General features: G+C 43.9%; 1 protein-coding gene and 1 long non-coding RNA gene across 3 annotated transcripts; one reads left to right on the forward strand and one right to left on the reverse strand.

Annotated features, from left to right (window-relative positions):
- Positions 1-33901: 33901 nt before the first annotated feature.
- Positions 33902-77573, reverse strand: AP2S1 (adaptor related protein complex 2 subunit sigma 1). 2 transcript variants are annotated; one of them, XR_014968679.1, is made up of 6 exons: positions 77351-77532; positions 70646-70795; positions 69846-69959; positions 69422-69481; positions 34590-36507; positions 33902-34444 (listed from the first exon to the last, which is right to left on the reverse strand). XR_014968679.1 is itself a non-coding variant. In XM_085625657.1 (5 exons), the coding sequence occupies exons 1-5, from the start codon at positions 77351-77353 to the stop codon at positions 36406-36408; spliced, it is 429 nt and encodes a 142-aa protein (XP_085481783.1). In that variant the 5' UTR covers positions 77354-77573; the 3' UTR covers positions 33902-36405. The 2 variants fall into 2 exon arrangements, 1 of the variants encoding a protein (XP_085481783.1); XM_085625657.1 differs by having other exon boundaries at positions 33902-36507; positions 77351-77573.
- A 3308-nt stretch (positions 77574-80881) lies between these two features.
- Positions 80882-93582, forward strand: LOC146798393 (uncharacterized). The gene is made up of 3 exons (XR_014969155.1): positions 80882-80929; positions 87723-87774; positions 93020-93582. It is a non-coding gene; the product is annotated as an uncharacterized LOC146798393 (long non-coding RNA).
- Positions 93583-144179: the final 50597 nt, after the last annotated feature.

Consider the following 144179-nt stretch of genomic DNA (forward strand, 5'->3'; position numbering starts at 1 on the left):
GCTCAGGAAACATCCATTACAACACAGTCATTACAAGACCTACCTTTACAACGCAACTGTTACAACGCAACTGCCTTTACATCGCAAGCCATTACAATGCATGTCATTACAATGCATGTCATTACAACGCATGTCACTACAACGCATGCCATTACAATGCATACCATTACAACGCATGCAATTACAACGCATGCCATTACAACGCATTATAAGGTAAGTAATGGAGATTTTTCTGGTATTAGGGTGGGTATGGGTTCTGAGGTACATGGGAATAGTAATGCTTACCCCTACACTATCCAACACTTTCCCCACTGTTGCACTCCCTGGAGTGGGAATAGTAATTTTTACCCCTACACTATCCAAAACCTAGTAATTTTTACCCCTACACTATCCAACACTTTCCCTAGTGTTGCACTCACTGAAGGGGGATAGTAATTTTTACCACTACACTATCCCACACTTACTCTACTGTTGCACTCACTGGAGTGGGAATAGTAATTCTTACCCCTACACTATCCAATACTTACCCTACTGTTGCCCTAAACGTATTATGCATTGTAATGGTTTGCGTTGTAATGGTAGTTTTTTAAAATGCATTGTAATGGCATGTGTTGTAAAATCATGCAATGTAATGGTAGTTACGATGTAAAGACTGTTGTAAAAGCATGTGTTGTAATTGCATGCGTTGTAACATCATGTATTCCTTGGGCTCCAATGTTTCCATTCGAATGTATGTCGATACTTCGCATGCTTTTAGTGCGATGTTTTTACTTGGCATAAACCATTACTTCGCAAGTTTTAACAGCGCATGCATTTATAATGCAAATGGTTATAAATGTACTATGGTTTATGCTAATTAAAAACATCGCACTAAAATCATGCTTACACTACACTACCTTACACTACTTAAACACCACTACACTACCCTAAACCCTAAAACACTACCCCCTACACGACCGTCCCCCTTCCTGGACCCAACACTCTAAAACTACACTTCACGACCCCCCTGACACTATCCTAAACCCTAAAATACTACCCTACACTACACAAACACCACACCACTAACCTAAACCCTAAAACACTCCCCCCAGAACGACCCTGCCCCTATCCCCAAGCCGGTCCCTACACTAAAACACTACCCTACACTACACAAACACCACAACACTACCCTAAACCCTAAAACACTACCCCGAGCACAACCCTGCCCTTACCCCCAGTCCTGTCCCTACTCCCAAACACTACCCTGCACAACCCCCCAACACTACCCTAAACCAAAATACACTACTCTACACTACAAAAACACAACTACACTACCCTGAACCCAAAAAGACTACCCCCTGCACGACCCTCCCCTTCCCTTAACCCTTAAATTAAACACAGCCCCTCTTATCTCTCCCTCCTCGGTTCCTCTCCTCTCCTTCAGCTGTGGTTCCTCTTCTCCGGGCTTCCAGCGTCACTGGTACACGTTGTCGTATGGAAACGGAAGAGCGTCCGTTTCCACACAACGATGTTGATAGCCTGCGATGTTACAACTTGCGTAGTAAAGGCTACGCGTTGTAACATCGCATGCGTTGTAACACTTGCGAAGTAATGGTACACGGACTAACATCCGCGTACTAATGGCTGTTTACCATCCATTCTGTTTAAATGCCTGCATGAATCTCTCATAATATTCATGAATCGTCTCTTTGAGTTCCTGGGTCGTTCAGTCATTCTTGACCCAGTCAATATCTTGGGGTGACACTGCAACCATGTCATCACCTGTTTATACTTCCTTTTTACTATAGGTGAAGGACCATTCGTCAATGGGTCCCTTACCGTCTCGCTCTATAAAGTATTCAAATCAGTTTCTTTGACATTTTCACAAACCGCTCAACTTGTTTGTACCATTCTACAGGCTTCTCTCTCAACCAGGGGAATCATTGGTGAATGACGCCAGATCACTCCTACTCCAAGGTACATGCCCGATAGGGGAAACTTGTAGCACCTTCCCCAGGAGGAGGCAGTTCCCCCATAGATCTCTTGGGACCCTTCTTCTTCGCCCATTTACCTTCCCACTTATCTAGAACACTCCAAGTCCAAATGCTTTGAATCAATTCCTGAATTTGTAACTTCATTCTTGGTATTCTCATGCACTCTCTGTCCTTATCTTTAAAACAGAGTTGATGGCTTTTCTGTAAAGCTTTAGTCCCATCCAGATCTACTTTATATTTCTGAGCTACTACGGACAATTTGTTGTAGGCTTGCCTTGCTCGCCTGATAACATCCTTACTGATAAACACAAGTTCACTTTACTGATAAGTATCCAATTGGGCCTGTCCAAGACTTCCACTTTTCATCCAATTCAAGTTTTAATTTAACTACATCCACTAGATTTAACCACAATGATGACTTAATCATTCCTTGACTCAATTCTGAGTTTCTACTCTCATTGGAAGGGGCATTAACAACCTTCAGAGATTCAAATGATTCCTGAGTGCTCAAATTCCGCGGCACTCCAGGAGCTTTAGATACCGCTCCCTCTCTAGGGGTGCTACTGTATGCATTTAAAGGGGCCCCCAGGTAAGCCTACCAAGATTTGGCTATTTTGGGACTGACCTGAAAGGTACAAACCCTGTCTGGTTCATCGTCAAATCTGCACTCGCATAATAAGGAGAAATCGCATTCATTAGGACTAAGGGGACAAATCTTCCCCCATTCGAGCTTGGGGGAGCCCTCTCTGGAGCTTTAAGCATGGATGGGACAGCCAAATTATGTCTTAAGCTCCCTGTACAACTAGGATTATATATTGGAACCACAGGACCAATGGTAACCGGGACAGTGAGAGTATGTGGAATGTTAGGAGCTGTGGAGGTAGGGGGAACACAAAGCCCTAAGTTTCCTCTGATCATGTTTTGATTCACATCTTATGGGTGGCTCCCGTTGTACTAGGATTCACACTTATCTGTGTGGTATCCTCGCCCGAAATTTTATTTGCATTAGCCCTTCCACCTCCCATTGATTGAGTCTCATTATAAGGAGGTGGGCATTTTAACAGCAACACATTTAGAAGACTATTGCTAGAGTCACTATCATTGTTATCCTCTCTCTCATCTTGATCCTTTAATTCATCCCCTCTCTCTCTCTCTGTTTTTCTTCTCTTTCCTTCCCTTCTCAAATTCATCACCCCTTAATGCAGGATATAACTTAGCTTCCTCTTTCGTATATGTTCTGCACTTCATCTGTTCTGCATTCCACCTCGCATCAGCTTTGGTACCCACAGCCTTTCTAGTTCTTCCCTGATACTTCTCTCAGGCATGAGCTGCACGCTCCCAAGCACTGAGCGCTTCAAACTGTGTAGGTCTGGACTGTGGTTTCATCTCATATAATATCCTCCTTAAATTTTCAGTAATTCTCACATTAAATGTTCCAGAACGTGGAAATGCCAGTGCACCTTCTTTCTCAAGGATCTTATGCCATTGTTTAACACAAATACAAGTGTGGAGCCCTACGTTTATCGCCATATAATGACATGCTGTATTCTCAAGTGGTGCCTCTTCTCCTTCTCTAACGGTTATCGTCACATCTCCACTAATCAAATCTTGTACGACTTTAAAACATTTCATTTTCTTCTAAGAATGTCAATAACCAAAATTAAAATTTCGTTTCAGGGCAGAAAATAAAAGTTTACTTACACTTCTCTTTCTAGAATCAACAACTAATACCAATGCCGCAATCCGTGATGTAGACAACCAATAACGGCGCAGCTTTACAGCAGCTGAACGGTTTAAGCGTTGCACACCATAATGTCAATCTCATTCACTGCAGCAGTTCACCCTCCTTTACATTTTTCACGAACGCACTCTCCTTAGGAATAAAAATGCAAACAAATTCAAAGCAATTGCAACAAATAACTGTGTCCACCTCACTAAAGAAATCAACAGTATTCAATCACACAAGAAATAATTTGGAATAACACTTTCCGACCTACTCAAACACACTCAAATAATATCTCGCCCTGTGGGCTCACCCCAATTAGTACAGCTTCCCCGTGCGCAAAGGGTCCACCACTCCCATCACACCTTACTTGCACACACAAAGACAAATGTCCCTATTCCAATTGTGCTATCGATGACGTCTCACAACAGGCACCACAAAATGTTCACAGACATTTATAATAGTGTCCGCCACACTTTTAATTTCATTGTGTAATATTAGGCACGGTGGACCCAATAACATCTTTAACTTCTCCACGTTAAGAGCCACATTCACACAACATTCAAAACATCTCTGCCAAACATCACACAATCTTCATGAACACTGCAAGCTAAGCACAAACCATTAGAATGCACAACCCTATTCATACTCACACCTCCACTGTTACAACTCTTTCTCGAACTCTGCTGATCCTCCAAGCCAAAACATGGGCTCTAAGACGGGATTGGGTCTGAACTACTCTAACAAATTATTCTAACTCCCAGAACCTAACCACCCTCCTTTTGCTACCATCTGCTAGAGCACAGAGCCCTTTGTCCAATTTTCCCTACAATGGACCTTTTTAGGAGCCTAGGGAATGAAAGGGAGTTAACATAATTCACAAGTTCAATTTACAGTGTAACCAAATTGGTCCCCTCAGTTGATATTCAGACATCAATGTAGCTTACCTCAACAGCTCTGAATTGTACTAGTGACCCAATGCACCAGATACTCAACCTGTGCCTCCTATGCCATCATCTATCTAAACTCTGTATCTTCCTTGTGAGCGGTGTACCTGTACATGAGCTGTGTATTTGTGCAGGATAGCTGCAATGTTTACTGAGTGCATTGTGAGGGGCGTGCCTGTGAGAATGCAGGAGGAACATTGACTTTTGTGAGTGAAAGGTAAGTGGTCTACAGGTTGAACGTTGTGCCTGTTGGAGTGTAGAGTGAGGCATATGCATGTGTGAGTGCAGTCTGAGGTATGTGCCTATGTGAGGATAGCAGTCTGAATGTGGGAAACCTGCATGGTATGTCTTTGTGTGAATGCACTTTGCAAGGGCCACACCTATAGGTTTTGGGAATGCTTTTTAGGGATTTGGCTTTGACATGGAGAAGGCTAATGGTGAGAGTGCAAATGCAAAAGTGTCTGCATGAGAATGGTAGTGAGTTTTGATATGGCAGATGCAGAATCTGTTAAAGGAGGTTGAGGAGTGTAAGGGGTAGCTGACAGACTAACAGATCACCATAGGGGGGGTTACTTTTCCTGCACCAAGGCCCATGACAACTTAGCTATGCCACTGCTCAAAGGAGAGAGCTAGAAGCATTGGCAATGCTTGTTTTGACACACAACAGTCTGGATAGCTTCTCTAAGACGTTGTAACGCTCAGAAATGCCTGATTTCAGTCACCTTGGTAACTGCTGAAAATAGTATACAGATACTCTTATAGCGCTGGTAGTCAGGTGATGCAGGGGGGGAATCGCAAAGAGTGCAGGGAAATGCAGTCCCTCAGTGGCCGATGCTGGGCGGCGCTTCCTCCCTTTCAGCTGATCTCTAGGGAGTCTAAGCACACACAGGTAATTCAGCGAGTCCTGTCCCACGCACTGACAGCAGGTTCGTTATAAGCCCCCATTCATTCCTTTCGCTGTTTGCTCCTGGCATTTGTGTTTTTAGCTACCTCCTTACACAGTCCTACCCACCAAATCTAACATCTTTTTTTCTTCTGATTTCTAATTTCTTACATTTCTTTCCCTCTCTCGCTGTTATTGTGGCCCCTCTGTCCATTTTTTCCTTTTTTCTATTCTAATACTTCTGTGTCTCCTTCACTGAACTTCATTTACTTAGCATTCCCTGACCTCCATTCCTCGGCGCTCTCCTAGTGTTCCCTTAGAGCATTTCAACAAGCTTTTTGCCTACAACAACAAAGTGCCAGTATAAACCTAACAAATGCTTTAGTGGGGCACGGGCCATCAGTTCCAAGTAAGCACAGTTTCACAGCGCCCCTGATTACCATTCATTCGAGCTGGATACAGTTGCAACCCTTGGATTCCAGGCGTCTGCTCCCATCGCGGAGTTCCTAACATCATCAAATGAACAAACACTCTCGGCTGCGGTTTCACAGGGCCACGCATGTGAATAAATGACGCCATTGCAGCGCAGCAAACAGGCCTCACGCTCCTGAGGCCCAGGTGCACGTTGTAACCTCCTCAGCTCCTCTTACTCATGCCCGACACCGATAACCGCCGAGGGTGACTCCACGAACTCACCTACTTTGCATCGTCACCGAAACCAACGCCTCTTCCCCTGTCCTAGTCCTGGACACACACGTCGCCTCCTCACGAACACGATGCCTTGCCTCCCCGTGGCAGCCAGGGAGCCGGCCTCGACATCGTCACTGACGCCTCACTTCCGCGACGCCATGCATCATCACAGACTTTGTTTCCAAGGTAATGTTTGTTTGGGGGTCTGTGTGACTCCATGCCAGACACTGCACTCCTCGCGGTCGGCGCCGTACTTTGGATTTATTGCAGTCACCACGTCGCAGTGGCCCCAGTTGGTGCTATTTGTTTCTACAAGCTTGATTTTTGCAATATTCTTTTGAAAGTAATTTTTCTTCATACCTGTATGTTGGGTTTTTGTCGTTTTGAGTGGTTTTCTCTCCATCATGTTCACCAGGCACCATGATTTCTAGATTATGTTTATAAATAATGGAATTAGTTGCTTCCCCATAAGTATTGTGTGGGAAGTGAAGGATTGGGTCGCCAAATTGGTTACAATATCCACATTGTTCACCATTCAAAAATTTTACACTTTTCCCTATTAAAATCACCAGCCCAGATAAGTAAATAATCTCCCCCCACCCCCTTTAAAAAAATCCTCTAATTCTTCTTCTAAAGTCACAATTACCCTATATCTTGTGCTATCAAATACATTGTTATAAACATTTACGACTATGATAGACTGTTTCCCCTCAGAACGAAAATATAAAACCTGATAGAACTGAGACATGGTATGGGGCTTTCCTTAGTATTAGTGGTGAGGTTACTGAAATTAAGGCAGCTAAGCCTCCGTTAGCTCTCCCCAAACTTGAAGGAGTGGCTTGTGTTGAAATCGTTTTGAACCCATTAATAAAGAAGGGTTCAGTATGCCAGGTGTCTTGTATCCGAACTAAAGAGCAGTCCTGTATCATTTTTAGCCATTCCCCATCATTTAGCGTATTTTTATCCCTGCGATGTTCCAGGGCATGATAGTTAAAAGCCCCTGTGTTGGTATACTTGTAGCAATTTTTTTTGTAGTACAGGTGGGGATATAGTTCTTATTACAGACTAATGATCAGCCTTCGTTCTCCCTCTGTCAATCATTGTCACTACACCCTGTTGGGGGGGGGGGGGGAGAACCTGTTTTGTGAGGGATAAATTGAAAACAGATCAAAACCGTGAGATGTGTTCACTTAACTATATATGGACTCATTACTAGGCCTATAAAAGTACCCAAGCGGGACGGCAGTTACAAACTCATCCTGTTGGAAAAAAGGCTCAACAAATTTATTTAAAAGTTCATCCATCAGGGACCCCACCAACTCCCTGCTTCGGAAATTCACAGCCATACAGTCTCCCTGGCATGACTTTCTAGTGCTGCCCACCCAACTCACTCTTCTTATCATTATAATGTTCTGATGTAGTAAATTAATGCCAAAATTTGACTTTGAAGCTAACCAGTGCACAACCTGATTTTTCAAAGACTCTCTTGACTCTGTGTTATTGTCTACAATTTTCGGGACGTTTTTCAGGACGATAACATAGGAATTCGCCTGGGGTGGAAGATGGAGTATAGCGTTGGTAAAGTTCAAAGGTCGTAAGTTCCTGGTCACTTTATTCCCTAGATTAGTACCACCAGACCTTAAGAAATTAATGTTGCTAGCCTTGTTGTCTCTGGATTCTGCCACGGGTTGTGTATTAGGGCGTTCCTTTGGTGATAATATCAGCTTTGAAGGTTTATTGCCAATGGTGTCTGGGGTGCTTAATCCTTCTTTTGGCCTCTCGACAATTTTTCTTACAGGGGTTCCCTTGTGCATAGATTTTAGCAGTAATAGTTCTGTTTCCAGGTCTGTTAAATAGGTGACATCCTTTTGCACTATTTTAATTTCCAACATCAGGCGGCGCTCAATGTTGTCGATTTTATCGTGCAGTCTTTTAAAAAGCGTTTCAAGGTTTTACACACTTTACATACGTTTCGCAGACCCCTGTACTTTTAGCCACCCCTGGCGGTTTTTTCCCTTTCTTTGGCTTAGCTTTTACATTTGCTATCAGTTTTACTGAGGGTACAGTAGATATCTGTGATTGTGGTTTCAACTTTTTGCTGGTGGAGAGACCAAGTCTGAATTATTAGATAGTACAGATATATCCAGAGGGACGTTAATATACAGGGGTTTGCCACTCTCGGGACCTTAACCTCTTTGTTTAGACTGGTTCCATGAGCCTCTAAAACAGGTTCCTTTTCAGTCTCAGTTGCCTGTAGTACTAGTGGGTTTAACCCATTCTCTGAACCAGACTCTTTTAAGGCAGCATCCAATGCTGTCTTAGTGGCAGTCAATCACTCCTCAACTTGGATAAACTCATTATTGATCAACCCCATGGCATTTTTACTTAGTAATTGGAGCGTTTTTCACGGTCTGCTTCCAATTAATGGGCGGTAATTTCCTTTTGCCCATTATCCCACGTTAAGCGTATTCATAAAATGCAGTGGAAAAAATATTCTCTTACCGGTTCTCAGCCGGTCCAGTCGAACCAAGGGGGGTGGCCCAGCCTTGTCCTGAAGCGGATAGGCCGGTCCTTGACCCCGGCGCAGCCCAGGCATGCCCTGGCACAACCCAGGCATGCCCCGGCGCAGCCCAGGCAGGCCCCGGCGCAGCCCGCACTGTGGGAGCCCTGGCTTGTATATAAGCGCCTCCTGGCGCAAGGATTGATCGTTGGTGGTGTACGCACCAAATGGCAGCCTGGGGGTTGTAGTCCTGGTCTCACGGGCAAAACAGGAAGGGCAGGCTGCAGAGAATACAGGCTTCCAGCAGTAGAGAATATTGTGGAACTGTTTGGCAACCAATATACAGAGATGACATACCATTGGATGGCAGAGTGGTCATAGCAGTAGAATTTAGACGGTAATTTCGGAAGGATATGGAAGTCTGAATAATGGGTTCACAATAACTTAGATTCCTGCTATACATAGTCAATTTGTGATGCGGATGGCATGGATTAAATCACGTTACTTGCTTGCAGATCTCATGAACAGCATTGATGTGACATTTGGGGGCTCTCATACTGAAAGCCCTGCTTGTTCATTTGGAGAACACACAGTAATATACGGCATTCCTGCGTATACTGTTACACTAACTGGGTACATAGCGAACTATGGATGGACATTGTGTGGTTCCTTCTGGAGACTGTTTTAGGTAGATATTTTAAACATAGGGACACCATGTTCTTGGTATCACACAAATAAATTAAAGCACTAAATAACTATAACTAGTTCATGTTCTGATCTCCTTCTCACGACATAGCATGCAAACACATTCACTGGGATTGCTGCAATATCAAATTTGATGAGCATGTCTAAAATGGTGCAAGGAATGACAATTTGTTTACGGGTCATCCCCGCTAGTGCAATACCCTTGTCTTGGTCTGACTCTCTAGGAGATCCCCTGAATCTCTCCAAGACCATCCAAAATCTTGAGTTTATGAACAATAAAAAGTCATTCACCACAAATACAATCAGATCACCAAAAGCTGCAGTTCCACCTTCACTTATTTATTATATTTATTTACATATTTATTTAAGAATATTGTATACTGCTGCATGTGGCCTTTTTGGAAACTTTAGAGCACTGGGAAGTAGGCAGAACAGCTTGATTGTTGGATGAAGAAGCTAGCATCCATTTGGCTGGGAAACTGCCCACAACTATGTATCTCTTCTTTGGATCCCATCAATTCAAAATGAATGCTTAGTGACTGGGTAAAGCGACCTAGCTTGCAAACGACACGCGAGTACAGCATGCCCAACCCAAGATTCTTGGAGTCGTTATTTCTGCATCTAGCAAACGCAAGTCTTCCGGAAATGTAACTGAATGTTTGGGACACTGGAAAAACAGCTCTAGATTTCAGCCTTAATTCTGCATATAGCAAATAATTTAGATTAATTTAGTTAACCTCCATCTGAGGAATTCTAGAATACTCTTCACCTTGCATCTTGCATAGAGACTTTAGTTGTCTCACCAACCTCATGTTTTCCCCAAAAAAAATCTGTAATAAAACACTGCAGTGTCTACTGTTTCTGGTGGTGCAGGGTCAAAAGACTCATAAATAGCACTACTGTCCCTGCTGGGACTGGAATTGGTTGGTGGGCCATGATGCATGTGTTGCTACCACTAGAGGAATGCCACTGTTGTGCTCTAGCAGCCACATTTCTTCCCACTGCCACAGCTGTTATACTGTAAAGCAAGAAGTTTGCCAGGCACTCTCCTGTTCTCTCCCAGAGACCAGTAGGCACAGGCTCTCTGGCAGCAGGAGAACTCCCAGAAGTGTGCTTTCTTCAGGCATCATCTTTGCCATTGGAAGAACTGACCATTGTGTCTTCCTACCAACAACATCTTTCTGCCAGCACCAGCCGGCAGATCATCCAGCCCAGCAGAGGCCAGTGCTCTCTGGCAACTGGAGCAACCCCAAGGAGCATATCTCATTGGACACAGCTGGGCTCTCATGGAGCCCTGCTGTGTCCAATGAGCCATCTAGCCACTTCTGAGGATTTATGATGTGGGGTAGGCGACATCACCTGAAACAGAGAATGAACACAAGAAGAGTGTAGCAAGCAAATGAAGGATTCAGAAGATACACGAGGTATCATAGTCTGAAGAAGGAAGGTAATTAAACAAAGGTTGTGTGATGAGCTGTACAGTAGCGAATGAGCATAAGTGGGAAACGTTGCCTGGCACTGTCTCCAAGAAGCCCAGCCTACAACCCAAAAGTGTCCTCAAGCTAATCTCTAGGACCCCTTTATCCATAAACTCCAATCCTAACCTCTTATCTGAGAAGTGACCCTTTATTAGCAAAATCTTTCTAACTAATTCTGACACGACGGGTACAGCACACCTTCCCTTCCATGAGTTCAGAGATGTTTGAAAGAGAGTTTGGAGAAGAAGTTAAGGAAGATAAGGAGAAGAGAGTATTGCAGACAGCTTGGTCAGAAGCAGACACAAGAGATTGTGAGGCACAGTAAGAGGGAGGACGGTGAGGCACGGAGAAGGAGGTACAGAGAGACACTGGTGAGGCATGAAGAGTGATGAGGGTGAGAGAAGAGGGAATACTCGGAGAGGAGGATGCCAGTTGATGGTGAGGCAGAAAAAGAGGATGGTGAGGTGGAGAGCAAAGACCACAAGGTGGGATGAGAAAGGCGAGTGAGAGAAAAGGGTGAGGGGAGAGATGAAAGGAAGAGGGAGATTGAACAGAAAGGAAGAGAAGGCGGAGGTCAAGGTGTAGAGAGGGCGTGGGCCAAGCGTAATACAGCTGAAGGAGAGTGGGAGACAGCAGATGGCAAGGGAGGATAGTGAACAGGGAAAGGATGGAAATCAGAAATCACTTTGGGATGGCAAGACAGATGAATGTTCATCACTAATCTCTTGGAATGAAAAACAGTGTGGTGTTCATACACAGAAAACCAAACATATTTCATCGCTTATTCTACAGGGGAATTGATTGACACTAGACACTACACCTTCCAAGACAAATGCTGCAATATGGCTTTATCTATTGTCTCAAATGGAGAAGCCATCAATTGCAAATCAACTCGATGGAAACACCCTAGAGTGAAAGGTTTCTGAACGGCATGGACATTTTTTCAAACTCTCCACAAAATATATTAATAGCTGGTTATAGTAACAACAAATATTCAATCCTCCCAGGAAATACTTCTCCTTCATTTGTATCCACAGTGACTCCTAAATTAAATAAAAGCTGCATTGGCTTCCATGTCTATTTGATCATGTTGATATGTAGACCTAAGCCATTCAGAGGATTGGTCGTTTTGTGAAAGGCCTTCAACAAATCTTCTGGACTACAGACCTTGATTGGCTACCTGTGTAGATAGCGGTAAATAAATATTTTCTATTTCCTTAAAGGTGCTGCTACTACTACTACTACTGTCAAACACATGGAGAAGGTTCTTGGTGCTTACTTCAAGCAGTAAGGCAGAACTTTGTGCTGATAGTGTGACCGCTCCACCCGAAATCTCTGGAACATTTTGTAATGAAAATATGCATCCTGGAGACCTACTGCACAGTCCAATCTCCCCGTTTCAGTTCAGGGAATATTTGATTACTGTCTAGCATACGGATCTTCCCTTCTGATATAGTTGTTGGACAGCATTGAATCCAAGGTTAAGTATGAACCTTTTAAGCCATTTGTGGAGCAGGACATACCTGGAATAAATAAGTTTTCTCTTCTGAGTAGCAGGTGATGGCTCTATTGCTTTCTTATTCAAGAGTATAAATAGCTGGGCCTACTTGTGGTTGCTTTAGGCAGAATATGGGTGCAGCTTTTGGTGGAATGGACGGTGGAGGTTCCCTGAAACGAAGAGCATAACCATTCTTTACAAAGTCTAGCAACTTGCTTCGATATGTGATACTTCTCTCCCACCGAAGTGGCATAGGATGGGAAATGAGAGACCCACTGTTTTAAGACAGACAGTGGTTTCCTAACTGAATTGGCCTGCTGATAATCCCTAACTCTCGATGGTCTTTTTGGGGCAGGAGTACAACGCTGATGTTGCTGAAGCGGATATGGTCACCCTTTATAAAACCACTGACACATTTGAACCCTCTGTATGCACTGACATTTTATATCTTTTGTGTATTTGAACTTGAAGTAGTTTTTGGCCTCTTCCAGCCCAACTACTTTTTAGCATCCAATTGCATCTGCTACATACCATCGACATGTGGTCCAAAGGGTACTGCAAAAGAGAAAGTGAGATTCATGATTCCGTTTTCCCTTCTTTTTAAGTGATGTTAGCCTCAGCCTGGAAGATTTTCTTAAGCTTTGGCAGTACTCTGTTAGAGTCACATTGGCTACATTAACAGAGGTACTGATAATCGGGTTAAATTCGAGAAGACCCCCCCCCTTTACCACTTCAGCAAAATGTGGCCTCCTAACTTTTGGTCAGCCATTCTCTTCTCAAAGTGCGGTTTTACCACAAGGCATGGTATTACCTGCCGAGGAGAGCAAAGCAGCTGGCTACTTTAAGTGCTGTTCACGCTGTGCGGCAAACCTTGCTCCCTACCACTTCTAGCCACTAGCTCTTTGTATCTAGTGGAGCGACCTCGGACAGAGAAATTATTTTTCCAAAGACCCGGGGCATATGTCGGAATCAGGTTTTGGAACCCATGATTATAAAAGGTGGATCTTGCTCTGTAGACCTATTCTTTTTTCAGCAACCTGCGAGTGGCAACTTTGGGGGTGCAGGGGAAATACACATTCTCTGCACCACTTCCTCACATCCAGACACCAATGGTAAGAAAGGGCTCGCAGGAAGTCCTGACCGCAAGGTCTCCAAGATCAAGGAAATCAATATTTGTGGATTCTGAAATGAAACCCTGAGATGTGAAGTTGCTTTATCCAGGACCACTGAAAATGTAGCTATCTACTGGCGAAATCCTAGAAGGAGAAAGAGGCAGTGAAGTTGGAGTAAAATATGCAGATGATGAATCCATAGCTGAAAAAATGTATCACTGCTGGAAGGACACGGGAAAGAATTTCTTCTTCTTCTCTTTGCTGGACGGGGTGTAAGAGAACGCATGGGATGGTGTCCTAGTTTACCAGGAAACACAGGAAAGTTATGACGTTTTTAACACACTTAATTAAATACCCCCATCCTACAACTTAAAGTGTCACCAGCAACTCAAATGCTGGCATTCCCAAGCAAATCAAAACATTGCTAAACTGTATGGTACATCGACTTATAAACACATTTAAAGGAAACTTATCAGTATCTCACACTTGACCCTCTAGTTAGACTAAAATATGGATTGATCATATAACATCTATAATAAACAAATGTAATATGTATAAATTAAAATTTCTACTTGTTACTCTTCAGCAGTGGCCGCATGGCTCGGGGGTGGAGGGGTGCGGGGGTAGGGCGCATTGGATCACGAGGGGTGGGATTACGGGGAGTGGTGTCACACAGGGGGCGAAATAAAACAAAAAGTTAAAAAAACTTACCTTGAGGCCGGTCCTGTGTCGCTGCTCCTGCTCTCCTATCTCTGACTACAGGAACAGGAAGCAGGGCAGCCAGGCTCCCTCCCCTAAGCCAATCACAACGCTGCAATGTAGCGTTGTGATTGGTCCTGCTAGAGATATTCCTCTGAGGCGGCTGGGATTGCCTGGACTTCTGCTCTGCCCTTTCGTCTTCTTCCACGACTTCTTCCACGACTCGCGGCCCCCGCTTCGCGGGAGCCGCTCGAGGGACTGGGAATCTGTTGCTTGCTCCTGGGGTGACGGCGGCGACTGGATCCCGCGCTGTCTGCCGTGACTCAATCCGCTGAGGGGCTGCTGTTGGTCAATTGATTTGCTGGGTGTGCCCGGGACTGCGAGGACCAGGGTGCTGAGCGAGACGCTGAACAGCCGCACCTGGTCTCTTCCCGACTCCTCCCCCAATACCTTTACCTGGTGGTGCAGCTTTCGCCCTGCGGGTTCTGCTAGAGATATTCCTCCGAGGCGGCTGGGATTGCCTGGACTTCTGCTCTGCCCTTTCGTCTTCTTCCATGACTCGCGGCCCCCGCTTCGCGGGCGCCGCTCGAGGGACTGGGAATCTGTTGCTTGCTCCTGGGGTGACGGCGGCGACTGGATCCCGTGCTGTCTGCCGTGACTCAATCCGCTGAGGGGCTGCTGTTGGTTAATTGATTTGCTGGGTGTGCCCGGGACTGCGAGGACCAGGGTGCTGAGCGAGACGCTGAACAGCCGCACCTGGTCCTCTTCCCGACTCCTCCCCCAATTCCACGTTTCCCCACCTTAAAACCGGCCTGACGCCTACACGCGCAAGCGGGACGCACACGGGTCTTAGCACGGGGCTAAGACTGGGCAAAGAGCGGGCCGTTTGAGGCCGTTCGAGGTCGACAGAGGTCGGGTCTGGGTAGCCCTCTAACTCCATCTTCGTAACATCCAGATGACCATGGCTGCAAGGGAAACCAGGAGCACCGTTGCCAGGTCTGGAGCACAAACTTTTTCCACCCTGGGGACTATGGATAATTTTATCATAAGGGCTAACTCCGTACTTGATAAGGAAATAATCACGCTAGAGAGGAGATTGTCACAGGGACTGGCTCTATCAAAGCGTTCCTCCCTTGGGGCTATCGCTAGGGTTTTATCACCCATACAGCAGGTCCTACCGGAGAATATCAGGAATTTGAGTTTAACACCACCTCTAGTAAGGTCACCTGACGAAGCCCAACCTTCACCTTCATCTAATCTCAATAGCACTGATATCCAAGTAGATTCCCAAAGCCTGCTCCTTGTTTCTCCTAACCAACCCCCTCAGGGCTCCGACACTAGGACTAAGTCCCCGGAGGCTAACCAAGGCAAAGGCGCAACCACGAAAAGGAAACAGTTCACTCAGGGTCCGGGGGGGAAAAAAATCGAAAATATCAAAATATGACAACCCTCTACCCCCACGAAATAAGAGTAAGAAACGAGGGAGGTATCCAATACTAACACAAGGGTAGAAGTTACTTCCCCATTGCCAAGCAGTCTCCTTGCAACTACTAACACTGATGGGGAAGCGCAATCAGGAGATAGAGCACTAAGCTCCACAATTGAACGCCTGATAAATTCCCTGGAAGATAGGTTAACACGGTTAGAGGCTAGGCTGAGTGGCATTCAGGAGGGCATAAATGCCACTCAGCAATCCCTCATGGAATCTACTAGGGGGCTTGGGAAACTAGAGGGCAGGCTATCTAGAATGGAGGGTCTAACGAAAGACTTGGTAAAGGGTGTAGGGACACTGAAGGCACTACCAAATAGTAGTGGTATATGCTCTAAATGTGCCGTAAGGGGAGGTGCTACCCCTGCAATATCACCATCCCCCCATCAAACAAACCCATCCTACCCAGTGACCAACCAACCCAGTGCATCTCTTATTAATAACCGAGCGCACACGTAACAATATAGCACGGGACACCTCAAATCCCTCCCTTCCGCCCCTCCCACTTCCACCCTATGGAGAGGACACTGCTAACAAAACCTCGGTAATGGCTGTCCCTGTTACCCAGACACAGGTACCTGACTTACCACTACAGTTACCAAATGAACCCAATCAATACCCTAGGGAGCAGTCTACGCAGCCTCAAATGAAGATTTTTGATCCAAAGCCTGTCAGGAGACCAGCCCACTTACCACCAGGTGCCGCTCCCTATGTGGTAGTCCTCAGTGGTGTCCCGGAGCTTGCTGAAGGCACCAATGAGACTCCCACTTCGATCAAAAACAAGACCATAGACTGGCTCAATAAATTCAGGCCCCTACCCCCAGGCATGTATAATGAGGTCATTCTGGCAAGGCGGGTTCCGTGGGTAGGAGAGACAATCAAAAGGGGAACAGGGGACTGTGTCCTGGTCAACTTTAGAGACCCAAGAACAGTTGCTTACATCTGCAATTGTGTTGGGGGTTCACCTCACACTACCATTCAGACACTTCCCCTATCGGCCTTTTACCCCGACAAATTAGAGCGGTTTGTTGAGGAAGGCGATGAGGGCTGGTCATGGGTGGGCCGGAGAAAGCTCTACCAGGGTAGAAGAGTCCATCCTCAAGGGGACCCTCAGGGCATTAATAGATGGAATCAGCCAGCCTTAGATCTGAATGGGGCCCCATTCATTCATTCCAACAGATTTGGCTGCCTTGATGCTGTGGATTGACGGTGCACTCCCAAAGGGGACTGCACTGTCCGTCCCGCATCAGGGGGGGGGGAGAGGAAAAATGAGGTGAGCAGGTCCCCACTAAGACAGATCACTTCACCACAGGTTACCATAGATAGCGAACACCCCGATACCGGGGACTGGGCCCCCACTGTCACTGTACAAAGTACTCCTGAGGCGATTGTTACAAGTACAGCTAAGGAACAGAGGTTATTAGAAATTTTATCCTGGAACATTGCTGGGCTACCAAATAAGTTAGATTGCGGTGAATGGGCAACCTTTATAAAGAAATATGATATATGCATGTTCCAGGAGACGTGGGCCAGAGAGAATTATTGCTATCCTGGCTTTGCAACTTTTAATGTCCTAGCCAAATGGGGAGGGAAGTGACGTCCGTCCGGTGGTTTGTCAATATGGATTGGCTCCCATCTCGGCTGCAAGGCCGAGATTGTAGAAACTAATTCTGTCGACATTTTGTGTGTGGCCTTATGTTGACCCACTGGGATGAGTTTAACACTGGTAAACGTTTATTCCAGGCCGGTTGGAGTAGCGGGTACTTCAGGGACAATGGAGGACCTGGTGACATTCCTTGACTCTCTTTCTAGTTCGGCAACACTTCTGGTCGGAGGTGACTTTAACATCCAGTATGAACCATTCCCGACCCATCTAGACGGGGTTAGCAGTGAGGAGGATGATCTTTGGGACATTCCAAATATTGCGGGCCCCCCGGTTAGGTCATGTTCACCACTCCTATCCCAAATAATAACAATGACCCTTGCAAATTCACTCAAAGCTTGCAATGGCAGGTTTAAAGGGGACATACCGCCGCAACCAACCTTCAATAGACCAGGCCAGGAGTCCCGGATAGACTATATATTAATTAAACTCCAGGACTGGGAACTAGTCAAAGAATTTAAAATAGCCCCCAGACTGGACAGCGATCATAATGGCCTGTCTCTCTCCCTGGCTGCGGACGGATTTTTTAACGTTGCTTTTCCAGAAAATAGAGTATTCGCCCCAGGTTTAACTATATCCAGTAACAGGCGAAGAATAAGGTGGGAAAAACTCCTAGAAAAACCTAACTACATCAGGACAATTTATGAGTTAGTGGCATCAGCCCTTTAAGATGTGGGAAGACTTCTCCCACGATTGCCCTCGCCTGATGGATGCCTCTCTCTCGGGGACATCCATCTAACCCTGTGCAATAACCTCGCATACGTATTGAACCCGGAGGTCCGGGAGAGGAAAGCGAGGAGAGAAAGAGCCTCCTGGTTTAACGCTAGTTGTAGGAGAGCCAAGGCAGACCTTCTCCAGGCATTTAAAAGTAAGGTGGCCCCTTCGGTTATCAGGGAAAAACGGGCTGCTTATAAGCTCCTTCTTGAAAATGCCAAAATAGAATGGGACTGGGAGAACTGGTCAGATATGAAATCTGCACTCAAAATTAGAGACTCCAGGAAATTCTGGCAAATAGTCAAGCATGGCTCTTCGGAGCCTGCTACGGCTATAGAGGGAAATATTGCCCCTGAAGTGTGGGAGCAATATTTATCATCGCTCTACAGTGTAGTTGGGTTGGATCCCCTAGGAATTGAGGCTGGGGAAATAGCCTCCCTAACCATTAGCAACTCTACCGCGTTGGAAGATTTTAACTTGGAGGAATTGGAAATGGCAATTACCCGCCTTCCCTCGGGAAAAGCACCAGGCCTTGACAAGCTTCCGGGCGATCTTCTAAAACACGAGGTCAGAATTTGGGCCCCTTACCTCCTGGTTCTGTTTAATGCTATCGCCAATGGTATGGCGGTCCCCCCAACATGGCTTGGGGCCGAAATCGTCCCCATATTCAAAAGGGGCTCACCATTACTCCCGGCCAACTACAGACCGATCAGTCTGATAGACGTCCCACAGAAGCTTTTCGCGAGGCTTCTGCTGGATCGTCTCCTGGACTGGATCGAAGAAAGGGATATTCTGAGCCCCCTTCAGGCTGGGTTCCGGCAAAAGATTTCCACCATAGACCAGGTCTTTAGGCTGTCCCTTTTATACTGGAAAACAGTACAGCTGGAGGGTGGCAGCCTCTATACTGTATTTGTGGACCTAAGGGCGGCCTTTGACCTGGTCCCACGTGGTAAGCTGTGGGAAGTGCTGGCTAGAGCCGGGGTGCCAGGTGATCTTTTGACGATGATTATCCGCCTTCATACCAATACCTACGCTCAAGTGAGGTGTGGTAGGCAGGGCGCCCTATCTAACAAGTTTCCCGTTGACAGAGGGGTAAGACACGGGTGCGTACTTGCACCGACCCTGTTCTGCCTCTTCGTCAACGGGGTCATTGATCACCTTAACGAGGTCCCCAATTCTGACGTCCCAAAGCTGGCGGGAAGGAGGGTGCCGGCAATTATGTTTGCGGATGATACCCTCCTTCTCTCCAAGTCGCCGATGGGAATACAGCGTGTGTTAGATGGCTTTGGGGACTTCTGTAGAGAGCATGGATTGGAGATTAACACCTTAAAGACCAAATTTATGGTCTTCAATCCGCCACCCAGGTTTCATCGCATCCCACGCATAGGGAACAATATGCTAGAACGAGTCAACACCTTCGAATATCTTGGTGTAACTCTTAATGAGAAAATGGGTTGGGGTCCGCATCAGGAAAAAGCAAGGCTAAAATTAGTGCAACACGTGGGTGGGATACTAAAGCTGGTGGGGAAGAACAGGTCAACCCTTAAACCCATAGGTCCTCCGCTTCACATTTACAGGGTGCAAGCCAGAGGAGCTGTAATCTACGGCAGTGAACTATGGGGCCATAAAGACTCGACAAGCTTGACAAAAGAGGAGAATAGGTTTCTTAGGTGCCTAGTAGCCCTCCCTTCAAGCACACCCCTAGTGCCACTAAGACTTGACTTAGGCATCAGACCCCTGGAAGAAGAACTGGCGCTCCGCCCTCTGATCTACTGGCGCAGACTGTGGGCGGTGCCAGAGTTAATTCACTATAGACAGGGCTTGCAGGAAGTCCTTAATCTTCCAAATTCGGGTAGTATTGCCTGGTTCAAGTTTGTAAGGAGCAGTTTGGTGGGTTTAGGTCTTGACACTCTCTGGAATGACCCCCTGGATGCTTGCCCCAGGCTTCCAAAAAAGTTCTTAACTAAATTGTATTATAACTCCAAAGTTCCCACACTACACTCCTCCACAACCTTAGGGACTCTAACGGAGCAATTTCTCTGTATCAAAAATGCCTACAGTTTTGAATTAACCCTGGACAATATTTACCCTGTATTAATCAGGAAGCTCTATCTTCAATGGAGGCACGGGTCTTTGCCAACCCATGCACTTACTAGTCATTGGTCCGAGTCTGCACCCAGCACTTGCCCGGCATGCGGAGTAAGTGACGAAACCGACCTGCACTTCATATTTTTTTGCCCGGGCTGTAGTGAGGCGCGCAGAAAATGGATCATTGCCATTTGCAGGAATCTGGGTTTCATTAGGTGTCATGAAGCCTTCAGAATTCTCAAGACTGAAATGGCTACTCATATTGTGTTTGCTGTGACCAAATTTCTGGGGGCTTTCTGGCACTCGAGAAAACGGTATTTGAAAATGCTTACCTGAATCAATTTGCACCGGGTTAAATTGTGCACGACTGATGTACCTCGTGGATATATAGATGTCTTGTTATTCTCTATTTTAATGTTCAACCATTTTTAATCACTTTTTATATGTATGTTTTTAAATGTTTTTTAAATGACCATTTTATGTACCTTTTATGGAGATTTTCTCCGAAATAAAGTTCTTTTGACTTTGATTGGTCCTAGCCGGGCCTGGAGGGGTGGGCATGTTCTCCATGCAAGCTGGAACGCAGCCTGCATGGAGAACAGGGCATGACTGGTTTGGGCAATCCGAGAGGGCCGACCAAACAGTCATTGCGCACTTAGGAGTACACAAAGCACTCCTTTCCTGTCCTGCTCCTTGAGCAGAGCAGCCCCGCCTGCCCGCAGAGCAGCAGGACACATCACGAAGCAAAAAATATTAACTTTAATATTTTCATTTTATGTTTCTCTTCTTCACACTGCTTAAAAGAAGTGGAGCAACACTCCCGCGCCACGGCGGAGGAGCTGCCCCTGTTACTCTTTCCAAACAAAAAATACAATCTGAAATTCACCTCAATATACGATGATATTCGACACTCAAGAACGATTAACTAAACAAACATGACCCAATCAAAATGCTCTCTTCCTATGAAAAAGGTACTGGTCATCATTATCATTTAAGTACCCCAGAGAACTTCATTTTCGTTTTGGACTACCGCCTCCATGTCCACTCTACCCCCAACTCATTCTTTTGTTCATTCCTTTACAATGGAGGAGGAACTTTCACATTCCAGTTTTTATACCAAATCAGATAATTAATTGTTTCAATTGATTTTTGGGATATTTTAATTACCTTCATGGCGTTAGTGCACTTTGAACATTCTTGGCACCCCACGGTTGCTTTTACCTTTACCTAAGCTTCTCTTATTTACCACTATCTGACATCGAAGTCTAATTTTCATTTCATTTGTTTTCTTTGCTCAGTCTTCACCCATTCTTTCATATTCCTCTCTTTCAACACTTTATTCCATCTCATCTAACATTATAGTACATGAAGAAATTCCTTTAAATTATTCAAAAGGTGATTTTGTAGTCACAGTCTGTTGACATGCGGTTTTGCAACATTCTTCTCTGAATCAGATGATATGATTTCTCGAACTGAACATACTCCTTGTCTTATTCAATCTCTCCTCCGCATCACTAGTTTCTGGATGATAAACTGAGCTTTTCTTAAGCTCAATAATACAATTAAATATGGTGAAGAACGCTCTCCACGCAGAGATCCCACCAGATTTATTGCTAGTTCTTGCAATGGATAACTTGACAAAACTCAACATACCATTGGCATGCTTCTGAATTTGAAATTAATGGCACAATCCCTCACTAATCGTTCAACTTGTAAATCGACTCCTGGCCACCAAAAATCAGCTCTAAATGTTTTGACACAACAATTCCCAAATGCCCTTAATGGCCAAAGTCAACAATTTGCCACACAGCACAAAAAGAGGAGTAAATTTAGTATCCCTCATCAACAAACCCATGTGCACTGCCAACTCACCTATCACAGTGACCCATGTCTTATCTAAATCTAACGTTTTCTCGGTTCTCACTAAATCCACAACTTTGGTTAAAACGTAATCTTTTCCAAGCTCGGACCTCCAATCTGTTCTCCAATGGCTCAAAGCGTAACTTCATAAACATTTATTCTTTCATTCTCAAACTAATCTTCTTCCTCAGATTCTTCGCCTGCACTCACTAATCTAGAATGTCAATCCATTGAACACTTCCTGACACATGGAGAAGGCTCAAAACTGAAAGAAACTGTTTGCAATGAAATCACCTACCTTCTTATTCTGCCTGAAATGTCACCCAATCCTGTTCTCATAAAACTTCTTTTAGAGGTTTGTGAACTGTGCATACTTTGAAACATGTCCTGTAGATCAAATTCCTAAACTGATTAAGAGACCTGTAAATGGCCAATGCTTCTTTCCCTATTACAGAGCAATTTGCCTCTGAGCCATCTTGAAACACACATAATAAAGGTTTTTTTAAACCATATCTTCGCTGGAAAAGCACTGCTCCTAACCCTTTTCCACTGGTATTGGTTGCAACAGTTGTATCCTCTCCAGACACAAACATGTGTAAATACAGCTCACCCAACAACTCCTCTTCTAATAAGACGAACTCACTCTGGCATGCATCCCCCCCCCCCCCACTTAAACTTTTGCCTAGCTATTTCCTTACATAACTTGACCTGTCTGTATAGTTACTTATGAATTTTCCATAGTATTCCATCATGGCTAAAAAGAACATCAATTCATCTTTGTTAATTGGTTCTTTAATTCATTTTTTATATAATTATGTCTGCTAACTCCTTAGGTGAGTCCCAGTGTCTGAAATGAGATGACCCAAGTAGATCACCTCTCTCACAATAAATAGGCACTTTTCTAATTTTAATGTTACCCAGCAGCAGTTAGCTTTTCTGACATACATCACACTCTCATATCATGCTCTTTAATACTTTCTTCATATAATACCACATCGTCCGGATAACAATTCACACCTTGGACACCTCCCAACACATTTTTATCAACCTGTGGAACTCAGAAGAATCGGATATGAAAGTGGTTTAATTTTGAGAATTTTCCTCCAATTCAATTTAATGATATGTGTACATTAAATCTAATGTCAAATCAAATCAAGCTTTATTCGGATCATGCAAAATGTCCATAAAAACATTCTATAAAATACAATAAAATCCATTTATAACAAAAAAATATCCAGAAGAACAACATCTTAAAAATAAGCACACAATCATGGTACATATAGTAATTCATAGTTCAATTTTTCTAAGTGAACAAGTTCATTCCTTTGTTTTTTTGCTGACATTATATAACAAATTATTGCATTGCAGACTAGTATTATTTCCAAATTCCGTAAATAATTAAAAGCAGTTTTATAGGAGTAAAGGCAATTATCTTTAAAAATTGGACGGAGATAGATTTTTCTAATTTCTATATAAAATTTACAAACAAGTAAAAAGTGAAGGGTGCTTTGTTTGGATCTACCATCACACAGGCAGTTTGGAAGAGTAGCACACCACTTGCCCCTTTTAGGGAAGGCAAAAAGATGGTGTAATGTGTTCATCCGTAGTCTGGTTAGGTAGAAACTATACTGTACATTAGTTATAAAAACGAGGTATGGCTGCAGACCCATGGTGTTTGGTCCCTCAAGATAAGTTATAGCAGTTTTCTTAGAGCCTGAAACCTCATCTCTTAAGGTTGTCCTAACATTCAGGAGACTCCTTTTCAAATCAACCTTACTAATATGTTGTATGTCTTCAGGTTGATTTCCGTTCAGGGGCAAGTTGCATTCATCTAAGACACCACTAATAGAACTTAACCAAGGTATTTTCTTGCATCGGTCTTGGGGCAAACAGTCTAAGATAATATCCCTTGTAAAATGAGTTTCTTCCCTAGTCCAGATACAGTGCCACACATTTAAAGCGGCCATGCTAATCATGTCGTGTATATATGGTGTTCCAGTTTCTCTATGCGCAATAATGGAAGGGGTGGAGGCTGATACGGCTAACAAACGTCTTAAAAAATGATTTTCAAGAATTTGTAATGGCGAGGTATCCGTCTGGCCCAATAGTGCTCCCCCATAACAACTCCCGATTATGCACTTTGCTCCGTATAGCTTGAGAATCTCCCGTACAAGTGTTTTACCAATTTTTTGGGAGAATCTAAAAATAGCCTCCATCAATTTAATAAATTTCAACTTGCATAGAGTTATATGTGTATTCCAAGTACCCTTACTGTTAAAAAGAATCCCTAAGTAAGAAAATGTAAACGTTCTCTCTATTAATGTCCTGTTAATATAATGTGATTTTGTTTTAATTCCCCATGTATTCCATAGCGCATCTTTGCGGACAGACGAGCATAGATTTGGGATAAGAAACTAATAATATCCTCCGGGGCTCCCATCCCTCCCAACATCTCCCATAACTTTGAATGATTCACCAAGTCAAATGCACTTGACAAATCTACAAAGCAAAGGTGCAAGGATCCTTCCATAGCGAAGGTGTATTTTCCTATTATTAGTTCTAAGTTCAGACACTGTTCGACCGTCCCAACTCCTCGTCTGAAGCCATACTGAGCTACAGATAAGATGTTTTTTTCTTCTACCCATTGCTCTAGCCTGGCCAACAACATTCTGCCCATAACTTTAGAAGTAGAGTCAAGCACAGATATTGGGCGATAGCAATTGGCACTACTCCTATTCCCCTTTTTAGGTCTCGGCTAACGAAGGCTGCGCTTGCGCAGTCTCGCTCGCGAGATTTAATGACTTGGAGAAGAGGGGCTTGAACCCGCCCCTCTTCTCTCCTCTTCTCCATTGGCTGGCCTCTTAAATGCTGGCCAGCCATTGGAGAAGAGGCTCATCTCGCAAAACAAGCCCCGTCGTTTTCGGATTCGGGGGCGTGTTTTTTCGTTACTTTTCGCTGGGCGTGTTTTTCTCTCCTCTAGCCAATGGCAAGAGAAGAGAAAAAGAAAAACACGCCCCCGAATCCGAAAACGACGCTGCGTTTCTCTGAGGCATTAACCTCAGAGAAAGGCAGTGGTGTGCTCGTCCTCTCCCCTGGTCTCGGCTCCTGCCCTCTCCTCCTCCCTCATCTACCGTCCCGCATCGCCATGCCTTTCTCGGAGGCATTAACCAAGCGCCTCGAAGCGCCGCTTCCAACCAACCGCAGGCCGGCCGTCTGTCTCCGAGGCTCATAATCCAAGCCACCCACAGCCCGGCCGCATGTCGTAGAGGCCCAGCCTCCGAGCCAACGCCGGCCCACCTCTGAGGACCCGTCCCTGCTGCTGAATCCGTGCGAGCACTCCGAGTGTGCATGCGCGCACTTCGCCATAACACTGCAAAGCCTAGAATAGCGGAGAACTTACGAATCTCGTGGGTGGCGCCCTCTCGTATGTCCTTGCTCTTTGAGGGGTGCAGAAACCCGCTCAAAATGTTCTTGGGGTCCCGCATGCCTTTCATGGTGCGCCGCGCTTCCCCCCCCCTCGCAGCACTGGGGCTGCGTTGTTCCGGCCCCTCTCCCCTCGGCTGGACTAGACTGGGCTTCCTCGGACTGGAATCCTCTCTGAGGTGCGAGCGGCGGCTGCTCTGCTAGCTCCTGCCTCTCTCTGTCCCCTATCTGGGTGTGTGCAGGGGTGTGGGACAAGCATGGCACGCTGACAGCCGCGGCACGCAGCCGCAACTGAAACCACCGACAGCGCACACACACAGTGAACCGGTCACCTCTAAAGAATTGTACGTTTCGCGTTATTGAGCCCTTAAACTTGTATGCACCATCACACTGCTATTGTTGTGCTGGTAACATAGTACAAATATCTAATGCACATTTTCAGGGCAGCACTCCACGTCCCTCTGTGACTAAAGCTAGGCCATTCTTGTAACACGAGTTGCCACTGTCCATCGGAGACAAGAGCTAAGTAGTAGCTCACGTATTTAACAAGAGCCAGTTGTGTTTTCAGACGCTATTTTACACACAGTGTTAGTATTTTTATAGTTTCCATTAGTTTATTTTCTTTGGTCCTTCTTTGGTTTCCATAGCCTATTCTTTTGTGGCAGCCGTGGTTATCATTTTGCCAGCTGGTTCGCAGTGGCCCTACACTTGTTTCCATGGCACCTATCTCCGCCGGGTGGCCCTAGTATTTTGATCTGTGGGGTTCGTCAGAGGGAGCCGACCCGGTCGGGCTTTGTAAGGGTCCGTCCGGCAAAATGGGGGCCGCCATGTTCTTAGGCTGCACTTTCATTGCCTTCGGACCCGCCTTCTCCCGGTTCCTTCTGACAGTAGCGAGGGACCCTCTCCGGGTCATCATTCTGGTGACAGGGTGAGTGCCGTGAAGAGGCGGTGTGTTTTCTTTCTTATGTGGGTAACACACACAGCGTGGTGTGTTGTCGGCTTAAGAAGGGCATATCATGAGGGTGTAGACGTACCACTACAACTAGCGATTTGGTGTTGCAGATGTAAAATTATTGCGTTAACAGTATGAGGTTTTATATCACAGTGTGTTGTGACAATATGCTAAATTGATCTTTATTTAGTGCCATAAGGTGGAATGTTTTAGCCAAAGGAAATGGTGAAGTGAATGTGGATTTTAGCTGTGTGTGTTGTGATCAGGATGTGGTACTTTTCAAGGAGTTGTGGCGTGGCATGTTTTTGTACCACTGAAATGATGCTGTGCATTGATTTGTTGTGTAGAGGAATTCAGATAGTGTGTCTGTTTATATTGTGTGTTCTGTCCTGGTGTATGGTGTGATATAAGTTGCCGTGGGTGGATGCAGATCACAAAGGACGTAGTTTAGGGCGATTCAATTAATGTGGTCGTTAATAACTGCAGACAACACTACATTGTGATGCGGTTAGCTTCAAACAAAACAAACATTCTTTATTTGAACATGAGAGTGAGGGCAGATGCATGTACGGCACGTTCGAGGACGTTCGGGCTAATGTTGAAACCTTATTTTTTTGCTCAGCACACATTTGCCAATATACAAACTCTGTATTGACTGTCAATGTAATGAAGTTTTTTACGCTTCTACCCAAGATCTGCCCTTATCTCCTCTTCTTCACAATTGGATTTTATATTACTGGGGCAGTCAGGTATGACAAGTCATTTTCTTTCCTCTTGTCTTTTGAAGGAAATACAAACTTCTACTTATTCGAACAATCAGAGTCGAGGATTAAAGCTGCTGGAAGTATCTGAATTAAAAAGGGTAGCCGTGTAAGTCATGTGTGAATGATTATATTTTTCTATTCTCTTAGCGAAATGTTTTTATTAAACCTAGAGCCCAGTATAAAGAGTTTTAGGACAGATCTTTATTATACGTTGGTGACTTGCATGTTGGAGGCAGGTGAGCAGCTGCCATGTGAGATGTGCCCGACAGTAGCGAAGGGGCTTCTGGGCACCTGCTTCGGTGTGAGCAAATTGGACGTGCAGGAAGGGCTTCGGCTGGTAGGGGCGTCGACCTGCCACTAAAAAAGGGGATTTGTGTGTTAATCCTTTTTGTAAGATTCCGTGAGGCAGTCCTGCAAACTCTGAAAGACCAAGCTAAACAGAATGTCTGACATTGCCCTTCTAATGCAGAACTCTGTGGCTGCGGTACCCACAAGGCACACTTTTATGTGCCTCTCCTTCGGGGTTTGAGTTGAAGTACTTCCCGTATTCTGAGCACTCCTAACCCCTCCTCATCACAGTGGTGAATACAGAACACGACTATCTCCAGTCTTGAAACTTCCGACCACACGCAGCCTGCCAGGCCAGCATTACCATGCCTTCCTGTCAGGGCTCTGTGTGGGGGTGGCTGTGTGTGTGTGTGGGGGGGGGGTGGCTCTGTGTGTGTGTGTGGGTGGCTCTGTGTGTGTGGGTGGCTCTGTGTGTGGGGGAGGGTCTGTGTGTGGGTGGCTCTGTGTGTGTGGCTCTGTATGTGTGGGTGGCTTTTTTTGTAGGTGGCTCTATGCGTGGTGGGTCTGTCTGTGTGTGGGTAACTGTGTGTGGAGGTGGCTCTGTGGGTGGCTCGATTTGTGTGTGGGTTGCTCTATGTGGGTGGCTCTGTGTGTGGGTGCAAATGCAATAGGTCTCGCATTTGAGAGTGATTAAGCTATTGACATTGTAAATAACAATGCCGTTTCTTTAAATGTTTTAAAAACAAAAACAAACAAAAATAATGTCATGAGCAATGCCAATAGCTTTAACTTTAACAATGCTGAGACCATTGCATTGTAAATGCTTGTTAAAAATGGGGACTATCAGACTCTCTGCCCAAGTGGCAGGTACCACCCCCTCAGTTGTTGCATTAAAAAATGTGTACAAAACGGGTACCCAAAAATCCATATTACATTTAAATATATCAATTGGGACTCCGTCGGGGCCAGCTGCTGTGCCACTAGCGCTATTCTTAAGGGCTGTTCTAATTTCATCTTGACTGATACTCCTTATTTTGGTGTTTTCTAAAATTAGGACGGCTTTATCCTCTTTATTTAAAAAGCCCTGTTCCGTTTCATTAAAAATTGCTTCAAAATGGATTAACCAATCCGCTGGGGTCACTACCGTGCCAATTTTTACTGATTGGACATCTTTAAAGAAAGGTTGGTCCAATGTTTTCCAAAAAAGGGCAGAATCTCTAAGATCGGCAGCTTTGATCAGATTCTCCCACGCATTATCCCTAATCTCCGATTTTCTACGGATAAGGGCTTCTTTATATGACTTCCGTAGAATACCGTCCTCCTCCCTATTGCGCGGGATGGTTTTTAGTGCTAACTTTAAATCTCTATTTAATCTAGAGCATTGATTATCAAACCATCTTGGGGAATGCGAAACATTTGTCTTAGGATTCTTTCGCAAATTATCAGAAATTGCCGTAGAAAGGCTTAAAGCCTTAACTATATCCAAGCTATTTCAGGAATTATCAAGGCAGGTTAGAACTTGATCATTAATTTTTAATAGGATTCTATGTGTAAAAGCTTCTGGGTCAACGCCAATCCATTTGATTGAGATCCCATTCTCACACTGTGTTTTTATATCCATAGCATGGGTACTTACTTCCAGATGTTTTAAAAGGGGGAGATCTTAAAGTTATCAGCATGGGATGATGAGCACTCAAACTTGGAGAGACAGAACATTCAGCTATTAGGGACCTAAGACTTTTTGAAGTGATAAAATGATCAATACATGAGGATGATCTTACTCCTTCAAAGGTGTAAATATTACTCCTATCCTCACGTCCGCTCCCTTTTATAACCTTCTCTGTAATTTCTAGGTTATACTTAGACATAACAAGGTTAATATTTTCGCCATCATGGTTATGTGGAAAATGTGCAGAAACACTGCCCGATTCCTCTTCATAGCCACATTGAATCCCCGCTATAAGGTTACATGGTTCTATGTTAAAGTCTCCCACCAAATTTAAGGAACAATCCGGACCTACAATCTTCATGAAGTCCATCAGCTCCTTGTCCAAAGATATAATGACCTCATGTCTCGATCTAATGTCATAAACATATTTAGTCCCAGTAGGTCTCGCAACCATTTCATCAATATTTGGCAAATTATACTTACCAACAATTATCTCTCAATTTAGTGCCCTCAAATCGATGCACAAACTTATATCCCCCATTGGCCTTTCTTTTCCAACATAACAGGAGAAAGCCACCCAATTACTTCTATAGGATTATTAAGCCCCATTTCACGAATGCTGTAATTCTTTCTGAACACTCTTTTGTATGCTTCATTTCATCTGTCTCACTTTAGCCGCCACAGGATGCACATTTGTCTGCAATTCTTTCACAACCTAGTTCTTTCCGTAATTTATGTGAGAATTCATCCTCAAATTTCTTCTTTATAACACTTAATTCATGAACTTGTGCTGCTGCATTCGGATTACGGGTACCACCCAACATTTTTGGTTTTGCCACCCAAATATATTACCGCCCTCGACTGAAAATAGATTTTAACCCCAAATGCCCATCTTAGAACTCTGAACATGACTCAAAGTAACAAAATATCCTTATGGAAATGCATCCGTATCCCCCAGGTCCTATATACATTTTATGCAGCGTTACCTTGTTATCAAAAATTCCTACCAAGAGTGCCTTTGGAAATAATAGACAAGTGTGAGCACAGATCAAATGTAATCACAATTGTTCTACCATGAATGATCACAGAGCCACTTGGATGTTTCTTTTTCTAATGATTGATTTGATAAATTATCTTGTAACCAACTCCTTTTTCTGTTCCTTTCTTACTCTGCTCCTACAGCATTTTACAAAATTTCCTTTTTTAGCCATACTCATGACAAAATCCCATTAAAGCGGAGCACTCCTTTCCATCCACCATGTACTCTTGGTTTCCACATCTGAAGCAAACCCCTTTAAGATCTACTTTTCCTTTTTGTCCCTACTTAAAAAAAAAATCTCATTTACTACCTCGTTGACCGTTTTTCAACAGCACATATGATAGTTTCAATCACTTACACACTTGACCATATGCTCCACCCTCTTTGCAGTTGCCATAACTTCTTCTAACAGAGGTTCATCTTTCATCCACAGTTCCTCTCTTTTTTTCTCACAATTGCATTTCAGCACAAACAGATCATGAATCCCTTTGTCTGCTGCATTATCGAATCTGCAAGTAGAAACTAACTTACGCAAAGAAGCATATTCCTCAACTGTTTCTTTACTCTCCTTCATTCTCAACCACAAAATGGTACTTCTGTAGAATTGTACTGGAAAGATAATGCAAGTCTAGCTTCCGTTTGCAAACCTCATACTGATTCAATATCTTCATCTCTTCTTGACTTAAATCAGGTAAGTTCTTGAATACCGCCAGTGTAGTCATTAGAACACTTTATTAAAAGCACCCCATTATAACTGGTTTGATCTTCAGCTGCCACCAGCAACTCAAATGCTAACATTCTAAAGCTAATCAAAAAATTCCATGGATTTATTATCAAACACTTCTAAAAGAAAACTAATATATCAGTTCCTCACACATGTGCCTCAGAAGCTATCTGTGCTTCACATCTTGAATTCCTACATGAACTGCAGACCCATCTCCCTGCTCCCCTTCCCAGCCAAAGTCATCAAGAAGGCCAGCAACACCCAACTCTCCGAGTTGATCAAATCAAACAACATCCTGGACCTCTCTCAATATGGATTAAGAAGCAACCACAGCACAGAGACCGCTCTTCTCACCGCCATAGACGACATCTGCATGCTCCTCAGCAGAGTGGAACCGCTGCACTCATCTTCCTGGACCTCTCGGCTGCTTTCGACACAGTCTCCCACAACACCCGCTTGCAACCATCGCCAGAAAGTACGGACTCAACATAGTCTCATACGCCGACGACACCCAGCTGATACTCTCCTTCTCCGATGAACCCACAGCAGCCAAGAACAAATTCAACAGCTGAATGAAGGCAACAGCCACCTGGATGAAGGACAGCTGCCTCAAGCTCAACTCAGACAAGACCGAAGTCCTCATCCTGGGTCCCAACCCCTCCGCTTGGGACAACTCCTGGTGGTCTGCAGTGCTCGGAACCCCCCTCTCCACACACACACACACACACACACACACACACACACACCCCCCTCAGCATCATCCTAGACTCCTCGCTCTCAATGAACCACCATATCAACGCCGTCTCGTTGTCCTGCTTCCACATGCTCCACATACTCTGAAAGATCTTCAATTGGATCCCCACCAAGACAAGGGAAACAGTCACCCACGCACTCGTCAGCAGCATACTCTACTATGGCAACGTACTCTATGCCGGCACCATGACAAACCCCCAAAAGAAGCTGCAAAACATCAAAAACGCCTTCGCCAGACTCATCCTGAACATCCCTTGCCGCAGCCAAACCACCGACCACGAGACCGCCACTGGCATCCGGTCAAAAAAAGGATCACCTACAAGCTCCTCATGCACACCTATAAACACCTCCACAACGCCAGACCCGCATACCTCATCCACCACCTCTCCTTCCAGACCCCCACCAAACATCTCCGCTCCATCCATTATGCCCTGGCCACCATCCCACGGATCTGCAGGACCATCACTGGAGGGATATCCTTCCCCTACCTCACTGCAAGGACCTGCTCCCTACCTCTGCATCTCAGGCAATCATCATGTCTGCCTCAATTCAGGAAGGACCTCCTGACCGGGCTCTGAAAGTAGACAGCAGACCCCCCCCCCCCCCCCCCCCCCACCCCACCCCCCGCAGCACCACGAGACCCTTACGGGCGAGTAGTCATGCTCTACAAAAACCAGCTTGATTGATATCCCAGGGGCAGCATTGTAGGAGGACCAGCAGATGTAGAATGTGGAGCCATTACATGGCCTGGTGGGAACAGTGGCTGCTGTATCAGCGGAGTAGATATCTAAATTGTATTCTCTGATGACTGACCAATGCAAGGCATGAAAGGCTAGGAGGAGGCATAGCTGGAGGTGGAACAAAACTTGGCAGAGGGAGTGGCTGTGAATTTCCAGACCCAACAGGTGATTCAATGTCAAGCTAAGGAACGTTGATCTTTGAAGAGTTGAATGATGCAGAAAGGCAGTGAATGCCTGGAGAACAAATTAATCAACACCTGAATCTCCTACAACTTCTATCAATGCTTCATCGCCAACAGTTGCCTGGCTTTCTATGTCGACAAAGACTTCATAGTTGTTTTTAAATGTGAGCAGGTTGCAGCCCTTCTAGGCTTTGACATTGGTCTGCTGAATGGAGAAAGACAAGAATAATTGTGACTTGTAGGAATAGGAGGAGGTAAAGATGCAGTAGAAGAGGTACCTTTGCTAGCCACCCTGTCATGCTTGTTTCCTTCCTTGCGGTTGACGTCTCCCACTTCCCCATGAGGCCAAAACCTTCACAGTCCTCGAGTGTTCTCCTGGACATGCTTTAACAAAAATAATACTCTTTAGAGTGAGTGAAGGAAGGTACATCAAGCAGAACAAGTGTGGCTCATTTGTCCCCTTATTCCTCCCAGTCTGGGTTTTTCACTAACCCTGAAGGCATATTTCCTCCTACATTAAACAAAAGTCCACCAGAAAGCTGCCAAAAACAAGTGAAAAACCTTCACAGGTGTTGAAGCAGTGTTGAAGTTATGAAAAAGAAAATGCATGAAAACTTCTCTCCAAATAGGTTCTTAAGACCCTAACAGTGTCAGAGAACCTCTGGCACGAGCCAGAAAAAAGACCTGACTGTGAGGCAACTGCCAGTACAAAGCATGCTGAGATAGAGAAGTATCTGGCTCCTTAAATGCACAATGCATTATTTACAGTCTCCTTTGCAGTGCCAATAGGATGCATTTTCATCATGTAATCAGCAGTTTTCTGGACACAACTGTTAGGCTTTATGCTGCAGTGTTGCTTTGTGTAATACTTTTCACCTAAATTGGCCCTGAAAATCTTCAAAAACATCTTGGAAAATTAGCTTCAGATAAATTATGGTGTGGTTTTCTTAATTATATACTGCTTGATGTACACTTAGACGTTTTCAATTATAAGAAGTTAATGTGTTCCTGGATGAATGTATACAGGTGTCAATTAGTGCAATGTGCATCTGAACACTTAGAATGATGGGATGCAAAGTGCACATGTTCAATGTGCTTAGTTCAGTACACACTCCAAGATGATGTGAACACTATATGGATCCAGAATAAACAATAAAAACTTATAAAATGTGTCTTAACTTTCAGCACATTCTTGGGTAGCCAAAAGATTGATCTTCAGATAAACTTACAGGAATATGTAGGAGAGATGCAGGTACTGGTTTCCTGGACAGACAAGCGACGGTCAATTGTCTAACCCGAATAAGCAATGCAGTAAAGAGGTTCAGCAAAATAAAAGAAACATTACTTGAGTTTCACAGACACGATTTATTGGTTTTAGTGGTACACAGTTTCACTTTCAGTAATGATACACAATATCAAAAAAAAAAGCCCACTAGGAGTGGGAAACTAATATGGATGGTCCCTTACCCGTGTTTGGGGAACACAGGGCATTTTCAGCATACTTGGTTGGGAAAATTAGGGACAGGGCAGAGAAGGTACATATACTCATTTACTCGGGAAAACATTGTACAAACCATCAAAACAGAGGTGTCAGTACATGCTTCTCAGCTGAGGCAGCAATGCAATAGACTAGTTCAGGAATGCCTCCAAAGGCTGAGTGGTAGTTCAACTCAATATACCAGAGAATGGCAAACAGATCAATTAGGTGAAAACGATAGAAATGGCAAGGACTAAACGGAAAGCAGCAACAGGTCAGTGGGACAAAAGTTTGTATTCATTTTGACTCCCTCCCCCATCCTCCCACCCCATTGGCTGTGGTCATCAGCCCATTTAACCCCTTCCCCGCTCATGACGGAACCACTCCGTCATGAGCCACGGGTGCCGTGTGCTCATGACGGAGTGGTTCCGTCATGCCGCGGCCGATGGCGGCCGCTCCTCCCACGCGGCGCTAATTCCCCGCCTGTGCGGGCGATTAGCGCCGTGGGCGGAGTCATGACGGAACCACTCCGTCATGAGCACAGCTCAACCGTGACTCATGACGAAGTGGCTCCGTCATGAGCACAGCCCCACCGCGCTGCCCCCAAACCCCCCCCCAGCGCTGCGGCGGAATTCCTGCCGCAGCCAAGGGGTTAAGCCAGGGTATCAATAACATATGAATACAGACCACATCAATAAACATACTCTTCTACACCCACAGACCCTACGAAAGTGATGGAGAGAAATGCAGCTTACAGGTCAAGTGCCATGGAACATGCCTGAGGAGGGCTGAGCACATCCAAGCAGTTTTGACTCATGGTTCAGGGTTTTACTTCTTAATTTACTGGAGATCCCAAACCCAAGGCACCAATACAGGAAACTAAAAGGGGGTGGAGATGTCAGAGTGCAGCAGCATAATAAAGGTTGTTCTCTGAAGAACCCTGACCCCAGTTATACCAGCCCATTTGGCTCCAAGGAAAAGCAGCATCAAAAGGTGCCATCTTGCCCTCCACAACTACTGGGTAACAGTTTGATCTAATTAGGAAACCTGCTTTTCCAAGTCATTAATAATATTGTTTAAAAGAACTCCTTAGCTCGATCTTGATACTTGATGTTCCAATTCTCTCACTTGAAGGGTGTAGCAAAACAGCAAGAACCACCTCCCACAGAGGGTGGGAAGAACCAGGATTTTAGGGGCATTTGTAGGATAGCACCTGAAGACATTTTGCAAGGTGGTATAAAAGTGATCAGCATATAGGCTAAATATTTGCTATTTGGAGCAAAAGGGTTGGTAGGCGGGGAGGTAGTTATTCAATTGTCAATCCGCCACAACAAACAGCACTAAATGGATAACTACCCTAGGCACTAAGATGTATAATGCAGGGGCAGGTTTAGAGTAGTGGAATGAGACACAATGGTAGGTACACCAAGTTGACTGCAACCCAGGCACAGCCTGCTTTGTTTACTCAGTGTACAAGTGCTTAGAAATTAAATAAAGGGATGATGCAGTTGTGTGCATTAGAAGACAAGATTGTTACTATACAATGTAAAGCAATACATAGAGACACTGTTGAGTATGGCAGGGAAGAGAAGAAAGCAAAGGAAGGAAACAGTGGGGTTAGTTGAGCCTCACTGTGACACAAACAGGGAAGAGGAAATCTGCTGGGCATGTGGCAGTTCCCTTGGTAAGTGATTTGTGGAGAAGAGCAAGCAGACCATTGATTGGGAGAGTTGTCTTCAAAGCGTTAGTGACTATACCAGTAACCAAAAGCTAGATTTTGAAGGAATGCTATTTTACTGGTAGCCACTGTGATTAGAGGGAGAGAAGAACATGTTTTCCCTGACCTCAAGTTTGTTACAATTATTGGGTGCATTGCAAAGGCCACAGACTTAACATGAAGTAGCTAGAGTGTTTGCAGTGCAGCAGGAAACCATGGCCTCATGGTTCCACGAGTACCAGTCCTCAATGAGGAGGAAAGACAGCAGTGTGTATAGAAGACATGAGTTCAGTGCTGAGATTCCAAGAATATATGAGAAAGTTTGCAAATTTTTAGAGTGCATATGAGACACCAGGGTAATAAGGTAGTGTAAAACCTGCGGCGGCGGCTCTGCCATGCTCATGTCCACGGGTTTGTGAGTATCGTCTCAAGATTTGTATGTGTGTTTGGGTACATATATTTGTGCTGGGGTTACCAAGTTCCAATGAGAGGACTGACCAGGTTCCATGGGATTGCGTTGTGCACAAGAGGGTCCAGGGTTGCATGTGTACATGAGTAGCTGTTATTCTTCGGTGTATGTCCAAGCATCAGTAAGACCTCCTGATTTCTGGGAAAGCTGCCAATTGCGGTGATACTTCAGAACTCCTGGTTATTCTCACTCTAGAGACTGTAACATAAGCAGCTGTTTCAGCACTTTGGTCTGACTGGTTTCTCTGATCTCTCCAGCTAAGAACATCTCATCCACCACAGTGTATACCTGTAAGAAAGACACAGGGGGATTAATAAGAGCTGTAGTCTCTTCTTTCACATAGCAGGGAAGCATTAATAAGACATGCATTTCGATATGCTAGCTGAATACCAGCATAAATTCCAGACAGCATGTTAAAAGCCAGGTCTCCTATAAGTTGTAATGAAATTCACCAGTGAGTAATTCTGATCAGTAAGTAAGTAAAAATGTATAAAGCGCTCGATTGCCGAGGTGTCTTGGAAGTACTAAGCAGACTGCAATATTTCAATGCCTTAACATGAACAGCAGCAAAAATAACAGATGATTGAATGCTGAACAAACATTCACCCCCAGTCACAGATCTGAGCCTAAATCCATTGCTTTTTTGCTCACTACGCCATTCCAGTTTTTTCCGAGCCATATGCAAATCAGTCTTGACCCTGCTCCCCATGGTAACAGTCCAGCCCGAACTGCCAGACCAGAGCCTCACTGGACCGGAAACGAGCATCCTGGGACCGGTTTAGGGTTATCATTCTTCATCAGCCAGGCTAGCCTGAATCCGGTGGCATAGCGAGCACAGGACCCACGTCTGGGCATACCCTGCCAAAGTAGGGTGACAAATGTAAAAAGAACAGAGAAGGGTATGCCCAGACTTGGGTCCCGTGCTCACTGTGCCACTGAATTCAAGCTAACCTGGCTGATGAGGGGCGATTCACCGAAACCAGTCCCAGGATGCTCGTTTCCAGTCCAGGGAGAACCTGCCCTGACAGTTTGGGGCGAAGAGGAGCAGGTCAAGACTGATATGCATATGGCTGGGTCCAAACTGGAGTGGCGTGATGAGCAAAAAAACAATGGATTAAACCCTGATCTGTGACTGGAGGTGAATGTTTATATAGTCAGTTATGTAGTCGTTTTCTATGCTCTAGCAACTCTGACTTTACAGTTGTTTCTATAGTTAATAGAGCCAGACAGGGAGGTCAAGAATATTTTTTTCTTAGACCCAAAGTTGTGGAATTCTCTCCCAGCTGATTTAAGATCGTGTGGCTCACTCTCTGCTTTCCGCAGGAAACACAAAATCCAACTATTTTAAACCTTTGCCAGCTACAGCACTTTGCTGCTCTGTTCCCGGTACCTTATTGTAGCACAGCCCTGGGAAATCCTTGGTTGGATAGCCATGCGCTCTACAAATCTACATAATAACATTAATAGTAATGTTAATTTATTTAGGTCTCGGCTAGCGTGGCTGCGCACATGCGCAGCTTGGTCGGCGAGATTTAATGTTTCTGAGTAGCTTCAGTAAAGGGCTTTAAGCCTCGCCCCTCTTTTCCATTGTCTGGCGTCACCGTTTATGCTAAACGGTGGCCAGCCATTAGAAAAAAGCTTCCCATGTTGCCTCCCTTTGGCTTTTTCGGACGGCCCACTAGGATGGGCTCGCATGCTTTCCTTCTGAAGTAAAAGGTTTCTTATCTTTATGGGGCCATGTGTTTAAACACATGGTCCCATAAAGACAAGAGATCCTCTTTTACTTTCGGGACCACGCCGCGCTTGTTGTAGTAGCAGCGTTTTCCTTCACTCGTTTTCAATATTTATATTTGCCTTGTTTTCAATGTTTATTTCTCTCTTTCGACTCTCTCCTCACTCTTCTCCAACGGGAGAGAGCAAAACTTTATTTTCTTAACATTTACTTCACAGAACATTTAATTTGCCGCTAATATGCCTCAGAGTCAGATCACAGGGCGCGTCATGGGGCATGCCGCTGATGTGCCTCAGAGTCAGATCACAGGGCGCGTCATGGGACACTTCCAGGTACGGATATTTTTCTGAGCGCGGGGACCAAGGAGAAGTGCAGGTTTGTCTGTATTTAAATCTTCACTCGATGTTTAACCATACGTAAATCCGTGATGGGAGGGGGAGTGGGGGGCTCTCTGGGGCAGAGTCACTATATGTTTTTAAACACTCGGGCGCCTTTATCTGCGGGAAATAAATTATTGCAGGGAATTCATGCCAACGGCTGCGCCACCTTTATCCGAAAGGACATTTTTGCATCTTTGATCCCCGGCTGTTGTCCCGCTGAGGGCTGTAAACCGTTTTTGTTTTTAATTGCACGTTGCTGAAATTAATAACTCGGGATGTGTTTGTTTAATACCAGTATCTCTTGTTGTGAAGGGTCTTCTTTAGAGAACGGGTTCTGATAAGGGCATTAAACTTTATTTTCTTAACATTTAATTTGCCGCTAATGTGTCTCAGAGTCAGATCACAGGGCGCGTCATGGGGCATGCTGCTGATGTGCCTCAGAGTCAGATCACAGGGCGCGACAGTCGTTATCTGCCATCACATCCGATTCTCCCTGTACCTCCAGGCCGCCAGCCTCCTGCGAGATCGGCATTTCCCATTTAAAATAATTAATAAAAGAGCCAAAAGACGCACGTGCTTTAACCTGGCTCTCTCACATTAAGCGCTTCTTTTGGTGCAGAGTTTCATGCTATTCGGCCCTCCGGGGCCCCGTGCCTTCTTCCGAGGCGGTCTGATCGCTCCTAGGATGAATTAATTATTAGTGCAGATTCCGCGGCAGGCCAAGCCGTCTGTTTACAGAGCGAGGCTAACAAATACCAACCAGTGAAAAGGGAGAGCGGAACCATTTGTAGCGGCTAAAGATATCTCTGTGGCCTGGGGGCAAAATTGGACAGGATGTGGGGTGGGGGGTTCCGGGGGTGGGGGGCAATGTTTGGGGCGGGGGGGCGGTCACGCTTGCGAGCTGGCAGCTTAGTGGTAATGTTAATATAAATGCCCCAGGCAGGACCATCTAAGAATGTGTAACAAGACTGGGTGAAGTGTTCTGGCGGCGGATGAAAGGCAGAGCCGCAAGTCTGGAGATTATAAGGGGAGAGCAGACAGCTTCAGTGGCCAGTCAGATAGACCTAGGAACGGCGGGGAGTGTTGACGACACCCCGTGGTTTCAGTGCAGCTTATATGCAGAGGCAGGGCACCCTTCAGAGAGATATGTAAACATTTCAGCATCGGTGCAGGAGCCAAGGAATCTGTGGAAGAAGCGCAGAACATGTGGTATTTCTGAGTTGAATGCCAAAATACTTTTAAAACAATTCCTTGGACTGATCTTCCTGTATGTATGATAAGGCCGCAGGAATTATACAGCAGGGGAGAACAAAATGATATGGCAGTGTTTGCTAAATTATGCTTCAAGAAAAAACTCTACTACTCACTCTCTTCTACTCTCTTCTACTCCCTTCTACTCACTCTACTACTACTCACTCTACTCTCTACTACTCACTCTCTACTACTCGCTTTCTACTAACTCTCTACTACTTTCTGCTACTCACTCTCTACTACTCTACTATTCACTCTCTACTACTCTCTTCTACTCCCTTTCTACTACTCTACTACTCACTCTCTACTACTCTTCTACTCTACTCACTCTCTACTACTCTACTCACACTACTACTCTCTACTACTCACTCTCTACCACTCTCTACTACTCCCTACTACTCTACTCACTTTCTATATTCACTCTCTACTACTCACTCCAACTCTCCTACTCTCTACTACTCTCTCTACTCTACTACTCACTCCGTACACGTCTCTCTACCTGCACACACATGCATATTATATATATATATATATATATATATATATATTTTTTTTTTTCACTGATAAAACCATAGGTTTCAGGCACGTTATAGTTAGAAATTAGCATTTAAAAAACCTTAGAAATTCACTGAAATAAACCATAGGTTTCAGGGGCGTTATAGTTAGCTGGACATTTCACTCGTACAAAACCCGTGAAATTCCCCCGTTAGTTAGTTCAGCTAACTATAAATTGCGCGCCCGCAATGCTGATGACGTCACATATTACATCACTCATGACATCACTGATGACATCATCCAGTGAATGTGTATTTTTCAGAAAACTAAATATGTTTTATATATGTATATCTCAAGCTCGATGGAAGAATAAATGGGTAAATAAGTGTGTAAATGGGCGATTTTATTTTGTAAAATTGATTGTATAACGGTGATTAAGTGTATCTTAGTGAATACATAGGTTAGCGAGTAATGTTTAAATATGTAAATACCTGCATCAGTCTCTCACTTTGTGTATAATTGGCTGCATGGGTTGGTGAGTAGCTACACAATTGTCTATATGGGTTATTAGTTGTTTTTTTGAGTATTAGTAAGTGTCTGTATGGTTAGGTGGGGGGTATTACTTAGCGCATAGATGCATGAATGAGTGACTCACTGTATGTGTTTTGAAGAGAGCATGTGTGCAGGACTGTATGGGTGGATGAGTGTGTGCATGGGTGTGTTAGTGAGTGAATGACTGTCTTTATAAGTAACTACATATTAAACTAGTATATGTGAGTATTGGTGTATATAAGTGAGTATATGTGAGAGTGAGAGATTGGAAGAGTTCCTGTATAAATAAGTATGTGTTTCTGTAAGTGATTGTTTAAGAGAGTAAGTATGTGTATGTTTCTGTAGAAGTAGATGTAGTGGTGTGTGTATAACGTATATGCAAGTAAATTGATGTTTGATTATTTATTAGCATGAGTGACTATGTGTGTGAGTAACTAGGAATGAGTGGCTGTGTGTAACAGGATGTATAGGTGTATGAGTACATATGATGAGTGATTACATGTATGAGTGACTATATAGGACTGTTGGTGAAAGAGTGAATGTGTATGTAGATCTTGGAATTACTGAATAGGTTGTTGTAACTGGTATTGGTATGTACATTTTTTTGAAAATTGTAGTTTCTATTTTTGAATGTGTGTATCAAAGGTTATATTAGGGGGAGAGGAGGTCTGCCACTCTATCACAAGGATGATGTCATCAGTGATGTCATCAGTGATGCCACTGACCATGTCATGAGTGATGTAAAATGTGACGTCATCAGCAGAGCATTGCGGGCGCGCAAGTTATAGTTGGCGGAACTAACTATAACGGGGGAATTGCACGGGTTTTGTACGAGTGAAATGTCCAGCTAACTAGAACGCCCCTGAAACCTTTGGTTTTTTCAGTGAATTTCAAAGCTTTTTTAAATGCTAGTTTCTAACTATGCCTACAGAGGTAGGACATATGAAGAAAGAAGAAAAAACACATAGAAAGAAGAAAAAGAAATGCAGAAAGAAGCAACAGAAGTCCTCAAAGATGAAGAAAAGTGCAGGAAGAAGGAAGACATGCAGAAAGAACAAACAGAGGAGCAGAAAGAGGCCTTTGTTGCTAAATCATCCTGTACCTTCAACTTTTTCAGATGGGTACTGGTGGTAACTGAGTCTGACTAACCAGTCCTAGAGCCAGTGCTAAGCTAAAAGACACTTAGAATACAGTTAAAACACATACATTCACTAGGGAACACTATGCGTTGGGGTACCCCTGTTATTAGCATGACCACCTCTGTAAGCCCCTAGTATACAATAGGGCAGGGGGATTAAAACTACCTTTCTGCACACTGGTGAAGGGTGGGGGTGAGCTGAGCTGACGTGTGCAAACACGTTCTGTGGCCGTTATACTTTGGAGGATAAAGTCCCCTTGAATCCAGAGTGTCCCTTGGGTACAACTAGCCCATCAGGTATCTCTAGTTAGCACCACAGAGCTGCGTTGCAGAAAAAATGTGCACGGCCTGGACCACCTCTCTGCAACTCAGCGCAGTAGCGCTTACTGGAAGCACCTGGTGGACTAGTTGGCCCCCATGGGCCCTCATTATTGAATGGGAATTATTTCCCCAACTTAATACGCGCCATAGGGCGTGTTTGCACACGTCACCTCAGGCCCAGTCCCCTCCCTTCCCCACTGTGTAAACACGCCCTGTGTCCGTTTTAAGTTGGGAAATTAACTCCCCTTGAATCCCGAGGGTCCCTCGGGGCAAATTAGCCCACTAGGTACATCCAGTAAGCACCATTGCAGAGAGGTGTAAAAAGGGGCACAGCCTGCCACCTCTCTTCAACGCAGCGCAGTGGCTCTTACTGGAAGCACCTGGTGGGCTAGTGGGCCCCAGAGTCCCTCAGGATTGAAGGGGAATTAATTCCCCAACCTAAAACACGCCCCAGGGCGTGTTTGCACACATCACCTCAGGCCCCGTCCCCTCACTTCACCATTGTGTAAATGTGCCCTGTGGCAGATCTAACTTAAGAGATTAAGTCCCCTTGAATCTTAAGGGTCCCTAGGGTCAAACTAGCCCACTAGTACCTCCAGTAAGCACCACAGAGCGGTGTTCCAGAAAGGTATAAAAAGGGGCGTGGCCTCTGAACACCTGTCTGCAACGCAGCTCCCTGGCGCATACTGGAGATACCTGTTGGGCTAGTTGGCCCCTAAGGACACTCAGTATTGAAAGAGAGTTAATCCCCAACTTAAAACGCGCCACGGGATGCGTTTGCACAGTGGTGATGGAAGGGGGCGTGGCCTGAGGTGACGTGTGTAAACACACTCTGTGGCGCGGTTTTAGTTAGGGAATTAATTCCTCCTCAATCCTGAGGGTCCCTGGAGGCCAACTAGGCCACCAGGTACCTCCAGTATGTGCCAGAGAGCTGCGTTGCAGCCAGGTGTTCAGAGGCCTCGCCCCTTTCTACAACACTCTGCAACGCAGGTCCGTTGCGCTTACTGGAGGTACCTGGTGGGCTAGTTGGCCCCCAGGGACCCTCAGGATTGAAGAGGAATTAATTTCCCAACTTAAAAAGTGCGCCACAGGGTGTGTTTGCACACATGTCAACTCAGGCCCCGCCCCCTCCCTTTGCCACTGTGCAAACACGCCCCGTGGCGCGTTTTAAGTTGGGGAATTAACTCCCTTGAATACCGAGGGTCCCTGGGGTGCAACTAGCCCACCAGCTACCTCCAGTAAGCGCCACAGAGCTGCGTTGCAGAGAGGTGTAATAAAGGGGCGTGGCCTCAGAACATCTCTCTGCAACACAGCCCCCTGGTGCATACTGGAGGTTCCTGGTGGGCTAGTTGGACGCCAGGGACCCCCAGTATTCAAGCGGAATTCTATGCCCAGGGGGCGTGTTTGCAGAGTGCTCAAAGAAGGGGGCGTGGCCTCCGCCACGATGCCGGTCCTTTTTTTTATTTTATTTTTTTACAAAGGGGGCTCTGTGGCCCCCCTTCTTTCCCTAATATTCTAAGCCCTGGGGACCCCATCCCCCAGGACCTGCCCCCAAATTTATTTTATTTTTTTTAAATTTTGGGAAGGGGGCCTTAATCGGCCCCGTGGTCCCCATCCCCTGGGGCATGGCCTTTTTTTTTTTTTTTTTAACCAAAATAATCTTTTGGAGGGGGGCTGCGTTGCCCCCCTCCTCAGGCCACTTAAGGCCCCGGGGACCCCATCCCCTGGGGCCGGCCTTTGTTTTTTTTTTTATTATTTATATTTTGGGGAGGGGGGCCCGCGTGGCCCCCCTCCCGGGCCCCTTGTAGCCCCGGGGACCCCGTTCCCCGTGGCTGGCCCTCTCCGTTGGGGACTGGGGGGGGGGGGTCCCCCAATCCCCCCACAGTCCCTGCCGGCTCCCCACGTCCCTCAGGAGCCGGCATTGCTTTTCCACATGGGGAGCTGCTAAGATGCAGCTCCCCGTGTGGAAAAGCAATTTGGTTTGAATTTTAAAAGAGAGGGCAGGTTTCCCTGCTCTTTCAAAATTCAAACCAAGTTTGCTATGGCAGGGTGGGAGCTGCGAGGCTCCCGCCCTGACATAGCAAACTACAGTGTACCGGGGGTGGGCACCCTCCTCCCACTGTAAACAGAGGCTATTGTAAGGCTCTGTATACTAACTGTGTATCAAAGCTATGGACAGTGCTAAAAATCTACAACCATCGCTTAAAGAAATGCACAGCTACCTTTGAAAAATATCAGACTAAGCTAGTGCTTATTGCATATGGAGAACTGTGGTGAAAGGAACTCAAATGGCAGGTCTGAATCAAACATGGGATGTTTATGCAGGAGATAGGTTCATGTTCTCACCTTAATAGCACTATTCACATAAAACTGTACCTTGTTAGCACCAGTCATTAGCAAGTAAGAACGGTGGGTTAAATCTACTTACTCTACAAAGAATACTAGGACTACCAGTCTTGGATACCTGGAGTATCAGTCTTGCTCACCGCATACTCAGGAAGTCAAACAAACAGGTTTAATATGTTATGACTATTTGTAAAGCACGCGTCTCAGCCAGGAAAATATCCAGCTGCTAGTCGACAGGGACACCAGGTTCCACTCTTACACATGGTATTTAACAGCCTAACAATCAGGGAGTTGTAGTCTTGTTTCACACTTACATTGAGTTTGAAACATCGATTATTTGCATACACCACTAAAATCAACAAGACAGCAGATCACTGACCAAAGCAGATGAATCTCAAGTGGTGTTTCCCATTGACCATCGCTAACTACATAAAACCTGTGAAGGGTATATGAATGGACAGGACCTTTCAAAGAGAATGGTAGTCAAATGTACTAGCTAATCAACAGAATAGACCCCTGTTAGGAAATGAATGGAAGAATCTATGATGGCGGACATTTTAGAAGCCCTTGTAAGGCTCATGTAAAACATGCTGTGAAACAGACTAATGTGGGATAGCAGAGTAGACCTGCTTTAATTAGAAGATGACAGAGTGAAGATGAACTGGAGCTGTAGACAGCTTTTATTGTCTTTTGAGATCATCCTGCACTCATTCGACAGCCCCATTTTCAAAGATGCAAGCCCAGGTTCCCAGAAAGTGATGCTCTTTACCAGGCAATTTCCTGACACCCTGGTATCCTCTCAGTGTCCGGGGTACCTGCTGCACATGAGGGTTCTCTCAATTCACACGTCTTCTTATACTCCCGGTCCGATAAAATGATCAACATAAGCAACTATACAAAACAGAACTGCTATTTTAAAGAAAAGATACAAGTCTATACAAATTACAAATACTTAATTTGGCATTTTAATCCTATTCTTATTGTGGTGGGTATACTAGCACCACCTGCATCATAATACATATTACAGCCTTGGTGGTCCTGTCCAAGTCATACCCTCAGCAGAATGATGCAGCAGTGCACATTGACCCAGCAAAGACTTGGACGGGCAGAGACGTGCTCCTCTTTCAGTTGTTTTACTCTAGAGTTATGCTTTGGCACGGGAGAGGGAGCATCAGTTTTCGTTTCCTATGGTTGGATGTTATGTTATATGCATTTATATCGCAAATGGCTACTCAGGAGTGTCCCGGCGTGGAACCTTGCGATCGAATGGGAGTCAGCCAGAGGAGTTTTATACAAAGAGCAGTGTTTTCAACCATTTCCTGAACAGTTTAGCATCTTGGATGCAGCGCAGTTCCAAAGGGAATGCGTTCCAAGCCACGGCAGCATTATAGGCCAGAGAGCTGCCGCCCATTCTCCCCCGGCGGAAATGTGGAATCACTGCGGGGAACTGTGCCATAGAACGCAGGTTTCTTGAGGGCACGTAGAATTTAAAACGCTTCCTTTGATAGCCAGGGCCGGACTGATACAGGGCTGCGTGCACCGTGGTAAGGGCTTTAAATCTCACGCTTTCCGCAACCAGTGGAGATCACGCAGATGTTGTCGTATGCTTGACCTTCAAGGGATATTCAATAAAACCCTGGCTGCGGAATTCTGGATAAACTGAAGTTTTTTCCACTGGTACCCAGGAACACCCACATAAAGTGCATTCGCGTAATCAATGCGTGACAGTATTAAGGCGCGGGTGACCATCTCTTTGGCCGGCTGTGGTAGAAGTGGCAGAAATTTCCTAAGTGATCTTAGGACACCAAAACATTGTCCTGCTATATTTTTTTATCTGGGTGGTAAACCGGAGATCCTCATTAAACCAAATCCCCAGATTTTTTTATAGGTTGGCCCTCTGAGTTGGGTACAGGATATTCAGCCAGCCAAAGGGATACCTTGAATTGAGAAGGGAAGGTACCGTACAAGAGGATTTCGGACTTATCCTCATTGCATTTAGGCTCCACAGCATGAAGCCATTTAAAAACGGTCAACAAGCAGGCTCTGGCCTGAACCAGAGAAGAGTCATCTTTACTCCAAGTGAAGAGGAACTGGGTGCTATTGAAAATGGCCATTTTTTAGGGTGCTTTCCCTCGACTTATTGCTTATGTCCATCCTGGTTTTCTGCTGATCTACCTGGTAGCCTTAGGACTCGGAGTACTTTGACACTGCCATTCAGAACCAAAGCGCTGTGCTTGTCATATACATATTGGTGATTGGTGTATACATGATTGGCTGATTTCAGGTAGCGGTAAGTCCCTTGTCCATGGTAAGACATATACCTAGGCTGTGCTTAGTTTGTAAATAAATAAGCACCAGGGCCTTGTCAGGAAGGAACTGCAGCTTGCCCTACCAGCGCTGCCAATGACAGTACCAGGACAATTACTAACCCTCATACACCTACAAGTGTGACACTTTAGATTATTCCAGGCCCCCAAAACTATAAGAATAGCTTTCCCGGCAGGTATTAGGCATTTTTAGAGTGTCTTGAATTAATTAACAACTGGTATTGTGCTGATTTCTAAAACACCACCACCATGTGGCATACTGTCATAGGTGCTGGTGTTGACAATTAAGTGCCGGTGCCAAGTTCCGGAAACCACAGACTCCAAGTCAGCACTGTACCGAGGGCACGGAACTCAAATGCGACTAAGTGGGCCTGCAGCACTGCCTGCGCCACCCACGTAGGTAGCTCTTCAAACGTACCACAGGTTTGCAATGGCAGGGCCAGTGTGTGTAGGTTACTGTCACTCAGCTTGGCATTTCAAATCTAATTGCCACGTTTTGCATGTCTTTGGCTACATCAGAGTAATCCCTGGGGACAAGGAGGCAGTGTATGGAAGAGGTAGAGCATGTGCACGTGTGTGCTACATGCCCTAACAGTGAACAACATTGGATGGCGTGTTCAGTACTGTGAAGCCTGCTTCTCGCATTAACATGGGGGATGTGTGGAAAGGCGATTGAGCAGTATTTCCTAATTACAGAAGAGTACCAGTATGGTTTTTAGTATTGATGGATTCGTAATGGCAAATCCTCTCCAGAAGTGAGAGTGAATTTGACAAGACTCATGTGGAAATGCCACTTTGGGAAGGCATTTCTATGCTTGTGGCTCTCTGTGTGTCTGTCAACCTGCCTACAATCCACGTCTGAGTAGTGGAGTGGGGGGCAGCTACATCTGTGTATTCCTGAGAGACAGCCCTACACTAGGGTGAGTGAAGGGAACTGCAGATCTCGGACGAATACGAGGGGGTGGAATTGGCACCTACATTCCTAGGGGAAGAGTAATGGCTCCACTAAATGTTGATCAATCCCCCCAGGGTAGAATGGCACACAGGACTACATTTAGAGGGGGCCTGTGCATTTCAAAGGTGGCCTTTTGGACTGATCTCATCTTCAAAAGCCATTGTGGGTTTAACTACTGGGGTTCTGGTCCCAGGAGTGTAGAAATGCTTTTGGGATTGGAACTATCCTACGCTGATTTGATGCTGGGACATTGACAAGAGAAACCATTGGGGAATGAAGGACTGCAACTGGATTATCCACAGACTGGTGGTGGCCTGGGACTTGTTTTGCTCCAGAAAGGGGACTATCACTTGGTGGATTTTTGTCTGGATGTTGCTGGCCTGCAGTCAATCACCCCAATGTAAATTCCTAGGGTAACTCAACATTAATAAAACGCATATCTATAATCATTGTCTAACATAAGGAGAGACAGAAACAAGCTGTATATATTACAAAATACAAAAATTATTTTTATTAAAGACTAAATAATAAATATAAATACAAATCAAATCCAAAACAATCCACAGGCACACCACAACCATATCATCAATCACTCTACCAACCTGGGTTGCAGCCATTTAGTGACACAGATATGAGTTTTAAACCTATCCAACAGCCTGAATCTACAGCCTTTCTGCTATTGATGTCCAAATTTCAAATCAACAGAAAGACAACATGACTTTAAATATGAAATACTTATACATTTCGGTTCTACACTTTTCTTGTCTTTGATGTATATATTATCATTTCTGGGTATGAATAGTGTGTAACAAGAGTGATTGATGATATGGTAGTGGTGTGCCTGTGGATTGTTTTGAATTTGAATTTATATTTATTACCTAGTCTTTAATAAAAATCATTTTTGTATTTTGTAATATACGCAGCTTGTTTCGGTCTCTTCTTATGTTAGAGAATGATTATAGTTACGTGTTTTATTAATGTTGAGTTGCCCTAGGAATTTACATTGTGTATAATTTCCCTGCCTAGATGAACGCCCTATTCGTAGCAGGGGGTCCTTTCTGTTTTACGCTGCAGTCAATCACATCCTGCCTTAAACACTCTCCTAGGACCTGTTGGCTGGCCTCCTGTTCATGAGATCCCAGGGATTGAAAGGATCTCCAGTTTTCAAAAGACTAAGGACCGTGCAGGGTGCGTCGAAAACAAGGGGAAGTTATCATCTGTTGGGACAAGGACTGTACTAACGTATGTAGTAATCACACTGTGCAGAGGAGAGTGCTCGTAAATATCAGCGGACCAACTGGAGTGCCGTAACATAAGGAGCACTGGGGAAGTTTGCCAAGTCTGAGGAACCTGAGCTTGCAAATGGAAACCTATGCTAGCTCATACTTCATAGCGTGTGGTGTCCGAGGGTTGTTGGGGGAGGTTTGCTGGGTCTGTGGGATCCAAGCTGGAAGCCTGGACTGTCTTCAACCTCCAGATTGGGACGACGACAGAGCCGGACATCGTGGACTCAGTCAAAAGTCGCCGACTCCCTCTCCTGGACCCACGCCACAAGGTGTTTGTTATTGGTAACATCATGACTGGACCAGAGTGGTCTTGTTGTGCCTTGTGGGCACCCACAGCCGGCTGCCTGGAGCAACTGCGACTCGCACCTCTGCCTAGGGGAAACCTTTCTCTAAATTGCAAGTGTAGCAGCTTCTGGCATCACAGTCTTTTGCCTGTAAGGTACAGTGGGGTGCATTGGCAGACTAATCTGGACGGACGAAACCAAGTAACCCTTTCCTTCCGCTTAGGTGGTCCTGACAATCTAACCGAAGTGTCTCCAGCGGGCACAAGTGTATCGTTGGCAGGTGTAGTTTCAGTGACCGCTGGCTGGGTCAAGAGGAATAGGGAAGAACTGTGACTTCTTGACCATTACAAGCTGTGAAGGGTATGCAATATTGGGATAGGTTATGTTTTATGCTACTGTGATAACAGGAAAGTAGAATACCTCTGAACAAGCCTGCATATATGTTTTGTCGTTTTAAACTTGGAGGGATAGCTTGGATCGTGACTACCTCGGAAAAGTATGCACATGGGTTTATGTCGCTTTTGAGGCTGAGGGGATATTGGGGTAAGTGAATACCTATGACTGGTACATATATATTCGTGCCATTCTGCTGCTAATGAGAGAGTTCGACAATTGCATACAACTGTAAAGCAAATATAAGAGGTGTATGTCATTTTGATTTCAATGTGTGTGGAATACAAAGAACAGTGTTGTATGCATACAGTGTGGAGTCTTCTTGTAGTGTAATCAGTGTGTTGCGAGGGCAGCACTGTGTCAATACTTTACACTTGGACCCTTGGAATAATCCTGACTGCTCTGCGCCAAGCTACCAAATGGTGAGCACAGGTAATCTTACTAGCGTATCTTACTCATCCTAGCTGGGACAGTGGATTCTGTTCTGTCTGGCTTCAATGCGTCCCAACCTGCAAGAAACTGCTGGGTCTAACAGATGCCATCAAGCTGGAACTTCCATGTCATGTTGCGTGTAGCCGGTTCAGGATACAGAGGTCCATGATAGAGGTGGAGTGGTGAAGGTATGTACTCCTCATTTGGCAGTCATGTCCCAGGCCATAACTTAGTGGGGGCAAGTATCAATTTTCACGGTTAGTCTTCACATGTCATGCTTAAAGGGCTGGATCACACATGCAATACAACAGCAGAATGATCCGTTTGGTTATTTTTTTATGCTCCAACAACTTTAGGATGTGCGTGACGCGATGTTATAGATGTCCAAATAGTTATCTGTGTGTGGAATATAACTCCATTTGCACTTGAATTCACCTACCCACTACTAGTCGTAGACAGTGATGCTCATTGTTCACAATCTAGAAGTACTTTATGTCTGTGAAATGAATGTATAGGTTATACAAGGATGGACGTCTATCAATGTTTTTTAATATGGTGACAAGCTGACTTGCCTTTTCTGGGTATAAGGTGGTTTACAACTGAAAAAAACATTTTCAATTAGGCCCTTTGTTTTCATCTATCGCTTTAGTTTTGATTAGACTATTAGACATGTCTTGTTTTGGGTGCCTTTTATCTCAATTTGTCGCTCATATACATTTCCATTTGATTTTACTGTTTTTTTGGATGTTATTGTGTTCTTTGACATTCTTTCTACCAGTGTTTATTCTGTTTAGGAATTGGTACATTTATTTAGGTTTATTTATTGTTTGTTGTTTTGGCCCACTGGCTTTTTTCCGCTTGGTTCATTTGGATTGCCTCAATTGTTAAACGCCTACTCGCTTTCATGTACAGCCATTGGGATTTATTTATATTTTGTTTTATGTACTTGATTTTTGGCTTTTTTTGTTGACCTTTTTGGGATGTTTTGTATTGGCACCCAAGATAATGTAGTTGGAGTTCTTTTTATGGCATTTTTAGGTCTCGCCTGAGACAGTCGCTTGTGAGATCTTTTGTTACTATAAAATGTTTAAAATAAACACATACAAAAAAACAAAAACTAAACAGGGATTGGAACTCGCCCATAACTTACCATTGGTGGGCATCATCGTCACTTATTTCCTTGCTTATCATTGGTCAGCACTTACTGGCTTCACAGTCTCTCTTTCTGTGTTCGTCTCTTCAATGGACCACGCATTGATTAATGTCTTTAATAAGTCCCTTCTGCTTCTTGCTTTCAAATTTAAATACTTTTTGTTGCTCTCCTTGTAGTTGTTGCTTCCTTGTCGTTGTTGCTTAGACCTGTCCACCTCCTGTCGTTGTTTGCTTCCCCCTTCCGTCGTCGTTGCTTGCCCTCCCATCGTTGTTTGCACCCACTAAGCCCTCTAGTCATTTACGCCCTCCATTCAATGTTGCTTGTTTGTAAATAAATTTAAGGGTGAAGTAATTAAAAGTCCACCATGGTATTGTTTTTTTCTAATTCCCCCAGTGTCTCCGGCCTAGTAACACATGGATGCAGTATCCAGTGTAAAATGCCGTCCTCATTCCTCATAATTCCGAAGGCTTGCTTGACGTAAATCACAAACGTCTCACACTTTATTTTGCCATTTATATGTCAACACTTCCCACACTGGGCATACATTTAAATTAAAATAAAACCAGACTCGCTGATGGACATTTTATGTGGCTCGCCCTGAAGAGCGGCATATGCTCAACTATCGGCAGCCATGAATTATGCTTACCTGCAGTGAATGGCTGCCTCGATCACCACCACGAAGGACTGGCTGCTTGGCTCTTTCCAGCTGCTGCCTGTTAAGCTTTGCAAAGGAAGCCAATCTCCAAAACCTGTCCCATTACCAGAGGTGCCTGGAGCAAGTCTGACAGCCAATCAGAGAGCATCAAAGATGTGGGGGCTATCCAGAAACTAGGACCTCCAGCATGGTCTAGTAATCAAAGTGTTAAGCCTTTCTCACTGCGGCGACCTGCTGTTATGAACGGCTTTCAAGCAGCTGCAGCTCCAACTGACCCAGCTGCAGTTGCACTGCTGTGCAATGTGGCTAAGAATAAAAATGAAATTGACAAAGCCAATCGCTCTCCCATAGACCAGACCTACTGACTTTGCCAATGTTTGTTCTAAATACCTATTCAATTGCCTCACCTAATATTTGCAAATTTTGTTACGATATTTTTGTTTCATTTTTTTTTTTTACTTATTTGCCTTTTTTGTGTGGTTTATTTTCATTTTTTCCATTTGAACAATATATTTACTTTTGCATCTATTTAAGGTTTTATTTATTTGTTGTATTACTGCTTTGTCTTTTTTTTTGCTCCATTGTTTTTTGGCACCTTGCCTCCCTGCTGCGGTCTTCTTTCGCTTTGGGCATGCTTTAAAGCACAAGCATTAGTTAAGGTGTCTGCACATGTATCTATTTAATTCTCTCATTCTTGGGTCATACCATACTCTGCTTCATGAAGGACTTATTGCAGCCGATCAATTTCTTCCTTCCAGGGGCTAATACAACCCATATTGAGAGTTACAAACATTGACTGCCACTTGCTGCCTCCTTACAGAATAGCAATCCTCTACATACGGCCTCACAAAACTGGACCATCTTCTTTTTCTAACAGACACAGAACTCAATCTCTGCCAAACTCCCACCACGTGATGTTATAAGGGCTTTATCCTGCTACACCCAATACCATAACAATGCCTCAGTCAAAACCTCTTGGACATCTTTAAGTCGACAAAAACTTTAAAATGTTGGGGGAAAAAACAAAACAAAAAGAGTTCTATAAAATGCACTATTTAAAATAGGACTTACAGATTTGAAGGCCAAATCATTTCAATTGGTTGATGTCCAATTTCTCTCTTTCAGCTTATTTCTGTGTCGATTCTCAAACTAATATACTTAATTGGGAACTTTAGATTGACTCATTTAATGCACTTAATCAGCACCTGCTACTCTTACTCCCACTAACTGCTTTGCATTCTACTTCTGAAGAAATCTATAAAGAAAAAACAGTTTTAATGGTAATGTCAATGCATTTTTGTCTCTTAATCCTAATTGTGTATTCCACAGCTTGACTGGAACGGTGTCACTAATTGAAAGTAAACACTTTAAGAAAAGTGCAGAAGATACAGTTGAAGAAGTGACACTACATGCCTTTTTGAATTTCAACTAAACAAACTGTGCAAAACATGGTGACAAAGGTTGCATCTTTTATAGAAGTGTTCAGAAAGTAATACCTACAGAAAGCATGTTTAGTAGTCCAGGTTGCTACTCTACAAATGTCTGTGAGAAAGAGCTCCTAGGAATGGCCCGTGGAGGAGTCTTTTCTCAAGTGGAATGAGCCTGAAGTTTCAGAGGAGCAGGACCATGATGCTGGGAAAGTCTGAAAGCAAAGACTTGGAAATTCTAGACAGTATCTAGAAAAGCCAAGTGCACTACGAAATGCCCAAGAGGGGCGTACTCGCACTTTCAAAATTAACAACAACAAATTTATGACACATTGATGTGAAGTGAATAATCAAATTCAAACTCAGTCTTTTGTACAATGAGTAAAGAATAATCGTATCAGAAAATAGAAAAACTTCCAGATGTAGAATGAAGTCTGTCTCTTTATTCTTTGTGGATTCAGATAGCAAAATCAACAAAACGTTGCTTGTAATCAGCAGTGATGATTTCTTTAAACTTCATAACAAAAAATCCCAATGCATTTCGGGCTCTTGAATAAGCCCTTCGTAAGTCTGAAAGGCATTTGTCTTTCCATACCTTGAGGCTTATTTATGAAGAGGCATGGGGCCTGGACTAAGGCACCAGAAGATAATGTCTTTATTTAAGTGAATTCTGTTACATCTTCCATAAAGACAGACCAGAACATCCAAACAAAAGTGGTCCTTCTAACAGAATGTTTAATGCTCATAAGAAGACTGTATCTATCAACAGGAGACTGTAATTTATAAAAAATACTTCCACATCAACAAATCCATGTCAAACTAGCTTTAAGCGGGACAAGGACAAATCACATTCAAAACCTGTTCAAATCACGTGGGGTTTAGGATTTTTATTTGATGTGTGAAGATGGAGAAGACAATCAAAATGAAGCCTCACCACGTCATTTGCTCTGGAAATCATACAAACCAGTGAAACAGCGAGCCACAGCACCATCTGCATCACTGTCCTTGTCCCAAAATCCTTAGAACATATTCTGTATGTATATCTATTGTGTGCATTGACACTGCCCCTGCAGTTTCAAAAGGTGCGACCAAAAGGTCAGAAGAGTCCGACATATACACATGGAGTGCACCACCAAGTCACTGTTCAACAGCTATCAATCAAACATGTCTAGTCCAAAATTAATCTTTATTTTTCTTAATGATGATATCGGACAACCAACACGTTTCATTCACTGCATGTGAACTTCATCAGGGTATGCGATTTAATCTTTCAAAATATTTATAGTGGTAAAGTAGATATTTTTCTTGTCCTTAATTTTAATGTATTCTCTCGCACAAATGTGACTCTTCAAATCTCCAAATATGATAATGTGCAGATATGGTCATCAGTGTCATTTATAAATCCCTTGGGGCACCTTAAAATGTGCCACAAAGCATGTGTGACATGGCGGTGCACACATGTATATGCTGCTATGGAAATTATGTTAGAAGGTGTCAGAAAGTTTTCAATATAATGATCCTTGTTAAGATTGGAATGGTCATGAATGACTAGCCTGAAGTGGATTCAACTGACTAGACAAGACCCAGTAACACAACCTCCAGCCATTTCCTCTTGGATTGTTTCAGGGTAGATTCCTATACCATACGGGGTAGCTATGCTTTCCTCTAATAAGCTCAATGGGCATCCACTAGTCTCTAAGGAAGCACACTAGAGTTCAGCAAGGACTGAGATGGAAGAAAAATCATTGCCAATCTGGTCCCAAATTGCTCAGTTAAAAAACTGCAGTGGTGGTTTGAGTCTGTACATAAACAATGTTCCCATGGAGGATATAAAGAAAGCACTACAGGTTCAGTGTTTATATGCAGTTGTTGGTCTTGGAGAAGCAAGTGTTCATGAGTACAGCAGTCCCCGCAGCACACTCTTCAACTGTACTGACAAAAGCCTGTGGTCAAAACAATTTCAGATTTTTGGGAGAGAAAGCCCCTACAAAATCCACAACTGAATGGACTCCAAGGCCTGGCCTCAAATTACACTGCAAAGGAAAAGCCTCTCTTCATTAATATCAGAAAATTCATTAACATACCAGCATTATTTTAGAGGATTTTGTTTCTAGTCTTATGAATGGTAAAGGGAATGTCCAATCAATTGCAATATCTATTCTGGTGACAGAAGGTGCAGGGAGCAAAAGGGCTGACAAGGACTACTGGGCCCCAACTGTTTTGGGTGAGGTTGATTGCCTCTGGTGTTCTCGGGCACGTCCTACTATTGCCCTGTAAACTGGGTTAAGAAAACCCATATCACACATGACCCTCAGAGTAGCAAGAGCAAGCAGTCAAAGACATCTAAGGAAGGAAGGATGGAAGAGACAAAGCACTTACCCTATCACACTGGATGCAATAATGTAATGTCAAGTCCAATGCTGATCTTTTTAGAAACACTATTTTTAACCACAACAGAACTTAATAAGGTACCTACAAAATAAGCAACCCTATAGGACCTGCAGGACTCTCTACGGAAAGAAAATAATCATTATTAAAGCTAAGGTGCAGGTTGGCGCTGTTGCAGCAGAGTAGCTTCCTTTCTTTTTGTTACCAGTAGGTCAGTCCATAGCAAATGACTATTAATTTCTAATTCATGGATAGCAATGTTCAACAAAGAGTCCAACCAAACCCTGTTAATTAAAAGTTCACAGGCAAAGTATCACAAGTATCTCTCTGGGATACCTTCCACTGATGGGATGCCTGTTGGAGCAGGAAAGTCCCAGACACTGCATACAGTAGGGCACATGTGACTATGAGTGGTGTTAGCTCAGGGATTTCTGGATGCAGAACAGTGATGTCAGAAGGTGGATGACTGGCCAGGGTTTGTTGAGTAAATTAGCTGGTGCCTGTTGGACTTGCTGGGTACATCCTGGCACTAGCGTGGTGTAGGCATGGATAGTCGCATGGTGGTACTAGGATTGTTCGGGGGAGGGGGGCGTTTATTGTGCATTGCACTTTTTTTTTTTACTATGTTGGTAGATGATGGGTAACACTGCATGGCGGGGAGTTGGAAGGCCAATCCTACATAACACACACGAGAGCTGACCTTACAATTTTGATGTTGAATGTCAGAGGGTTGGGGACAGACAGCAAGCTGTATAGGGTGCTCACCATTCTTTTACAACAATCCTAACTCAGGCCATTTAATAAAATGGATAAGATATATTGATGACATTTGGTTTCTTTGGAATGAAGATAAGGGAACGTTGTGTACCTTTTTCAACTGGCTAAAAAAAAGAAGTTCAGACATCAAATTCACCATGGGAACCATCAAAATACTCGACATTTTTGGATGTGGAAGTCAAGGTAATGGGAGAAACGTTAGCTACAACTTTACACAGGAAGCCAACTGATAAAAATATGCTTTGCACTTTAAGAGTTTTCATACTTGGAATCTCAAAGACAATTTACCCCAGAGGCATTTTTTTGTGAATAAGGCGAAATTGCAATTCAAAAGATGATGACATTTTTCAATGCAGATTTATTACAAGAAAAACTAAGAGACAAAGTATACCCACCTAAACTACAAAAGCATTTGCTAAAGAGAGCCTGATATACACTGAGAGAATACTTACTAGTCAAAAACGAAAAAGCAGTCAAAAAATCGAATCTGTGCTTCCACATTTTGCCCACAGACAAACAACTTCAAGAAAATTATTTGGAGTAATTGGAATTTAATCAAAAAATCTGAATATGGCTTTCTATGTACATTATTTGCCATGAAGAAAAATGTGAGCTTTGGGAAACAACTAGTAGGGGCTTGAAGCACTCAAAAAGTGGTTTAAACCAACTTACGAACCCAGTGGAACATGAAGCCCCTAGAAGGCCACCATAAATGTGGAAATTAAATCACATGCAGTCAAACGATAGAAGGTACAACATTTGAGAATGCCAACATTACACGGAAACATACTATTTTCTCCACTGTCAAACCAAAAATGGGGTACACACAATTGTATGCCCTTGCTAAAAAATGTACAGAGGCAAAACTAACCAAGAAATAAGACAGAATTGCCCAGCATAAGCACTGCATAAAGACAAAGACAGCCATAGCCCTGATTGTAAATCATTTCATTACAAATGGGCACACTGAAAACGATTTTCAGTGGACGGTATTATAGATCACCCAGCCACATCCATGAGAATGAGCCCTTGAAGCCTCTTTAATCCAAAAAGAACACCTCATACTGCTATTTAAAACAGACCAAAGGACTCAACAAAATGACAGAACTACATAGATAATGAACAGACCAAGCACACCATCAACAAGATACATACCATTTTTAGAACAGTTTTTAGGTCTCGCCTAGCGTTGCAGGGCGCATGCGCTGCACGCTCTGCAAGGCTTCTTGTAATCAAGCCAATTTCAGAAGTGGAGTCTAGGCTCTGCCCCTTCTTTCCATAGGCTTGCATCCATGTGCATGCTAAACCCTGGCTTTCCATTGTTAGTGAGGCTTTTTAGTCCCGCTTTCTTACCGTCCTGTCTCCTTTTGGCCCCGCCCACCCAGACTGGATCTTTTACTCGCGGCGTGACACAGTGTCTCTTAATTAGCCGCTAAGCACTTTTTTCCTTGTATTAGCACAATGGCAACGCCCTGCAGAGGAGCCCTACGTTGTGCACTCTTTGGCAGAGGAGCTGCGTGATGCAGCGGTAATGTGCTGTTTGTGACACCCCCCCCCCTGTTTTATTTGTCTCTCCCCACTCCCTCCGAGATCTCGGTTTATTTATATGTGATTACGTGATACAGCCCACCAGAGCCTCGAACCCTGTTCGCCAGCTCTAAAGTTGGCAGCTTTATAGGTTGAGCCACCTCCTCGCTTCAATTCTCTGCACCGTTTGTTACAGATGCTACATGTGCCGTGTTGTTTTTAAATTATATATGTTGTACAACTTGTAAAAGGCAAAGGACTAGGCAAAACCCATCATGACTGCAGTTTTTCGGGAGCAGTAGACATTCGCATTGCTCATTTTTTTAAGGCGGAGAGAAAATGCTGCGTCACGAGCTGTCCGGGCACTAAAGCTTCAGGGCGCACTGCGTTTGTTCTCCGGGACTTTTGTGGCGTCTCTGGTGTTCTTAAATTTCCTGCTAGAGTCTGCATTTTAGGCGCTCCTGTTTTTGCTGTCCTACGTTGGTCCATGGATGAACCCGCGCGCCTTTTTCCAAGGTACAGGCGTAGCAGGTTTTCTGCCGAAACATCACACGTTCCAGTCCATTATTCAGTGACCCGGGCTATAATGACATATGACACACATGGTAAGTCCTTCCGGGGATGGTTTGTGTGTGTGGAGCCGCAAGGGTTTCGGTTATATTGTAGTTTGAAAGACATAACTTACAAGTGCATTTGGCATCAAGAATGACTTTAGAGGCCAGTTAGACACAATTGCAGATGTGGATGGAATTAAATGTGCGTGCTTTAACAGAGAATTTGCCTCAAATCCTTTACTACTCGCCGAAAAGCGCTTCAACGGGGTAGTAAGCGCTACATAAATACAGTTGCATATTCCAAACTGAACATACTGCGGGACTGAAGGGGTAAATTGCCTGATAGGATTGAAGAGGAGCTGTTTACCGCCCGCTGTTGTGACTGAGGGGGGTGTGTGTGTGTGTGTGTGTGTGTGTGTGTGTGGGGGGGGGGGGGGGTGGGGACGCAGAGATTCGTCACTTGGTGGTGAATAGCATAACATCTGAACACCCCGGGGCAGCGATCTTATTACTGATTTTGTCAAACTCAGCAGGAAATCGGTGCAGTGGTTTTATAAAAGTCATGCGGACGTGTGTATATGTTAGCAGTTTTTGTGCAGTTTCACAGTGCTATAGAAATCCTGTGGGGCGGAGATCCTCTCTGCTATGTTCCGCAGGGTGCTGCCTCATCGGGGTGATAAGGCCCCCAGTCTCTAACATGATGTTGCCGCGCTGCACCCCGGTGGTGGCTGTCCAGGTGCGTTTCTCGTAAGACCTGGGCGCTGTACCTTCCGCTGCTCTCGGGTGCTCACTCGTCACACTCGGTTTGTTGGAGGGGTGGGTGGGGGTGCTTTAATGAAACTGAACTGCGTGCGGATAGTGCTGGCGTTAATTGGTCATGGGGCTTCTCCAGCTCACAGGCCCAACGGCTACGACGATCGACTCCAAGGTTTGAACAAGCATTTGCAATGCAATAGGTCTCGCATTTATGCAGTCTGAGCCATTGGCATTGTAAATGACAATAGCCTTTATTTATGTTTTGGTTTTCAAAACATAAATAAAAGGCAGTCATTTACAATGCCAACTGCTTAAACCTGTATAAATGCGAGACCTAAGTAAGCAGTCTGCCGGTAAAAAAATTTGCATCAAGAAGTAGCTGTTTTTAATGGAAAATATAATACACATTTTAAAAACAATACTTTGTTTTTGAATTTAAGAAGAAACATTGAATGGTGCTACATCACATTCTCAACTACGATGCCCAGCATTCAATTGGCCGACAAAATAGACACTATCACTTAGGCCTGAAAACCAAACTAACACAGCATTTCCCAACATTTGGACACGCCAGAGGACACCAAAGAATTATCCGGGGAGCAGAAAATCTTTGCAGTAAGTTCCATCTCATGTTTAATAAGAAGCTACAAAGTCAATTTATTAAAATAATGAGTCAGCTGCGTATAAGCAAGGACACAGAATAATGTAGAAGGTTAGGCAGACGAAGTATAAAATCCAATGTATCAAGTTAGGACACGGATAAAAATCACACAAGGTGTCCAAGTGATTCGTTACCAAATTACGAAATGAACACAAGACAGAGCACTTCAAGAGCAGTTACCTTCATAAGTACAAAATAAAAACGTGCAGACAAAGCAAAAAGTCAGAGAAATGAGACAGAATTAACAAATGCATCCGACACAGGAGTGAAGCCTGATTTAAAAGGTTTTTCAAAACGTGAAGTTAGATTACATATGGCAGTCTCTAATGAAAATATTCTCCATTATTTCTATAGACACAAAGGAGAAGTCATACAATAAGAATATAAAAATCACAAGGAAAGGGAGTAGAGTGGAACCTACTAGAGAATTCGCGAAAAACTGCCAATAAAAGGCTTGACAAGGAAGCTTAAGGTAAAAAGTATTTTTTAACTCATGTAAACAGACACTAGAGTTAATTTATACATGGAGTAGTAAGAATCCAACACTCTTATTCATTACTTTCCAAAATTAATCAGTCGGGTCCTGATGAGAACCCCAAAAGAAATGTGAGTTTGAAACAGAACGCATCGACGGCCATTCATGGAGAGTTATTTACAATCAATGAGACAACCTCATGTAAGCCATCCTGGAAAAAGAAATTGGTAGCTTACCTCAATAAAATGGGCTAGAGAACCTCTATAGCTGAACTTGGAAAAAACAGGAGGTCACAAAGAACATTAAAAATCGAGACCTTACTACCAATTAAATTATTTGACTGGTGTGAATGTAACATGAATACATGTTGGACATACTTTTTAAGATGCTGGATGTTTTTGACCCATATTTTGGTTAGAATTTATTTTATAAAAGAAGTTGTTTTGGAAATGAATTGTGAACCCATATAGTCCTGCAGAAATGTGTCTCATAAACATAGGTGGCCTGATTAAAAAGAAGGTGTTTTCGAAATGTATTTGATTAATATGAAGTCAGAAAAAACATAAAAGTATCAAGACAATTAAATTACTTGATCTTACAAAAAAGTGTCGATTGAATAATTTGAGCTTTGCAACACTGCAAGTTTTTTTAATTCACCTTTCTTAAGTGGCATAAAATCTCTATAGCTGTTTTACAGTTAACGCACTTGGACAATACAGGTGGTGCACGCCTTGCAAAGAAATGGCGCAGGAGGGTATTCCACTCCTCCTACTCTACTTACGCCAGGGGCGCATTATTCTGGGTAACGCCCAGTGTCCCATTCTCCCGTACGTATGAATATGTATGTGGAGATTGATGTGGGTGGTCAATTTGTATTGTTTTGAGGGACCCTGGACAGGCGGGACCTGACTTTCTTGAACAACTATGCCCCTAATAATGACGTCCCGTCTTTTTTTCACAATATACAAGACCTGTTACTTCAAGATGCTGATGCACCACTGCTGTGTCTGGGCGACTTTAATTGCATTTTAGACGATGAACTTGACAGGGGGTCCCCTAGGGCGGGACCAAGCCTTTAACGACCACTGCGCTCCGTGATGTGATGCAAAACCTAGGGTTTGTGAACATTTGGAGGGGGCACCACCCAGCACAGCTGGTGTATACCTATCAATCCACAATTCCTGCAAAACTGCTAGTTTTCTATAAAACCACTCCCCTATAAGCTGTGCCTTGCAATGGGGTGACTATGGGAGGGACAGTAGGTCCTGGAGGATGCCAGCTGACATCCTAGAAGACCCAGTTGGGAAGGGGGTGCTCTCTCAAGTTCTATCGGATTACATGACGATCAACTGGGGTACTGCGACCAGTAGGGCAGCTATTTTCCATGCAATGGGAAGCACCGAAAACGGTCCTGAGGTGGTCAATGCATGGATTTAACCTCTGGAGTCTGTAGACAGCTTCACGCTTAAGCAATATAGGCTGCAAGCGAAGGGGAATAAGTCTGGTCAGCTGGTGGCCTGGGTACTCCGTAGGGAGCATCCCCCGCCCTTGACCACACACTTGATATCGACGGACGGCACCAGGGTTGCCATCAGGGCTGGGATATTAGACGTTTTTAGACAGCAGTTTCTGACAGTGTATGCCGCAGTTCCCGCCATAAACCCAGACCGCTATGTCCCATTCCTGGAGGGACTGGACATCCCATGGCTGGCACCGCTGGTTGCAAAGGCCCGTGATGGACCTGTTGGGCTGGAGGAGCTGCGCCTAGCACAGATTATGTTGCCCTAGGCCAAGGCACCAGTCAGAGATGTCTATCAGGCATTCCTGGCAACCGTTACACAGGATCTCTTAGAGGTTCTCTTGGAGGCACAGGAGAGCGGAGTCCTGCCCCCATCAATGAAGGAGGGCGGGTGGGGGGGAGGGGGGGGGGAAGGGGGTTAAGATCGGCATGATTCCTAAACTAGGTGGTGTAAAGTCTAACCATGCTGCTTATAGACCGCTCACCATGATTAAAGCAGATGTGAAAATGCTGTGCAAGATACTCACTAATCACCTTGCACCTCATATGACCCAGTTGGTACATGAAAATCAGTGTGGGTTCATCCCCAGATGGAACAACGGTACGTATCTCAGACGTCTTGCCGATGTTCCTCATGAGGTGGAGCACCGACAGCTGGCGCTGGTCTCCACGGACCTGGAAAAGGCATTCAACACGGTGGACTGGAGCTAAGAGTTATGGGTCTAGGCCCATGTTAGAAATGGGGGTGTCGGGTTGGCAATGGCTTGCACCCTGTGCAAATAGGAACTCTTATTCTAAGGGGATTACACAGCTAAGATAACTCTTGCTCACCCCATTGGTAGCTTGGAACGGGCAGTCAGGCTTATCTCAGAATCAATTTGTAAAGCATTTGTACAAAACACACACAGTAACACAGTGAAAACACTACAGATGGACACTACACCAGTTCAGAACAAGCATTTGCAATGCAATAGATCTCGCATTTGCGAGAGTTGGAGCCATTGGCATTGTAAATGACAATGCCTGTTATTTATGCATTAGAAAACCTGCAAGCTGTGCGCAAACAAGCACTTTGTACTTCTAGCTCTTGCTTATGAGAAGCAAAGCTGGCAGTCACTTTTACGGACAGCCTTACTTCTCGTAAGCAAGGACTATACGTACAAAGTGCATGTTTATGCAACACTTGCAGGTTTTCAAATCAAATTAATAAAAGGCATTGTCATTTACAATGCCAATAGTTCTAACTCTAGCAAATGCGCAACCTATTGCAATACAATAGGTCTCGTATTACTAAAGGTTTGAGCTATTGGCGTGGATAATAACAATGCAAGGCCATTAGCTCAAACATTCCGTAATGCGAGACATATTGAATTGCAAATGCTTTTTATGTTGTTTTGCAGTTTTATATAGAGCAAACTCGTCCCCATGGTATCAGAGCGCTTGACATGAGCACCAGTTGCATTACAGGCGGAATGGAAAGTAAACGTTTAAGAATTACAAATGTGTGAATGTACAATCGGAAATAATGCAATTTGTACACCTAAATTTAACTTTGTTGCCTATGAACCAGGTCCGACCTATGTCGTAGTAATTTTTGTGTAAAGAGTAACTGAACCTCATAGGTTGACTATTTGTGTTTGAATTTATAGCTCCTATGTCCCCTATACATCACTGCTCTAAGGAAACAGGCCTTTTCCTTCTACTGGTCATGGAGCAAATGCCAAACTGAACAGGCTGCACCGGTCGAAACCATGTTTTTCTTCAAAAGGGTATCCTGAAGTCTACTGTAGTGGTTTCCTTGAAGACACAGCCCGAGATCACAAGGTCAATACACAATTGGATTTAGTCGAACTCGAACTGCAACATCACAACGCGTGCATTTGTGGGTGTGCCACAAACAGATCCTCACTGGAGGGTTTTAGCAGAGACTAGAAAAAAGGAAGAGACCATTCATTCACGCAGCTCATCGCCCAACATTTCACTCCTCTTTCCTTCACAACGTGAAAAGAGAGTTGGGTTGGCATACTGTTGTGATGTAGAGTAGTGGAAGTCCAATCAGTCATTTTTTTTTAGAGTTTTAGATTGCGTGCAAACTCGACCTAAAGTTATCAGAGCGCATTACATGGGCACCAGTTGCATTACAGATGGAAACATTAGTTTTTTTTTAGGGGGGTTAAGTGATTTGCCAAGAATCACATGATGATGAGTGTCCCCGCAGAGACTCTAATCCAGATCGAGGTCTACCGACCTCGAAGCGTTACCTAGCAGCATTACCCATTATAAGGTATTTGGAGGCCGCTTCACTATAATTGAGTCTGTATTTTATTTCCCAACGTAGACTTAAGGGGGCCGTACGTTTTCCTTGCATTACAGACCATGCGCACTTGCTAAATCGCAGTTCAAAGGATTTCAAACAAATGAAAACAAGGTGATTATCCACATTTAAAGAGCATCTCAGCAACAAAAAATGGGGCAGCCTACAACCCTCAGGAGGCAGAGCGGCCACCACAGGAACTTCACCTGGAGGCGCAGATTAAAAGGTAGCAGAGCTCCCGCAGCGCGGGAGCATCTCAGCAGCAGAGTGGGAGCAACCTACAACCCCCAGGAGGCAGAGTGCCACCACCGTAACCGCGTCCGGAGGTGCAGATTAAAATGCAACAGAGCCCCCACAACTTGGAACGTGCCCGTGCGAAGACCGGGCCCGTCGGCGCCAGTCAGAGCCTGGGCTTGGCCCCCCCCTCTTTCAGTCCCCGGTTCGACTGATACACTCATCGTGTACAACTACGTGGACTTCACTCCCTGGACTTAAGGTACTTAAAAACATTCAATTAACAATTTTATTATTAATAAAAATGGGCGAACAAAAGGCGCCAGGGGCCGGCATTTCAACACACATGTACTGCCATTGATAACATGCTAGCCAAATCAGCGGGGGCATACTCTAATGAAATAGTACTCGGTGAACGCAGACGTTCGTTAGATCTGGGCCATCTACATAAGCATCCTGTTAATGTGGCCGATCCTACCTCCTTTGCTATAACTTTCCCGCAGCACTCCCTTTACCAGTACATAATACAAGATTGCTAAACACCGGTTCCTTCAATGCTGTATCTCCCACTTGCTGCATTCACTGTGCCTCGCGGATCTCGTTGAGTTACACAGTCTGGGCTTCTAGATTATACCCACCCTCCCCCAAACCAAACAAGCGGCAGTGAAAGCGATCACTATTGTAAAAAAAAATTTTTTTTAAACGCAAAACAGATGACTTTTTACTGCCAGCGTTGCCAGCACTTAAAGCAGCAAAGCCACAAGTAAAGCGATCGCAAAAGTGAACGCGATCGCTTTTGGAAACATTGAAAGCTGCGAATGGTGCGCGCGCGTGCCTCAGCGAGCCGTGTGGTTCCAATTATCGCGCCTGTGTCTGGGCACGATAATTGAAACCACGTCAGCAATGCGCGTAATAGACACCAGTAGGCCATGGGCGGAGTAATGCGCCCGTCTTTGGCCTATTGCGTGCTGTCTTAGTAACAAACACGCACGCCATGGCCAATAGCAGGACAGAAAAGTAAAAACACACGCACGAGTGTCTGCGATTCCAGGCTCTGTTTCGGAACCCCGGACAAAAGGACTCTTGCTGCGCGAGCACTGCTGCGCACTGCAAACAGCAAAAATCCAACATACACAAGTAAAGATATAAATTTTGCAAGAATCAACCAAAAATACAGTTCTTTGAAGTAGATCGCGCTAACCGGGGCTATCATGCGTTGTGTGCAACACAGTTCAGTGGTGCCACGGCAGGAAGACCAGCAAAACAGTACCTTTGGAAATGAAGAGGCCTCTAGGACATTGCGAGGAAATCCGAAAGTCGGTGCAGAAGTCAGTGAGACTTTGAAGTCACACATGATGTGGATCGATCTCAGTGATGTTGAAGTCAGGAGCGCCACTGTTGGCAGGTGTCAGGAATGTGATGTTGTCGAGGTCGATGCGTTGTGCTCCTCACAAGCGGTGACCACGGCTTTGGTGTAGCATAGTGTCAAAGCAGAAGCGCTGTAGTCGGTAGACCCGGGGCTGTTGTGTGAGACGGGACGATGAGCCGTGCTCTTTAAGAACGGTGCCGTAAGCCATGGTGCAGGCAGCGGTATCATTGGACGAAGTCAGAGTGGATGGTGCTACCGTCGGTCAACCAAGGGCTGCGATGTGAGACGGGGCGATGCATCGTGTACTTCACGAGCAATGCCTTCAGCCATGGTGTAGGCAGCGGCGTAGATGACTGCATGAAACGTCGTCATTTGTGAGGTCGGGGCTGCGAATGTTGTTGCAGTGGATGCATCAAGCTTCTCACGAGCAGTGACCATGTCTTCAGTGCAGGCAGCAGCATCAGTGACGGTGTTGGGTTACTTTTCTTCGAGTTACAGCACAACCACTCAGTTCCAAGTGCCCAGGACTGGTTTCGGCACCACTTGTCAACACAGTACTCACAGGAGAAGAGTCCCAGTGCTGTCAACAAGGTGTGAGTTTGGGCCTGGCAAGTGGGTGCCCTTGCCAGGTCGACATGGAAGTTCAAAACTGCACACACGGACACTGCAGCGGAAGGTCTGAGACATGGTTGAAGGGCTACTTGTGGGTGGCACAATCAGTGCAGGAGGCCCACTAGTAGCATTTGAATTACAGGTCCTGGGCACACAAAGTGACCAGTTAATCAAATATGCCAATCATGGATAAACCAACCACCAATACAATATACACAGAGAGCGTATGCACTTTAGCACTGATTCCCAGTAGTAAAGTACTCACAGTTGAAAAAACAACAAAAACAGTTCAGAAGAAAAGGAGGAAAATGGCAAAACATTTGTGGGATAACCCTGCAAAAGGGCCAAATCCAACAGCCCACAATATCGGGGATGGATCCGGTTACTTTATACTGACCCCAGTGAAAGAGTGCACGTCGGCGAAGTCGCTCGGAGGTGAGAGGTGGACGCGGCAGGGCTGCCCCGTCACCCCTTCTGTTAGCCGTAGCGATGAAACTCCTGCCAATCTGGGCACGTCGTGTTATGTGAGGCAGGGGTATATGATTGGGTGACGCACAACAGATCATCTTTTTATACCCATCCAATGCGTTTTTTTATGTTGCCACTCCACGCGTACATTTCCCCTATTGTTGTAACTCTTAGATGAGTTTGGCAACTTGTCTGGTCTCCACCTCAATTAGTCCTTGATCTTTTCCTTGCTGGTGCTGGTCCCTACGCCATTAGATCACCTTCCGAACCTGGGTCTCTGATGGGAGTTGGCAAGCTTTCACTATTTGGGGATACAGGTGGCCCACACAGGGACACAGCAGCTATGCCTTAAAGTGGATAAGATCGTCAATGCCCTATGGAAATCAGTGACTTACTGCAGAAGGGCAGGGTAAAAAATGTAGATTGTTGCTGTGATGTGTGTATGCACTGCACATACGATGACACGGATGAAAGTGTGGATGATGATGCCCCGAGGGGAGGGCTAGTTGCAGCAATGCCAGGGTGTTTGTGTTGCCTGGCACCGTGAACAGATGGAAAATGGCCACCCAAGAGACTGAATTTTGGATAATGACTCCTTCCAATATGATCTGCGGTGTATCATGTTGCCCACACTGCATATAGTTTAGTAAAAATGAAGGTACAAAAAAAAAAAAAAATTTATCACAAGTATTTGGAATCATCTGTTGCAGCGTGCACTCGGAATTACTAAGCCTAGATGTGCCAGTAGACAAGGAGCTCCAGGGCTCGTTCTGGCAATCGTGCCTCCTTCTCGCCAAGGTCAGCAGACTACATGGCAGCAGCCGCACAAGGACACCACCAGCACTCTGCTCCAGCAGTTATGATGGAAGGGTCTTTGCCAGGCGGTCAAGGTAGCTGGTGTAATCGTCTTGAGGCAATGCGGTCTCCAAATCAGACAGTCTTTGCAGTTGATAAAGCCAAGGCAGACTTAAATCAGCAGTTGGACAGAGACCTGGGAACCATTAGCATATCACGCATCTTCTCAGTACTCTCCACATTTCTTATGGTCACTCTGGGCCATTCCTCAGACTATGCTTGACAGCTGGGATCCCCACCACAGGCAAGTCAGATTTTGGATGGACAAGGCACTCTCCTGCTCCCTCTCAGAAGGCAGGTAGCTCCCAACATAACTGGCAGATCCACAGCTTTTTCAAGCAAGGCTGGCCGAAACCAGGCCATGTCCCCTGACCTAATAGAGACAGTTTATCAGCAACACCAGTCTGGGAAAACAGTTTCTCTTCTCCTTAGACATGAAGCAGGTCAAACTAGAACAAAATGGGGAAGTTTGGGAACCATTTTTAATATGGTATTTTTAGACATGGATGTAAATCTACTGTCTGGGTTTAGAAACCGGCTGACCTGGTTTCTTTATAGGTATTGGCTCCTCACAGCAGGTAGGGACAATGTTGGCTTGGGACAGGAGTGCCAGGAACACAAGTAAAATAAATGTGAAGGTCAGCACTTGGGTCTCACCAGCCTACCAGAATGTGTCACTCAAAAGAGACTAAAGGATCCAGGGACTCAACAGAAAATTCTGTTTCATTAGCAGCTGTCTCTTCTGACTCATCACCATTCTCCCACTATTAAGCAAATGGCAGTTCTTAGAAAAGACTAATCATAATCCCGACTAAAAAATGCTATAGAAAATTTCGAAAGGCAGTCCTGTCTCCACATTTCTATGCTTCTGTGCTAAATGTACATACTCCTTTTCAGGAATGCAGGAAATACACTTTTACTGCCTAGGGGGCTATTTCACAAGCTTCATCTTTTGCCATGTCATTCCAGAGGCTATCCAAAATAGATCCCACTGGTAACCGCATATATACTCACACTTGCAAACAATACAGAGTCCTGCTATTATACAGGCAAATGCACTAGACATTCACACAAGGATGCCAGCATAGGATCTGGTTGTGACACGAGTGGAACTCTAAGTAGGCTTTCTTTCTTATCCCTGAACAGGTAAAAAGGCCTATTCATCTATTGATCACCAAAAACATGGTAAGCAGCCACCACTACTCAGTGTACATGGTCAGGGAAACAGACTGAAGGGAACACTTTTGCCAAGCTCTGGGCCTCAGTGTCAATTGTGAGCCAAAGCCTGAAGCACACCCTCAGGATTCTGTGTGTGCTGAACCCAAAATTAAGTCAGGATAGCAGATTTACGTGCAGTTGGGTCACTCAGGGTAAGGTTGCATGTCCTTTACCATAAAGCGTTCCCAGCAAACAAAATGGTGATCTTTTATTGTTCTCATGTTGTGACAATACTGACTGCCTTACTACCAACAAGCCTAAACACTCCCTGTGCTTTGCCACTATATACTATTACAGTCAAGTACTATGGTTTATTCTAATCCATGCAAACCAAGCAAAACCACTTACTTTGTAGAAATTGAACACTAGATCAAGCTCGCAGACGTTGTGGAAGTATTCATTCAGCACCTAGGAAAACATGGAACAATTCAGATCCTGTTTTTTGCATGAACCTAGCAAAGAAAACTTAATGTATATTCTTCAGTTCTGCCTGATATTCAATGCTAATGTTTCTCTTGCTAACGTTTGCAACTTTTGGGGCCCAGGGGTTTGAAAACAAGATATTCATCAATACTCCTTCACCCCCATGTGTACTATCTTTATAATCTACGCTCAGACCTCAGAGGTAAAACATACATGTTGCAAGAATTACTCATGGCCAAGAACACCACAAGTGCATTGTAAACTATTATCCATTTCTTAGCTATCGGGAAAAATAAAACAACCAACTAAAGGGGCATACGTATGTGTATAGCTTTCAAAGACATCTTACCTCCACAAAGTTGTGAATTGCCTCCAGATATGCCAAATTATTGTCGTTCACATCAACACATATGCAGAAGTACAAACCCGCGTAGCGCCGATAAATGATCTTAAAGTTTCGGAACTAGACAGAACGGAAAAATAGGAAATGCATGTTATTCACTTTCTGTCAGGGAAATCCTCCAAAACCAAAAGATGAAGTCGCACACATCTTCTTCACAAGCAAAGAAATATAGACTCCAAACATTACATAAGTGAATCAAGGCCTAGGAGAGAGGAGGCAAATGGTAAACATCCAACTGTTCTTACCAATTAGGGTTTAAAGAAATGCTGCACTCAGTTTAGGCTGCGTGTTCTTAACTATTTTGAAACTGAGATCCAACTTGCCAGCCTAATTACTCAATGATATATGCAATCAGCTGTCAAGGATGTACTGAACTTGATAACATCAATAAAATAATCCTAATTGACCAATGTTTGGTTTGAATTTAGTTGAGTGAACATGGGCTGTGAAGTTGTTGCACTACCAGACCCTAGGAACAGTTTTCATCTGTGGCCAGGACTCCACTGAGTTGCTTGCTACATCCATTTTTCCCACTATCCTAAACTTAGCCGCGGAAATTGGGACTCAGACTCTTGCAGGGGGCAAGATTTACCCTACAAAATCGAAAGCTGGACTGGTGGACGTGCACAGATGAAGTAGAAGCAGATTGTGCCATTGACATTTCATGTGGGTAGTGGGAAGGGGCAAGCCTTCAATATGTGCTGGGGGTACTGTCAGAGCTGACAACGGAAAACTGACAGTCTTACCTCTACAAAGTTGGTATGTTTTGCATCACGAACCGTTACAACAGCATGAACCTCCTCAATTAACTTCTGCTTCTCATCATCGTCAAACTGCATGTACCACTTGGCCAGCCGAGTTTTCCCTGCACGGTTCTGTATCAATATAAACCGGATCTAGATAGGGAAGAAATAAACAAGAGAATGAGGGTAAGAAACTAACACAAGTAAGCATAGAAATACAAGTGAGTGAGCTCCCCAAAGCTCAATTGTGGCTCGAGCCCAATGTCTGGGTTCTCGGTTTAGCTCGGTCCTTCGTCATCTGGAGCTGTTGACCAAAGAAGTGGACAGAGCATTCATATACCTTCCATATTTTTCACCTCATTCAAAATAATCATGAAAATGAAAATTCAGCATCCGACTAAGCACCACTGAATCATGCATGTTCTGTACACACCAAAAATCCAATCCGAAAAGTAATTGTTTCATTTCAAACATATTCATCTGAAATCTACAAAATTCAGGCAAGGGAAGGTCTACTACAATAAGTGAAAGTTTTTCTAGACACTGCAGCGGACTTCAGACACCATCCATTGATAAGCATCCTTCTACCACTGCAGCAAGATAACAGGTCTTCTTTGTAAGTTACTTTTGGTCTATGAAACCCATCAGAAGGCAGACATTTCCACAAGAGGTGCTTTGACCCACTTTTAAAATTAAAACACTGAGTAAATAGAATTGGAATGGGAATTTGTATTCCAGAGTATGATGCTTCCATAATTAGGTCTTTCCATTACTTTTATGCCTGCCTTCTTCACATTTACCTCCACCTCATAAGAATGCTCCCGTACAAAAGAAAAAAAAAAAAAACAATGTAAATAAAAATACAATCCACTCACTTTATTTCCCTGTCAGGGGTCAAAGGGAGACACTGAATCTTACTAGCCAAAGTGATCCTGGAAAAAGGACATTGTATTTTGTGTCAGGGAAAGGCATGCCACGAGACAAGCACAGCAGAAGCACTGTAACCAATCTGTCAATCTGCATCCGAGAGACAACATAGAGCAGCAACAATAATTCTCCAGGCATAAAGAGGTGGCTGGAGTCTGTGCCCATCAGGGACTTCAAGTGCTATAATCCATCCCCTATCCATCCATCCATCTAAAGCAATAAGTTCGGGGAACATCAGTTTGTAGGTTTAGTCCATAGATTTCTACTTAGTTTTATCGCTTTTCTAAACTGTACTAGGTTTATCCATGCTTCTTGTAATGCCGCAGGCTTGGTCTAGCTGCCAGTGCATCACGTAGCTTGGTACCTTTAAGCAATTACTTTTTACTAGGTCCATGCAGCATCGTTCCTACCCAAGCGTAATCTCACATAGATCCCACGTAGTGGGCTACATGTATCCCACGTAATTTCCTATTTTTATTATTCTTACTTCAACTGCATGGCTGCTCCTTGTGGCAGCAGGTTTGAAAAGAAATCTCTTGCGACTATGGAGAGTTGTGAGGGATAGACATAATTTTATCTTGCGAATAGATGATAATCATGGAGATCTCCCAATGAAAAGTTTAGCAAAATTGCAATTTTCATATGGAAAGCAACTATCACATAGCATTCGTTGGACCTCTAGTATTTACAGGAATTGCGCATGCTACAGACTTATCTAAAGTAGTGTTTGTGCATGAGACCGGATTGAAAGATATTTACAGTCAATCTCTGGCTTCATATAGTTGTAATGGCCAGGGTGTGGAACTTTATTGAATATCTACTTGCCCTAAGCAAGGAGTGTGTCAGTAATATATTCGTTATGCAACTAAAAACAATTGTCCATCTTGGTGCCAATCAGTGAGGTGATAAATTATGACCGTGTTCTCATCTTATCAGGGATCTGATGACAGTCTGTCTCGCCATGTGGTAGATTCAGAGTTGGAGTTCCCGGTGAGTCTATGCACACTTACTGATTTTCAAGTTAAAAGGTATTCACCAACTTTTCCTCAATATTCTCTTACACTAGAAAAGGTTAAAAATGTACACATGAAGAGGGCAAGAGTAACAATGTTTTGAGGGCGAGTAAAAAGGGTATGGAGAAAGTATGAATTTACAAATCGCGCAGCAGCTTTTATGATAGCCAACATAACATGTGTATATAGGGTCTCTTGGCACTGAAATGTTAGATGCTATTGTTACCCAACTCAATGGTACTCATGTCATCAATCTTGAAAGGCAGTCGACATGTTGGGATTCGAACCTGTAACCAAGTATATTTACTTATGCGAAAATGAAATGAATTAAAGTTTGCTACGAGTATGATTTCTGGACATATTTCTGTAAAATTGTGTGAATTTCTGAAAGTCATACATCTGCAAGAACATATATTCGTTGTGCACTTTTGTGTAAGAAATGGGCCCTTGCCTTATTTTCATGTTGCCAAGATCACTTTACGCTAATTAGCCCTCATTTTGTTTTTTTAATATTGGCATGCAGCAAACACATTTTGATGGTTGAGAGAAACAGCACCTAAAGTTGCATAACAGTTTAGAAAAATGATATTTACAGTTGCATTTTTTTGTGTAAGTTATATTTCAAATGCAAAAAAATCACAAATATTGTTAAATGAGTACTGCATGTAATCGGGCAGTATTCTGGGAGCCTAGGACGTAGTACCAAATAATTAAGACATGTGTATATGTTTTTGTACCAGAACCGGTCAATAATGAAAGCTGAGCTCAATTCATTTCCTTACAGTGCTGGCCCTAAAAGTAAAGGCTCTGCATTAATGAATCATATAAATACGTCTAAGCAACACACACGTAAAAATTAATATCTTGATTTAGTGGCAGACAATCCTTTCACAGATCTGTACTGTAATCTGGCAGCCAAATGGATTGTGTTTCAAGAGGATGGGCCTTCTTGTCCAAACGACAAAGTAAATATGAAAACGTGTTGCCCTTGACCCCAAACAATATGGTCTGGGCGTTGGGAATTCCACAACCCAGAGTGGGTAGAAATATCTCACTGCCCAGTCTCTTCTTGCTTGTCATACGAGCATCTTGATGTCAATAGCCCTTTCTGTAGATGTATTTTCTCCTACCCTTTAATGTCAACCTATAATCCTCGCCCACAATTTTACAGTAAGAACGCCTTACACGACAACAGCAAATGTCTGACACAGAGGATCTCCCAACACATTTCGGCAATGACTGTCATGTGCTCACTGGAAACTGATAAATTAGTTATCCATATTTACTCTTTCTGTTTGCATCCAACAAGAATAGTAGACATCACCTAGAGAACAACTTCTTTATAAACCAAAGAATCGTCCTAAGCCTGAAATCCCCCAAATGTGCACTTCTGCAACAACAGTCTATGCAGAAGAAAGGTAGAGATATAAGCCAGTACATAACTTACATTTCATGAGCATTTCACACTGCTAACATTTTACCCTATTTTAAAACGCTATTCATAGGCTTTGCCTAATACAATCCACAAGCGTAGTTCCATCAACCTAAGATTATTAAGTAAATACCTTAAACCACAACCAAAAACACTGAACAAGTTACTGCAAACTATTCCCTGGGACAGAAACCACAGTTTTTAGTTTTTTTTAAACACATAACCAAGAAAGCATTGTTCCCTACAGACTCAGAGTCAATGGGACGGTTCGTGGGGCTGAATATAACCTGTTAGGATAAACGCCTACAAAACAATTACAGGATAAAAAAAAAATCATTTTGAAAACGCCTTGATTTTCAAAAATTGCAGCAATGTTTTTTTTGCTTTTATTTGGCGGAACGTTTCGACATCTGACTTGGATTAAAAAATGGATACTTTCTATTTAATCTCAGGACTGATTAATTCAAGCAACATAAATGTGTTCAATAGTAACAATACGTTTTCTAAGGAGGTGAATTTGAACTACCCAAGGTAGCATTGGCGAGGTTAGTGTTAAGCAGTAGCCGTAAATGTGACGAGATGCACCCCACCCATGACCTCGTGTTCAGCTGCGACACTACGTGTTACACGCACACTTACTTTATCACTTCTGCACAGCCCCAAACAGGAGATAGCAGGAAAAGGAGGCTGCAGAGTCAGCCCTAATGCCAAAGCTGTATCTCAGGAAATCCTGCTCCTTTACGGGACATGGTAGGTCCGTATCAGAAAGAACTGCCTAGCGTCCACAGCTTACAGGGAGAGAACACAGTAAAACCAGAGAGCCAAATGAAAGAGCCACTGAGTCCATTCACAAAGGATTCAAAAATGGAAAAGAAAAACCAACTAACTACACCTCTACAAACAACTCATACTTGCCCATCTAAGCCTAACGCAAACTAAAAATAGTCAATTTACTCAAACATAATAAAGCACACAGGGATTTGAACAAATCGACAAACCATATTGAAACATCATGGCACTGAAACTAAATATGGCCATCCCACTGCGACACCCTAATGGATAAAAAACTACAACGTGCAAGGTCATGGACGGTGTAACAATTTCAGCCGAAGATCACTAAAAACCATGTGGGGAAGGTTAAGGCTCTGATTACAACTGGACCTGAAAATTTCGACTCCTGCCCAAGTCCCATACTTTTACTCTGAAGCCATGAAGCAGCAATGCACGAATGCCTTTCCTACGATTCAATAACTTCATTACCATTGTCTACATTCTTGTAATGTTCTTCTCCTATCACTCCAATTGTTGAGAAACTTTTGGCAATGGTGTGTGTCTCTTGTTAACTCAATGTGTTATAATGTTCTAAGGGCTTAAATTATCCCCACATTAAAAAAAAGTTTAATTTAAAAAGCTCACACTCCCAAAATGCTACTATTCGGAATTTAACATTGTACAATCTACGTATATAATGTTGCACTGCATGTTTACTATTGCATTTGCTATAAATGTCAACTTTTAACTTGGACAATTAGCTGAATTCACAAGCAGGATATAAATGTTTCAAGTGATGGGTGAATTTATATCTATAGAATGATGCACCAATCAGTTGAAAGGTTTCAGATTTAAAAAAAAAAAAAAATATAGAACGGTTAATGTTGACCCGTTTAAAAAGTTTGATTTTACATAACAGCACACTTCCAAAAACTTTAAGGCGGGTAATTTTTAAAAGAAAAGCATAAGCATTGCTGCAGACTGACACCTCTGTTAACCGTCCCTACAGACATGAGGGCATGCAACAGTGCAACATCTTTCTCTGCACAGACAGCTAAGTGTATAAACATCCACGACCACCTGAAGTTCAAGAAGGTGCTAAAGACCTTGTTATTTGTCAACAGGTGAGAAACCATAGCACTAACCAAGAGAGAAACATTCAGCATCACAGACATGGTCTGGATAGCACAACCTCTGCCCATAATATCCAACATCAAAATACTTCCCACATAAACCAAGCTTCAATTGACAGACCATTCTACCAGTCCAAGTCACTGCACTAAGCATCCTTTTCACTCTTTCGCTTGACTAGGAGTCCAATGACATAACAGATTCACAGCACAACTCTAGTTATCACAACACCAAAACATTTAATACATAGGTCACTCTATAAATACACATTCTTTGTAAGAAGACCAGTGAAGGAGCGTGTGCCAGTCTGTTAAAGCACTTCGGCGCTTAAGTTGGGAAATGAAGCGCTTTAATAAATACAACCACAACACTAAACCCAAACTCTATAATTTAACGTCCTGAAACACATCACTAACTGCTCGAGGATCAGAAATGTGTCCCACTGTCTCTCCCCCACTGGCGCATGTAATTCGTCACCTTGAGGGTTTCACTCACCAGTAACTACCCCCTTCTTTCGGTGCCTAGACTGTCCCTCCTCTCTATTGCCTCAACCTACAAAATATCGTTTCAGTTCTACATGGGACTCTAAATTCAATACCTCATCTTTTTTACTCTGGTCCTACCATGATCATCCTTGGTTTTCACTTCCAAGGTTCCAACACCAACCTTAGGAATATCTTCAACTCTTCCTGGTCTCAACATTCCAACAATGGTGTCCCCACAATCTCACTCTTCTAACGACCCTATCACCATGGTCTACCTTATTCGTTTTACAACCATGTCACCCAAGTCCCTCATGGCCTTTCATTCACCTTTGCCTGTTCTGACTCCCACCCATCCCCATGATATTCATCTCTTGCTCCAAGATAGGTTTATTTATATGGATCACTACTCTTTCAATCTGGGTTCTCACCAGGTACTAAATGGACACACGACATGGACCTACACCAACTACTCTTTTTTTGGCCGATAATGTTGCATTATGGGACTTGTAGTTTAACTTCTGACGTGGAAAGACTGAGCTCCTACACCGAAGCAGGCAAGATATCGTGAATTAAAAAGCTAGCAATAAGTAAAAGGTACTAGGCATGACACTTAATAGCTATGCTAGTCTGTCCCGATAACAGTCAGACCACTGGTCTTTCCCTGCTCCCTTGAGTTTTTTTCCACCCCCGGGGTCTCTCTCTTTCTCTGTCCCTAATGGTCACGCCCGCCTTTCCTCTAAACTCCACATCTGTCAGCCACACCTGTCTCCGTTACGGTCTCGACTCCTCTCCTTTCTTCCGCCTCTCACGATACAATCATAGTCTTATTATAATGGTTTTCCAATGTGTCATTCCCTAAAATGCCTTCCCTCCTCCCCAATAATCTCTCTCTCTCCCGGGTTTCGGACAAATGTCTGCGATGGCCTCTAACCCACGACCCCTCGCTCACCATGGTTGTTGTCAGACAGGGTGATCACTGTCTCAAAATTTCCCTGGACCTTCCTCCGTTATCACCTCTTTAAGGGACGTCTTCTGTCCCTTAATTCAGTAAGCAGGGTTGGCCCTTGAGGAACCCCGGTCTCATAACCAATGAAGAAAGAGGAACCAAATTCCCATCGTGCTGGAAAGCACGATAACCATGGATTGGTTAGGCTAAATCTTGTCACAGGATTGGCTTTAGAAGTAATACACCGTCGTTCTATTGCTGGAGGCTGCAGCTATTTTACCTTCGCTCGCGATTGGCTGAAACAAAGGCTGACACTTTTTCATTGGATGTGGTGTTGCGAGTGTGCAAAGCTGCTGCACCATACAGCTTTGCATTGGCAGTTTCCTGTCTCGTCCGTATCTGGTTTTACCGGTACTCCATTACCTTCCGGTCATGAGGCGGCTTGAATGTACTGCTGTTGTCTTCCTGTACTCCGGCGATTCGATGCAGCAGTTAACGTTGTGGCTCTAGAAATTGGCTAGTCAGGAAATTTGACATAGTCGTTGAGCCAAGGTTGAATCGGTTATCTAGCTTGATCCTAAAAGCTAAAACCCGAGTCGAGCCGTCAAAATATTTTGAATGTAAACAGCAAAGCAAGCTTTATGTAAAAGATGTGTTTCCAATTAAAAATAGGTTATTTCTTGAATGCTCGTGTTTCCCTGTAGTACATAGGTTTATATCAAAGCAATGTCATCTGTTAATAGTAATAGTTTTTTAATGTGAACTTTTCCTCATCCCCACTGCCCTGAAGGCAGAGTGAGCCTAAGTATTTAATGTGCCCTTCATATATTTCCATAATCATCCATGCCAAGGCATCGATTGAGGAGGAAGCCTTCCCTCGGCTTTTATTTATTTTTTTAACCAAAAAGACTATTTTAGCTATCGAGTGCCTGAGATTGCCTCCTCTGCAATGTAAGTCAATGGAGAAAATACATTCAGATTGTTTTCAAAATATTCCTGTTGCCCAAATATTAGGATGTATAAAATATTGTTATTCCTTGTGGGGCAGCATTAATGTATTTTAAATCATACCCAAGGTATGTTTTTAGATGACATGCATCCATCAGATCTTTCACCAGCGAGGGAGCGACTCATGCTAAGAAGAGTCAGCTGGGCTCTGCTAGAGGTTTCTTTATTTACTTTTCTCTCAACTAATTAGATGTGTGGGCCTATTCATAGCTCAGCTAGCCTCTGACTATTCATCATCTCCCATTACTTCCTGTCCTTGCCCCCATCCAAGAAGTCCAGTTGCTAGACTGTTAACTTTCTCTGCAGTCTAGCTGGTTTCTGGTGACATTAAATCTCAACCCCACTTGAAAACAGGGTCACATTTCAATTAATTGAGTTGGTTTCGGGCAATTGCTTTTCGATGTGTGTTGTATCTTGCTGGGGCTTTCTGGGTGATGTGATTCCTGTCCTGGTTCTTCGCTTCACCTCCAGTCTGTGACTGATGTCATGTTGATCTCTTCAGCACTCGATCGATGGTAGGGTCTGAAGTGTGAGATGTTTTGGGTTATTTGCTTGTCTGCATTCCTAGCGTTCACCACGGTTCCTTTCTTTTCAACAACTCACAGAGGTTGAGAGTCATTTAGGGTGTCAGTCTTCTAGCTCTATTTCTGTTTTACGGGCACCCAGTTGGTTCTCTGGTTGTATCAGACCTTGGCATGTCAACGAGCATTAGCATGCTCTTTCATTTTCCATTTTGCTTCTGTGTCTGGGTATGTATCTCATCGGCAGCCTTGTGCGTTCACTCTTGATGGAGCTGATGGTTCCACCTCTGTATTCTAGCCCTAAGTTTCCCGTCTTACATCAGTGTCGTAGGGCATTGTCCATTGGTTCTATGCGGGGTATTTCGATATTCTCGTAGGGCAGTGTTTAGAGCTTGTTCTATTGGCAGGTGTTCACTTTCCTCTTGCTGTATTATGTTTTTTAGGGTTCGCTTAAATCGTTCCACCCTGCTGCTGATCTGAGCCCATAGTGGTGTTATCCGGGCTTGAAATTCAAGTGAGTGGTGAAGTCAGCAAACCTATTTTCTGTTGATTGGAGGACCTTTTCAGTCTTGACTATCCATGGAATGCACACTCTGCAAATATGTCATCCAGCCTTGGGATTCTTGTTTTACGCATTGATGGACGAGATTTGCTTTGCTATGGGAAATCTTGATCCATTACAACCATCAGATATGTGCCGACTGCAGTGGACCAAAGAAATCTACCGCAATGCTGTGTCAGATATTTTCCTGGACTGGAGGCATTTTGAGTGGTGATGGTTTGGGTCCTTCACTCACAAGTTTGCACTGATTACATACTTGGGGTGTCTTCAACCATTTGATCCTGTCCTGGAAAACACATGCGTTATCAAAGCATTCTTTTGGTCGCTACTATCTCTTGGTGTTCTTCATGAGCCAGGTCTATGTTTGGACATGGAGCAAGTTGGGGACTACTATTTGAGTGTCCCTAAGTAGTATTCCTCCTGGAGTCACCGTCTGTACTTCATGGAGTTGCTGAAATGCAGGCATATCTTTGTGGCCTTTTCCCTCCTTGAGAACGCTCTTCTTAATGTGCCTCCATTGTCCGAGCTGCATTTGTCTTTTCACATTCATCAATTTGGAGTCTACGTGTGTTTCTTCTTGAGTGATGTCTAGCTGCATGAATGATGGCTTTTCTTAACTCACCACAAAGTTCAAACAGAATAGACCAGATCCATGGGACTGATCGTCCACTTGAACACCTCACTCAAGGAACACATCAGTGAAAAAGACAAGACAGTCTGGTTCAAGTGAAAAAGTGGAACATGACCATTGGCCTCCTTTCTTGGTAGGGTGACATAGTATTCCTGTGCTATGAAACTTGGAGGTGCACAATATTTTTATATGTTGGTACAATTCTTTTCTATATGCTTTTAATGTTTTCTAATACGTTTACTTATCTGTATGGCTGCTTAGGGAAAAGGAACTCTCATTTCTAGCACTGTGTCTCATAAGTGTGTGATTCTCATAACTTACTCTCACATGTTAGGAACCAAGCACTGCCTGGTCACATAGATTTCATAACTGTAAAAAAGTATACAAATCCTCTATTTTAGCTGTTATCTAAAGAAAGTAGAGTGCTAGGCTGGGCAACAGTCTGAAAGACCCAAGTGCAACATGCTTATGGACTTGGACTTCTGACAAAGTGAGGGTTAGCTTATTACAGAGAGCTGAGGAGGAGGATGTGTGGTTAGACACATTACAACAACATGGCAGCAAATAACGTAATGTTTTGTTAGACTGTCACTATACAATGCTAGATGGTTTCTTTGTGTTACATTTAAGTGCTAGTACTCTCATTATCATATTAATAATTGATTGCTTGAGTAGTAATACATAAATATTTGTAAATTAATATTTCTTGTCTTCATTGACATCTTAGAACCAAGAGGGAAGTCCTATCTTATAATATTGGAGCATTCTACATTTCTGTAAAACAGACCACTGGTATTTTCTTCCCTCTGCAGGCCCACAGGCTATCCCCACAGGTGCAGGGTCCAAGAGAAATATACTGGGTGAGCCAAAATTATTTGATGTTCTTTCTCAGTCCCCCGCTGACCTTATCCTTCATCGTATTCTTCTTCAGTCAATCGATCGATCATAGCACTTTATTTAGATCAAATAACGTAAAAGCGATATAATAAATACAGTAAAATCATCATGAAGATTCAATGTTTACTTATTGTTAAAACATTTTAAAACATAAAACATCATATAATTACAATAAAATACCCAATGTATAATTTTCAGTTACCTCATCATGCCTCCTATAAACAAGATTGAGTTTCTTTTCTTTATATCTTATCTAGGTATCCTTTGCGACCTAGCAATCAAGGTATTGAAACATAGAGATGGATTTAGATCGGACAGGCTAAATACATTCTAAATATTTTGCGACAGCAAAAACAACAATCAATGCAGTAACTGTCCTGCATAGTCTAAGTGCTACTTTATATTGGCGGACACCCAAGTTACAACATAGAAGCGCTATCCATCGCTTGTGTTGCCTGTGATAGATAGGACAGAAGAATAAAAGTTGGAAATCAGTCTCTTTTGCATTCATACATGCTTCACAGACTTTGTTACCTAGATTGGAACCCCTCCAATTGCAAGTTACTGTGGCAAGAGGTAGGGTCTCCACACTCAACCTCTTATATAAGGACCTTGTGAAAGGAGGGTCTATTCCATGAAGAAAAGACTCAAGTTTGGGGCTGGCTTAAAATCTAGTTAATAAAATACCAAAATTTAATGGTTGGGTAAATTTCCTGTCATCTTTCAAACAGAAGGCAGGGCAGTCTTTACCAGCTTGATAGATGATGAAGTGATAGAGGATGGTTGACTCAAAATATTGGTCAATCTCATTCCTATTAAGGTCTCTTTTGTATATTTTAACCATGGAAGGAAAGCCACTGCTCTTGGTATGCCCAAAGGTTCCCTACTTCCGGCCCTATAGGGATCCAATTATTCCATCAGGCAAATTCTTATCCTGTAAATAATTGGCTTCAGACCAGCTGCAGGTACTATCGATTGGATATCTGGGTCCATCTTGAAAATAAAGTGGAGTACTTTAAGGGAGTTTAAAATGTATTTTCTGCAACCCCCAATGCAATAATATTACTGTGGCCCCATAAGTTAGCGCCATATACTGCGTCTGCTACAGCTTGGGCTCTCCATAATTTAAGTATTGGTGATATTGGATGAAAGGGTGTCTTTTTTGCCAGATCCACGATGGCTGCTTTCGCTATGGTTTAGAGTAAGACAACTCTTCGCTATTTGGCTGGCCCATGAATTCCAACTGGATAGGCGGATTTCCAAATAATCAAATTCTATTACTCTTTCTAGACTTACTCCCTCCAAGCTAAGAACCCCTCTAAAATGCCTATACGGGTGAATGGCCATGTATTTTGTTTTACCGCCGTTAATTACCAGGCCACGATTGGCACAAAAAAGATTAAATCTAAAGTGTAGGGTAGCAATGCCCTTTGGGGTTTTATAGACCAATAAGGTATCATCTGCAAATAATAAGGCCAGTATTTTTGTGCCACCCAACACTGGATAGTCTTTCCTCCAAACTAGAAGGAAGTCCACACAGCCATTTATATACAAAAAAAATAATGTTGGGGCAGACACACAGCCTTGCCTCACCCCTTTGTCCACCCTTATTGAGTCTGTAACGTCCCCATTTGCTCCCCACCTAATCTGTGCATAATTATCAGCGTGGAGATACACAATTATATTGAATAGGGCGAGTGGTATCCCCCTGTTTCTCAGGGAACCCCAGTGTTTACTTATAGGAACCATGTCAAAGGCTGCCTTTAGGTGGACAAATGCGACATAAAGGCTTTCTTGGTTGATGTCCACAGTTTTTCACCTTAACATCTGAAATCTTAAAACCTGGTCCATTATACTTGTCTTCGATCGAAACTCTGCTTGAAACTGGGAGAGGATATTATTATCCTCAATCCATGTTAATAAGTGATTCAGTATTTGCCTACAGAAATATTTTTGATCTCTATCAATTAAACTAATCGGGCGGTAATTTGCTGGGTCAGATCTGGAGCCCTTTTTGAAAATTGTAACAATCTCTGCTCCTTTCCAAGTTGCAGGTATTAAGGCACACGTCATTACAAATAACATTTAAGTTATGTATCCAGATGTCAGGTTCAGATTTAAATAGCTCAGCAGGAATTTTATCAGGCCCAGGGGCCTTACCTAATTTTTGGGCACTGATTGCACTGCTTTTTTCCGTTAAGGTGAAAAAACCTGGGGTACCATCAGACTCCCTTGTTAATATAACATGCTCAAATGTGTCTTTTGTGCCTCTGTCGAGTAGCAGTCCTACTTCATCTTGAAGGACAAGTCTATCGGAAATGGTTTCTAAGGACCTTAGAGCACTTATTATGGGAATCCATAATGAGATGTGGGGGAAAAAGTTTGAGTAACCATTACTGACATAGCCAGATTATAATAGAGTTGTGCATAAGTCTCCTCATTTAAAACAATCTCTTCCCATTTAACATTTCTCCTGTTGTTAGTGATAGTTAGCTCCCCTTTTTGTACTCTGGACTGCCGACCCCAGGGGTCAGGATTGCCTTGGAGGGTAAGTGATAAAGGAAAATGGTCAGTTTCGTATCGTTCCAGCACTTCCTTATCAATAAGATCTAGCCAGTAGTACAAATCTAGGAGTACATAGTCAATATTACTTAGGTAGTTTCCCCTTTGAAAATGTGGGCTTTAAGAATAGGTCAGAATATGTTCGACCATTACAGGCTCTAATATGACAACATAATGAAAGATTTATCATCTACAGAACCATTTTTGTCTTTGACTTTACGCATGGGCCTTGAATCTGGGTAATAGCTGGGGCTTGATGTTCATACGCAATGCTCTGCATGAGTGCTGACGGCTAAAATGTAACATTAAAATCTCCTCCCACAATACCAGCAGCATATCTGTCTAATCCTTCTAGACACTCTTGTAGTACCGGGAAACAACCTTTACAACGCAGTCATTACATCGCAATTCATTTACAACGCAGTCATTACATCACAACATCCTTTACTACGCATATCACTACAACGCATGACACTACAACGCATGTCAGTACAACACATGGAATTACATTGCATGTCATTACAACGCATACCATTACAACGCATAGTACCCCTACACTATCCAACACTTACCCTACTATTGCACCCCCTGGAGATAGAATAGTAATTTTTACCCCTACACTATCCAACACTTACCCTACTGTTGCACCCCCTGGAGTTAGAATTGTAATTTTTAACCCTATCCTATCCAATACTTACCTTAAATGCAATGTGATGGTATGCGTTGTAATGGTATAATGCGATGTAATGGAATGCGTTGTAAATGTAGTTCTACAAAATTTGTTCTAGTGGCATGCGATGTAAATGCATGCGTTGTAAAGGATGTTGCGATGTAAAAACTGCGTTGTAAAGGCATGCGTTGTAAATGTATGCGTTGTAACATCATACATTCCGTAGTACCAGCAGAACTGGGGACTCAGTTGACTTTGGACAACTTCTGTTATAGACATTATACAAAAGGAGTTTTCTCACGTTCCAAGATAGGAATTCCAAACCTAAAATATCTGGCAAATTTATGTTTAGCTGTTTCACTCGGCAGCCTAGTGCAATGTTAACCCACGTTGTTAATCCCCTTAGGGTCTGCCTGCTCGTGCATACAGCAGGTACAAAGACAGTCTTAAAGCCAACTCTGTGGATTGGTGTTAAACCCCAAGTTTCTTGGAACATGATAACATCTCCTTTGTCAATGAAAGCCCCCCAATGTTCTTGCAGTAGCTTATTCCTTAAGCCGGCTATATTCCAGGACACTATTGATAGTGTACTGTTTTTACCGTTTGATACCTGAGGAGCCTCACCTGAGCTAGGAGGGACCTACAAGTGCCATGTGGAGTGGGATTGTAATAGCAACCGTACTAACACATGCAGACTCATACCTAATAGTAGGTGGTAAACAGCTAGCAAATTGCAACGTATCAGAGGAACTTACATTTGGGCACAGAGAAGGGTTACTTGTTACATACACCAGCTCCTCACTATCTTCCCCACTAAGAGGGGAACTAACATTAGGCGGAATTATCCAGGATCGATTTTCATGGACAGTTGGTACCTTTTTAAGTCAGTCAATCCGCCTAACTGCTGATGCAGATGGCTCAATGCTGGAATGGGCTTGTGTTCTAGTGTATTTAAATTGGATATTAGAGCTGGCTGGCAGGGAGGTCCTATGGTCTAAATCCACTAAATTATTTGCCAGCTCAAATTTGGTCAGGATTAACTCTAGATTATCGAACCCAAGTCTGCTACTTCCTGACCTTTTCGCACTGATGATGTCATCTCGTATTATTGAACAACAGCCCCGAACATAGCGAATCCAATGCATTTGCTTGTGATTAAGGGGTTCTTCTGTCTCTATAGATGAAAGATGGTGGACAGGGTTACACTGGAAGGATGATGTCCTTGTGGCCTTGACCTCCAAAACATCCCTGGAATTCTTCGACAGTTTTCAGCTGCATTACCAGTGGGGGAACTGTATAATCTTGAGTGAGCATCAGTGGTGTCCGGTACAAAAATCTGTCAACATTCATCCAAGAGGTTGTCAATTCTAGTAGTAGTAAATATCTTTATTCGATTTTGCATTAAAACCATAAAAGCACATCATATACAGTTCGTAAAAGAGAAACATTTTAAGAAGAACGATTGATTGAGGAAAATGAGACCGTCTGTCTTAAAGGTCTGAGTTAAGTTGCTGAAATACATGTGGTGACTAGCAGCTTGGTCCTGGACGTGGATCACGGAGGGCATCGCCAAGCATCTATGTTTTAAGATAAACCGGGACTATATCATTTCACTCCAATGACAACCATATATATATTAAAATTTGGTAAAATACATAATACTAGTACCATTTAGAATCAAAGATAAAATGTATACTAAAATTGGAATATTTACAAGTATAAAAACAAGTTCATTCATAACATGTTGCAGTAACAGTTTGACCTATACGTGCCATACACCTATAGGCGTTTTGTGTTACACCTCTAGCGCATTTAGTCAAGTTAATGATAATAACATTTACATGATATAGATTCCATCAAATATAAAACATGCAAAATGCCTTCTACATATTGTCTTTGTCTTCCTTTCGCTATAGTTCTTTCGGCCTGGCCTAATTGGTTTTATTAATGATTTGTGCAATCGTGCTTCTTATAGTCCATGCATGGAGCAGGTATCTAGATAGAGTGAAGACCAAGTATTCTGAGGTATCACTTTTCAGGATTCTAGTAATTTCATTTAAGCGGGTTGCTGCTAAAATCTGGCAAATCGGGATTAGCCATGTTCTTCTTGACTCTTGGTACATAGGACAGAAGTACAAGAAATGTGTTTCTGACTCAAGTGCTGAATCACACACAGGGCCAAATATCAACCCCGTTCCAGCTGCTGACAAAATCATTAATTAGTAGAATACCATAACTAAATTTCAGGTATAATATTTTAGCAAGGGGCTGCTCTATTCCAGTGTTTCCCAAACTGGGGTCCGAGGACCCCCAGGGGTCCGTGGCACATTCCCAGGGGGTCCGCAGGCAGCAGTTTTAAAAGCACTGCAAAGTTCCTTGTAAAATTAGCAGTTTTCGAGCAACTATAAAAGTGTCAAGAAAATGCCAGTGATTAATGTACCTGCTGGAGAGAGATGACAGTTTTGTCTAGTGGCAGCTTTGACTTATCTAATGTGACACAGAGGGTTAATATATCTACTGCAAAGAACGTGTACAATGCATTTAAAAAAACAGTATTTTATGTGCATAGGTCAGTGGGCTACTGATTTTGTCACAGAGATTCTTTTGTCACTGTGCAATTCATAAGGAACAATCGTAATCTAGCACAGTGTCCTATAAACTATCAAAGAGCTGCTTGCAAACTGCATGGTAAAAGTTAGCAACATATTTTATTCCCAGTCTATCATTATCCTGATGCTGCTATGTTCCCACTTCCTGCACATGAACAATTTTGTAATGCCTTTTTGTCACTTCTATGTGTGCTGCCTAATGCAGCACACATGGAAGTTACAAAACGGCATTTTTATTAAAGATTGTTTATGTGCAGGAAGGGTCACCATCCTGAACATAAACAATCAAAGATGTTTTGCTTTTTCCGTTGGAAAAAGCAAAAACGAGGAGAAATAAGGCATTTCTCCTCATTTCGCCAAGTTAAGACCAGGTTTTTCATGGTCTTAATTCTGGTGCTGGCTCCTATTTAAGGTGACCTTGTAAATAGAGGGCAGCGTCAAAATCAATGGGTGTTGGAGTGAAACGTCCAGTGCAACGCCCACTGCAACTCCCACTGCCCACCTTTTTCACGCCAAGCATTGCGTGAAAGGGGTCCTTATTTACAAGGCAACGTTAAGCCACAATAAGTGGCTTAACTGTGCCTTGTAAATAAGGCAAGCCCCTATTGCCACAGGAACATCGCAAAAAGTGACGTTCCCAAGGCGATATGGACTTGTAAATATGCCCCTAAAATCCTTAGTAATTTGAGTATTTGTTTTGTGTGCACACGTTTGTTTATGTTTTTCGAATTACTGTTTTAATGTTTGAAATTTAAATCCTACAAATTGCTTGGGGGTCCCCAGCTTCCAGTGGTGACTCAATGGGGGTCCTCAGGAGTCAAAAGTTTGGGAACCACTGCTCTATTCGATTTAAAAATTCCTCTTGTAGCATGTTATGTTTGATATTGATGAACCTACATGTCAATTCCCTTGCAGAAATCGTATTGAGCCAGCTATCCATGACGTGATTCCAGTAATTCTTTTTAAGGTGATTTACAAATCTTTTTTCAATTTTACTGGGGGTTAGCCAAAGGTCAAACATGCCAAGTCTATCCAGCCATGTCTTAATATAATTGAACCACTCAATACTCCCTTTAGTGTCTAATAATAGTATGTCTTGAATTGACTCTTTCAAGGGTAGTGGTGAATCATTCGCCCATATGCCCATCCAGTAGACTAATGGTCAGAGAGCAATTACATGAGAGATTCTCCTCATTCCTAAATCTAGGCGCATGGGTGTGAGTGGTGCATTTCGGGGAAGTTCCATTATTGATCTGATGAAATTATTTTCAACCTTCTCAATGGCTGCTACATTTACATGCCCCCATAGCTCTGCGCCGTACAGCACTGCCCCTAGTCCCTATACCTGATACACTTGGGTAACTGGGATCAGTGGTCTGAAGCTTGACTTTTTTTTACTTTTTGCATAAGGCCAATCCCATGTGTTGGAGTGAGAATTGGCTTTTTTGTATTTGGGGTGACCACGATAGTGTGTTAAAAAATCTCACCCCCAGATAGTCAAATTGTTTAACTTCCTCCAGTGTAGTTGAGCCCAGTTTTATACTTCGTTTAAAACACTTGTGACGATTGAAAACCATGAATTTTGTTTTTATGTGATTAATTTCCAGCCCCTGTTCTTCACAGCCCCTCCCAAATTAGTCCACTAATTTTTGGAGCCCCATCGATGACCTTGAAATAAGCAGGGTGTCGTCTGCGAAGAGTAGTGCAGGCACCTCACATCCTGCAAGCTTGGGGGGATCACCCCTGCAATCCCTTAACTGATCAATCAAGCCATTTATATAAAGTGTAAATAGTGTTGGTGCCAAAACACATCCCTGCCATACTCCGCGGCTCACCCCTATCCGGTTAGTTAATCCTCTGTCGTTACCCCATCTTATTTGGGCATAGTTGTTTGTGTGGAGTCTAATAAGGATCTACAAAAGGTTTGATGGCATCCCAAGGTTAGTCAAAGCGGTCCAAAGTTTTCCCTGTGGTATTAAATCAAATGTGGCCCTGAGATCTACAAACACCACGTATAGAGAACCTTTACCTATTTTTGCATATTTCCACAGGATCAAGAGGAAGCGAAGCAACTGATCAACAGTGCTTGTCTTCTCTCAAAATCCTGCCTGCAGGGGTGATAAAAAATCCCTCTCACTGATCCATTCATTAACTCTCTTCAGCAGTTGCCGACAGAATATTTTCTGTGCTATGTCAATAAGACTATTCGGCCTGTAATTTATCAGGTCGCTTTTGTCTCCTTTTTTATGGATGGGCACGACTTCCACGCCCAGCCATGTATCTGGTATTTCTGCTCCTCCCAATATGGCATCAAAAGTATAATTTATGATCACGCTCCATATTTGGGGTTCAGAGAGATAGAGGTCGCCCGGTATTAGATCTAGGCCTGGAGCTTTCCCCCACTTCATGGTTATGATTGCCTCATGGGTTTCATCTTCTGAAAATGAAAGACAGGCAGTGTCAGCTCCCTGGTAGGAAGATTCCTTGGATGCTGCCTCACTTTCCTCTGGTCCTGTATATAGTCTCGAGAAGTGGTCCTCCCAAACCTGTGGGAGGATGTGGAAGCTGTCTTCCGCAACTAAGCTTTTTGTCCCTTTTGCAATTAGGTGCCAGAAATCGGAATCATTTCAAGTCTGAGCCGCAACAAGTAGGTCTTCCCACTGTCCTTTATGCCAATTCCTGTGTGCCTCATGTAGGGCCTTTTTGTAGGCTCTGCTATAATTAATAATGGGTTCTCTTTGGCCAGACTTTATTGCACCCATCAAGGACTGGTGCGCTAATTTACAATCACCATTAAACCACACATTTGATTTGGACCTTGTAGTTTTATTCTTACTAGAGCTTTTATAAAAACATATATTGTTGTTGTTTAATAAAATCCTGAAATCATCTACATTCACTTGCAACTCCATGTTATTAGGCCCTAAGGACACCAAGAAGTTGGCAACAATGGTGTAAAAGTTTGACAGGGTCTCAGCATCGTTCTTTATTTGTGGCCATTCAATCCTTTTTGTTGTTGTTGCTGGTAACAATATAATTCGAGGAATTTGACTCCCCAGTTGGACAACGGGAGCCAAATACCTCTTTTAATTCTAGGGAGAGGGCATTATGGTCACTATCATCCCTCTCTAGAACCCACATATCAGCCAGGCTTGGCCATAATTGTATGTCAATCAGGAAGTAATCTATTCTTGTTTTGGAATTCACCCGCTTGTAAGTGTGGTGTAGACCAAGGTCTGAGATCGAGCGGCCATTCACAGCTCGTAACCCATGTGGGTAGGTAAGGGAAGCGACTCGGAGAGCCACTCTAACGTTCTTAGCTAACTTCTCGTGGCCCAAGGATGGAATGCCCAATTCCATGTCTTCTTCATCAGTGATGTTTTTGGTAACTTCTAAGGACTCGAATGTTACATTAAAGTCCCCTGCTATTACTAAATGATGGAGTGCCCTTTCCTTCTTGATTATTTTATCTAGGTGCGCAATAGTTGGAGAATTATGATGTTGTGAGGCGAACCTATTGAAGATATTCACCAGTAAAAAGGACCTCTTCGAGTGGGTGTCTTTCAGGATCAGGGTCATTAAGTTAGAATTATCAAAATCGAGCTTGCTGATGTGAATCCCCAAATTAATTTGAATCCAAATTATTAAACCACCCTGTGGTAGTCTGCGGTCCCTCATGGGGCTTACGATCCGTAATAAGTCGTGCACACTACGTAATAGGTTTTGATTCTGGTTTATTTACAGATATGCGGGTATGTATAGGAGAACCAAGCACTGGTACGAGAGTCTCCTAACGGTAGCAGTGCAGAACAAAACAAAATAGGTATTCTCCGAGGTTCCTCCCTGTAGGGTGCTTCCTTGGCGCCTCCGCGTTTCAGGGTCCTCAGTCTTCACATATACTCGGGGTTGCAGGGAGAAAGAAAGAAAAGAGAACAGGTCTGAGTCACTGCTACCAGGGTGTCTTACTGTGCTCCCTTCACCAAAGGGATGGGTAGGAGGGGAAGTGTGGGGTCGGGATGTTCTACACCTTTCACGTGGTTCACAGCCCTTCACAACCTCCCCACCGCCCCCACCCAAAAGGTCCCCGAAGAGCCACTTGCCTCGAGCCACGGCCCGTTCTCCGGACCGCGGCGCTGGGACCCGGGGTGGTTTCTCCTCCCTGCAGCCCACCGGGTTTGATCGCCGTAAGGATGTTGCTGGTACGACCGGCTCCGTCGTCTTCCCCCGCTGCTGTCTCTCCTCTCGCTCGTCATCCTCCTCCTCCGCTCACCGCTGCTCCGCTCGCCGCTGCTCCTCCGGTCACCGCTGCTCCTCCGCTCACCGCTGCTCCTCCGCTCGCCGCTGCTCCTTCGGTCACCGCTGCTCCTCCGCTCGCCGCTGCTCCTCCGCTCACCGCTGCTCCTCCACTCGCCGCTGCTCCTCCCGATACTCCTCGCATTCCACGTCCTTCCTCGTACTTCCCTGTCTTTTTTAAGCGTCCCGCTTCCTCTTCCGTGGCTGGCTCCTCCTCTATGGGCGGCCTCGAGACTAGACCGTCTCTTGTTTCCGGTGCGATATGTCGCGGCACAGTCCCGCTCCACTTCCGGCCTGCCTCGCATTCTGGCTCACACACCCGCTGGACCACCCTTTTTTAATGGAATTGCTTCTATACTGTGATTGGTGAATCCTACTCTGTGAAATTTATTGACTGCCCATGTCTCCTGGAAGAGGCAGATATCATAGCTGTCTATCAGCCTCCCCAGTCGTTACAGGCAATCTTCGACCTTAGTCCTGCTAGGTTCCAGGACAACAAGCTGAGTTCCCCACCATTCTCTTTAATTGATTGCTGGACCCTTACCTCATTAAATGCCAATTGGTTTGTTAAATGGGGTTGTATAGTTACTACATTCAGGAACTATCTCCCCTCAACGCTAGCCATGTTGGTTCGTACGGGATAGAATGGAAATTACTTATATGTCACGTAATTGAGATAGCGCTGTGTGGAAACAATCCCTCAACCCATCAGATGGGCCTGTTTGCAGGGGCTACGTTGGCAATAACTTGGGCATTACTATTGGTGATGTTAGTTAATGAGTGCATCTGACTTTGGCCAATGCCGGGAACCTTTCTTAGGGATGAGAACCTGATCTGGAGTTGCGATTTGGTTAAAGGCAGGGAGCATTGCTCCAGATTAATCAATCCCATGACCAGGTCATTAGACACCAGATCCAATTCAATGTGGTCAAAATCTTGGATTGTGGGATAATGCTTGGCATTCTGTATATCGGATCTTATGATAGAGCGACAATGTCTCACCTGCCTAAACCAGTGGATGGCTTTGTTCAACAAGGCGTCCCTTGACTCTCTCTGGTCATTGGTCAATTTTGATACGTTTATCAGGTACACACTACTGCTAGCCTCCTTAGGGGGACTTTTGAGAGATCCACTTCCCATGACCAATCCCTCACCTTCTCTGTGTGAATAGTTAGGGACAGGATCCCTAGGCTCGATGTTACTAAATAGAGAAGCTCTTGAGTTGGTCAATTCTCCAGAAGTGCCTACCATGGGACCCACTTTGCCTCTGGTCCCTCCCAGTCCACAGTGGCAACCTGCCTTGGTTGAGTTGTAACAATTTTTGTATAATCTAAGATATTTCCTTGGGTAGACAACAAGGGCATTGGTGTGTGTTGGTACGTTTGGAGGTTGGAATTGATAGTCATGTGCTGCTGACAATTCGGTGCTCTAAAACGCGTAATGTGGTCCCTACTCCTGCTCCTGCTTCTTGTGCAACTGGTCTCCCCATTATTACTATGGTGAGGCATACATCTGTACTCAACACCCTCGCCTACCCCTTGGGTTGTGCTGGGGGGATCGTACTTGGATGAATCGTACTGGGGTGCGCGCTGTTAAGCTGATCTATCAGGCCCCTAATGATTCCCCTAAGTACAGACACCTCAGATGTTAGGTCCTTAACATTTATCTTGAGCTCATGTATTTCAGAACGTAGGACTTCAATGCCTCCATTCAACGGGACTTCCACTCCTCCTCCAACAGACCTAACCGCAATACAATCCAAGCGGGGACTGGTGACCTTTTTATTATTAATGTCAAGAGAATCTATGTCTTTAGTGGCCAAAGGGTCAAAGTGGTTAGAACACGCAATATTTACAGTCACTATTTCCTCCACCATGTTATTGAGTGAGTGACATAGACTCTGTACCCTCTGCTTGCAGGTACCTCTCATCTTGAATCCCACCTTTGGGCTCCGCTGGACACTTCCACCTTCTTCGCCAGCTGCAGCTTTTCTGAAGTCCTTCATTGTGGTCCACGGCGGTGACCGATGTCACTTCACACCTATTCACCCGGCTTCCCTGGTGTATGTATCCTGGTTCTGGGGGTAAACACGGGTGGGGTGATACTCCAGTCTTCCATGGGGTTTCTTCAAGGTCTTCTGGGAAGGGTCCTTTTTCTTTAAAACTGCAACCGCAGCTTACCTATTGACTAACAGGTTGTGTTCCCACTCTGCACACGACTTCCATGGGGTTCCTAGAAACACACCTTGGGTGGTATCTTGGGTCCCAGGCTTTTCTACGTCTTCTGGGTCCATTCTCGACTAAGGACGTGGTTTGCATTCCACTATTCTAGTATATGGTTTGGTCTTGCCCTGGATACCACTGTGTATTCTGTGCTACTTACGTATTTTATTGACAAAGTATTGTGTGTATTGTGGTTATATCTGCGGGTGGGAGATAATACATTGTGTTAGTGAGTGTTAATAATAAATACATTTTTGTATAACTACGCTCTGTGGTTCTTTTTCACTTAACTCATACCATAAGATTAAGTACTGGTAAAACAAACTGCTTTACACTCCTTCTGGACTAAGCCTTATAGACTCCCTAAACTACGACTGAACCCTGGCTGCCTCCGCCAAATCGCTGGGAATCATACTGGACCCTAACCTGAACATGAGGTCACACATTAAGACTACAGCAAGGAGTGCCCACTACAAATTAAAATTACTTAACAAAATCAAGCCCTTCCTCCTGCCTAATTATCTCAAAACTGCAACGCAAGCCTTGGTTCTACCCAGACTAGACTACGGGAATGCTACCCTCACAGGCACAGCAAAATTCCACCTAGCCCTCATGAGAACAACTCTAAATGTAGCTGCAAGGATGGTCACCGGAGCTAAAAGGCACAATCGCATCTCCCCCTCCTTGAAAGAACTCAAGTGGCTCCCAATTGAAGCTTGTTGCCATGTCAAAACTGCCTGTCTCACCCACGAAGTCCTTCACACTGGTAAACCAGTCTACCTGGCGGCCAAGCTCACCAAGACAGGCCAGGCAAGAAACCTAAGGAGCACCAACAACCTACTTCTCATTCCCCCAAAGAGGCATAATCAAAAAGACCTGGCTTGCTCCTTTTCGGGCAATGCTCCCAAAATCTGGAACTCCCTACCAGCAGATCTCAGAACCAACCCCTCCTTTGTTACCTTCAAGAGAAAACTAAAGGATCTCCTCCTCGCTCGGCACCTTTAACCTTCAGAACAATACACCGTAGTTACAATCAAGTAACTCTCGACTCTATTACCTGCCTTCTGAACGGCTATCCATTTGTTCTGTCTGTCTGTTTTTCTTATTGCTTGTGTACATGTTGTAAAGCACTCTGATACCCACAGGTCCTGCCAGCGCTATATAAAAGCCTCTAAATAAAATAAATAAATAGAACAAAGCCTGAAGGCTGCTCTCCACAGCTACCACTTGGAGAGCTTTCTAAGGTTGTCTAAGACCACTAAAATCACCATAAGGGTTGCCTGTTTTAGTGCAGGGTGCTACACTTACATAAGTGTGTGCCATATGCTTAGCCAGCCTCTCACAGAAGCACATACCTGTTCCTATTCGGCCTAATTCTCCAATTCAAGATGGAGAATTACTATGAGAGGGGTTCACCTCAGCCTCTGGCAACCCTATAAGTGTTATGCACACACACAACAAGAAGGGGGGAGAGGTTACATTCATACCCCAACCTCCCTTGTCAATAACTATATCACACAAAAAGGAAGTAGGAAAGTGTATATTGAAGTGACACGTGCTCAGTGAGTAAAAACTGCCCTCACTCACAAAATTGTGACATGCTTCATCATTGGGCTTGCTAACTGACACCTCTGAGCAGACCAACACCTTAGGTATCTATGGGATATGTTCTTTCCCCCAAAAACACGGAGTGGAGGTCTTATTACTAGGTCACCTTCCTCTCATCAAAAGATTTCAGGGAGTAGAAAGTCCATTCTGCAAAGGTGGGATAGTTTGTGTGCTGCATGAGTGGAAGCATTCTAGTGATACGGATTTGGGCTGTGGATGAAACAGACTCCTGCGTGTTACAGAGAGTGGACAAGGAGCTTACAATTTAGCCAACTCTGGTGTACGGATGCTGAGTGATGAGGGGATGCGCACCTTTGGGGAATGGACTTTCTACTCCTAGTCATTTTTTGAGGAGAGAAAGGCAACCTAGTAATAACCCCCGTGTTTTTCCCCACAGATTATGAAGAGAGTGTGAAGTAGGTAAACTCTATGTCGGAAAGAACATATCCCATAGATAACTAAGTCAGCATTGGAGGGTATTACATTTTGGGATCCTGAGGGTCCTGATGAATGCAGGAGTGACCCAACACTGTGGGCACAGTTACAGCGGCAGAAACATGTCTACACCTTTGCAGTAAGGAGGGATGAAGGAATTCTAACTTTTTTCTATCACCACCATCCTTCATGTTTTTAAACCTAGCTGGATGGCCCAGGAATAAAATTGTTAGTGGGACACATCCGAGCTAGTTTTATCTTTCACTGGCTGCACTTTTCTTTGGTGATCCCAAAACATAGTGTTTGTATTGTTTCCCCTTCCCTTTTACTCGATCCCAGGTGTTGGCCTGTGCAGGGGTGTCAGTTAGTAAGCCCAATGTTGAAGCATGTCACAATTTTGTGAGTGAGGGCAGTTTTTACTCTCTGAGCACGGGCCACCTTCAATATACCCTTTCCTACCTCCTTTTTGTGTGTTATAACCCTAGGGTTGTGCCAGGCTGAGGTGGACTCTACTACTGTGCTTAGTAATTTTTCTGCCTGTCCTGCTGCAAAAAGTGAGGCCTGGATAGGGGTGGGCATCTCCACTAGTTGGATCTGCCATAATCAGCACATCACAAGGTTAAAGACTTTGAGGCTCACCGCCAAGTGTTGCTGTTACGACCAGGAGGAGGTGGGAAGCACCTCCACCCAGAACAGGCTTTGTTCCTGGCCTCCGAGAGCACAAAGGTTCTCACCCCATGAGGTCAGAGAACTGTATGGTGGTTGCTGGCTTAAGGGGGGGGGGGGGAACCAGTCAGCCAATACACTAGAAGTCGATTGTTTTTCAGGGGGCATTTCTAAGATGCTCTCTGAGTGCATTTTATTATAAATCCAATTCTGGCATCAGGGTGGGTATATTATGCTGAGAAGTTTGTTACCAAACTTCCCAGTTTTCAGTAAAGCCATCATGGAGCTGTGGAGTTCGTAATGACATACCAGGGCTTGAAAAATCCACTTGCCCAATCGCATTTGCGAGTCAGATTTAATTAAGGCGAGCTATTTTTAGGTCCTACTCACTCTTTCTGGTGAGTAGTAGGACAAACTGACTTTTGACCTCTGCCTCTGAAAGCAGAGCAAATGTGACAAGATAGAACGATATAAAGGCATCTTTATTTCTCACAAAGTGAATGAGCAATATAAATACCTTTAAATCTTCTTAACTTGTCACATTTGCTCACAGAGGTCAAGTGTATTACAGTTACGTTGAGTAGATTTTTTAAGTTACTAGTAACCCCGGGCGTAGCAGGCGAAGTTGCTCTAAGCGGAGCTCTACGGAGTTGGCCAAAAACTCTGTGGGACTCCGCGCCTCCCACCCCCGCAATAAATATTTTTTAAATAAAATTTACAATTAAAGTAAAATAAAAGCGCACTTACCTTACTGCGGCGTCCCGGGCTACCCTCCTCCTCCTCGCCGTAATCCAGTACATAATGGTAGGACTGCACATGCGCCCGCATGCACAGTCCTACCATGACGTACTTCTGACGTAGGGGATTACGGCGAGGAAGACAGCCCAGGACGCCGCGATGAGGTAAGTGTACTTTTATTTTACCTTAATTGAAAAGTTTATTTAAGAAATATTTATTGTGGGAGGTGGGAGGGTTCAGGGCTGAACTCCGCTCTGCTGCGGAGTCGGAAGTTTTGCAGGAACTCCGCGTTCTACGTGGAGCGCGGAGAATGCAAGATTCTGCAAACTCGGCCAGCGGAGCAGGATTCGTGCCTAGGGTTAGTTACTAGACCTGCAGGTCTAATAACAATTTTTAGATTGTTCGAGCCCTGCAAACCCTCAGCAAAAGAACTCAAAATGGCTTCACTGCACTTCCAATTTCTGTGAATGGCACAGACACTATAGGAGCATATTGCTCATGAAGCTATGACCTCACCTGTGGTATGGTGCCTTAGGGCTCTAAGGCCTGTTAGATGAGTGACTTACCCATGCCACAGGCAGTGTTGGTGGGCATGGCACACAGGGGGTGTGTGCCATGTCAACTCTTCAGTTTGTCTGCACCAAAACACGCAGCCTACAATTGCAGTAGGTGGGTGTTAAGGTAAGGGGTCTTGGAGGGTGGCACAGTACATGCTGCAGCGCTCAGAGGCCCTCTCTGGTCACAGGGCCCTTGGTACCAGGGATACCTTTTACAAGGTACTTACATGTGGCCCCGAGGTGCGCCATTTGTGTAAACAAAGGTACAGTTTGGGGAAAGAACACATGTGCTGGGGCCTGATTAGGAGGGTCCCAGCACACACTCAGTCAAGTTGCCATCAGGTATCTGGCAAAAAGTTAGGGGATAACCATGTAAAAAGGGGCACATTCCTACAATTGCCAATCCACTGAAGAGTGTGAAAACTATGGTGATGCAGTGCTTGATTCAGCACCGTGCATTCATTCAAAGAACATTTCACAGCACATACACCCCACCACATGAAATTCACACCAGATGCAGATGCAGAGATTCTTAACAAAATATCTTGTGAACTGTACCCCCCTAATTAGTCGTTACTAAGGGAATGAGAAGGTGACCACCCTATAGGACTAGGCTCATCATGAGTGGTAGAGTACGAAGCTTTTGTGTGAGGACAAAACCTACTTGTTTGTGGCAACTTTATTTTAGAAGAGTAAGGCCACATCTGGAAGTCAGACCGTAAAGTGATCCATTGAGTTCCTGGCGCCCACTTAAGGTTTTAGTTGAAATAAAGCTTTCCTGGTTTCTGCTATCGTGATCGGCGTCCCAAGTTCTGCTCGCTGGGTGTCTGTCACAGGTGGCTGATTTGCCTCCAGCATGTACTCAGTTACCGCCGCAAACTGGACGATGTGTGTCCTCCGCATATAATGCTGTGTAAAATGAAAGAAAAATGGCCAAAACCTCATCGGTGCCTGACACCACGTCTGTTCAAACAGAGTCAGGTGAATAACTATATCAGAGAATGCCTTGTAAAATTCAGATGGATTAGAGTCTGGACCAGATGCTTTCCTAGATGAAACAAAGTTTTCCTGGTTTCTGCTATCTTGATTTTCACCCCCAGTGTTGCTCGCTGACTGTCTGTCACACTTGACAGATAGTACCCCAGCACATACTCAGTTACCTCTGCAAGTGTAAGATGTACTGTATTGTATTGTAATTGCATTTATATAGCGCTTACTACCCCAGACGAGTCGCGAATTGCGTTTTCGGCGTGACCTCTGCAAATATAAGGCTTTATAAAATCCATAAAAAAACATTAAAACCTCAATGGTGCCTGACACCTCCTGACCTAAGAGAGTCCTGATACTAGTTATAACATTCTTAGAATGATGATCTCTAAGATGATTGGCAAGTATGCGTCCCATTGCTTTACTGTTCTCAAAGCAGGATGCCTGCCTATTGGGCCATTTTTGATAGGCCCTATCCCATATACTCTTCTGAATCATCATCCAATTAGAGGTTAATTGTTCAAATGTCCGCTCGTCATAATATACCTGTGAATTGACCAGACAGTTAGAATATTCTGTTTATAATTTCGAAAGTTGAGCCCATAATCTAGACCCCGGATATTTTCCTCGCAATTGCGCTGTATCGAGAAAGTAGGTGTCAGTCCCCTAATTGTAGCTTTCAGCATATCCCAGACAATGGGGATCTGGTAATATTGTTGTACTCTAAAACAAATGGACATACAGATTTGCACAATTTGTTTGCAAAAGAGCACACTATAAAGTTCCTTCAATGTGCAAACAATAGTTACTTTCGAGATAAAAAAAACATGGTGAGTGTCAATCTGACACAATCAATGACAAAGCTTATAGGTGTATGGTATAGCCAGTCTTACATTCTAGGCAGTTCTTCCATGGCTATAATAATCACTTGTTTTTAGTTTTGTGTATAGTGATTCTACCTTTAGACTCTTCAAAATGTCTTCTTTGGGGTCAAATGCAAGATCTTTTAACAAGTTCAGGATGTCCATGGTGTCATTTAAATATGACAGGATTGTCTTGTTTACTGATCAAGAAAAATAGTCACAAATCCTAGACTGGGGTTCCAAGCAGTGGTGTCAAATTATCCGCCGCTGTCCCTGCTGTGCGGGGGCCTCTAAGGTCCAGGGACCCCCTCCAGCATTCTCTTCAGGCAGCATGCCCCTGGCCTGAGAGCTCCTGACTGGGTCCGGAGTGTGGGGGTGCCGCCATGTACTTTGCAGGAGTGCCCCCTCAACAAAGACCCTAAGGGAAAGCAGATGAAAGCAAAACAGCTGTAGGAGAAAGTAACCATGCTACTGAACAGCCCATCTCTTGTGCATGTGCAACAAAGTATGGCACATCAGACTGAAGGACTAAGCTCTAAAGGGAACACCACAGGTGATCCAACCACAAAAACACTGGTAACAACCCAAATGTTCCGGCCATAACCAGGTTGCAAAGCAAAGTCTGCTCAGACATAGCAGTTTAAAAGCATATAATACCAAAAGCTCTCCTTGCCAAATAATTATATAATCTGGGATTTGAGGGCTTACCAACAGTGTCTATTACTGTAACGAAGACAGATACATTCCAAATGATTTAGAAATAATCGATCATTTTAAAGCGGCCTATCAGGGCCCACACAGTCTCTACATTAACTCTGCTGCAACAAGGTAAGGATGGGCTCATGGGGTATTTATTCAGTTAAACAAATTGTGCCTGATTTAAAGCTAATGCGTCTTTTCATGATAGTAGTCTTTTATGGACCCCGATAATTACATAAATACGTTTTATTTTTATCACTATGGCTATTGGTATATTCATGTCAGAAGCGGGGCTAGGGGCATTGCGTGCCACCTGGTTTGGAAAGAGTGTTGGGGAGCTATCCTCCAAACCTGTTCGTGCTGTGTTTCTTTCAGGGAAGGAAAGGATGGAAATCATTGTGGATTGCCAGTGCTGTGTGGACTGAGACTGCGCATGCCCGGAGAACATGCTACACAACAGCTTTCCAACAATGAACTTGGGGAGGGGTTGTGGTCCGTCGGCTAGACTGGAAAACAGGGTTCGAGCCTCGGGGTCGCGTCCACATCCCGTGATTCTGGGCAAATCACTTAATCTCCCCGTGCCTGAATGTGTAATGTAAAGAGGTGCTCGTGTAAAGAGCTCCAATACCTTCGGGCCTTGTTCGCGCTATATAAATATGCAACAATAAAAAAAAATGGCCCAGCAAGCCATGAACCCTAGCGTATTTCGGCAACATCTTAGCTATCTGTGTATAACTTCCCTCGTGGTCCATGGCATCTTTGCTAAACAAATGAGATACAATGTTTCTGCAGCCAGGACTTTGCTACACGGTTCTTAGATTCCCTTGTCAAGACCAATTGCTTTCCTTTGGATTTGTATTGAAGGATATTAGCTACATATATATAGAAGTACAAATCAATTAACTTTAAACTATTTTCAAAATATTTATATAGACTGGGGTTGTTAATTTGTAAATGGTATTCTGCGATGGAACAGGAAGGATTCATAGACAGGAATATATTGCTCATGTCAATATGAATGCCAAGTACAAGGTATTAAAATTCTAACATGAACAAACACATTGCCACAACTAGAAAACAACCGAATATTAACATTGTTGGTTATCTTCAGTTCTACACGAGTCATAGTCAAGAGGACACTGTAACTCATCTCCCTTAGACAGTGCATGGAGAAGGTGCTTGGGATAGCTATACAAGTTATAGGGAGAAGTGTTAGCGAACATTTATTTGTGTGTTTTGTTGTCACAAACTACAAGTTCCACATCACCGTACACAGAGTGGGTTACAAAGAGAAATTTCTAAGGTATATTCATCCACTGCTACAGTTAAACATAGAACATGCAATGGCATGTTACTTAAGGTATATCTTCGCCTCGTAGATATCAACAGCATCCTGCACACATCTTTGATCAACAGGGGTGAAGAGTCACAGTGTGGTAGAGATGATGAGAGACCGAGTGCTTTGCTCTTGTGGATTCCATATTCTATGTTAGTGCATCCTGACAATTCCATAATCTTGGTTCTGTGAGGGGTTTAGTTGGAGAAGGAAGAATGGCGCTCAAGCAAAACGCACTAAGGGTCCAGTATTGAAAAGTAGGTACGGTGCTGCGAGATCAGGGGAAAACAAACCCTGGCAAGAAAAAGAACCACTGCGAGTTGGAGTGTAGGAGACACCCACTACAAAATGGAAACAGGTTGTGCGCACACGTTATAGGATAAACACAGTGTAGTGAAACCATAGGGTATGGTTGAAAGGTACAATAGCAGTCAACATCAGAATAGTCTTTGTAGGATTTAATAGTGCGTTTCTTCAAGTGAATTGAAGGGACAAGAAAAACAACCAGCCAATTCCATAATCTAATGCTTCATGCGGGATCCACAATTATACCAAGTAGGAAGATTGTGCAATGCCACATATAGACAGTTATTAAAAGAAAAGCTCTGATAGTTTTATAATGGTTTCAGATGTGATACTATTTTTATATAAAGGAGCATTGTTTGTGTTACTTCTTATTGTAAAGTATACAGCTATTTATTGGTCATAATATCAGGTTGTTATAACATTTGGTTGTAAAATTTGGAATGCATCTGTTTCACTTAACATAATGTTGGATCTGAATTTTCAAAACACAAGGGACAGTAACACACTTCAGTGCTTACATGCACTAAGAGTTTTTCATATTTTTAAATTACTCTATGCATCGAACTATATGTTTAGGGTTTGGTGCACCTTCAAGAATTGGTGACCCTCAACATTTTCAGCAAGTGCAGTTCACGAATGTATGACGTTACAACGTGATCATTTAGATCGTGGTACATTACATCGGGGTTATAACAATGCACGTTGTTACAACGACTTGCACTAGAAGCGCTGGACTTAGGAAAAGCATGATTGACTATTCCAACTCCAGTCTACGTACAGTAGGGAAGGTGTTGGAATAGTAAATCATACTATTCCTTAGTGTTGAGCGCCATCCAGCGCAAGTCGTTGTAACAACTTGCGTTGTAATGACCGCAGTGTAAATGTATCGCGGTGTAACAACCGTGTTGTAAAGGTCGTTCTCCGCCGTTCACAGGCCGGGATTGCAACAGTGTCTGATGTGTGTGCATTCAAATCCTTTTCGAAAAGATTGGCACCTGTGTGCCTGTCTAGAAAATAGTTATTTAGGCTGTAGCTAGGTTGCTCCAAATAAAAAATATATAGATTCAAGGTCTCCAAGTGAAATCAGCAGGATTTTGAGGATGCTGATGTGGAATGTCATTTAATTAAGAATCATGTTAGAGGTTGCATATTCATCCAGTCATCACCTATACTTTCCTCTCAGTGAGTGAAGCACCCACTCCAGAGATACGTATGTAACAGTGGTGGTTCATTCGTAGGGGCGCAGGGGTGTTGACCTCCTACTGCTTTGACCCACTACCTCCTAGGTTCATTATTTTTGCAATTTATATAGCCCCATAACTCCATTGATGTTACTTCTTCATGGGGCGTGTCTTCAGAGCCCGCACGAAAGCAGTCGGTGGGTGGGATGAACCTTTGAGGCTGTTAACTGAGCTGCGCATGTCAGATTGGCCGGTATTTTTGATGCGGCCAGCCTGACATGCACAATTCAGGATTCCACATTCAGTGCTACCATGGAGATGGGTGAGCAAAGACCCAGCCCCATCAGTCTTCTTTGGAGCGTTGCGCTTGCATGCTTCAGACAATCCCAGCACTGCTCTTATGCTGCTTAGTATAAGAGGAGTGCTCGCATTGGCTGGGGGGCTCGGGCTTATTTTTCCCCGGTCAGCAAATACATTGTTATATTAAGGCAGCGTGAGGCAGGAGGATTTGTGACGAGTGATTAGGGGGCTAAGTGCCAATTTAGGGCCTGTGAGAAGAGGTATTTGGGGAGTTATGTGATTGCTGTTACGAAAGTGGAGTTTTTGTAGGGTCATTAACTGGATTCCTTCTCGGCCCTTTTTTTTTGCCTGTTTAACACAACTTCAAATGAAAGTGCTTCTCTGAAGTCCATATTTAAATACAATCTAGTTCTCAAAAATCATTGCTTTATATGAAAATCTGAACGTCGACACCGAAACAAAGATCTCCCAGTAGGAAAAGGCCTATTGATTCCCAATGATGCGTTCAAAATGAGAGATGCTTGGAGTCTTTAGCGGTGTGCCTGTTAGACCTGTCAGCCCTTTGGGTGGTCCCTCCTCATCATTATTTATTTTGTCCCACTTTTGCCTCAAACCCTGTTAGAATTTTTCCTTTTTGGGAACCACCAGACTTTTTAGTGTTGATGCAGGGTCAGGGAGCCATTTTCCCTACCCCTGGAACTTCTGTCTGAGGGCCTGAGACACAAAATGGTGGCCACCCATTGTCACCTGTGACATCACTGGAACCTACTAGTACCTTCCAGAACATTCTAGAACCCTGTGACAGTGTGAGGCAGGTTTGGAATGTTGGGAAACCATCTCAGGTTGACAGTGGGCAGTTGGCAGTTGGAAGGCAGCAGTTGGCACCTGACTGGTGAAGGGAGAGCAGCAAAAACCTGAAGGAGGAAGGAGTGAGGCAGCAGGGGTGGAAACTTGTGCCTGGAGTGGGGTCCATAAACCCACCCTTGATACTAGTCCCTACTGACTGAGCCCAACCTGGAGCCCTGTGTGGGATAAAGTCAAGAAGAACCAAAACAAGGACCTGAACAGCCGGAACAGGCCTTGGAAGTGAAGAACAGCAAGTTCCTGACCTGTTTATTGGTTTCCCTGGAGTCCGACGTCGAGAAGCCTAGAGACCTGGGGCCGGAGGTGAAGAAGCGGCGCTGACTGGAAAGCAGACGTCGTACCCGGAGCCACCAGAGGTCGAGAGAGGGCGCCGACGGAGGTCGTGGAGAGTACCAGAGGTCGAGGAGGAAGACACCTGAGGTCGAGTGTGCGGCGTCGACGGGGGAGTGAAGTCCGCCCTCCGGAGTCGCCGGAGACCGAGGTGAAGCGTACCGGAGGTCGGGAGTGGAGATCGCACTCCGGAGCCGCCGGGACCAAGGAGAATCGTGCCGGAGGTCGGGAGTGGAGATCGCACTCCGGAGTCGCCGGAACCGGAGGAAAGGAGCACCGGAGGTCGGGAGTGGAGATCGCACTCCGGAGTCGCCGGAACCTGAAGAGAAGAGCACCGGAGGTCGGGAGTGGAGGTCGCAATCCGGAGACACCCGGAAGTAGGGAGATCGTGACCCTGTGACGCCGGAGACCGACATCGAGCCGAGGCCGACCGCCGACATCGATCCGGAACCGCCTCACGGCGTCATCAGGAACCGACATCGAGCCGAGGCCGACCGCCGACATCGATCCGGAACCGCCTCACGGCGTCATCAGGAACTGACATCGAGCCGAGGCCGGCTAGCGACATCGAACCGGAACCGCCTCTCGGCGTCGACACGACTCCGGCGGAGTCGGAAGTTCATAAAGAGGGCAGTAAGTGGAATAGAGGGCGCCTAAGGCCTTGTGGAGCCCTAAGAGACCATCCTAGGGGCTAGAGAGGTGTTAGGACCAGCCTGGGAGTGCCAGGGGTGGACTGAGACTGATACAGTGACCTGTGTGAGGGGTTGTGTAGGTTGGGAGAGCCAGATTCCTAGATTACCCTTGACCTACCTCAGTTTTAGCCTCATCCTTATCCAAGCTAGGTGAGACACCCTCAGGCCATCCACATAACCACAAGCTGTGATTGGGCCAAATCAACCCATAGTACCTCACAAATGTGACCTGATCTGAAAGTGTACTGATGGCTTATATTTATTGAGAGTATTGTATTCTTTGTATTTATCCGATTTATTGTCTCACAGTATTTATTGTCTCACAGTATTTATTGTCTCACAGTATTTATTGTCTCACAGTATTTATTCCCTCGCAGTATTTATTTGCCTATGTATTTTATGCACATCTATTTATTCATTGATTATTTATGATCTGAGCTGATTTATTTGACCTACCCTTTTTACAGAAGAAGCTTTGTGTACTGTAAGTGTGTTATTATTTATTTAACCTGCAACTAAGAGAAAACAAGATAAACACAGAGATATTTTCATAAATTTTTACGGTGTAGAGTCGTTTTTGGAACGGATGAACGCATGGTTATTGTGAGGGTGTGACGTACGCTTAACACGGTGCCTTCCTTACCGCTCGAGCCAAGCTACCACAGTGTGTGTTGGGAAAAACCGGGTGACTGCTAACCTCGGTTGCCCGGGGTTTTCTAACATAATTGGTGTTCAGCGGTGGGATAGAGCTGTGCTTGCGTCCACTCGACAATAACTGTGGGTAGTCCATAGGCCTACACCGGGAGTTTTCTCAAAGCGGACTTCCTAATTCTGAGTTTTGTTTTTTCCAAATTTACTCTGGTGGTGGGAGGAGGTATTATATAAGGTACCCCCCTGCATAGCTTCTGTAAACACCTGTTCTTTATTCTGAGTGGGCAAAATGGAGTTTGTGCTGGAAGATGTGGAAGCTTACACTGTGGCCCAACTCAAAGAGTTTTGTGAGAGAGAGGGGGTGTATTGTCCCCCAGGTGCAAAGAAAGGTGAGCTCCAAACCAGCTTGAGGGCTTGGGGGGAGGCACGACGAGAAAGTAAGGCTGAAAGGGAGGACAGGGATGAAGAGCCTGCTAGCGAGGGGGCTGGGTTGTACCAACCTGAGGTGGGGAACCTAGTAGCGGGGCCCAGAACCATTTCCAGGAAGGGCAGCACTGTCTCTAGCGGTGGCTTATCTGAAGCAGAGTTAACTGACCGGAGGGAGAAAAGACAGCTCACATGGAAGTTAGCGGAGCTGGAGAAAGAAAAGGAGGAACGGAGGATGGCTCACGAGTTGAGGCTCAAGGAGATGGATCTCCAGATCTTACGAGTCGGGGCACAAACTGTTCCTAATGGTGGCAGCAAAGACCGAGAGATCACCAGGGAACCCAAACCCTATCTGCCGAAAGACATAGTAGGTAGCTACAGTGCAGGGGATGATATTGCCAAGTGGCTAGCGGCCTATGAGGTCTCTTTAAGGGCCCATGGGGTTCCAGAGAAGTACTGGGGAGGGGGATTGTACAAGTACATGCCTCCAGCTGGTAGGGATGCATTATTGGCCCTAGAGCAGGATGAGCAGACCCACTACCCCACCATGAAAGTGGCGCTCGTAAGAAAGTTTGGACTAACACCCGAGAAATACAGGCAGAAGTTCCGGGGTAGCCACAAACTGGGCACACAGAATTGGGTGGATTTCCTGGATTATGCGAAGAAGGCATTAGAGGGTTGGATTCAAGGCAGTGAGGTGAGGGACTACGAGGGGTTGTTTGATTTAATGTTGAAGGAACACCTGCTCGAAAAATGTTTCCCTGAACTGCGTCAACACCTGGTGGATAGCAAGCTGACCAATCCCCGGAAGCTTGCTGAGGAGGCGGACATTTGGGCTAGTACCCGGGTGTCCACAAGGGGGACTGGAGGGGAGACTCAAAAGGCCGGACAGGGCGCCCCCCAGAAGAAAGAGGGAGGGGAAAAGAAAAAGGAGTTCTCCAAAGGCCCCCAAAATAGTTTCCCAGGGAAGGGAACAGGATTCACCCCTAGGGCTAACCCACCCAGAAACCCTAATCCTGGCCAGAGTCAGCAGCCAAGGGTTGTCCATTGCTTCGAGTGCGGTGGCGTTGGACACTATAAGGGAGATGCGAAGTGCCCGAAAAGACCACCCCCTCCCATTGGAGGAAAGGCCCCCGGAGTAGCTAGTGTAGTGCTCGGGGAGGAGATGCCCTTAACTAAGGGAAGGGAGTGGGCGGGTGTCACTTTAGTGTCCCTGGGAGAACGGGAGATGGTTCCTAAGATCCAGGTGCCCGCAAATACCGTAAAGTATGGGCAGTGGGTCACCATCAACGGCCAAAGAGGGGAGGCTCTGAGAGACACAGGAGCCAGTATGACTATGGTACGTAGCCAACTGGTGTCTCTACTATCCGGTGGCCGAGGTTCCCTTTGAATGGGAGGGGGTTGCAGGTTCACTTCGAGTTGCCGTAAGCCCTGCCGTGCCAGTCGATTGTCTGCTGGGGAATGACATGGAGCACAATGCTTGGAAGGAGGTGGAATACCGGACTCATGCTGAGATGCTGGGTACACCTGACTGGGCCTGTGTTAGCACAAGGTCCGCGACTACCCGGAGAGGGAGTTCGTTTCGGCTGGAGCCTGGAACAAAGGCCCAGCCAGCTGCCGACCAAGGGAAGAACTGAGGACAGGGGGAGCCTGCCTCGGCATCCGCGCCCCGTGTGACGGATAGGCCACCGGAGGTGGTGGACCAGGAGTCCGCGGTGGGGGATGTTACCAAACTGGAGGACCTACCCATCCCGGCCGAGTGGCACGTGGAGGGAGGGCCGACCAGGGAGGAATTCTGCAAGGGCCAGAGGGAGTGCCCTACCCTTGAGGGACTGAGGCGACAGGCCGAAGCCCAGGCAGCAGGGAACGTTGAGGGGAACTACAACGTTTACTGGGAGGATGGCCTCCTCTACAGTGAACCCAAGGCACCCCTACATGGATCGTCACGAGCCTTAGTAGTCCCTCAACGTTATCGAGCCTTCCTACTGGAGTTGGCTCACGAGATCCCCTTGGCAGGACACCTGGGGCAAGACAAGACCTTCGCCCGTCTTGTCCCACACTTTTATTGGCCTCAAATGAAAGTGTCGTCCGATACCTACTGCCGGACATGTGTGTCTTGCCAAGCCAGTGGGAAAACAGGGGTGAAGCTGAAAGCTCCCCTGGAACCACTGCCTGTCGTTAGCACCCCCTTTGAAAGGGTGGGCATCGACATTGTGGGTCCGTTAGATCCACCTACTACAGCTGGTCACAGGTTTATCCTGGTTCTGGTGGATCATGCCACACGGTACCCAGAGGCAATACCTCTGAGGACCATTACCGCACCTGTTGTGGCTAGGGCCCTGATGGGAATCTTTACCCGAGTGGGTTTTCCCAAGGAAGTTGTGTCCGACAGGGGGACCAACTTCATGTCAGCGTACATGCGGGCAATGTGGAAGGAGTGTGGAGTGACATACCGGTTCACCACTCCTTACCACCCCCAGACCAATGGTCTGGTGGAGAGGTTCAACAAAACCTTGAAAGGCATGATCAGAAGTCTGCCTGAAAGCCTGCGGAGGAAATGGGACGTCCTCCTACCCTGTCTATTGTTTTCCTACAGGGAAGTGCCACAGAAGGGAGTGGGCTTCAGCCCCTTCGAGCTTTTGTATGGGCACCCTGTACGTGGACCTCTCAACCTGGTGAGAGACGGATGGGAAAGAACTCCCAGAAAGCTTCCCCAGGATGTGGTGAGCTACATGCTGGCCTTCCGGAGCCAAATGGCTAAGTTGTGGAAGCAAGCTTCTGACAACTTGGAAGCCAGCCAAGCAGTAATGAAGGCGTGGTATGACCACAACGCTCACCCGGTGGAGTTGGAGCCTGGCCAGAAGGTGTGGGTGATCGAACCAGGAGAGCTTAGCGCCCTCCAGGATCGCTGGTCAGGACCCTTTGAGGTATTGGAGAAGAAGGGTAAGGCTACCTACTTGGTGGATCTTAAGACCCCTCGCCAGCCCCTACGGGTGCTGCATGCCAACCGCCTCAAACCCCACCACGAGAGGCTCGAAGTCATATTGATGATGGTGACTGACGGAGCAGAGGACGTGGAAAGCGAGCCTCTCCCCGACTTATTTGCGTCTCAAGAGAAGGATGGGTCGGTGGAGGGATGCCAGGGGTAGGGAAAATGGCTCCCTGACCCTGCATCAACACTAAAAAGTCTGGTGGTTCCCAAAAAGGAAAAATTCTAACAGGGTTTGAGGCAAAAGTGGGACAAAATAAATAATGATGAGGAGGGACCACCCAAAGGGCTGACAGGTCTAACACGCGTCCCCCCCAGCGATTGCGTTGTAATGGCATGCGTTACAATGGAGGATGCGTTGTAAAAACTGCAGTTTAAAGGTATGCATTGTGATTGTTTGCGTTGTAATGTCATACATCCGCTCATGATGGCTAATGCCCTTTCATCACAATGAACTCAAGAATGCAAGAATTAGCAACTGAAGGACAGCCAGCTTTTTAGATCACAGACTGGGATTTATTTTACAATTACTCTTTTCTGTTTTTAATATTTCTGTAACTCTTTGTGATTATGAGCACTGCAAATCATGTCTCTTTCCACAAAAGCGTGGCAGAACAGAATCCTGTGCCGCAAATGCTTCGCCAGGTGCAGTTTGTGTATACGCTTTCCCCGAGCAGTATAGCCATTTTTAGATCACTTGTTTATATCTGGCACTCCTATGGCCTTTTGTTGTTGTGCTGTACGGCAGCTTAGTTGCCCACGATAGCCTTGATGTAGCAAAGCCATGTGTCCGAGTCAACTGGGTGTAGCCAATGTTCCCGGTGAGTAAAACTGTAAGCAGACGGTGAGAGACAGGCTGGGTGAGTCACAGACACACTCATGGACCCTCTGCTGCTTCCTCTGCCCCTCCTGCTCTCTCTTTACCTCTAGTGTTTCCACTATTTCTAATGACACGTATCACGTTCTATGTCTCCTTAGAAGCCTGGTAGCCCCTCAGCGCGACTATTTTCTTATGAGCACTTCCGGATCCTGAACCTGCCAGTCGTCTGTTATGTTGTAACCGTAATGCCGTTTTCTTATTCCTTATTGCATCTCTCCCTGTATGTACAACTTGTTCTGCCATTTGCACTACTATTTGTATTTATGCAGCATTCTGATACCCGGACGGGTCATGTTTGCACTTTATAAAACTCCTTAAAATAAATAAATAAATACTCTTTGGTGTTGCTCAAATATTTGTTTTTTGTCCTGATGATGATCCTGTGACTTTTGGGAGTCGAAACGCCATCAACACTTCTGGCACTTGGGAATGGATTAAAACACACAATCTTCCAGTTTAATTTAAGGACTACCCAACAAAATCATTGTCCCTTTGCCATCGTTTGTTTACCTGTAACACACTATGTACTCTCTAAAGTGTTTTTTCTGTGTATGAAGTTGAGCATCAATAATTTATGTATTCATTGTTTGTTGTGTTTGTTATGTCTAAATTCTGCTTATAATAATGATTTACTAGTTTTAAAAAAATTGGGTGGGCACCTTACTTTATTATTATAATTTGGGGTATTTTTCACATCTGTTGACAGTTGCCCTTTACCTGGAACCATTGTTGTTTAGATATATTTCATTGCCCCTGGTTCTGGGTCAGTCGGGCTGCCTCTGTTGTGATTAACAATTACTTTTTTAGGATGGTAAGCATTTTGTGAGTGTTTCTCTGGTTTGGATGGTAGAGAGGTTTTCAGGGCCACACTGAGGCTATATGAGACGGCATGCTGCCAGAACATTGCTAAGAGAGTTGCACAGTGTTAGCTTTTATGAAGTCTGGGGGTCACATCATCCCAAGGAGAGAGGCTTTTTTTCTCTGTTCGGCGGTGCATGGCGAGTACTGCAAAACTCACTGGGGCATATTATCAAGCCCATTTTTGCTGCTTTTGCGGCTGTTTTCGGCCACAAAGCGGCGATAATTCCATCGCAGTATTAACAAGGACACGCTAGCGCGTGTTTCCTTGTTTTAGCACCTGTTCCAGTTACGCCGTGCCACGCATCGCTAATGAGATGCACAGAGGGCGTTCCCAGGCAACACAACAGGGAAAAACTCGCAAACCGCATATCGCGGTATTAACACGCCCATGCCCTGACACCCATAGCGATATTGAAACCCGCGCTAACCCCGGTTATCGCTGTAGGCTAACGTCTGATAAATTTCAGACTTAGCTATATGTGTAAAGGGGGGTGGATTGTCAGGCTACGACCACCATGGGCTATCAACTAGGAATTCCCTATCGCTGCAGGAATATCGCTGGTTTTCCAGCAATATTCCCGCATTTCGCTGACTATCGCTGGATTTTTATCGCCTGGGTGATGAGCGTTGTTAATAACGCGCTAACCGGGCGATAAGAAAATGCTATAATTAAAATCGCGCTGAGCGTGCATAGCGATATTTATCGCTTTTTCTTGTTAATATGCCCCACTATGTACTAACTGGAGAAAATGAGGTACAATTCTTCTCTGGCATTTTTAGCTGTGGTACCAGAAACCTAGTGCTGGCCCTTGGTGGGTTTATAGACTCTAATATTACTCTGTTGGGGAAGTGGGGAGAATGGCAGATGGGGGAATAGGTCAAAGGTGAGTAGGAGGATGTTGAGAGAGAGGAGGAGGGTGGCAAGGGTGGGGTGGATGAATGTGTCTATGTATGCGACGTGGATCACCAAGTCATTGGGATTGAAGGGGATTGCATAAGAATTATTCAAAGTTGAGGAAGCAGGAGGTTCCTGGACAGAATCTGGGGAAGGCGTTTGGTGATATGTGGAATTTTCTGAGTGGAGAGCTGTGAATAGACCATCAGTGACTCATCATAAGCTGACAGCTGTATAAAGGGTGTGTTTATGCCAATGAGGGGTGAGTATGCATTGTATTTTTTGACGGTGTATTCCTGGGTTGTCAGGTGGACGCCTCCAGAAATGGCCCCCAACCACCACAATGGCATTGCTCCCGTTGAAGGGAAAGAGTGTGAGACTTTTAATGCAATATTTCATGCGAGCTTAAGTTTAGATGCCAATGTAATCGTCCTGATGGCTTCCTCTGCAAAGACTAGAATCCCATGTGGAGAATCAGCTGGTTCAATTACAAGCTACTAAAATACAAAAGGGATGGAAAAAAAATCAAAGTAAAATCACCTAGAGGTTTCAAACATGGAGTGAGTAGAGACAGCTACTAGCCATGAAGAAGTTACAATAGCTGTTCCGATAATTAAGATTGTGGGAAAGGTAAGAAGGACCGATGCAACTAAAACTAAAAGCAGGAGTGTTGATGGAGAGTTCTAATTAAAATGTTCAGACTATCCACCCTAGGTAATTCTTTAACAAAGGTCATAGCAGATCGAGTATCCCAGACAAAATAAATACCTGTCAATCAAATAATGACCTAGGGCCTTATTATGAGTTTGACGGTGTGCATGCACATAGGGGGTGCCTCCACACAGTGTGAGGCACCAGGGCCCTCTTTGATTCCTCACTGCAGCACTTTTCATGGCGGTTGCATCGCCATGAAGAGTGTGGCGTGAGGAAACTCGTAATATGCGTTGTGGGCCGCAGTGGCCCCGCCAAGCATATTGCATCCTCAAGACCGCCGCACCACTGCTAGGGAGCTTTGATCCTGGCGGTTGCGGTGGTCCAAGGGTGGCCCAACCGCCCTGGTCCTAATAGGGCGGTCGGAAGACCGCCAATGCCGCTCCCCCACGAGTCTGGTGGTCCGCGGACCACCAGGCTTGTAATAAGGCTCTAAGCATCTTCTCACAGCCAACATGACTCACCCCCACGAGTGCAAGCTTGTTCAAATGATACTACAGCCTACTAAGCTGTCGTAGCAAAAAGGGATGCTGAGGTGGTTTCAGATTTGGTTTAAGCGCAGGGATCAGATATCCAACCATAACTATCTGATGCATTGTTTAGAGAATATTTACATCCAGTAAAGAGTTTGTTCTTAATAGCTCTCTAGACATGAGGCGCTCTTTTGTTCAACTAAGTGTTATTAGATGTGCATAGATTCTTCTTCTGGTAACCGGTCTATCCACTCGCTGTTACCTACACATAAGCACTTCCAAAGTGCAGTTGAAGACATCATTTGTCTGCTCTTTTCAGGCCAAGATTAGAGCGATGGGCTGTAATCTGACAGTGAGTAGCCTTCTATCCCCCGGAAGAGCTTAGAATACCAAAGATCCTTGTACAGCAGAGAGAAGCTTGCACTCAAGGACACTCTACATTGTATTACAAGGCTGTCCTCCACCACAGAACCATGTACAGTTTCCATGCTAATCAGTGTCTGTGTAGCTTTGTGTGGAGAACCGGTCTCTTGTACCATGCTTTGGATGGTGCAAATGGGTTGTTTTCAAAATGATCAAAGGAAGCATGCCACAGTGCGCAATCAAACTGATCTGATGTAATTAATTTATTACATGCAGAATTGCATTTGAATTGCTGAGTCTTACTTTTTTCTCCACTGTTCTATTTAATCCCGGAGCATTGCGGGGGTTAAAAAAATTGGTTTTGATGACTTTTCAGATTTTTGGGAAACACTTAACATATTGATATTGTAGAAAATATGGATGTTCAATATGCCTGTGTTTCTTAGTGGGAAGTCTCCATCTTGTAATGGGTCAGTCAGAGCAGGCCATATTTGCATTACAAATCGTGCAGATGTGCATATGGAGTCTGAGGGGCTACCTACCAAACAAAATAAATCATCAATGTGAGAATGTTCATTCCTTTTCCAGGTGGTGTGAAATGCAGGTGCCGTAAATCTTAAATTACCTCCTGGTGTCATAGGCGATGTAGCCTTACGCATAGAATTCAGTAACATCTATCAAAATGTGCTTGACAGCCATATAACTGAAGCATGTGTGAGATTTTAATTCCAAAACATCAGAGCCTGATATTTCTAATATATTCCTTAGGGTGTTTGATTCTTCGGGGTGCTATATGCCTGCTCCCAAATTCTACACTTATTGTGGTGCTAGTCAAGGACACAATTTAATGACGTTTACAGATGAACATAATTTAAGACCCTTGACTGGGCGCTCAGTTAAGGACACCGCGCAGAGCCTACATGGGATGGCCCAAAGTCCCACTCCATGTTAGATTGTATTATTCTGGCCGTTCTTCTTAGTTTTATGGTTTTCAAATCCTGCATAGTGATGGGAGTGATCATCTACCTCAATCATTTGTATTTACTGTCTCAACCCTTGGTGTTGTCATTGTAACAGTGATCTGGTGCAGCAGGAATGGATATACCCTAGTAATGAGGAAACCAGATAATACATCATTTTTTGGTAATAGGAAAGATGCCATCTATGTATATGGAAAGCAGCCATGTCTATGATTGGGACAAATAGGAGATGTGCAAATATATCAAGTGAGGGTCTGCATTGATGGTTTGATAAGAAGTCCAGTAGCAGAGGAGGTCAGTTTGTAAATGATGAAGAGTTTATAGCAATATTTTAATGCTTTATTCGAATCTTTAAAACGGGAGTGTAAAGAAATATAAAACAAATATCTAAGAATCCAATTTAGCTCAAAGTTTAGCTCAAAATTAACGTGTCTGATTTGCTTGGCTACTTAAGTTAACTCTTTGATGGTGTTTAGTAGTGTCCTGGCCAATTTCACCAGGGTGTGGCTGTCCCCTCCGATAAGAGCGTAAGTGGCCAAAACAATCCCCATGCTGTATTAGAGCTGAAAAGAGCATTTCTCCACCCAAAATCTCCTAAAGAAACTATAGGCCATCCAGAACACCTCCGCCAGACTCATCCTGAACATTCCCTGCTCTAGCCACATCACTGGTCACCTGAAAGACCATCACTGGCTACATATACACAATGCAATTACCTTCAAGCTCCTCACGCGTGCCTACAAAGCCCTCCACAACACCGGACCTGCATACTTCAAGCACCTCATCTCCCTCTACACTCTCACTAGACATCTCCGCTCCACCCAACTGGCCCTGGCCACCGTCCCTTGGATCCGCAAGACCACGGCCGGAGGAAGATCCTTCTCCTACCTCGCTCGAAGACCTGGACCAACCTGCTGCTACATCCCAGGCAATAACCATCGCTGCCTCAATTCAGGAAGGACCTCAAGACCTGGCTCAGTGACAGAACCACAGACCCATCCCCCAACCACTCAGCGCCTTGAGACCCTAACGAGTGAGTAGTCACGTTATACAATAAACATGATTGATTCATTGATTGGCTTCCAGGATTCCCTCTTAAACTGGACAAGAGGAGAGCCAAGATCTGGATTAAATTTCTAACACTAATGCTTAGGTTTTAGTCAAAGTGGGTCTCTGCTGTGGTACCTCTAACTATAATGGGTTGTTGAATTGAGTAGGTGTCCATCAGATATGCATGTTTCTTTGGTTGAGTTGCAGAGTTTGTCTCATAAGAAAGCACTTGAAATTTTCAGTGTAGTGGTTGGGGATACTTGATTTGCTCTCTGATTTCATTGATGGCTTACGGCATTTGTAGTGTTCCTCAGTAGCTTGAAAAGAAAATTGTATGTGAAAAGAAGATTAAGAGAGCCTAGGTGGGAATTCAGTTTGACTTGACACTACTATCTCTCCTCTGTCTTCTTAAAATTAAGACTCATGAGAACGTTTTAGCATTGTAATTTTTGTAATAGTCACAGATTTTTTTTTGTCCTTGTGTGTTTTAGTTTTAAAACTTGACATACATCAATTGACTCTAAAGACGATTATTAATTGTGAAGTGATCGCCATGGTATAGCTCTCTGGCTTATAGGGCCGCTGTGGCTTGGAACGCACTTACTCTGGAACTGCGCTGCATCCAAGCTGTTTAGGAAACGGTTGAAAACACTGCTCTTTGTATAGAACTCTGTTGACGGACTCCCATTTGCCCGAATGGTACAGCGCCGGGACACTCCTGAGTAGCCGCGTGCGATATAAATGCTTATAGCATAACATACCGCCGTCTATGGATTTTTTCAATTATTTTATTAACTGCGAGAAGACATTGTGATTATTTTCATTTTAAATCTGGGCTATAAAGCTGTGAGAACTACTTTTTTTAAATGAAAGTGTTTTAATCATACAAAGCTTGCTGTTATGTAGAACACTTGTGCTTTTTTTTGTGAATGCAGACGTTGCCTACCATGAGGAATTTATTTGCAAATTCGAGGACGGTGTTGGTATTTTTGAGGAAGAGACTTTGCCTGGTGGAGAGAGCCAGAGAACTCGGGCCCCATGGGCTGTGGGTGCAAGGACCCGGATGTGGTACCGCAACGGCAACCCAGGTGCTTCTGGCGTAGAGGCCACGAGGGGGAAGTCAAGAGGCTTTGGTCAGGGAGACTGAGGCTCACGAACAAGTGGCCTATGGCATCATGGACCTGGGGCAAGGGGAAATCTGAAAGGTCTGTACGCACGGGGCACAGTGGGACACTGCTTCTGGGCACAGTGGCCTGTAGATAGACACGGCCTGTGAATTGGGCGTCATGGTTCGCCAAGCCTGGTTCTAGAGAGTGGGCCAGGCCCACCCAAGGGATACAGTGGCCCACCCAAGGCCATTCAGAACTGAAAAACAAGCGTTTTTCATCTCTATGTTTCACAGGGGCGGGCAGCCCCGTGGGCTGTCCTTTGTCGTTTATTATAATGATGAACACCATTGGCATGTGCTATTTCCAGGCCTGGGGAGAGGTGTGAAGTCAGCAGAGTTTATTAGCTGCCATGATGCACAAATGACCAGCATAGCTATCCTGAAAACTGAATTATGATTCTGGGCTTATTGCCTGATATTTTTAAACTTCAATGCTTTGCAAAGTAAAAAGCTGCCAAATGTTTTAAAAACATGAAAAACTGCCAAGTGGCTCTTTATGGCAGCAGAAACACTTCTTCCGCTGCACATGACCAAGGGCCTGCTGCAGTCTTAAAGCTCTGCACCTTAAAGATCTGACAAGCAGCGTCCCGCCCCTTCTCCAAAGCCAGAAGCACACCAAAGAACGCAAAGTATGGAGCTCTTTGGGTGCTGATTATTGTGTCAAAAAATGTCAAACGCAGACAGATGCCAATACCTAAAATATAAGATCGATTAAATACTTTGTTGTTTTTTGGCCAATACCCACTCACCTTCATGGCCCACCCATGGTTCTTTACGGCCTCTCCACAGAAAAAAATGTAGAGCCGGGCCTGGTTCAGGGTCTGTTGGCTCAGAGTCTTCAGATACAGAGGAGGGCCTACAGGCCTAGTGTTATATCGGCGGAGGGGCCATTGGAACACAGCCTGTAGAAGTACACTTTTAGAATACAGGCTAGGTGAGCTGTGGCAGACGCAGCCAAACTACACAACGACAACCCGCTTAACGCACATCAAATGCCGCGCGCTGCCTCTCTTTCTACTCTATAGTTCATGCTCCGCCTTATATGTGAACTGGAAAAAATAGTACTTTTTAACCATCGTTGCTGTGAACGTATCCTGTCTAAGCCAATCATTTCTGTACTGTTTATCGCATAAGGAATGCGTGAAAAATATTTCAAGCACCAAAAACCTTTCTGCAAACTAGGTTTATACTCCCCAATAAATAAGGTAAGACAATTAAGCTCACTTGACTTTATGCACTGTTCTTTCCACCTCCCAGGGAGGGGTATTTAGGCGGACCCCCAACGTGTGCCGCAAAAATCAAGGCCAGCTTTGACAGACCTATTTCACGTACGTTACACACACTTGTCCACAAGGTGGTAGCAGAAGACATTAAATGACATGTTAAATGCCAACTCTAAACACTTAGGTTCGCTCTATTTTGTATGTCTGGCTACAGGGAGTTAACCAGCTTTATTTAATCAAATATAAGATACATAATTCAATAGATACATAGAAGGATTGTGGGTCACCTTCTTCAGCCACTGTCTGTTCAGCTGTCATTCACATTTTCCTTCTGCCCACCACAGCATATAAAGCGGGGCAATAGGTCAACCCGTACGGTAATTTCAAGCCATTTCTGCCTTTTCTTTGCAACACTTAGAATCATGTTTTCTTACGATGTGCAGTACAGCTAAACACGATTTCTCGACCTGTTTCATGTAAACTTGCCCGTTAAAAAGCACCCTTACTGTTCTTTCCAAATATTAGAAGATGCTGATGTTTTTTTTTTAATTTAAAAGATTTTACTGCAAGCATGTGGCCAACACGTTTCGTCCAAGTCATGTTGTATTTTTTCTTCTTTTTACTTCTGTGGCTTCTGTGTGCAATAAAAAATAAAATACCATCACATCAGCTTGCACAGGCCGGACCTATTGACTTTTCCACTGCTCGTGAGGTCTATTCTGAAATTGTTTTCCGTGTTTTTTTTTATGTCTGTACGATTTCCCTTGCTTTTTATTCCGAACCGCTTATTAAAGAAGAAACATAGTGATAGATGTATATTTTTAAAGTTCTTTATTTATATGTTTTTTATTCATTGTTTTTGGATAGCGAAGTTCAACAAGACAGTTGCTTCATAGGTCAAAAGGAAGAAAGAACGAAAGAAAGAATAAAAAAAAAGGAAAAAGAGAGGGAAAAAGAAAGGAAAACAGAAAGAGGAGTAGTGAGAAAGGAGGAAAAGAAATATAGAGACTGAATTAAATTCATTCACTTGGTTTGAGATATCAAAATGTTCTTGAAGCATCTGCTGTGTTTTCGTAAGTATGTCTTCTACGGAAAGAGCAGGGAAGTGGAAACCACCGGGCGGAGCGTTGCAAGTGCAGTGACCTGCTCTAGTATAGCTTGTAAGGTAACAAAACATGTATTTGTAATCTGCACCTTCACCCTTCGGTTATCTAAGCACTGAATAACGTATGTTTATTATTTACTTGGTAGTATGCAAGTTATCGACCTTTGGAGGATGAAAGGCTGAGTGAACCCACATTGATTCAAACCTGTGACCATGAGATCAAACACGGATTCCTGGTGTGGAATAATTAGTACACTGAGCCATCAGACCCGGCAAACGGCCTTCACAACACGGGCTGAGCCACGCGTGCCGTTTCCACGCAAGCAGAACAACGCTTGCCCAAACCATGCATCTGCCTCACCACACATATTCATGGTAAAGGCAGTCAGTGGTATAGATGTGCGGGTGGGTGGGGAGAGGAACAGGAAGGATCGGGAGAGGAAGCTCCGTGACATGTCCTGGTGAGCTGGGGCCGGGTTTGGGGGATAGTTTTTAGGGGTGAAGGTCGATTTAGGGCTCAGGGTGGGGTCGGGGTAGTTTTATGGCAGGGGCGGGTTTTAGGACTCAGGACATGAAATTAACAGCTGTGGATGGGTTTTAGGACTCAGGGGAGGGGCAGCTTTCAGGGGTGGGGGTTAGTTTTAGGGCTCAGGGCATAGGGTAGTTTTTTGGCAGGGGGTAGGATTTTAGGCCTAAGGGCGGGAGAGGTGAAAGGGCAGTCTTCAGGATGGGTAGTCAGTTTTAGGGCTCAAGGCAGGGAGGCTGGGGTCGGTGAAGTATTTTGGGGAGGGGCCGAGTGTAAGGGCTAAGATTGAGGAGCCGGGGTAGTTTTACGGGCTGGGTGGATTGCAGGACTGGGGTATTGGGTGTTAGAGAGCAGGACGGGGGGCTGGGGTGCGTAATTTACCATGCATATCGCTTTGGCAATCACGCCTTTCCAACTAAATTCATTGTAAAGGCATGCGTGGTAAAGGCGTATGTGGTAAAGACGCGGTCGTGGTTCCGACCATGTTGTATAGGCACGCATGGGTGTATCATAAGACCGTCAAACCCAGTACATCAACAGGAATAGCTGTCATAAGACCATCAAACCCAGTATATCAACAGGAATAGCTGTCATAAGACCATCAAACCCAGTACATCAACAGGAATAGCTGTCATAAGACCATCAAACCCAGTACATCAACAGGAATAGCTGTCATAAGACCGTCAAACCCAGTACATCAACAGGAATAGCTGTCATAAGACCGTCAAACCCAGTACATCAACAGGAATAGCTGTCATAAGACCGTCAAACCCAGTACATCAACAGGAATAGCTGTCATAAGACCGTCAAACCCAGTACATCAACAGGAATAGCTGTCATAAGACCATCAAACCCAGTATATCAACAGGAATAGCTGTCATAAGACCATCAAACCCAGTACATCAACAGGAATAGCTGTCATAAGACCATCAAACCCAGTACATCAACAGGAATAGCTGTCATAAGACCATCAAACCCAGTACATCAACAGGAATAGCTGTTTACGACGTTAGAAACTACCTGAAGCCTAAATTGGGGGCTAGGACAAGGCTTTACACCCTTTGAAGCTTGCGTAAAGCTTTAGCGGGCGGCCTTACATAATCTCTGTTCCAATGTGAGAAGGGCCAGAGCGAGTACACAGACAATCCAGTGCTGTGTCTCCCAAAGGCCTGGAATGCAACAAAAGAGATGAAAAACCTGCTCGATCAGGCTACTTCATTGCCGACTGAAAGACAAACCACAGTTCAGGATTATTTTTACGTTTCTGACCTTGCTCGAGGAAGTCGGAACAGTTACCAAAGGGAGTGACCAATAGGGCTGAAGCGCCACAGCGTCTGTTCGTCTTAGCAGCATGATCTCGGAGTTTGATTCGTTGATCTGCATGTGAGAGGCAGTTTTGAGGATTCTGCACATATTCAGAAAATTAGCATTCTGTAGATGTGGGGTTTTGGCCTCCGATCGGCTTACCTAATTCAGGGACGCGCGCCCAAAATGTCCTTCGGATCCTCACATGAAGAGTCATATAAATGCTACAAAACAAACCATATAATTCACTAATATGTGGGTCACTGGGTTGATGGCAGAAAACGTGTAATTTACAGTGCAGAAAAACGGAAAAATCTGCTGTAGCAAGTGATACATAAAAAACAAGTTTTCATATATTTGTTAAACCAAGAAACAAGAGCTTCAGTGGAAGTTAAGGTTAAAAAATGCACAAAGTAAAGCGCATGAAATAGAAAAAGTTTCATAAGAACTGACTCATATCGGTCAAGGTGCTTTTATTTCCCATCTTTTCCTGAATTATGCTTTGAATCATGTCATGTTTTCTCGAATACAGGGGACTATTCAGAAATAGGGTTTTATGTGGCACTATTATGATGTATATTCAAAAGCAGCTTTATGTATGCATGCCAGTAACTTTACAGTGATTTAGGTTAGAAGTAGCATCAAAAGGCCCCCACTGAGGTGTCATATCAGAAGCAACCCCAGAGACAGACAACCCCAGCACATACCGACTCCACACATGGTTGGGCCACAGACCACAAAACCAACTCCCCACTATCTACAGAACCTATGCACGGTAAAAAAAAAATCTCTCACCCGCCTAACAACACTTATTAGGGTCAGGGTACTCTTCTGACGACTTTTTTCTATCAAGTCCCCCTCCAGCCCCACCATGGGCAAACCCACTATTGCAAACAGACTCTGAACCATAAGTGCTAAAAGGGCAAATACTTGGCAAACGTTCTACATAAAACACACACACACACATATTTATGGCAGGCAAGGAGGAATAAAATATCTTTGAACCACACAACGAGGTCCACGTTCGTTCTTGTTTTCCTTGGAGAAACGTGTGAGCGAAGCAAGCACATATATATATATATATATATATATTACCTACTGGCGGTCGCCAGTAGGTAGATATAGTTAGGACCTATTTTCCATAGGAAATCCGCAACATTCTATTTGGAATAACGTTGGCGCCGATTGACGAATCTTCGCGAAATTTTCCAGACTTTTGGCTAGCTCCGGTCCGCTCCTATCCTGGTGATTCGTCAAGCGGGGGCTGAGAAAAAAGGGGGGTCCCAAAACGCGTTTTCCCCATGCATTTTCCCATAGGACCTGTTGACGCAGCTACAGCCCGAACTGCTGAACGGAATTACACCAAATTTGTATATATATATATATATATAGATAGATAGATAGATAGATAGATAGATAGATAGATAGATAGATAGATAGATAGATATTATCTACTGGTGGTCGCCAGTAGATAGTTATAGTTAGGACCGTGTTTCCATAGGAAATCCGCAACATTCTATTTGGAATAACTTTGGCGCCGGTTGACGAATCCTTGTGAAATTTTCAAAATAGGTGGGGCGCTCCGCTCCGCTCCTACCCTGTAAGTCTCGGGGGGATTCGTCATGCGGGGGCTGAGAAAAAATGGCGGTCCCAAAACACGTTTTTCCCATGCAATTTTCCATAGGGACCTTTAGTCCAAGGTACAGCCCGAACGGCTGAACAGTATTACTTGAAATTTGGCAGAGAGGTAGTCCTCAGCTCAGGGATGTGCCTTTTGAAGATATGGTGTCAATCTGTTCAGTAGTACCTGAGAAAATCAAAAGTAAAATCACATACATATCTGGGCGGAGCCTAACGACACATCTCATCGTGAGATCTGATTGGCCGTCAGTACTTCATCCAAGAAGTGTTGGCAGCCATCTTGGGACCAATATACATGATAGCACCTCATTAAAAAGCATTGCAGTTAATAGAAGGTTTTAAGGCTTTAGTTACATTATAAATCATTTGTTGATGGTACCATACTCATTTTAGGAATTGTTGTGTGTTCTAAGGTGATTTTACCATGTGAAAAAGCCTTCTGCTGTGATATCATGAACAATGTTTGAGAGAAAACTATTTTCTCATGCTTTTCCCACAGAGGTTTGGAAGGTGATCTATAAGCTAAACTGAGAGCATATTTTCTGTAAATTCACATTATCTTTCTCAGTCATGTAAGAATGAAGTCTGACATTCTCAGTAAAACATGTACATCCAACAAGGGCAGAGACTGTCAGTTGATTCCTTTGTGTTCTACTGCAGCTTCCCAGAGTGCTCTAAAGAACAACTAGAGCGCTAACAGTCTTACTTATGACAAAAGTATGGCACACCTGAAGCCATCTTGATTGGAATAAAGTGGTAACACTTAAAACATTTAATTTACAAAGGAACAAAATGAGGGGGTTCATTTTGCCATATAAATTATGATTAGTGCTGCAGAAAGAAAAACTAGGGCACATTTTGACTTCTGAAATCCTCTTTTATTTCATAAAAAAATTCTGACATGTAGACTGAAACATGCACTTTGAATACTAGCAGCAGACTTGCCTGGTGAGCAGTAGCTTTACTACAGTGATCTAATGAGCAACTAGAGTGCTAACATTCAGAATTTATGGAAAATGTGTGACACATCTGAATGTCTTCTTGATGGAATCAAAGTAAAAAACTGAAAGTATTTCCTACTTAGGAGACTGTAGTAAATGAGGAAATTAGGAAACTTCATAACAAAGAAATCTCCCAAGATCATACCGCCCAATCTCTCTCATAAATGCCGATTCGAAGCTCTATTCTAAGATCCTAGCCAACCGTCTCGGGGGGATCGTCGAGCGTCTGGTCTCCCCATGGCAACACGGCTTCATTCCGGGCAGGGGCACTACGGACCACATCCGCCGTGCTATTGCTCTGTTTGAGGCCGTGGGTGTCTCGGGCGCCCGGATGTCGATGATCCTCCTAGATGCGGAAAAAGCTTTTGATAGGGTTTCATGGGCATTTTTATGGGCGGTACTCGAACAAAACAAAATCGGTCCATGTCTCATGAAATCCATCAAGGCTATGTATTTTACACCAAAGGCGAGGGTTCTGGCAATGGGTCTCGAGTCAGGGTATTTAGACATATCTCGAGGGACTCGTCAAGGGTGCCCATGTTCTCCGATTCTCTTCGCCCTTTATATAAATCCCCTAATTTTGAAACTGTTAAAAACAGAGTCTATCAAACCCGTTACAATAGGCCCATTTGACACTAAAATCCTCGCTTACGCCGATGACGTGGCTATAATAACATCTCACCCTGTTAAGGCCTTATCGACAATTGAACAAATTACTCAAGTCTTCGGCCGCTTCTCTGGATACTCTCTAAATAGAGATAAAACAATGGTCATATGCACTCATAATACCCAATTTGCTGACCCAAGAAGAGTTGACAGTGCAATCTACTTAGGAGTTCGGATATCCTCAAAAATAGAGGACATAATTAATATAAACTACGACCCTCTTCTCCAAAAAATTAAGAACGACTTAAAAAGAATTGATAGTCTACATCTCTCAATTATTGGAAGAGGGAATTTCCTCAAAATGAATATACTACCCAGGGTTTTATATTTATTTCGTGCAATTCCGTTACTAGTAGACGATAAAATCATTAAGGCCATGGAATCCCAGATGGTTAGATTTATCTGGGGGTATGGGAAAATAAGGAGATCAATCCGCTATCTTTCTCTACCAACTAGGAGAGGGGGCCTTTCTGTTCCGAATTTGGAATTTTATTTGTGGGCCACCATGATCCATCAGATGACGACGCTATTCTTCGTTAAAATACCCGAAGAAGAAATAGGGGATAAATATATACCGTCAATCTATGAGCTCCTCATAGGAGATAAGGCTCACGGTCTCCTAGTAAAACAGTTGGAACCCTCCTACTACAAGAAAACTAAGTTTAAGATCATAATTAGTGCTTGGGGTATCTGGAGGAAAATAATGCGTCATCTTAATATACCCAAATATAATAAGTATATTTCTCTGTGGCACTCTACAGCTTTACCAACTCACATATACGATAGTATGGCTAGAAGATGGGAACACCTGGGAGTCCTAACGATAGGGGATTTTTTACTACCATGCAATATTAATAGATTTCAAGCCCTGCAAGGTAAATTCAATATCCCGGATAACAATATATTTAAATTTATCCAGATTAATACAATCTTAAAATTAAAGAGTGCGGATCTCTCTTTGACTAATATTCCTATATTTGCATGTTTGGCCAAATCAACAACTAGGATTGGCACGTTGTATGGAATTCTAATTGAAAACCGCCAGGATGATCTGGAAAACACGGAAAAGAGATGGTCAAGCAATTTAAATAACCCTAATGTCGACATCGATATGTCCCTATACCTCTCAATGAAAGTATTTGTTTCGTCCAACTTGAAAGCTCAGTTATATAAGACCATATATGATCTCTATTATACACCAGCTAAGCTCTACTCCTGGGGAAAACGGGCAAATTCAGAATGCCCGAGGTGTGGAAAAAGTGGGGCACATCTACTCCACATGCTCTATGAATGTAGTAAACTTACTCCTCTAAGAAATTTGATAACTGGTTTTTGGCAGGAAGTGTTTGGGCATTTAATATCTGAATCCCCCACCCTATACATGCTGGGCTATGACAACACACTCGGTCACACAAAGAGAGAAGGAATTTGTTTGTTCCTGGGGACAGCGATCTATAGAATAATTCTAACAGCCCGTTGGAAGGACACAGATCCCCCCAACTTCCAGGTCTGGTTAACTAGGCTGTTGGCTATGTATAACCAGGAGAAGGCTATTTTTGCCTGCAAAGGTAAAAAGGCGAGAGCCTTTGGCAAGATGGTTTGGAAGCCGATTGAAAATTGGAGGAATAATAACAGAAATGTATGAGTATATTATGTCTAGTTATAGTTTCAATGGTCCCCGTGATTGCTTGTTTGTTTTCAAATGTAGTTATTGTATATCTGATTTTTTTTATATATGAATAAGGTTTAATTTAAATTTCCATCTCTGCAAGTATCTTCAATCCTTTGTATATGGAATGTAATTTTTGTAACGGTTGCAATAAAACATTTAAAAAAAAAAAAAAAAAGGAAAAATGTGCCTGTCTTAGAAGGAATAACATTGTATATAATAGCAATGAGGATAGTCCAATATCATCAAAAGGATCAAAACGCCTCACCCAATGCAGAAGTAAGAAAGTGAATTAGTCGTACTTACTTTAGAATTAATAAAGGTAATGATTGGTCTTTCCAAAAAACGTGGGATGGCGAAACCACCTTATCCAGCACTGAATGCTAAAGAGAGGGGGAGAGGAAAACACAATGTCTTGTAAGTGGTGTGCTCCATATTCCTACAAAGGAGCACCCTTGCATATATCTTGGACTTGACAAAATTCGAACAAATAGATGAAGGTGAATACTCTAACTACGACTCCCAATCTATCGTTTAGCTGGGGGCTATACATCTGAAACATATATATTTATAAAGAATCAGAAAGAACCACATTAGTAGTCACTTTATCTTGCAGCATTCCTGGTCATGAATAACTGAATTGTAAATTGGACTGTGATATTTACAATTGATTGGTTAAGATACCTCCCATCGATAAGAGACCACATCTACAGTGTCTTTGAAGAGTAATCCTAAAATGTACCTTATAGTTAGTTAGAAAAATTTATATAAATTTGAAACTAAAATATCAAGTATCACTTGGAGGAGTGGCCGGATCAATTAAAATACATTTTTGGACCTTGGACCTAGGCTGGTTTCTAAAATGACCAATTGTTCGATATCAAAGAAAAAGGGGAAGCACGTGTATCTCTCCACAATAAAACAACTAGTGTTAATAAAGAATCGGTATGGTTAATAAGCCATTAGTGAAACCAGCCAATGTGTGTAATACGGCTATGACAGAAGGCGTTGTCAAGCCTTCAATCTGTATTTGTACAATGTGCATAGTTTATCAGACATTACAGCTTATGTACAATGGCAAACTTGCCATGGTAAAGGAAGGATTTCACCTCTTTAAACTAAACTAAAAAATTTAAAAAGTCTTACGCTGTTGATGTTGTGACCGGGAACCGAGGTATGTTTGGATTCTGGTCAGAAGAACACGCGTAGGTCTGTAGACGAGTCAAAAAATGATATATATGTATGTTCAGATTAAGCAACATATTAAAGTCTAACTCAAAGTTAAAAGACATAATCATAGTTTCAGAAAAGATCTGTCATTTCGGAGCCTGTATTTACCTGTGTCCGATAGAAAAAACTTCCAAGAGTGATCGCGCTCGCTCGAAAATCAGCGTCTGAATAAGAAATTAAGGGCGGCATCTATTTAAACGTGTTGTCGAATTACTCTGTCTGGAGATCAAAAGAGGACTACTCACTGATGTGATAATAATCGATGTGACCATAGCGGCCAACTTTAAATCACTAAATACAGTGTGTATGCTGAAAGGAACACTCTGTATGACAGGCTTGAAGCTAACATTATGAGATATCGGCACTGATAGCTGAACATTATAAATATGGCTGCTAAGTTGTTACAGGGCCATATGGAATATTGAATGACAAAGGCTAACTACTGCATCAATGGGGCCGTCATAGTTGCCTTCATGTGTAACAGCTTCAAAAGTTAATAGTAGTGCTTGTACAGGGATTGGCGTCTGCACACACAAATTCCCTGTGAAGGGATCTTAAAAAGTCTTTTACATCAAAGGTGCAAGTTGTTTAGTTATAGTTAGTCTTACAAAGAAAATGTGTTGCTGTAGTGGATAAAAAGGTTTTTAAAGCTGGTGGTAAACAAACCAAACACCAGACAGGGATAGATAGATACTTAGTTGAGAGAGAACGATATCCCATCCACCAAACGAAGATACAAAGAATGCAGTTTCCACAAGGAAATATTATATGCAATATCAGACTGAGTAAAACTCATCATATTAGTTAACAGAGTCATTCAGGATAAAAAAGATGTTAAATATTATTATGGGTCTTAACATTCTTATACTGTTGTTACATTAATTCAACAGGGTAGATCATAATTATCAATGTGCGGCATATAATGAATCATATGCATTTTTAGTATAGTTGCTGCTAAGAACGATATATAAATTGAAGAATTAATTTGTCAATTATAATGGCAACTCAGACATATATGTGCCAAATCATACAGAACTACATAGATTCAATACAAAAGTTAAGTCAAGATTAAAGAATAGAGAGAAGTGTGTGCTGGTTCATGATTCTCAATTTTTGACATATATCACATTAAAGAAGTTCTTGATACAGATAATTGCAACAATGATGTATATATTAAAGGTGTAAATGCGACTCATAAACAAGTGTACCAAATCACACAGCATTCCATATGTTCAATGAAAGTGTTCAGTCAAACTTATAAAATACAGGATAATGTTTGCCATTCAGTTGATGAGTTTAGACCTTTATTGATGTTGTATGTTCGACAGATCCATCTGCTTTCCTTTAACGTAAGCACTTGGTCTACATTTGTCTTTCTTTTGGTTAGCCTGACAACTTCAATAACCCACCATAGCATATCTTTCTCTGAATGACCGAGTTTGAGATAATGTTCTACTAGGGGGGCATTCTCAACTCGGCACCGAATACGTGACTGGTGTTGGAGGATTTGTTTCTTCATAACCCATGTTGTTTTTCCAAGTAGTATAGCCCACATGGGCATCTGATACAGTATACTACATTAGATGTACTGCAGTTGAAGAACTTTTTAAGTGTAATAGAGACACCATTGATGTTACATGTCTTAGTTGGTTGAGTGGTGTTGCATGCTATACACATGTTGCATTTATAGTGTTCCACTACTAGGGTTCGGTGTCTCATGTTATCAAATGTGTTGGCATTGATATTTTCATATGCGTGTACCAAACGGTCTTGAAGGTTTGATCCTCTCCTAAAGGAAAACATAGGCTTGTTATTCAACTCAGGTAAACCCTTAAAGAGAGACCAATGCTTGTTCACTATTTTCTTGATTTTATTGGAATGAGTTACAAAGGTCAAATAAAGATGGGTATTACTAAAAAAAAAAAAAAAAAAAAAAAAAAGAAATCTCCCAAGATGGCCACCAGACACAAAAGAGCCCAAATGTAGCCCAAATATCACCCAGATGTAGCCCAAGTATAGCCCAATGACAGAATGTCCCAGAGTGTTCTTAAGAACAACTAGAGCGCTTACTGTCTTACTTATGACAAAAGTATGGCACACCTGAAGCCATCTTGATTGGAATAAACTGGTAACACTTAAAACATTTAATTTAAAAAGGAACCCAATGAGGGGGTTCATTTTGCCATAGAAATTATGATTAGTGCTGAAGAAAGAAAAATTAGGGCACATTTTGAGTGACTTCTCAAATCCTCTTCTATTTCATTAAAAAATTCTGATATGCAGACTGAAACATGCACTTCTAATACTAGCAGCAGACTTCCATGGTGAGCAGTAGCTTTACTACAGTGATCTAATGAGCAACTAGAGTGCTAACATTCAGAATTTATGGCAAATGTGTGGCATATCTGAATACCTTCTTGATGGAATCAAAGTAAAAAACTGAAAGCATTTCCTACTGAGGAGACTGCAGTAAATGAGGAAATTAGGAAACTTCATAACAAATAAATCTCCTAAAATGGCCACCAGAGACAAAAGAGCCCAAATGTAGCCCAAATGTAGCCCAAATATCACCCAGATGTAGCCCAAATGTAGCCCAATGACAGAAGTGTGCAAAACACTTATTTTTGGTGTATTTGCAGTTTTATATAGTGCAGACTTGTCAGGTATTGGAGTGCTTTACATGAGCATCGGTTACATCACACAAGATCAAATTCATTTTGGTTGTAGACATGGGGAGATTAAGTGATTTGACCAGAATCACAGAATGTTGAGCTGAAGCAGAAACTCCAAACTGGTTCCCCAGTTGCAAAGTCTGCAGCTCTGGAAGTAACACCATACCCTCTCCCCTTGGATGCAACATTTAATCAAGTGGTCAACTGGATAAAAAAACTAAGATTACAAATAATTTAAAAGTTCTTTGTCGCTATTTGAAAACTCAGAAAATATGTCCTCATTTTAGTTTTTTAGAGCACTAACCATAATTTTGATGCAAATAAGACCCTCTCATATATGTAATTTCTAAAGGAAATGCTCTAGGCATTACAGTTTTGATTACATCAAGATGACGTCAGGCGTTCCACACTTTTGTAATAAATATAGAATGTTAGCAATCTAGTTGTTCATTGGGATACTGTTGAGAGGCAGAGGTCAGGGGCACGGACTCTGAAAATTGAAGGCAGGTAGGAGAGTGCAGAGGCAACAATTTGACCACACTAGGCAGGCAGGAAGGGCAGTGGCAGCACAACAGACTATGGAGGGCAGTGGAAAGGGGGGCAGGGGCAACAAACCAACAATACAGGACTGGCAAGAGAGGCTGTGGCAATATAATAGACCATTGTGGGCAGAAGGAAGAGGCAGCGGTCATACAACCATACATGCCAACAGACCCGTTTCAGCCAGGAAACGTCCAATGTTTTTAAGCTCAAATGGGCTTTACTTGATCTGTTTCCTGTCTACAATCTTCTCTTTTTCAATGTAACTCAAAGGGGAAAATCAATACCCCAGTTTTATTTCAAAATCTCCCTCTTACCAAGTTCAAAATGTTCGCAAGTATGGTACATTGGATCATGGTAGGCAGGAGGAATTGGGGTAGGGACATGGACTCGGATAACAGAGGACAGGAGGGACATTGAGAGGTGCACCAAACTGACCCTACAGGGCAGGCATCAGGGTTTGCAGCAGCACAATGCACCACACAGTGCATGCGGGACGGGAGTGCAGCACAACAATCCATAGAAAGCAATAAGGAGGGGACAGGACCATGCACATGGACAACAGACAACAGAGGGGAAAGAGGCAATGGTAGCTAGCTGACCATAATGGACAGACAGGAGAGAAAGCTGCAGCATAACAGACCATAAAGGGCAGGAGGGACGGATCAGGGACATTACAATGGAACCGACAAGCCAAGAGGGAGGGAATAGGGGTCTGCACATGGAAACAGAGGGCTGGGGGCAAGGGGGCTGGGCAGGAGCAGCAAGATGACCATGGAGGTCAGGCAGGATGGGCACTAGAAACAAGACACACCATGGAGAGCAACAGTGAGACTATGATGGCATACACACAGACCATGGAGGGAAGGTGGGAGGGGGTCAGGAGCAGTAGCTGACCACACAGGGAAGGTGGGAGGGGCCATGGCAGCACAGAAGACCATGCATGGCAAGCAGGAGGGTAAGTGGCAGCACAATGGCTATGATGGGCAAGAAGGAGGGTGCAGGGGCATGCACAAAGGACCATGGTGGATAGAAAGGAGGGTCAGGACCTGGGCACAGACAAGAGAGTTCAGGGTAAGGGGCCTCACAACAGACCGCGCGGGGCAGGCAGGAGGAGCAGTTGCAGCATAACAGACCAGGGAGGGCAGAAGGGTGTGGCAGTAAAATGGACAATGGAGGACAGGAGGAAGGGGATAGGGGCATGGCATGTGGACAGGCAGGGTGGAGGTGGCAGGGACAGGTTACAGTCATCTGACAATGCTAGGCAGGTGGGAGGGGAGCTCAACAGAACACTCAGAGTAGATAGGAGTGGCAGGTCCATGGAACATGGTGGTCAAAAAGGATGGAGCAGGGGCATGCACAAAGACATCGGAGGGCAGGAGGAAGGAGAATAGGGGCAGCAAGCTAAGCACAGAGGCTAAGCAGGAGGTCAATGATGGGCCATAGAATTGGGCAATGGAGGGCAGGAGGAGTGGACTGGTACATCATGCTAAATGGAGGGCAGTGGCAGCACATCAGACCATGCATGGCAGGAGGGAGGAGGCTAGTCCATGGATTCAGACAACAGAGGATAGGGAGGAGGTGGATGGGGCAGCAAGCTAACTGTTCAGAGAAGGTGGGTATTAGGAACTTTATTGTTTTTAAAATGTGTGTCTGTGGGAACTACTTAAAATATGAACAAGTATGCAGCATAATCTCACTTTTATTCAGGAAGAAGAGGACGTTTGGGACTGTGACTTCGGGCTCACTTGGCAGAAACATCCCCTGACCCTCCACCCCCCATCGCAAAATGTAATGCCCGTGAAAAGGGTAGGTGGACGCAGTGTTATATAGAACATAGTCCTGAGAGCACGATTGAAAATGAAAACTAGATATAGTATATGGTATAAACTATGCACCAAAAAGTGTGATATAAGATGAACCGGGCCTTGAAATATAATATGCAATACATTGTGCGCAATGACAGATTCATTGGAGAGCGCGAGATAGCACAGGCACTAGCGCTTGCTATGTGATATGCGCCTTGGAGTGTAATATGCACAGGGCAGTGTTGTGTAACTTAAGTAGTCTCTAAAGTTGTAATATAAAATATGTGCTGGGTAGTGTAACATTGCATATGCACTGTGACAAAGATATGGATTCCAGATTATAATATGTATGGCATAGCACTGTGCTTTTAACATAGGCATCGAGGAAGGCACTTTAGATGGGGCAATATAACCCGTGCGAAGGCAAGTGTGGCATGACATATTCACGGGGTGGTGTTACAGTGCACATGGGCTAGAGAGTGTCATAGCATACGCACGAGCTGGTGGAATACAACACAGAGGTGTGTGGCACTCGGCGGGCACTGGTGGGTATAACACAGCATTGGGCTCAGCCAGGAGCACGCTGTGACTCTCAAGTGAGGTGTGTCTCCTTTCCAGAGAGTAAAATAAAAAGTATTACACATCCGGCGGTGGATGTGTGTTTTATTAACCGTGAGGGGGTTTCTTGCAAAGTTTGGTCGAATTTTTGTCGAATCCCCTTTGAATGGCTTGGTGTGCATGTGTATTAAATGTGCCCGTCAATAGCTACCCATGTTTGTATAAATAAACGACAAGGGTGTCTACTTGGAGAGTACCCACCAGCGGGGGCGCCGGGATTAGGCACGGTAGGGTGTCAGACATGTCAGAGCTTCACTAGAGGTGTGAATACATTCTACGTGGATTCATTGTATGCATAGTCGCCTTTTAATGAATATCACGCAAATCGTCATGGTGATAGGTACATACGGTTTGTCCAGCATGTCCTAGGTGTTTCTATAAATATATATATTTTTAAAATAATAAAAATCAAAAGCCGGCCCCGGGGGATGGGGTCCCCGGGGCCATAAGTGGCCTGAGGAGGGGGGCAACACAGCCCCTCTCCTAAAGAATTAAAAAATAAAAAAAAAAAGGCCCGGGGGTTGGGGTCCCCGGGGCCGATTAAGGCCTTGGGAGGGCCAAATTAATTTTTTTCAACAAAAAAAATTAGGGTGCAGGCCCTGGGGGATGGGGTCCCCAGGGCTAATAAATTAGAAAAAGAAAGGGGGCCACACAGCCCTCCTTCTAAAAAAAAAAAAAAAGACCGGCATCGCGCCGGAGGCTGCGCCCCCTCCTTGCAGCACTCTGCAAACGCGCCCCCTGGCCAGTTGTAAGTTGAGGAATTAATTCCCCTTCAATACTGAGGGTCCCTGAGGGCCAACTAGCCCAACAGGTATCTCCAGTATGCGCCAGGGAGCTGCGTTGCGGACAGGTGTTCTGAGGCCACGCCCCTTTTTACACCTCCATGCAACGCAGCTCTGTGGCGCTTACTGGAGGTACCTAGTGGGCTAGTTTGACCCTAGGGACCCTTAGGATTCAAGGGGACTTAATCTCTCAACTCAGAACGGCCACAGGGCGCGTTTACACAGTGGTGAAGGGAGGGGACGGGGCCTGAGGTGACGTGTGCAAACACGCCCTGTGGCACGTTTTTAAGTTGGGGAAATAATTCCCTTTCAATCCTGAGGGACCCTGGGGTCCAACTAGCCCACCAGGTGCTTCCAGTAAGCACCACTGCTCTGCGTTGCAGAGAGGTGGTGCAGGCCGTGCCACTTTTTACACCTCTCTGCAACGCAGCTCTGTGGCGCTTACTGGAGGTACCTAGTGGTCTAGTTGGACCCTAGGGACCCTCAGGATTCAAGGGGACTTAATCTCCCAACTTAAAATGGCTACAGGGCGTGCTTACACAGTGGGGAAGGGAGGGGACGATGCATGAGGTGACGTGTTCAAACACGCCCTGTGGTGCGTTTTAAGAGGTAGTTTTAATCCCCTGCCCTGTTATATACTAGGGGCTTACAGAGGAGGTCATGTTAATCACAGGGGGACCCCAACGCATACTGTGCCCTAGTGTATGTAGGTGTTTTCACTGTATTCTGAGTGTCTTTTAACATAGCACTGGCTCTAGGACTGGTTAGTCAGACTCAGTTACCACCAGTATCCGTCTGAAAAAGTTGAGGGTACAGGATGATTTTGCAACAAGGCTTGTTTCTGCTCTTCTGTTTGTTCTTTCTGCACGTTATACTTCTTCCTGCACTTTTCTTCGTCTTTGAGGACTTCTGTTGCTTCTTTCTGCATTTCTTTTTTTTCTTTCTGTGCGTTTTTCCTTCTTTCTTCACATGTCCTATCTCTGTAGGCATAGCTAAAAATTAGCATTTAAAAAACCTTTGAAATTCACTGAAAAAAACATAGGTTTCAGGCACGTTATAGCTAGGAATTAGCATTTAAAAAACCTTAGAAATTCACTGAAAAAACCATAGGTTTCAGGGGCGTTATAGTTAGCTGGACTTTTCACTCGTACAAAACCACAGAAAATCCCCCGTTATAGTTAGTTCAGCTAACTATAACTCGCGCGCCCGCAATGCACTGCTGATGACGTCACATATTACATCACTCATGACATGGTCAGTGACATCACTCATGACATCACTGATGACATCACTGATGACCTCATCCTTGTGATAGAGTGGCAGACCTCCTCTCCCCCTAATATAACCTTTGATACACACATTCAAAAATAGAAATTAAAATTTTCAAAACAATGGACATACCAATACCAGTTACAACAACCTACTCAGTAATTGTAAGATCCACATCCACATCCACTCATTCACCAACAGTCCTATACAGTCACTCATACATGTACTCACTCATCATATGTACTCATACACCTATACATCCTGTTACACAACGCCACTCATCCATAAAGTTACTCACACACATAGTCACTCATGCTAATAAAGAATCAAACATCCGTTTACCTGCATATACAGTTATACACACACCACCACACTTACTTCTACAGAAACTTACACATACTTAGTCTTTTAAACAATCACTTATAGAAACACAGACTTATTAATACAGGAACTCTTTCAATCTCTCACTCTCACATATACTCACTTATATACACCAATAGTCACATATACTAGTTTGAAACATATGTAGTTACTCATAGAGACACTATTGAGACAGTCATTCACTCACTAACACACCCATGCACACACTCATCCACCCATACAGTCCTGCACACATGCTGTCTTCAACACATACAAACAGTGAGTCACTCATTCATGCACCTATGCACTACGTAATACCCCCCACCGAACCATACAGACATCAGACACTTATACTGATACTCAAAAACCAACTAATAACCTATAGAGACACTCATGTAGCTACTCACCAACCCATGCAGCCACTTATACACAAAGTGAGAGACTGATACAGATATTTACATATTTAAACATTACTCACTAAGCCATGTATTCACTAACATACACTTAATCAGTCAGTTATACAATCAATTTTTCAAAAACAAATCATCCATTTAGACACTTATATACCCATTTATTCTTCCATCGACCTTGAGATATACATATATAAAACATATGTAATTTTCAGAAAAACACACATTCACTGGATGATGACATCAGTGATGTCATCAGTGATGTCATTTGAGATGTCATCAGTGATATCATGAGTGATGTCACTGACCATGTCATGAGTGATGTAATATGTGACGTCATCAGCAGTGCATTGCGGGCGCGCGAGTTATAGTTAGCTGAACTAACTATAACGGGGGAATTTCTATGGTTTTGTACGAGTGAAAAGTCCAGCTAACTATAACGCCCCTGAAACCTATGGTTTTTTCAGTGAATAGATATATATATATGTAGATAGATATATATGTATATGTATATATATATATAATAAAATAATAATTATATATATAATTATTTTTTTAACACATTCATGAGGTGAGGCAAGACAGCAATGGCGGCATCAGCAGTGAGCAATAAAGAGCACTGTATTACTTCTAGGAGCTGCAAATACAGTCCTTCTGCTGGGAAGGTGCCGTTGGGGGAGGAAGACAAAGCTCCAGAGGCAAAAATGTGTTTTTTGCCTGGCCCATTAGTAATCCTTGCATATATTCCTTTCTGCGCCCATTATACCATTAACTCCATTTGGAAACATTGCAACGAAAGAGTTAAAGTCAATAAATAGGGTTATGTAGTGGTCAGTAAAGAACTGTAAACGCTGAACAGCTATACGTTTCATGATAAAGTAACAGAAAGCATGAATTCGTGATGTAGTTTTTTACAAAATAAGTATGACTTTTGTCATGTTTTGTTTACTCTTTATATATTTAGTCCGCTACTGTAAATGCGAGGATGTCTGGATACCATATGAATAGGCTGTCCGGTTTTAGGTTTAAACCTATAATAACTGATAAAACCCCACTGAAAGAGAAATAGCCCTCACCAGTGAAAACATATAAACACTGAAAAAACACCTGCACCACCACAAACTAAATGCCATTCAAAGAAAGGAAGAAGAGAGTGAAAGAGTAATTTTTTTTTGTTGGTTAGGGATGCCACTAAAATATTGTTTCTTCTTCCTTTTGTTTTTTTCAGTTTTGTGGTCTTTGGTCTAAAGATGCAGGGGTTAGAAGCATGTTTTAGGCCTTGTTTAATTATTTTATAAACTGTAGAGAATCAGGAAATATCAAAATCATATTTGATTTTTTGGCTGTGTTTGATTCTTTCACTGATCGGCAAAATGGCTGGTTTCATAAGAATCTTTCCTAATATGTGTCATAACATTTACCCACAGAGTATGGGTAAAAACCCTTAAAACATCAGCCCCTAATTACTAGTGAGTCAGTATTGATAGTAAGCGAATTGCCAACACCTCAGGCTTTAAACATTCAGTGCAAGGTATAGTGACAAGTATATGTGAAAAGAGCGCTATCGCCAAGCATCTGGGATAGTGGTTAAAACATGACACCAGACTTTTGGAAAACACGGAACGCAGTGTCACTTGGAATGCTCTGCAAAAAAAGGTTCTTTCCAAGTTCAACAAAGATTGGAGTGATATTGTTTGTATTTGCAGTGATTCAGCTACGTATATGAAAAAGTTGTCTGATGACCTGTCAAAATTGACACCTGAGCTTAAGTGCTTTCCTGTAAGAGATCCTTGCCACTTGCTAGATGGTATGCTGAAAGCATCTTTACAATCTTCAGAGTTAATGTGGAATGCTATTGGCTTTTTTAGTGCATTCTGGTGCACTGTCTTCCTATGCACAGGAACTAAAACGCAAATATTTATCATTTTGTGCTTTGTGTGGCATCAAAGAAAGAGTCATCCCAACTGTGTCCCTTAGCTGATGGTTCTCAGTCCAAGGGGCTATGAATTCTATTTTATCCATGTGGCAACCATTTACAGAATTTTGGCTGAGTGATGATGCCAAAGGCAAGAAATGTGAGGATCTTTGGTTACATATTGATAGTGATGTGAAAAAAAGTACACTCTACTGCATTCTTAGATTTTTACAGGAAAACACGACTGCTGTAGTGGACACAATAAAACACTAGAGTCTGAAAACACCCTTGTCTGCCAAGTATTCAGCATAATTGGTGTAGATGTGAAACATCTCCTTGAGAGTAGGCTGGGTGATACCTTTAGTGACTTTGGCACTGCAACATGTTCTATGTTAGAGTGCTTACCACTTGGTAAGCAAAGCAATGGTGAAGAGCAATTCAGGATCTTTTATTTTACAATGTATGAGAAATGGCTTACAGTGATGCTTAGAAAAGTCCCTTCACCGCCAATGGCATTTGAAGTCAATGAAACCTCACTGTGGTACTCTGTTCTAGATCCCTTCCGTAAAGGGGAATTTCCTTTGTAGTTTCAAAAGTGCCTCTTCATTTTTGACTGCTACAATAACTCTGAGGGCATAAGCGCCGGGCCAGATCAGCGCAAATGTTGCAGAACCTGCCCTGAGAATCCCAATCTTCAAGTGAACCAGTATTGGCATGGAAAGCTATGTCAGTGGCCAGAGTTAACGAATTGTGTACTGGCTGTTTTTGAGTTGCCCATCTCAAGTGCGAATGTTGAAAGGGCATTTTCACAGAAGTTTACTTGGGAAGGAAAGAGCGAGCGCACATGACCAAAGAAGCAATAATAAAAGCGAAACGTTCCATAAACACAGGTAAAACACTGTTTGTATAGTTTTTAATGGCGCGAAAATGTGTAACCACTGATAACCACTGTTTTTTTAAGGTATTGAAATCACTGGAAAACACTGAAAAACCCCCACCAGAATATACCAAAAATAGAAACTGAAAACAGGAAAGCCTACATATGAATGTACATTTTTCTCTTCGGATGTAAATACACTGCTCTAACTGTGCATTCAGATGTGCAGTTATGCATTGGTAGGTTCAAATAAACTTCGTTGGTTCAAGCGTACATTGGTGAGAGCCAAGCAATGTTTGTTTGTCGGACTTTACAAATCAGAGCAAATGGCCATCGTTTAGACTCAGTTCAATGTGCTCTAAATAGTCAATGAAGTGGAGTTTGCACTTCCCTCATTGTGTAATGTCTATTTCACATTAACCAGAGAGTAGCAGCACTAGCATTGGTATGGCTTTGAAAAGTACTGCAGAACATACTCAGTCTGTGTTTGAGAGCCCAGCACAACCCTCTGAATAGCCTCAACAATGGTGGAGGGTAAAAGAAAAGAAGACAGGGAATGGATAAGAAAGGAAAAAGAAGTGGGGGACAGACTGAAGAGTGTGATGGAAAAAAGACATAAATCAATGGGGGGAAGGCAGAGTCAGGGAGAGAAATATGGGAAAAGAATGAGGAGAATGATGGGATGTGAAGAAAGGAGAGAGAGAGAGAGAGAGAGGAAGAAATAATTAAGAGGATGAATGTGGAAAAAAGTAGACAATGAAAGAAGAGAGAATAAGTGGGCAAGATGAGGAAATGAGTTTGAAAACTTAAAGTCAAGAAACAAAAGTGTAGGTGAATGGAAACAAGGATACAGGAACGAAGGGGGAGAAGTATGAAAGTACGAAAAGAGTAAGTGATGAAGAAAGAGGAATAAGAAAAGGTCAAACAAGGAAAGTGGACAGAAAGAGACTTACAGGACAGAAGGACAGACAGGAGCAGGGGGGTCAGTATAGTAGAATTAGGAGAAGGAAAATGAGGGAGAGCTAGAGTAGGGAGAAAGAGAAGACAGAATCCTTTCATTTTTGTTTCTGTTTTAGCTCCACCACTTCTTATACAAGATATTTGTTATGCAACAACTTACCATTCCTCAAACTGTCTTATTCAGTTATGTCTTAAACTTTCATACTTTCTGAATTAGCAAGGACTTCTAGAAATAAACAAGAAAAGTCGAAACACGTCGACACACAATTGAGGCAATTATTGAGAGTTACAAAATTACACATATATATTGGAGGAGCTCCAGTGGACCAATTGAATGAACTGCTTAAAGGACTTTTTGCCTCTACACAGAACCTATGTTAGAAACTAGTGAGCTCAGCAGTGGATGACGCACTATAAAGACTCTTTGTCCAGTTTTTAAACCATGGGCTAAATGCATATTTTGTGAAAAATATTTTTTTTTAAATTAATAATGTATGATAAAATAAGTTGCGTGCCCAAAATTAGAAAGATTGAAATATAAATTTTAAATCAATGATATGTGCACAATACTAAACACTAGAATGTGTAACTGTAAGAAGTACTGCGTGAATGTAGCATTGATATTTATATTGTGCAGAATACCTTATCACCGAGCTTAGTAATTATTTTCCTCTGCGCCACTACACATTCAAAACAGAACATTTTGGTGATGTCACCATAGTAAACCTGGCAGTGAATAGCACAAAGTTGTCTGCATATTAAAGTATGCCTAGTGTGCTTAATGGGATCTTTCCAAGTATAGACCCATATCCATTCTTAAACTTTATTTCGACCACAGAGGCCATAAAAGCAACAAAACATAACAACAATTTTTTTGTACAAAGCACAACACATTTCAGCCACCAAAGCAAAATACAGAGACCAATTAAATTGGAATATCCAAGTGATTAACAATTGGTAGCAAATTTCCTACGCTGCAACCATACAGCATTTAAGAAACGTGAGACAGCAAATACAATTGGGGGATGGGTGTCGTATTTTAAAGCTCGCAGGGCATTAGCACAATCACGAAAACCAAGATTCTTACAGATTAATTTTACCCAGCGATTTCTATGTGCACGGTATGTTGGGCAAAAGAAAATGGAGACCAAAGACAATGCTACTCCCCCTCCAGCCTATGATAAGCATCTGGGTTTTGGGAAGTATTCCGAAATCAAACTGTCTCTATCTGGCACCAACTTACGCAGGCATGATGGATGAGCTACGTCTCAATGCCTATTCGGCCATTGGCTTATCGCAATAAGGATTATCACTAGGTCGAGTGAGGGACCTGGATCCTCTTCCTTACCATGATTTTCTTTCTCTAAAGGCATCAGCACAAGGGATGACCTAAGAACATGTATATAAGTTAAGAGTAGCCAGGGATAGCATCTGATACCCGTTGATTGCTCTTGAATACCCCTGGTACTGCCCTAGGTACTCGTGGACACAGGGGGTCATGAAAGCAATGGAAGGAAAAGGAAGTCAAAAGTGATCTTTCCTTTATGTAGTTGACATTCTTTGCCCTTATCATACCTTCCAAGCACCCAGAGCTTAATTTGAGCCAGTGGTTGCGGATGGGGCCCACCGCCTCTTGTTTTTGGGGACTAGCACTTATTTTTTCTCATCAGATTTTGACCCAGAGCAAGTAAAAAAAATACTTAAGGGGGAAGGAAGGGGAAAGAGAAAGAGGGAAAAACAGTGACAATGGTTGAAAGCACTGAAGATAAAGCACCTGAAAGAGTGAGATAAAGGGGTAGGGAGTGCCTGGTGGTGGATTAAAGGTGCATGAGATGCCATCAAGTCCACGGAGCCTTGGTATTCGGCACCCCAACATTCGATAGCACCGACCGCAGGCTTCTAAGAAAAACTTTAGTCCTTGGCATATATTATTTTAAAAATGAAGCATTGTCGGCACCAAATAAGAGGTTGTTATAAAGGTTCGACAATTTGATAATGTCGGGTGTCAAAGGGTGCCGCCATCGCTTGATCAGGCACTCGCAATTTAATTATTCGACGTCCAGGGATGTAAATGTGCCTTACATCGTTCAGTCTTCGCCTATGTATGATGAGAGTTGTAGCTTGTATTAGTGAGGGGGAAGCCTGTCCACATTCAGTTTGATTGAGATGGGGATCCTGTTAAGCGCGAGTCATGTGGGGTGGAACCAGGAACCCTGCAGTACGGAATCCTGCCAGGTCCAAAACTGAGAGGAAGGCCAGCAGATCGCGGTGACTTCAAGCCCCTGTCCACCTGGAACGAATTCCAACGCTTGCTCTCCTTGTACACAGCTCTTTGGCATCTAGCCAGGTGGTTGCACCACACCAGTTTGTCAATAGTACGACTCGCCCTTTGACCTCGCTGTCCTGCATTTTCCCTCCAGTAAGAATCTTTATCTGCCCTTTGTTTGTCCTTGTTTGTTTATTGAGTTTCCATGCCCGCCCCACCCCCCTGATACTTCTGACGTGGCCCTCCGAGGACTGCAGCTTCCTACTGGGTTCAGCCTAGACTTTTTATTAGTGGCTATGTTAAGCAGTGCGGGGGCATCGCAGCGCTTTAAAATGTGATTTCGTGGATGCACATAGCGGTCCTGCTTTGATTGGAGAAAAGGTGGACGCATTTTTCGCCAGTTTGCACCATGTTGGGTTTGCCTTTTACAAAGGGGCCCGTGTGCTTTGTAGAGCGATGGGTTGTAATTCTTTAATATTTCAGCGTTTCAAAAAGGTTTTCGGATTAGTAGTTAGCAAGTGTAGTTTGCTTAAGGGATGTTTCCGATGCCCTCGTAACGAGTGTTCACTTAACTCCACTGAGGCCGATAACAGCAGGTTCCTGCCCCTTCCAGATTATTCCATCGATGGAAACGCCGAGGGTCTGTTTACTTTCTCCCGGAAATTCCGTCAGATGAAAGCAACGAAAATCTCCTTGTTAAAATCCAGTTCAAAATGAGGAATTACCCTGGGAATCGAACTCCCAATTACCCAATTTCCCCAGTAATTCCTCATTTCCTAGTGGCACCTACGGGTCCAACTCGTAAAGACCCAGATTTTTCCTTTGGCGTATTGGTACGCCCAGGATGTGTAACTCCTGCGGTGGGGGGAATACCAGCCCATGTCAGGCCACTTGTAATGAGGGTACCAGTAACTTGATGACTTGGAACAGGTGTTTTTGGATAAGGAGTGCTTCAATGTTCAATTCCCCCCACATTTCTGTGACTAGTTCTGTTTTCCTGCTGTCTTAGACATCACGTGGGCCTAGAAGCCCCCTTACTATGATAAAGGTATTCAGGGAGCAACATTTTGTAGGTGGAGGGCAAACAAGGTTTAGTTACAGTGCATCTCCAGATGAGGGGACAACTTCCCAGACGTACTCTAGGCTGTAGGCAATATATACAAAGAGGTTGAGAAGTCACACACTGTTGCACAGATGAGCAGATAGTTACATACAGGGCTTGCAACCAGTGGCAGCTCCTCCGCTAAGGCGGAGGAGCGTCGCCCCACTGACCAGGTCAAAAAGGAAAAAATATAATGATAATAACTCATTGTTATTATGATTTTATTTGTCCTCTTGCTCAGCTGGGTAGGGGCGTGGATGCTCTGCTCATAGAGCAGGGCAGGGGAGGAGTGGTTTGCCCACTCCAAGTGTGCATGGCGCTTTGGCCAGACGTCTCGGGCTGGTCAAACAGTCATGCGCACTTTATATGTTCTCCATGCAGGCTGCATACAGCCTGCATGGAGAACATGACGAGCCTCCCATTCTCTGGCTGCGCTCCGATCCACAGCGCTCAGACCAAACACAGCGCTGCATTGTAGCATTGTGATTGGCTATCAGGAGGCTGGGAGCTAGGTGCTTCCTGTCCTGGAATTGGGCAAAGAGGCCCGAGAGGAGGAGGTTGCGGTGGCGGCAGAAGACAAGTAAGTGTTTATTTTGATTTTTTTATTACCTCAAACCCCCTCTACCCCTGCGACCCCCCCCCCCAACGCCGTTGAGTACCAGCCGCGACTCCTTGCAATGCAAAAAGGAGTCCTAACCTGAAAACACAACCATAGTATAATGGTTGCAAACCATTCTATAAAAATGCAAGAGATTGCAACCACAAAATTATAAATTTGCAAGGCTAATTAGTTTAGTTTGATATTTGTAGAGAGCAACAATGCCATAACCCTAGCTTCATGGCGCAATCCATAATTAACAAATGACTATAACAATGTGCAAACAAGCATTGGCAATTCCAATAGGTCTAGCTTGTAAGGAATGTTATATGGTAATGTGAAGCATTACAAGTAAGCAGCATAGGAATAGACATGTATTTGTGGGAAGCAAAGAACTGTAGAATAATATTGGTGTAAGTTAAAAGGACAGCTGACAGTTGCACTGTCAAGCGAGACCTAAAAATATATGTGTAAGTTAACAGTTGCCCTCCTCACATCTGTCCTGCTACTAGAGAAAAAACAACATACATTATCTAGTTATCTAAGACATTTTATTAGCATTCCAATGTCATGTGTGTGCCCCTGAAACTTCAAGCTTAGGCAGGTGGATAAATAAACAAAATGATCACAGCTGCATTAAGAGCAAGCACTTTTTTTGTGGGAGCACACAGCTTTTGCCCAATCAAAACATGTACTCCAGGCTCCCAACATGTGGACGGAGCCAAACCCTGTTTCTAGTGATGCTCACATAATTGTCTGGTGACAGCGGCGCTGTCAAGCCAAACCATAAAAAGGCAAAAACTAGCAAATAAGAGCAAATGTTTGTTAACAAAAAAACCACATTACCATCACCGGCGAGGAGAAGCAGCACAGCGACGACTGCTCTGGGAGCAACGCGAACGAGTCCAGCACTCCAACCAGGAAAGGCGAGGCTGCGATTTCCAACCCCACGGCCCAAGAGGGTCGTGGGTTCAGGCAAGTCCCCAAAACCGGGTTCTTTGCTTTGAGGGGTTGGTGGGCGGGGTTTAAGGGCCACACCACCCCAAAACACTAAAAATCCCTGGCACCTAGGCACAGCACATTAGGGGAACACAGGTGATGGGAGCACTCTTCCTTTATTTTGGTATTAGTTACTCAGAGTGGTGTCCTGACTCTGTTCCTTGCTGTTTTTATTTCCTGGCCCTAATCACGTGGATCCTGTTGCCGACATTTCACCCTCCCCCCCGCCAAAGGAAACCGAAAACCAAGCGGAGACAAGCCCAGCAAGTAGGGACAACAAGCCACTATCAGTTGACACAGTCTGTG

The sequence above is a fragment of the Triturus cristatus genome, chromosome 9, assembly GCF_964204655.1.
Source record: "Triturus cristatus chromosome 9, aTriCri1.1, whole genome shotgun sequence".
Lineage (NCBI taxonomy): Eukaryota > Metazoa > Chordata > Amphibia > Caudata > Salamandridae > Triturus > Triturus cristatus.

What these genes read in the sequence shown, in the direction of transcription:
- AP2S1 (XM_085625657.1), bottom strand. An exon ending in AACATACCAACTTTGTAGAG is followed by an intron (nt 69,960 to 70,645) that starts GTAAGACTGTCA and finishes CGTTCTGTCTAG; the next exon opens with TTCCGAAACTTTAAGATCAT. An exon ending in CAATTCACAACTTTGTGGAG is followed by an intron (nt 69,482 to 69,845) that starts GTAAGATGTCTT and finishes ATGTTTTCCTAG; the next exon opens with GTGCTGAATGAATACTTCCA.